Here is a 143,622-nt window from a genome sequence, read left to right on the forward strand (position 1 = left end):
CCCTCTCTCACTCACCTCCCCCTCGCACACTCACCTCCCCCTCGCACGCACACCTCCCCTCGCACGCACACCTCCCCCTCGCACTCACCTCCCCCTCGCACGCTCACCTCCCCCTCGCACGCTCACCTCCCCCTCGCACGCTCACCTCCCCCTCGCACGCTCACCTCCCCCTCGCACGCTCACCCCCCCTCGCACGCTCACCTCCACCTCGCACACTCACCTCCCCCTCGAACACTCACCTCTCACCTCCCCCTCGCACACTCACCTCCCCCTCACACACTCACCTCCCCCTCTCTCACTCACCTCCCCCTCGCACACTCACCTCCCCTTCGCACGCTCACTTCCCCCTCGCACGCTCACCTTCCCCTCGCACGCTCACCTTCCCCTCGCACGCTCACCTCCCCCTCGCACACTCACCTCCCCCTCTCTCACTCACCTCCCCTCGCACACTCACCTCCCCTTCGCACACTCACTTCCCCCTCGCACGCTCACTTCCCCCTCGCACGCTCACCTTCCCCTCGCACGCTCACCTCCCCCTCGCACACTCACCTCCCCCTCGCACACTCACCTCCCCCTCGCACACTCACCTCCCCCTCGCACACTCACCTCCCCTTCGCACGCTCACTTCCTCCTCGCACGCTCACCTTCCCCTCGCACGCTCACCTCCCCTCGCACGCTCACCTCCCCCTCGCACACTCACCTCCCCCTCGCACACTCACCCCCCGCACGCTCACCTCCCCCTCGCACGCTCACCTCCCCCTCGCACGCTCACCTCCCCTCTCTCACTCACCTCCCCCTCGCACACTCACCTCTCACCTCACCCTCGCACACTCACCTCCCCCTCGCACACTCACCTCCCCCTCTCTCACTCACCTCCCCCTCGCACACTCACCTCCCCCTCGCACACTCACCTCTCACCTCCCCCTCGCACACTCACCTCCCCCTCACACACTCACCTCCCCCTCACACACTCACCTCCCCCTCTCTCACTCACCTCCCTTTCGCACACTCACTTCCCCCTCGCACGCTCACCTCCCCCTCGCACACTCACCTCCCCTCGCACACTCACCTCCCCTCGCACACTCACCTCCCCTCGCACACTCACCTCCCCTCGCACACTCACCTCCCCCTCGCACACTCACCTCCCCCTCGCACACTCACCTCCCCCTCGCACACACACCTCCCCTCGCACACTCACCTCCCCCTCGCACTCACCTCCCCCTCGCACGCTCACCTCCCCCTCGCACGCTCACCTCCCCCTCGCACGCTCACCTCCCCCTCGCACATTCACCTCCCCCTCGCACACTCACCTCTCACCTCCCCCTCGCACACTCACCTCACCCCTCCCCCTCGCACACTCACCTCCCCCTCGCACACTCACCTCCCCCTCGCACACTCACCTTCCCCTCGCACGCTCACCTCCCCCTCGCACGCTCACCTCCCCCTCGCACGCTCACCTCCCCTTGCACGCTCACTTCCCCCTCGCACACTCACTTCCCCCTCGCAAACTCACCTCCCCCTCACACACTCACCTTCCCCCTCACACTCACCTTCCCCTCGCACACTCGCTTCCCCCTCGCACACTCATCTCCCCCTCTCACTCACCTTCCCCTCGCACGCTCACCTTCCCCTCGCACGCTCACCTTCCCGTCGCACGCTCACCTCCCCCTCGCACGCTCACCTCCCCTCGCACGCTCACCTCCCCCTCGCACGCTCACCTTCCCCTCTCACACTCACCTCCACCTCTCTCACTCACCTCCCCCTCGCACACTCACCTCCCCTTCGCACACTCACTTCCCCCTCGCACGCTCACCTCCCCCTCGCACACTCACCCCCCTCTCTCACTCACCTCCCCCTCGCACGCTCACCTTCCCCTCGCACGCTCACCTTCCCCTCGCACGCTCACCTCCCCCTTGCACGCTCACCTCCCCCTCTCTCACTCACCTCCCCCTCGCACACTCACCTCCCCTTCGCACACTCACCTCCCCCTCGCACGCTCACCTCCCCCTCGCACGCTCACCTCCCCCTCGCACACTCACCTCCCCCTCGCACACTCACCTCCCCCTCGCACACTCACCTCCCCCTCGCACACTCACCTTCCCCTCGCACGCTCACCTCCCCCTCGCATACTCCCCTCCCCTCGCACACTCACCTCCCCTCGCACGCTCACCTCCCCTCGCACGCTCACCTCCCCCTCGCACGCTCACCTCCCCCTCGCACGCTCACCTCCCCCTCGCACGCTCACCTCCCCCTCGCACACTCACCTCCCCCTCGCACACTCACCTTCCCCTCGCACGCTCACCTCCCCCTCGCACGCTCACCTCCCCTCTCTCACCTCCCCTCTCTCACTCACCTCCCCCTCGCACACTCACCTCTCACCTCCCCCTCGCACACTCACCTCCCCCTCGCACACTCACCTCCCCCTCGCACACTCACCTCCCCCTCGCACACTCACCTCTCACCTCCCCCTCGCACACTCACCTCCCCCTCACACACTCACCTCCCCCTCACACACTCACCTCCCCCTCTCTCACTCACCTCCCTTTCGCACACTCACTTCCCCCTCGCACGCTCACCTCCCCCTCGCACACTCACCTCCCCCTCGCACACTCACCTCCCCCTCGCACACTCACCTCCCCTCGCACACTCACCTCCCCCTCGCACACTCACCTCCCCCTCGCACACTCACCTCCCCCTCGCACACACACCTCCCCTCGCACACTCACCTCCCCCTCGCACTCACCTCCCCCTCGCACGCTCACCTCCCCCTCGCACGCTCACCTTCCCCTCGCACGCTCACCTCCCCTCGCACGCTCACCTCCCCCTCGCACACTCACCTCCCCCTCGCACACTCACCTCCCCCTCGCACACTCACCTCCCCCTCGCACGCTCACCTCCCCCTCTCTCGCTCACCTCCCCCTCGCACACTCACCTCCCCTCGCACACTCACCTCCCCCTCACACACTCACCTCCCCCTCGCACACTCACCTCCCCCTCTCTCACTCACCTCCCCCTCGCACACTCACCTCCCCCTCGCACACTCACCTCTCACCTCCCCCTCGCACACTCACCTCCCCCTCACACACTCACCTCCCCCTCTCTCACTCACCTCCTCTTCGCACACTCACTTCCCCCTCGCACGCTCACCTCCGCCTCGCACACTCACCTCCCCTCGCACACTCACCTCCCCTCGCACACTCACCTCCCCCTCGCACACTCACCTCCCCCTCGCACGCACACCTCCCCTTGCACTCACCTCCCCCTCGCACACTCACCTCCCCTCGCACGCTCACCTCCCCCTCGCACGCTCACCTCCCCCTCGCACGCTCACCTCCCCCTCGCACGCTCACCCCCCCTCGCACACTCACCTCCCCCTCGCACACTCACCTCCCCCTTGAACACTCACCTCTCACCTCCCCCTCGCACACTCACCCCCCCTCACACACTCACCTCCCCCTCTCTCACTCACCTCCCCCTCGCACACTCACCTCCCCTTCGCACACTCACTTCCCCCTCGCACGCTCACCTTCCCCTCGCACGCTCACCTTCCCCTCGCACGCTCACCTCCCCCTTGCACGCTCACCTCCCTTCGCACACTCACTTCCCCCTCGCACGCTCACCTTCCCCTCGCACGCTCACCTCCCCCTCGCACGCTCACCTCCCCCTCGCACACTCACCTCCCCCTTGCACACTCACCTCCCCTTCGCACACTCACTTCCCCCTCGCACGCTCACCTTCCCCTCGCACGCTCACCTCCCCCTCGCACACTCACCTCCGCTCGCACACTCACCTCCCACTCGCACACTCACCTTCCCCTCGCACGCTCACCTCCCCCTCGCACGCTCACCTCCCCCTCGCACGCTCACCTCCCCCTCGCACGCTCCCCTCCCCTCGCACGCTCCCCTCCCCTCGCACGCTCACCTCCCCCTCGCACGCTCACTTCCCCCTCGCACACTCACTTCCCCCTCGCAAACTCACCTCCCCCTCACACACTCACCTTCCCCCCTCACACTCACTTTCTCCCTCACACTCACCTTCCCCTCGCACACTCGCTTCCCCCTCGCACACTCACCTTCCCCTCGCACGCTCACCTCCCCCTCGCACGCTCACCTCCCCCTCGCACGCTCACCTTCCCCTCGCACGCTCACCTTCCCCTCTCACACTCACCTCCACCTCTCTCACTCACCTCCCCCTCGCACACTCCCCTCCCCTTCGCACACTCACTTCCCCCTCGCACGCTCACCTCCCCCTCGCACGCTCACCTCCCCCTCGCACACTCACCTCCCCCTCGCACACTCACCTCCCCTCGCACACTCACCTCCCCCTCGCACACTCACCTCCCCTTTGCACACTCACTTCCCCCTCGCACGCTCACCTTCCCCTCGCACGCTCACCTCCCCCTTGCACGCTCACCTCCCCCTCGCACGCTCACCTCCCCTCGCACACTCACCTTCCCCTCGCACACTCACCTTCCCCTCGCACGCTCCCCTCCCCTCGCACGCTCACCTCTCACCTCACCCTCGCACACTCACCTCCCCCTTGCACACTCACCTCCCCATCGCACACTCACCTCCCCCTCGCACACTCACCTCCCCCTCTCTCACTCACCTCCCCCTCGCACACTCACCTCCCCCTCGCACACTCACCTCTCACCTCCCCCTCGCACACTCACCTCCCCCTCGCACACTCACCTCCCCCTCACACACTCACCTCCCCCTCTCTCACTCACCTCCTCTTCGCACACTCACTTCCCCCTCGCACGCTCACCTCCCCCTCGCACACTCACCTCCCCTCGCACACTCACCTCCCCCTCGCACACTCACCTCCCCTCGCACGCACACCTCCCCTCGCACGCACACCTCCCCCTCGCACTCACCTCCCCCTTGCACGCTCACCTCCCCCTCGCACGCTCACCTCCCCCTCGCACGCTCACCTCCCCCTCGCACGCTCACCTCCCCCTCGCACGCTCACCTCCCCCTCGCACGCTCACCCCCCCTCGCACGCTCACCTCCACCTCGCACACTCACCTCCCCCTCGAACACTCACCTCTCACCTCCCCCTCGCACACTCACCTCCCCCTCACACACTCACCTCCCCCTCTCTCACTCACCTCCCCCTCGCACACTCACCTCCCCTTCGCACACTCACTTCCCCCTCGCACGCTCACCTTCCCCTCGCACGCTCACCTTCCCCTCGCACGCTCACCTCCCCCTCGCACACTCACCTCCCCCTCTCTCACTCACCTCCCCTCGCACACTCACCTCCCCTTCGCACACTCACTTCCCCCTCGCACGCTCACCTTCCCCTCGCACGCTCACCTCCCCCTCGCACACTCACCTCCCCCTCGCACGCTCACCTCCCCTCGCACACTCACCTCCCCCTCGCACACTCACCTCCCCTTCGCACACTCACTTCCTCCTCGCACGCTCACCTTCCCCTCGCACGCTCACCTCCCCTCGCACGCTCACCTCCCCCTCGCACACTCACCTCCCCCTCGCACACTCACCTTCCCCTCGCACGCTCACCCCCCGCACGCTCACCTCCCCCTCGCACGCTCACCTCCCCCTCGCACGCTCACCTCCCCTCTCTCACTCACCTCCCCCTCGCACACTCACCTCTCACCTCACCCTCGCGCACTCACCTCCCCCTCGCACACTCACCTCCCCCTCTCTCACTCACCTCCCCCTCGCACACTCACCTCCCCCTCGCACACTCACCTCTCACCTCCCCCTCGCACACTCACCTCCCCCTCACACACTCACCTCCCCCTCACACACTCACCTCCCCCTCTCTCACTCACCTCCCCCTCTCTCACTCACCTCCCTTTCGCACACTCACTTCCCCCTCGCACGCTCACCTCCCCCTCGCACACTCACCTCCCCCTCGCACACTCACCTCCCCTCGCACACTCACCTCCCCTCGCACACTCACCTCCCCCTTGCACACTCACCTCCCCTTCGCACACTCACTTCCCCCTCGCACGCTCACCTTCCCCTCGCACGCTCACCTCCCCCTCGCACACTCACCTCCGCTCGCACACTCACCTCCCACTCGCACACTCACCTTCCCCTCGCACGCTCACCTCCCCCTCGCACGCTCACCTCCCCCTCGCACGCTCACCTCCCCCTCGCACGCTCCCCTCCCCTCGCACGCTCCCCTCCCCTCGCACGCTCACCTCCCCCTCGCACGCTCACTTCCCCCTCGCACACTCACTTCCCCCTCGCAAACTCACCTCCCCCTCACACACTCACCTTCCCCCCTCACACTCACTTTCTCCCTCACACTCACCTTCCCCTCGCACACTCGCTTCCCCCTCGCACACTCACCTTCCCCTCGCACGCTCACCTCCCCCTCGCACGCTCACCTCCCCCTCGCACGCTCACCTTCCCCTCGCACGCTCACCTTCCCCTCTCACACTCACCTCCACCTCTCTCACTCACCTCCCCCTCGCACACTCCCCTCCCCTTCGCACACTCACTTCCCCCTCGCACGCTCACCTCCCCCTCGCACGCTCACCTCCCCCTCGCACACTCACCTCCCCCTCGCACACTCACCTCCCCTCGCACACTCACCTCCCCCTCGCACACTCACCTCCCCTTTGCACACTCACTTCCCCCTCGCACGCTCACCTTCCCCTCGCACGCTCACCTCCCCCTTGCACGCTCACCTCCCCCTCGCACGCTCACCTCCCCTCGCACACTCACCTTCCCCTCGCACACTCACCTTCCCCTCGCACGCTCCCCTCCCCTCGCACGCTCACCTCTCACCTCACCCTCGCACACTCACCTCCCCCTTGCACACTCACCTCCCCATCGCACACTCACCTCCCCCTCGCACACTCACCTCCCCCTCTCTCACTCACCTCCCCCTCGCACACTCACCTCCCCCTCGCACACTCACCTCTCACCTCCCCCTCGCACACTCACCTCCCCCTCGCACACTCACCTCCCCCTCACACACTCACCTCCCCCTCTCTCACTCACCTCCTCTTCGCACACTCACTTCCCCCTCGCACGCTCACCTCCCCCTCGCACACTCACCTCCCCCTCGCACACTCACCTCCCCTCGCACGCACACCTCCCCTCGCACGCACACCTCCCCCTCGCACTCACCTCCCCCTTGCACGCTCACCTCCCCCTCGCACGCTCACCTCCCCCTCGCACGCTCACCTCCCCCTCGCACGCTCACCTCCCCCTCGCACGCTCACCTCCCCCTCGCACGCTCACCCCCCCTCGCACGCTCACCTCCACCTCGCACACTCACCTCCCCCTCGAACACTCACCTCTCACCTCCCCCTCGCACACTCACCTCCCCCTCACACACTCACCTCCCCCTCTCTCACTCACCTCCCCCTCGCACACTCACCTCCCCTTCGCACACTCACTTCCCCCTCGCACGCTCACCTTCCCCTCGCACGCTCACCTTCCCCTCGCACGCTCACCTCCCCCTCGCACGCTCACCTCCCCCTCTCTCACTCACCTCCCCTCGCACACTCACCTCCCCTTCGCACACTCACTTCCCCCTCGCACGCTCACCTTCCCCTCGCACGCTCACCTCCCCCTCGCACACTCACCTCCCCCTCGCACGCTCACCTCCCCTCGCACACTCACCTCCCCCTCGCACACTCACCTCCCCTTCGCACACTCACTTCCTCCTCGCACGCTCACCTTCCCCTCGCACGCTCACCTCCCCTCGCACGCTCACCTCCCCCTCGCACACTCACCTCCCCCTCGCACACTCACCTTCCCCTCGCACGCTCACCCCCCGCACGCTCACCTCCCCCTCGCACGCTCACCTCCCCCTCGCACGCTCACCTCCCCTCTCTCACTCACCTCCCCCTCGCACACTCACCTCTCACCTCACCCTCGCGCACTCACCTCCCCCTCGCACACTCACCTCCCCCTCTCTCACTCACCTCCCCCTCGCACACTCACCTCCCCCTCGCACACTCACCTCTCACCTCCCCCTCGCACACTCACCTCCCCCTCACACACTCACCTCCCCCTCACACACTCACCTCCCCCTCTCTCACTCACCTCCCCCTCTCTCACTCACCTCCCTTTCGCACACTCACTTCCCCCTCGCACGCTCACCTCCCCCTCGCACACTCACCTCCCCCTCGCACACTCACCTCCCCTCGCACACTCACCTCCCCTCGCACACTCACCTCCCCTCGCACACTCACCTCCCCCTCGCACACTCACCTCCCCCTCGCACACACACCTCCCCTCGCACACTCACCTCCCCCTCGCACTCACCTCCCCCTCGCACGCTCACCTCCCCCTCGCACGCTCACCTCCCCCTCGCACGCTCACCTCCCCTCGCACGCTCACCTCCCCCTCGCACATTCACCTCCCCCTCGCACACTCACCTCTCACCTCCCCCTCGCACACTCACCTCACCCCTCCCCCTCGCACACTCACCTCCCCCTCGCACACTCACCTCCCACTCGCACACTCACCTTCCCCTCGCACGCTCACCTCCCCCTCGCACGCTCACCTCCCCCTCGCACGCTCACCTCCCCTCGCACGCTCACTTCCCCCTCGCACACTCACTTCCCCCTCGCAAACTCACCTCCCCCTCACACACTCACCTTCCCCCTCACACTCACCTTCCCCTCGCACACTCGCTTCCCCCTCGCACACTCATCTCCCCCTCTCACTCACCTTCCCCTCGCACGCTCACCTTCCCCTCGCACGCTCACCTTCCCGTCGCACGCTCACCTCCCCCTCGCACGCTCACCTCCCCCTCGCACGCTCACCTCCCCCTCGCACGCTCACCTTCCCCTCTCACACTCACCTCCACCTCTCTCACTCACCTCCCCCTCGCACACTCACCTCCCCTTCGCACACTCACTTCCCCCTCGCACGCTCACCTCCCCCTCGCACACTCACCCCCCTCTCTCACTCACCTCCCCCTCGCACGCTCACCTTCCCCTCGCACGCTCACCTTCCCCTCGCACGCTCACCTCCCCCTCGCACGCTCACCTCCCCCTCTCTCACTCACCTCCCCCTCGCACACTCACCTCCCCTTCGCACACTCACCTTCCCCTCGCACGCTCACCTCCCCCTCGCACACTCACCTCCCCCTCGCACACTCACCTCCCCCTCGCACACTCACCTCCCCCTCGCACACTCACCTCCCCCTCGCACACTCACCTCCCACTCGCACACTCACCTTCCCCTCGCACGCTCACCTCCCCCTCGCATACTCACCTCCCCTCGCACACTCACCTCCCCTCGCACGCTCACCTCCCCTCGCACGCTCACCTCCCCCTCGCACGCTCACCTCCCCCTCGCACGCTCACCTCCCCCTCGCACACTCACCTCCCCCTCGCACACTCACCTTCCCCTCGCACGCTCACCTCCCCCTCGCACGCTCACCTCCCCTCTCTCACTCACCTCCCCCTCGCACACTCACCTCTCACCTCACCCTCGCACACTCACCTCCCCCTCGCACACTCACCTCCCCCTCGCACACTCACCTCCCCCTCTCTCACTCACCTCCCCCTCGCACACTCACCTCCCCCTCGCACACTCACCTCTCACCTCCCCCTCGCACACTCACCTCCCCCTCACACACTCACCTCCCCCTCTCTCACTCACCTCCCTTTCGCACACTCACTTCCCCCTCGCACGCTCACCTCCCCCTCGCACACTCACCTCCCCCTCGCACACTCACCTCCCCCTCGCACACTCACCTCCCCTCGCACACTCACCTCCCCTCGCACACTCACCTCCCCCTCGCACACTCACCTCCCCCTCGCACACTCACCTCCCCCTCGCACTCACCTCCCCCTCGCACGCTCACCTCCCCCTCGCACGCTCACCTCCCCCTCGCACGCTCACCTCCCCCTCGCACGCTCACCTCCCCCTTGCACATTCACCTCCCCCTCGCACACTCACCTCTCACCTCCCCCTCGCACACTCACCTCACCCCTCCCCCTCGCACACTCACCTCCCCCTCGCACACTCACCTCCCACTCGCACACTCACCTTCCCCTCGCACGCTCACCTCCCCCTCGCACGCTCACCTCCCCCTCGCACGCTCACCTCCCCTCGCACGCTCACTTCCCCCTCGCACACTCACTTCCCCCTCGCAAACTCACCTCCCCCTCACACACTCACCTTCCCCCTCACACTCACCTTCCCCTCGCACACTCGCTTCGCCCTCGCACACTCACCTCCCCCTCTCACTCACCTTCCCCTCGCACGCTCACCTTCCCCTCGCACGCTCACCTTCCCGTCGCACGCTCACCTCCCCCTCGCACGCTCACCTCCCCCTCTCTCACTCACCTCCCCCTCGCACACTCACCTCCCCCTCGCACACTCACCTCTCACCTCCCCCTCGCACACTCACCTCCCCCTCACACACTCACCTCCCCCTCACACACTCACCTCCCCCTCTCTCACTCACCTCCCTTTCGCACACTCACTTCCCCCTCGCACGCTCACCTCCCCCTCGCACACTCACCTCCCCCTCGCACACTCACCTCCCCCTCGCACACTCACCTCCCCTCGCACACTCACCTCCCCTCGCACACTCACCTCCCCCTCGCACACTCACCTCCCCCTCGCACACTCACCTCCCCCTCGCACTCACCTCCCCCTCGCACGCTCACCTCCCCCTCGCACGCTCACCTCCCCCTCGCACGCTCACCTCCCCCTTGCACATTCACCTCCCCCTCGCACACTCACCTCTCACCTCCCCCTCGCACACTCACCTCACCCCTCCCCCTCGCACACTCACCTCCCCCTCGCACACTCACCTCCCACTCGCACGCTCACCTTCCCCTCGCACGCTCACCTCCCCCTCGCACGCTCACCTCCCCCTCGCACGCTCACCTCCCCTCGCACGCTCACTTCCCCCTCGCACACTCACCTCCCCCTCGCACACTCACCTCCCCCTCACACACTCACCTTCCCCCTCACACTCACCTTCCCCTCGCACACTCGCTTCCCCCTCGCACACTCACCTCCCCCTCTCACTCAACTTCCCCTCGCACGCTCACCTTCCCCTCGCACGCTCACCTTCCCGTCGCACGCTCACCTCCCCCTCGCACGCTCACCTCCCCCTCGCACGCTCACCTCCCCCTCGCACGCTCACCTTCCCCTCACACTCACCTCCACCTCTCTCACTCACCTCCCCCTCGCACACTCACCTCCCCTTCGCACACTCACTTCCCCCTCGCACGCTCACCTCCCCCTCGCACACTCACCCCCCTCTCTCACTCACCTCCCCCTCGCACGCTCACCTTCCCCTCGCACGCTCACCTTCCCCTCGCACGCTCACCTCCCCCTCGCACGCTCACCTCCCCCTCTCACTCACCTACCCCTCGCACACTCACCTCCCCTTCGCACACTCACCTTCCCCTCGCACGCTCACCTCCCCCTCGCACGCTCACCTCCCCCTCGCACGCTCACCTCCCCCTCGCACACTCACCTCCCCCTTGCACACTCACCTTCCCCTCGCACGCTCACCTCCCCCTCGCACACTCACCTCCCCCTCGCACACTCACCTTCCCCTCGCACGCTCACCTCCCCCTCGCACGCTCACCTCCCCTCGCACGCTCACCTCCCCTCGCACGCTCACCTCCCCCTCGCACGCTCACTTCCCCCTCGCACACTCACTTCCCCCTCGCAAACTCACCTCCCCCTCACACACTCACCTTCCCCCCTCACACTCACTTTCCCCCCACACTCACTTTCCCCCTCACACTCAACTTCCCCTCGCACACTCGCTTCCCCCTCGCACACTCACCTTCCCCTCGCACGCTCACCTCACCCTCGCACGCTCACCTCCCCCTCGCACGCTCACCTTCCCCTCGCACGCTCACCTTCCCCTCTCACACTCACCTCCACCTCTCTCACTCACCTCACCCTCGCACACTCCCCTCCCCTTCGCACACTCACTTCCCCCTCGCACGCTCACCTCCCCCTCGCACGCTCACCTCCCCCTCGCACACTCACCTCCCCCTCGCACACTCACCTCCCCTCGCACACTCACCTCCCCCTCGCACACTCACCTTCCCCTCGCACACTCACCTTCCCCTCGCACGCTCCCCTCCCCTCGCACGCTCACCTCTCACCTCACCCTCGCACACTCACCTCCCCCTTGCACACTCACCTCCCCATCGCACACTCACCTCCCCCTCGCACACTCACCTCCCCCTCTCTCACTCACCTCCCCCTCGCACACTCACCTCCCCCTCGCACACTCACCTCTCACCTCCCCCTCGCACACTCACCTCCCCCTCGCACACTCACCTCCCCCTCGCACACTCACCTCCCCCTCACACACTCACCTCCCCCTCTCTCACTCACCTCCTCTTCGCACACTCACTTCCCCCTCGCACGCTCACCTCCCCCTCGCACACTCACCTCCCCTCGCACACTCACCTCCCCCTCGCACACTCACCTCCCCCTCGCACGCACACCTCCCCTCGCACGCACACCTCCCCTCGCACTCACCTCCCCCTCGCACTCACCTCCCCCTCGCACGCTCACCTCCCCTCGCACGCTCACCTCCCCCTCGCACGCTCACCTCCCCCTCGCACGCTCACCTCCCCCTCGCACGCTCACCTCCCCCTCGCACGCTCACCCCCCCTCGCACGCTCACCTCCCCCTCGAACACTCACCTCTCACCTCCCCCTCGCACACTCACCTCCCCCTCACACACTCACCTCCCCCTCTCTCACTCACCTCCCCCTCGCACACTCACCTCCCCTTCGCACACTCACTTCCCCCTCGCACGCTCACCTTCCCCTCGCACGCTCACCTTCCCCTCGCACGCTCACCTTCCCCTCGCACGCTCACCTCCCCCTCGCACGCTCACCTCCCCCTCTCTCACTCACCTCCCCTCACACACTCACCTCCCCTTCGCACGCTCACTTCCCCCTCGCACGCTCACCTTCCCCTCGCACGCTCACCTCCCCCTCGCACACTCACCTCCCCCTCGCACACTCACCTCCCCTCGCACACTCACCTCCCCCTCGCACACTCACCTCCCCTTCGCACACTCACTTCCTCCTTGCACGCTCACCTTCCCCTCGCACGCTCACCTCCCCTCGCACGCTCACCTCCCCCTCGCACACTCACCTCCCCCTCGCACACTCACCTTCCCCTCGCACGCTCACCCCCCGCACGCTCACCTCCCCCTCGCACGCTCACCTCCCCCTCGCACGCTCACCTCCCCTCTCTCACTCACCTCCCCCTCGCACACTCACCTCTCACCTCACCCTCGCACACTCACCTCCCCCTCGCACACTCACCTCCCCCTCTCTCTCTCACCTCCCCCTCGCACACTCACCTCCCCCTCGCACACTCACCTCTCACCTCCCCCTCGCACACTCACCTCCCCCTCACACACTCACCTCCCCCTCACACACTCACCTCCCCCTCTCTCACTCACCTCCCTTTCGCACACTCACTTCCCCCTCGCACGCTCACCTCCCCCTCGCACACTCACCTCCCCCTCGCACACTCACCTCCCCTCGCACACTCACCTCCCCTCGCACACTCACCTCCCCCTCGCACACTCACCTCCCCCTCGCACACTCACCTCCCCCTCGCACACACACCTCCCCTCGCACACTCACCTCCCCCTCGCACTCACCTCCCCCTCGCACGCTCACCTCCCCCTCGCACGCTCACCTCCCCCTCGCACGCTCACCTCCCCCTCGCACGCTCACCTCCCCCTTGCACATTCACCTCCCCCTCGCACACTCACCTCTCACCTCCCCCTCGCACACTCACCTCACCCCTCCCCCTCGCACACTCACCTTCCCCTCGCACACTCACCTCCCACTCGCACACTCACCTTCCCCTCGCACGCTCACCTCCCCCTCGCACGCTCACCTCCCCCTCGCACGCTCACCTCCCCTCGCACGCTCACTTCCCCCTCGCACACTCACTTCCCCCTCGCAAACTCACCTCCCCCTCACACACTCACCTTCCCCCTCACACTCACCTTCCCCTCGCACACTCGCTTCCCCCTCGCACACTCACCTCCCCCTCTCACTCACCTTCCCCTCGTACGCTCACCTTCCCCTCGCACGCTCACCTCCCCCTCGCACGCTCACCTCCCCCTCGCACGCTCACCTCCCCCTCGCACGCTCACCTTCCCCTCTCACACTCACCTCCACCTCTCTCACTCACCTCCCCCTCGCACACTCACCTCCCCTTCGCACACTCACTTCCCCCTCGCACGCTCACCTCCCCCTCGCACACTCACCCCCCTCTCTCACTCACCTCCCCCTCGCACACTCACCCCCCTCTCTCACTCACATCCCCCTCGCACGCTCACCTTCCCCTCGCACGCTCACCTTCCCCTCGCACGCTCACCTCACCCTCGCACACTCACCTCCCCCTCGCACACTCACCTCCCCCTCTCTCACTCACCTCCCCCTCGCACACTCACCTCCCCCTCGCACACTCACCTCTCACCTCCCCCTCGCACACTCACCTCCCCCTCACACACTCACCTCCCCCTCTCTCACTCACCTCCCCTTCGCACGCTCACTTCCCCCTCGCACGCTCACCTCCCCCTCGCACACTCCCCTCCCCTCGCACACTCACCTCCCCTCGCACACTCACCTCCCCCTCGCACACTCACCTCCCCCTCGCACACACACCTCCCCTCGCACACTCACCTCCCCCTCGCACTCACCTCCCCCTCGCACACTCACCTCCCCCTCGCACGCTCACCTCCCCCTCGCACGCTCACCTCCCCCTCGCACGCTCACCTCCCCCTTGCACATTCACCTCCCCCTCGCACACTCACCTCTCCCCTCCCCCTCGCACACTCACCTCTCACCTCCCCCTCGCACACTCACCTCACCCCTCCCCCTCGCACACTCACCTCCCCTCGCACACTCACCCCCCCTCGCACACTCACCTCCCCCTCGCACACTCACCTCCCCCTTGAACACTCACCTCTCATCTCCCCCTCGCACACTCACCCCCCCTCACACACTCACCTCCCCCTCTCTCACTCACCTCCCCCTCGCACACTCACCTCCCCTTCGCACGCTCACTTCCCCCTCGCACGCTCACCTTCCCCTCGCACGCTCACCTTCCCCTCGCACGCTCACCTCCCCCTCGCACGCTCACCTCCCTTCGCACTCTCACTTCCCCCTCGCACGCTCACCTTCCCCTCGCACGCTCACCTCCCCCTCGCACGCTCACCTCCCCCTCGCACACTCACCTCCCCCTTGCACACTCACCTCCCCTTCGCACACTCACTTCCCCCTCGCACGCTCACCTTCCCCTCGCACGCTCACCTCCCCCTCGCACACTCACCTCCCCCTCGCACACTCACCTTCCCCTCGCACGCTCACCTCCCCCTCGCACGCTCACCTCCCCCTCGCACGCTCACCTCCCCTCGCACGCTCACCTCCCCCTCGCACGCTCACTTCCCCCTCGCACACTCACTTCCCCCTCGCAAACTCACCTCCCCCTCACACACTCACCTTCCCCCCTCACACTCACTTTCCCCCTCACACTCACTTTCCCCCTCACACTCAACTTCCCCTCGCACACTCGCTTCCCCCTCGCACACTCACCTTCCCCTCGCACGCTCACCTCACCCTCGCACGCTCACCTCCCCCTCGCACGCTCACCTTCCCCTCGCACGCTCACCTTCCCCTCTCACACTCACCTCCACCTCTCTCACTCACCTCACCCTCGCACACTCCCCTCCCCTTCGCACACTCACTTCCCCCTCGCACGCTCACCTCCCCCTCGCACGCTCACCTCCCCCTCGCACACTCACCTCCCCCTCGCACACTCACCTCCCCTCGCACACTCACCTCCCCCTCGCACACTCACCTCCCCTTTGCACACTCACTTCCCCCTCGCACGCTCACCTTCCCCTCGCACGCTCACCTCCCCCTTGCACGCTCACCTCCCCCTCGCACGCTCACCTCCCCTCGCACACTCACCTTCCCCTCGCACACTCACCTTCCCCTCGCACGCTCCCCTCCCCTCGCACGCTCACCTCTCACCTCACCCTCGCACACTCACCTCCCCCTTGCACACTCACCTCCCCATCGCACACTCACCTCCCCCTCGCACACTCACCTCCCCCTCTCTCACTCACCTCCCCCTCGCACACTCACCTCCCCCTCGCACACTCACCTCTCACCTCCCCCTCGCACACTCACCTCCCCCTCGCACACTCACCTCCCCCTCGCACACTCACCTCCCCCTCACACACTCACCTCCCCCTCTCTCACTCACCTCCTCTTCGCACACTCACTTCCCCCTCGCACGCTCACCTCCCCCTCGCACACTCACCTCCCCTCGCACACTCACCTCCCCCTCGCACACTCACCTCCCCCTCGCACGCACACCTCCCCTCGCACGCACACCTCCCCCTCGCACTCACCTCCCCCTCGCACGCTCACCTCCCCTCGCACGCTCACCTCCCCCTCGCACGCTCACCTCCCCCTCGCACGCTCACCTCCCCCTCGCACGCTCACCCCCCCTCGCACGCTCACCTTCCCCTCGCACGCTCACCTCCCCCTCGCACACTCACCTCCCCCTCTCTCACTCACCTCCCCTCACACACTCACCTCCCCTTCGCACGCTCACTTCCCCCTCGCACGCTCACCTTCCCCTCGCACGCTCACCTCCCCCTCGCACACTCACCTCCCCCTCGCACACTCACCTCCCCTCGCACACTCACCTCCCCCTCGCACACTCACCTCCCCTTCGCACACTCACTTCCTCCTCGCACGCTCACCTTCCCCTCGCACGCTCACCTCCCCTCGCACGCTCACCTCCCCCTCGCACACTCACCTCCCCCTCGCACACTCACCTTCCCCTCGCACGCTCACCCCCCGCACGCTCACCTCCCCCTCGCACGCTCACCTCCCCCTCGCACGCTCACCTCCCCTCTCTCACTCACCTCCCCCTCGCACACTCACCTCACCCTCGCACACTCACCTCCCCCTCGCACACTCACCTCCCCCTCTCTCTCTCACCTCCCCCTCGCACACTCACCTCCCCCTCGCACACTCACCTCTCACCTCCCCCTCGCACACTCACCTCCCCCTCACACACTCACCTCCCCCTCACACACTCACCTCCCCCTCTCTCACTCACCTCCCTTTCGCACACTCACTTCCCCCTCGCACGCTCACCTCCCCCTCGCACACTCACCTCCCCCTCGCACACTCACCTCCCCTCGCACACTCACCTCCCCTCGCACACTCACCTCCCCCTCGCACACTCACCTCCCCCTCGCACTCACCTCCCCCTCGCACACACACCTCCCCTCGCACACTCACCTCCCCCTCGCACTCACCTCCCCCTCGCACGCTCACCTCCCCCTCGCACGCTCACCTCCCCCTCGCACGCTCACCTCCCCCTCGCACGCTCACCTCCCCCTTGCACATTCACCTCCCCCTCGCACACTCACCTCTCACCTCCCCCTCGCACACTCACCTCTCACCTCCCCCTCGCACACTCACCTCACCCCTCCCCCTCGCACACTCACCTCCCCCTCGCACACTCACCTCCCACTCGCACACTCACCTTCCCCTCGCACGCTCACCTCCCCCTCGCACGCTCACCTCCCCCTCGCACGCTCACCTCCCCTCGCACGCTCACTTCCCCCTCGCACACTCACTTCCCCCTCGCAAACTCACCTCCCCCTCACACACTCACCTTCCCCCTCACACTCACCTTCCCCTCGCACACTCGCTTCCCCCTCGCACACTCACCTCCCCCTCTCACTCACCTTCCCCTCGCACGCTCACCTTCCCCTCGCACGCTCACCTCCCCCTCGCACGCTCACCTCCCCCTCGCACGCTCACCTCCCCCTCGCACGCTCACCTTCCCCTCTCACACTCACCTCCACCTCTCTCACTCACCTCCCCCTCGCACACTCACCTCCCCTTCGCACACTCACTTCCCCCTCGCACGCTCACCTCCCCCTCGCACACTCACCCCCCTCTCTCACTCACCTCCCCCTCGCACACTCACCCCCCTCTCTCACTCACATCCCCCTCGCACGCTCACCTTCCCCTCGCACGCTCACCTTCCCCTCGCACGCTCACCTCCCCCTCGCACGCTCACCTCCCCCTCTCTCACTCACCTCCCCCTCGCACACTCACCTCCCCTTCGCACACTCACCTTCCCCTCGCACGCTCACCTCCCCCTCGCACACTCACATCCCCCTTGCACACTCACCTCCCCCTCGCACACTCACCTCCCCCTCGCACACTCACCTCCCACTCGCACACTCACCTCCCCCTCGCACACTCACCTCCCCTCGCACGCTCACCTCCCCTCGCACGCTCACCTCCCCCTCGCACGCTCACCTCCCCCTTGCACGCTCACCTCCCCCTCGCACGCTCACCTCCCCCTCGCACGCTCACCTCCCCTCGCACGCTCACCTCCCCCTCGCACACTCACCTCCCCCTCGCACACTCACCTCCCCCTCGCACGCTCACCTCCCCCTCGCACGCTCACCTCCCCCTCGCACACTCACCTCCCCCTCGCACACTCACCTCCCCCTCGCACACTCACCTCCCCCTCTCTCACTCACCTCCCCCTCGCACACTCACCTCCCCCTCGCACACTCACCTCTCACCTCCCCCTCGCACACTCACCTCCCCCTCACACACTCACCTCCCCCTCTCTCACTCACCTCCTCTTCGCACACTCACTTCCCCCTCGCACGCTCACCTCCGCCTCGCACACTCACCTCCCCTCGCACACTCACCTCCCCTCGCACACTCACCTCCCCCTCGCACACTCACCTCCCCCTCGCACGCACACCTCCCCTTGCACTCACCTCCCCCTCGCACACTCACCTCCCCTCGCACGCTCACCTCCCCCTCGCACGCTCACCTCCCCCTCGCACGCTCACCTCCCCCTTGCACATTCACCTCCCCTCGCACACTCACCTCTCCCCTCCCCCTCGCACACTCACCTCACCCCTCCCCTCGCACACTCACCTCACCCCTCCCCTCGCACACTCACCTCCCCCTCGCACACTCACCCCCCCCGCACACTCACCTCCCCCTCGCACACTCACCTCCCCCTCGAACACTCACCTCTCACCTCCCCCTCGCACACTCACCCCCCCTCACACACTCACCTCCCCCTCTCTCACTCACCTCCTCTTCGCACACTCACTTCCCCTCGCACGCTCACCTCCCCCTCGCACACTCACCTCCCCTCGCACACTCACCTCCCCCTCGCACACTCACCTCCCCTTCGCACACTCACTTCCTCCTCGCACGCTCCCCTCCCCTCGCACGCTCACCTCCCCCTCGCACGCTCACCTCCCCCTCGCACGCTCACCTCCCCCTCGCACGCTCACCTCCCCTCGCACGCTCACCTCCCCTCTCTCACTCACCTCACCCTCGCACACTCACCTCTCACCTCACCCTCGCACACTCACCTCCCCCTCGCACACTCACCTCCCCCTCGCACACTCACCTCCCCCTCGCACACTCACCTCTCACCTCCCCCTCGCACACTCACCTCCCCCTCGCACACTCACCTCCCCCTCACACACTCACCTCCCCCTCACACACTCACCTCCCCCTCTCTCACTCACCTCCCCTTCGCACACTCACTTCCCCCTCGCACGCTCACCTTCCCCTCGCACGCTCACCTTCCCCTCGCACGCTCACCTTCCCCTCGCACGCTCACCTCCCCCTCGCACGCTCACCTCCCCCTCTCTCACTCCCCTCCCCTCGCACACTCACCTCCCCTTCACACACTCACTTCCCCCTCGCACGCTCACCTTCCCCTCGCACGCTCACCTCCCCCTCGCACACTCACCTCCCCCTCGCACACTCACCTCCCCCTCGCACACTCACCTCCCCTTCGCACACTCACTTCCTCCTCGCACGCTCCCCTCCCCTCGCACGCTCACCTCCCCCTCGCACGCTCACCTCCCCCTCGCACGCTTACCTCCCCCTCGCACGCTCACCTCACCCTCGCACACTCACCTCTCACCTCACCCTCGCACACTCACCTCCCCCTCGCACACTCACCTCCCCCTCTCTCACTCACCTCCCCCTCGCACACTCACCTCACCCTCGCACACTCACCTCTCACCTCCCCCTCGCACACTCACCTCCCCCTCGCACACTCACCTCCCCCTCGCACACTCACCTCCCCCTCGCACACTCACCTCCCCCTCACACACTCACCTCCCCCTCTCTCACTCACCTCCCCTTCGCACACTCACTTCCCCCTCGCACACTCACCTCCCCCTCGCACACTCACCTCCCCTCGCACACTCACCTCCCCTCGCACACTCACCTCCCCCTCGCACACTCACCTCCCCCTCGCACACACACCTCCCCTCGCACACTCACCTCCCCCTCGCACTCACCTCCCCCTCGCACGCTCACCTCCCCCTTGCACATTCACCTCCCCCTCGCACACTCACCTCTCCCCTCCCCCTCGCACACTCACCTCTCACCTCCCCCTCGCGCACTCACCTCACCCCTCCCCCTCGCACACTCACCTCCCCTCGCACACTCACCCCCCCTCGCACACTCACCTCCCCCTCGCACACTCAACTCCCCCTCGAACACTCACCTCTCACCTCCCCCTCGCACACTCACCCCCACTCACACACTCACCTCCCCCTCTCTCACTCACCTCCCCCTCGCACACTCACCTCCCCTTCGCACACTCACTTCCCCCTCGCACGCTCACCTTCCCCTCGCACGCTCACCTTCCCCTCGCACGCTCACCTCCCCCTCGCACGCTCACCTCCCCCTCTCTCACTCACCTCCCCCTCGCACACTCACCTCCCCTTCGCACACTCACCTTCCCCTCGCACGCTCACCTCCCCCTCGCACACTCACCTCCCCCTCGCACACTCACCTCCCCCTCGCACGCTCACCTTCCCCTCGCACGCTCACCTTCCCCTTGCACGCTCACCTTCCCCTCTCACGCTCTCCTTCCCCTCTCACGCTCACCTTCCCGTCTCACGCTCACCTTCCCCTCTCACTCACCTCCCCCCTCATGTGCCCGCGTACTCCACTCTTTCTCCCGGTTCAGGCCGTCCTCCCCCTTTCCCAGAAGCCTGCAGGGTTTGTCCGCCGGTCCAGGGCGTCGAGGGCTGCCCGAGATGCCCCCACCACCTGGCGCCCTCTCTCTCGAGTTCTGTCCTGAGACCCCGTCGTGCCATCTCACCCCTGTCCGTGCTTTCCCTGAGGCCGACCTCTGCAGCGTGAGCCGGTCTTGTCCCGTTCCCCCTCCCACCCCCCCCCCGGGAGACCCCCGCGGATTCCAGTTTGGGATGCACTGAGCCCGTCTGTTTGGGTGGTGACCGTTCCGCTGTCTCTCTCCCTCCACAGTTTGACCCTGTCGCTTACCGGCTGGAACCCATGATTGTGCCGGACCTGGAATTGGAGCCGATGTTGATTCCTCATCACAAGGGCAGGAAGAGAATGCACCTGGGTAAGGGAGCGCCCGCCCTGCCTGTCCCACACTCTCGGTGTTTAAACCAGAGCGAGACCTGACCAGTCCGTGGTTTCCTATCCCTCCTCACCGTCGGGTTTGGCCTGTGTCCAGGGTTCGGATCGATCCAGGGAAAGTATCTCGTTACAAATGTACAATTGAAGGAGGCTGTTTGGCCGTCGTGACTTTGCCTGACCCGTGCAAAGCACCAGCCAAATACCATTGAAGGTTCCTCTCTGCCGGGGGGGGGCCCTGTGGCCATCTCGGCTCCGTGTTGTCTGAGCAAAGAGGAGGACGTGTCCGCGGGTCGTTGTGAATGACATCAATGGCCAGGAGCCCTGTTCTCAACCCATTCCATCGAGGCCCAACACTCGAGAGTGGGCAGTGCTGCGAAGGAATTAAATGCCCCTTTGACGAGAGAATGGGTGTCTGTCAAACCCTGAGCTGAAAAACCCGTTAGTTCGCGAAACACTGGATCGGAAATGCAGATTTATCCTTCGTCTCTGGAAACGAACACGAGTCGAGATCCCTTCCCCACTTACTTTCTTTCTTTCTATTCAAACAGAACTGAAGGACAGTCTGACGCGGATGGGTTCCGATTTAAAGAATGGTTTGTTCTGCTCCCTGAGGAATGCCTGGCAGTCGTTTACCCGGTCGCCCACGCCACAGCTACTGCCGGACCCGAGCGCCATGGGGCCCCAAGGCAGTGAGCCGTCGGTCAAGGACAAGCAAGGTGAGGCGGACCCCCTCTGCTCCTAACCCCCCCCCCGCCCCCAGCACCGCTGCACCCTCACTCACCCCCCCCAGCACCGCCACACCCTCACTCACCCCCCCCCCCACCGCACCCTCACTCACCCCCCCCCACCGCCGCACCCTCACTCACCCCCCCCCCACCGCCGCACCCTCACTCACCCCCCCCAGCACCGCTGCACCCTCACTCACCCCCCCCAGCGTCACCGCCCCTCACTCCCATCGCGTCCTGAACCCGCGGCTCCACGTTCAGGGTAACGGAATGTTCCGGCACAGCGGGGACTGACGTGCGAGGCGAGATTGAGTCGGTTAGGATTGTACGCGCTGGGGTTCAGAAGAATGAGGGGGGGGGCTGTCATAGAAACCTATAAAATTCTCACAGGACTGGACAGGGTAGATGCAGGAAGGATGTTCCCGATGGTGGGGGGGGGTCCAGAGACAGGGGTCACAGTCTGAGGAGACGGGGGAGACCATTTAGGACGGAGAGGGGGAGACATTTCTTCACCCAGAGAGTGGTGAGCCTGTGAAATTCACTCCCACAGGAAGCAGTTGAGGCCAAAACATTGCACGTGTTCCAGATACAGCACTTGGCATGAGGGGGATTAAAGGATATGGGGGAGGCGGGATTAGGCTGTTGATGATCAGCCACGATCACACTGAATGGCGGAGCAGGGCCCGAGGGCCCAAAAAGCCTCTTCCTCCTATTTTCGGTGTGGGAGAAGGATTAGAACTCCCCTCTCTTGTCTGGCGGTGTCTCTGCTCATTCTTTGCCAGCTCCTCGGGAGGGCCGGTGTGTGTGTGTGTTAATTGGGCTGGGTTGACGATACTGTGCAGCAGCAGTGTCGCAGCCCGGGGCCGTGTGTTGTTCCAGTACCCAAGGGAGTGCAGCCTGGTCAGTGGCGCCTGTTTGAGGGGCAGGGAGCTCTCACTGTATCCTGCTGCATGGGTTTGCTTTGGGAACACCACATGGCCAGGACTGGAACGGAGACAGTGTCGCTGTTCCCTGGACAATGCGATTCCCTGCTCCCCCACCCACCTGCCCTGGCACCGTCCCGTGGGCCTGACAGGCTCCAAGGATCGACAGCAAAGGACCGTGGATAAATGGCACCAGTGCCAGCTCTGGAGTGCTGCTTCTCTGACCCGGTACAGCTGGCACTGAGCTTGCCACCTCGTAGCCGACCTCCGCAAAGATTGCCTCTGTCCACTCCAGTAACATTTCTGAACTTCCCTGCTGTCCGAGCTCATCAGCTACGGGAGTCCTCACCCATTCCATTACTTCCCCCATCCACACATTCTGATTGATGTCCACCACGATCCCGGACACCCCCTGTGATCACTGAGTTACACTGGATCCCGGACACCCCCTGTGATCACTGAGCTACACTGGATCCCGGACACCCCCTGTGATCACTGAGTTACACTGGATTCCCCTCACCCCCTGTGATCACTGAGTTACACTGGATTCCCCTCACCCCCTGTGATCACTGAGCTACACTGGATCCCGGACACCCCCTGTGATCACTGAGCTACACTGGATCCCGGACACCCCCTGTGATCACTGACCTACACTGGATCCCAGACACCCCCTGTGATCACTGACCTACACTGGATCCCCGACACCCCCTGTGATCACTGAGCTACACTGGATCCCGGACACCCCCTGTGATCACTGACGTACACTGGATCCCCCTCACCCCCTGTGATCACTGACCTACACTGGATCCCGGACACCCCCTGTGATCACTGACCTACACTGGATCCCGGACACCCCCTGTGATCACTGACCTACACTGGATCCCGGACACCCCCTGTGATCACTGACCTACACTGGATCCCGGACACCCCCTGTGATCACTGACCTACACTGGATCCCGGACACCCCCTGTGATCACGGACCTACACTGGACCCCGGACACCCCCTATGCTCACTGACCTACACTGGATCCCGGTCACCCCCTGTGATCACGGACCTACACTGGATCCCGGACACCCCCTGTGATCACTGACCTACACTGGATCCCGGACACCCCCTGTGATCACTGAGCTACACTGGATCCCCCTCGCCCCCTGTGATCACTGAGCTACACTGGATCCCGGACACCCCTATGCTCACTGACCTACACTGGATCCTGGACACCCCCTGTGATCACGGACCTACACTGGATCCCGGACACCCCCTGTGATCACTGATCTACACTGGATCCCGGACACCCCCTGTGATCACTGGCCTACACTGGATCCCGGACACCCCCTGTGATCACTGAGCTACACTGGATCCCGGACAGCCCCTGTGATCACTGACCTACACTGGATCCCGGACACCCCCTGTGATCACGGACCTACACTGGATCCCGGACACCCCCTGTGATCACTGACCTACACTGGATCCCGGACACCCCCTGTGATCACTGAGCTACACTGGATCCCCCTCGCCCCCTGTGATCACTGACCTACACTGGATCCCGGACACCCCCTGTGCTCACTGACCTACACTGGATCCCGGACACCTCCTGTGATCACTGACCTACACTGGATCCCGGAGACCCCCTGTGATCATTGACCTACACTGGATCCTGGACACCCCCTGTGATCACGGACCTACACTGGATCCCGGACACCCCCTGTGATCACTGACCTACACTGGATTCCCCTCACCCCCTGCGATCACTGACCTACACTGGATCTCGGACACCCCCTGTGATCACTTAGCTACACTGGATCCCCCTTGCCCCCTGTGATCACTGACTTACACTGGATCCCGGACACCCCCTGTGATCACTGACCTACACTGGATCCCGGACACCCCCTGTGATCACGGACCTACACTGGACCCCGGACACCCCCTATGCTCACTGACCTACACTGGATCCCGGTCACCCCCTGTGATCACGGACCTACACTGGATCCCGGACACCCCCTGTGATCACTGACCTACACTGGATCCCGGACACCCCCTGTGATCACTGAGCTACACTGGATCCCCCTCGCCCCCTGTGATCACTGAGCTACACTGGATCCCGGACACCCCTATGCTCACTGACCTACACTGGATCCTGGACACCCCCTGTGATCACGGACCTACACTGGATCCCGGACACCCCCTGTGATCACTGATCTACACTGGATCCCGGACACCCCCTGTGATCACTGGCCTACACTGGATCCCGGACACCCCCTGTGATCACTGAGCTACACTGGATCCCGGACAGCCCCTGTGATCACTGACCTACACTGGATCCCGGACACCCCCTGTGATCACGGACCTACACTGGATCCCGGACACCCCCTGTGATCACTGACCTACACTGGATCCCGGACACCCCCTGTGATCACTGAGCTACACTGGATCCCCCTCGCCCCCTGTGATCACTGACCTACACTGGATCCCGGACACCCCCTATGCTCACGGACCTACACTGGATCCCGGACACCTCCTGTGATCACTGACCTACACTGGATCCCGGAGACCCCCTGTGATCATTGACCTACACTGGATCCTGGACACCCCCTGTGATCACGGACCTACACTGGATCCCGGACACCCCCTGTGATCACTGACCTACACTGGATCCCCCTCGCCCCCTGTGATCACTGAGCTACACTGGATCCCGGACACCCCCTGTGATCACTGACCTACACTGGATCCCGGACACCCCCTGTGATCACTGAGCTACACTGGATCCCCCTCGCCCCCTGTGATCACTGAGCTACACTGGATCCCGGACACCCCCTGTGATCACTGACCTACACTGGATCCCGGACACCCCCTGTGATCACTGAGCTACATTTGAATCCCCCACGCCCCCTGTGATCACTGAGCTACACTGGATCCCGGACACCCCCTGTGATCACTGAGCTACACTGGATTCCCCTCGCCCCCTGTGATCACTGAGCTACACTGGATCACCCTCGCCCCCTGTGATCACTGACGTACACTGGATCCCCCTCACCCCCTGTGATCACTGACCTACACTGGATCCCGGACACCCCCTTTGATCACTGACCTACACTGGATCCCGGACACCCCCTGTGATCACTGACCTACACTGGATCCCTGACACCCCCTGTGATCGCTGACCTACACTGGATCCCGGACACCCCCTGTGATCACTGGCCTACACTGGATCCCGCTCGCCCCCTGTGATCACTGGCCTACACTGGATCCCGCTCGCCCCCCCAGGATCACTGACCTCCACTGATTCCCGCTCGCCCCACCCCAGGATCACTGACCTTCACTGGATCCCGCTCGCCCCCCCCCCCAGGATCACTGACCTTCACTGGATCCCCCTCACCCCCTGTGATCACTGACCTACACTGGATCCCCCTCACCCCCTGTGAACACTGGCCTACACTGGATCCCCCTCGCCCCCCCCCAGGATCACTGACCTTCACTGATTCCCGCTCGCACCACCCCAGGATCACTGACCATCACTGGATCCCCCTCACCCACTGTGATAACTGACCTTCACTGGATCCCCCTCACCCCCTGTGGTCACTGAGCTACACTGGATCCTGCTCGCCCCCCCCAGGGTCACTGAGCTACACTGGATCCCGCTTGCCCCCCCCAGGATCACTGAGCTACACTGGATCCCGCTCACCCCCCCAGCATCACTGACCTTCACTTGATCCCCCTCACCCCGAGTGGTCACTGAGCTACACTGGATCCCGCTTGCCCCCCCCCCGGATCACTGACCTTCACTGGGTCCCGCTTGCCCCTCCACCCAGAGTCACTGAGCTACACTGGATCCTGCTCGTGCCCCCCCAGGATCACTGAGCTACACTGGATCCCGCTCGTGCCCCCCCCCAGGATCACTGACCTTCACTGGATCCCGGTCGCCCCCCCACGGGGTCACTGAGCTATACTGGATCCCGCTCGTGCCCCCCCCAGGATCACTGGCCTTCACTGGATCTCCCTCACCCCCAATGGTCACTGAGCTACACTGGATGCCGCTTACCCCCCCAGGATCACTGACCTTCACTGGATCCTGCTCGCCCCCTGTGATCACTGACCTACACTGGATCCCGCTTGCCCCCCAGGGTCACTGAGCTACACTGGATCCCGCTCGCCCCCCCCAAGATCACTGACCTACACTGGATCCCCCTCACCCCGTGATCACTGGCCTACACTGAATCCCGCTCGCCCCCCCCCCAGGATCACTGACCTTCACTGGATCCCCCTCACCCCCTGTGATCACTGGCCTACACTGGATCCCGCTCGCCCCCCAGGATCACTGACCTTCACTGATTCCCGCTCGCCCCCCCCCCAGGATCACTGGCCTTCACTGGATCCCCCTCACCCCCTGTGGTCACTGAGCTACACTGGATCCCGCTCGCCCCCTGTGGTCACTGAGCTACACTGGATCCCCCTCACCCCCTGTGGTCAGAGCTACACTGGATCCCGCTCGCCCCCCCCAGGATCACTGACCTTCACTGGCTGCTGGGCCAGGTTCTCCAATGACCATCCTTGTTCTCAAATCCCTCCATGGCCCTTGGGCCCTCCCCTCTGTGACCTCCTCCTGCCCCCACAACCCTCGGAGATAACTGAGCTCCTTCAATTGTGGCCGCTATGTTACTCATTCCCAATGATGATTGCTTCACCAATGCTGGCTGTTCCTTGAGAAGCCTCATTCCCAAGTCCCGGAACGTCATCCCACCACTTCCCCACCAGCCTGCCTCGTTATCCCCCCCTGGGGGGGGGGGGTTTGGTTTCATGCTTCGACTGTTGCTGGGGACTTGCACCGTGGGCTGTTTCGGGACATGAACGGCACTGTGTAAAGACGAGTTGATGTTTAACCCATTAGTTTTTCCTTGTAGCTGTTCTGGAGTCGGACAGTAGCTTCTCCCTGGTGGAGGAAGAGGAGGAAGAGGAAGAGATTAAGATTGGAAGGTTAAACGGTGGCCGTCGCATCGATTACGTGCTGCAGGAGAAGCCCATCGAGAGTTTCAACGAGTATCTCTTTGCCCTGCAGAGCCACCTCTGCTACTGGTAAGGGAGCAACGCGCTGGGAGGGGGCGGGGGCAAGAGTTGGGTCTGACGGTTAATTTGGTGGAGTTTGGAGACTGTGGCATTGGGTGACCCGGAGTCGCTATCAAAACGTGGAGCCAGGCGAGAGGTTTGGCAATCTCAGCCACCACGTCCCTGTGGGCAGTGTTAAAAGGTTGTCAGAGGGAGTGAGTGCAATGGAACATCATTGTGTTCAGGGAAATGTGTTCTTCCCTGAGAAACTGTCCCAAGACTTTCTCCTGGATTACGCTGTTCTGGTTGATAAAGTGGAGAGAAAATGCAAATGCAGCGGATGATATTTATATGGACTCACGTCCATGCTCCCATCCCCCCCACATGGGCTGTTATTGGTGCTGTAGCTACAGCTCTCTCAGACCCACGTTCTGTAGGAACCTCTCCTCTGGCTGCCTGCCCCCGTTAGCGTTTTTGACCCTCTCCCTCGATCAAGGTTTGTAATTTTTGTCACCTCCCCACCACCGTGGGCAGCACGGCAGCATTGTGGATAGCACAATTGCTTCACAGCTCCAAGGTCCCAGGTTCAATTCCGGCTTGGGGCACTATCTGTGCGGAGTCTGCACATCCTCCCCGTGTGTGCGTGGGTTTCCTCCGGGTGCTCCGGTTTCCTCCCACAGTCCAAAGATGTGCAGGTTAGGTGGATTGGCCATGATAAATTGCCCTTAGTGTTCAAAATTGCCCTTAATGTTCGGTGGGGTTACTGGGTTATGGGGATAGGGTGGGAGTGTGGACCTTGGGTAGGGTGCTCTTTCCAAGTGCCGGTGCAGACTCGATGGGCCGAATGGCCTCCTTCTGCACTATAAATTCTATGAAATGCTCACTGACCTGTTGCACGGCCGTCCAATTTGATCTGGTGTCAACTTCTGACAATTGCCTTGGGCTCCACATTTCTGCGTCGGAAGGTGCTGCGAGGTGCATGTTGTTGTCGACTTAAGCCGGGTTTCTGGCGACAAGTTTCTTTTTAAATGTATTTTATTACAAACATGCATCAAAACAGGTTACAACAAATAAACACCCCGTGAAACATGCTCCCCAACAATCAACTATACAGTGTACAAATTTTTCCCCTTTTTCACCCCCCCCCCCCGCCCGGTGACGAACAGCTCCTCAAACTCGGTCACAAACATCCCCTACCTTTCCTCAAACCCCCCCTTGCTGAGCCCCTTAACTCATACTTTACCTTCTCTAACCGCAGGAAGTCGTACAGGTCACCCGACCAGGCTGCTCCCCCTGGTGGCGATGCCGACCGCCACTCCGGCAAAATTCACCGCCGTGCAATCAGAGAGGCGAAGGCCACGACATCGGCCTTCCTCCTCTCCATGAGCTCCGGCTTCTCTGAAACCCCAAATATCATCACCAAAGGGTCCAGGTCCACTCCCTCCTCCACTATCCTGGCTAAGACCGCGAACACTCGCGGCCAGAATTTGTCCCAATTTTTCACAATCCCAAAACATGTGCGCGTGATTTGCTGGCCCCCGCCCACACCTCTCACACTCATCTGCTACCCCCTGAAAGAACCCACTCATTCTCGCCCGAGACATACGCACCCTGTGCACCACCTTAAACTGTATCAGGCTCATCCTTGCACAAGAGGAGGTCCCGTTTACCCTGCGCAGCGCCTCACTCCATACTCCCCAATTGATCTCCCCTCCCAACTCCGCTTCCCATTTCTCCTTGATCTTCACCACCCGCTCGCCTCCCTGCTCCCCCAGCCACTTATATATATCCCCAATTCTTCCCTCCCCCTCCACATCCGGAAGCAGCAGTCGCTCCAGCAGGGTGTATCCCGGCAATCTAGGGAGCCCCGTCCAGACCTTTTGTGCAAAGTCCCGAACCTGTAGATACCTGAACTCACTCCCCCTCGGAATCCCTCTACCCTCTCCCTTAGCTCCTCCAGACTGGCGAACCCTTCCTCCAAATACAAATCCCTCACCTTGACCAGCCCCACTTCCCTCCACCTCCTGTATACACTATCCATCTCCCCCCCGGCTCAAACCCATGATTCTCGCACAGCAGCGTCAGCACCGACAGCCCTTCCACCCTAAAATGCCTCCTCAGCTGATTCTCCTGGCGACAAGTTGACGCAGTGACGGCAGGACCAGGGAGTTGGCAGGTGGCCCCAGCGAGCCTCTGCTGCCGTGTTTGTTTTGCTCTGTCTCGCTCAACAATTAGACGCGCCTTCACTTTGACTTGTTGCCATTCCCTGCGAGCCGGAGTTAAACCTCTTGTCTGCTTTCTCTAGGGAATCGGAGGACACCGCACTGTTAATCCTGAAGGAAGTCTACCAGACACTGGGAGTCAGCCTCGAACAAACACACCACTGATGTGGACATTGAATCTGAGAACAAACGCACTAATACTGATGGGTCAAGGGAGGAGCTGGGATCGCCCCCCCCCCCCCCAATTCTTTTTCACATTGTCACTGGTTTGCGGAGCAGTTTTTCCTGTACACGGGTGCCTCATCGTCCCTCGTTGGGGAAGCACTGAAATGAGGTGGACTCGCTGTGCAGCAGAGAGTCGAGGTTGGTTTGACGTCCTCTGGAGGCTGGGCTTTCTTCCTGAGCAGCACGAGGCACCCCTGGGGCTGTGGGAGGTGGGACCAATCGTGGGCCTGACCTCCAGAGCGTTCACCTTCTGCGCAAACCGCTGGAAGGAATACATGAATGTTTCCCGACGTATCCACGAACAGATTGATCAATGGAGGCCTCTCGTGGGATTCGGTGAGGGGTGCAGCCTCCAGCAGCTGACAGTATGAATTGTCCGTGACAAAATTTGGATACAGTTCGGGAACTGTGGCTCCGATTGGACCAGCCTGCATGGACTTTATTAGGTTTTATTTTTCTCCACTTGCATTGAAATTGCACTCGCGACATGGGCGTGTTTGAACAGAAACGTTTCATATCTTTCTACTTGGTGAATCAGTCACCCCAGTTTACTACCCCGCCTCCCGCAATCTGACTAACGGGTAACGCTGCTGTCCACGTTGTTTCCTAATCTGGACGCTCTCATCCTCGCTTGCTCCAGACCCTGCACACTCAGTCTCTCTGAGCTGATTGTCAGTGAACTAAGTTGTACCAGCAATAAACACCAGACTGTTTCTCAAGCCGGTGGCTGTGTTGAAGTTTTAATGAGTGTCTTTTCTCAAAAACGGGGAGGTTGGCAGTTGTGAGCTTTGGACGTTTTGCAGGATGGTCTCCGGGATGTGAATGGACCCTTTCCCTGTGTGGGGAACATAAAGTTAGTTGCAGCGGCGTCGGGCACTGCGGCTGGAGCAGCTTTAGAAGCTTCACAGCGACAGGGACCAGGGTTCGATTCCGACCTCGGGCCACTGACTGTGTGGAGTCTGCACTGCTCCCCCTGACTGCGTGGGTTATGGGGATAGGTTGGAGGAGCAGACCAAGGTGGGTTGGGGGGGGGGCGGGGGGAGAGACGGTGCACTTGATGGGCCGAATGGCCCTTTCAGCACTCTACGAATCCTAATGTTCCACAGGTGGGGTGGATTTTAAAGACAAGGGGCGAAATTCTCCGGAAACAGCGCAATGACCGCCGGCTGGCGCCCAAAAGGGCGCAAATCAGTCGGGCATCGCGCCGCCCCAAAGGTGCGGAACGCTCCTTACAGGATACTGCGAGGCCTGGATAGAGTGGACGTGGAGAGGATGTTTCCACTTGTAGGAAAAACTAGAAGCAGAGGACACAATCTCAGACTAAAGGGACGATCCTTTAAAACAGAGATGGGGAGGAATTTCTTCAGCCAGAGGGGGGGGGAATCTGTGGAAGTCTTTGCCGCAGAAGGCAGTGGAGGCCAATTCACTGAGTGTCTTTAAGACAGAGATAGATGGGTTCTTGATTAATAAGGGGATCAGGGGTTATGGGGAGAAGTGATTGAATGGCGGAGCAGACGTGTTGGGCTGAGTGGCCTGATTCTGCTACTATATCACCCGATCTTATGGACAAAACTGTAGTGCAGAGCCTCTCGTGTGTGCCGACAGCCAGGGGGTGCTCACCCTGAGCAATTGTGGGTGCTCTTTCATAACTTTAATCCTTTGAATTGGTGCAGCGAAAACCCCCATCTCCAAAGAAGAGAAGGGATTGAAGAGGATAGTGGGGGCGGGGGGGGGGGGAAATGTTCTTGCTTGAGACTCGAGTTGACATCCCCAGTTTGCCTTCAGATTTCAGAACTCCCAATTCCACTTGGTAGAACGATAAAGAGATTGAGAGGCTGGGAGAAGGTGAAGGCTAAATGCTGGACCTCTCACATGGAGGTTGGAAGGGGTGTCTTTAAACATGAAACTGGAGCTCCGCGCTCGACCCTTGGAGTCTTGGTGTCAGTTCTGATCCTACCAGACCTTTGCAGTTGAAGAGAAAGTGTGTTGAGCTAGTGCGACCCAGGGTGATGTACTCGGCGGCGGCAGAAACTGGACAGTCAGGTGCCGTTTCCAAGAGGTTAAGGGGGGGAAGTGGGAGATTGAAGTCACAAAGAGTTGAGCAGCTCGGTGGCACAGTGGTTAACACTGCCGCCTCACGGTGCCGAGGACCCGGGTTCCATCCCGGCCCTGGGTTGCCATCCGTGTGGTGTTTGCACATTCTCCCCGTGACTGAGTGGGTCTCACCCCCACAACCCAAAGATATGCAGGGTAGGTGGATTGGCCACACTAAATTGCCCCTTAATTATAAAAATAAATTGGGTAGCTCTAATAATTAAGTAAATAAATTGCCCCTTTGGGGGGGGGAATTGGGTACTGTAAATATTTTTTTTAGTTGAGCAGCTGCAATGTGTTGTTGAGGGGGGGTGGGGGGCGAATGTGTTGTTGAGCGAGAACCAGCCCCCACACCTTCACCAGGTTTGATTGTTTGATCCTGCCCAGGAGGCTGCTGGTGTGTGTCGTGCTCAGCTCAAGGGGGAGTAGATGTCAAGTAAGAACTCGACAGGCTGCTATACAGGGCGCTCAGAGTGGCGAAGCAGTTGTGAGGTTGGTTTTGCAGAGTTTGGTCTTGCGAGAACCCGGTTCAAAGCTCTCTTGGGCAACTTGCTGAGTTTTAATTGGACCTGGGAGCTGACAGTGTCATTTGGATTACGGTAAAGGCAATGGAGAAATGAGGTGACGACAGTCAGCTTGGACGGGTTGTCCTTAGAGAATTGTTGGGGTGAGTGGTTTTTGGTGAGGTACAATATTTTGCAGCTCTTATGGGAATACTGATGAAGTAATGAAGGGAGCAGCGATACGGGAGCAGCGATACGCCAGCAGTTTGCAGCCACTAAGCAGCACGGAAATCAAACCCAAAGGGTCAGGATTGTGTGGAACGGATGTAAATGTTAAGTATCACCCAGTGAGGGTTGAAATAAGCAAGCTCCAGTGGCTTGGAGAGCAGGAGAGCTCTGCCAGTGTGTGTGAGAGAAGTGAGTTCAAATCCCAGGAAGGATTTTAGCCCGGGGTGCACTTGTGTTTTCATCGACAGTCCCGAAGGGGGCAGAGATGTTAAGTATAAGATCCAGACGTTGTGAAAGCATGGAAGGCAGAGTGGCTGAAAGGATGCCCACTCACCTTCCTGCGATAGGGGAGGTATGGAGGAGACAGGTTCAGGACTAGCTTAGGGTAGTTGGGTCAAGGGGGGTAGAGTTGAGCAGTGGACAGAGGGGTCAGAGGTGAAGGTGGTGTTTGGGGTAGAGTTGAGCAGTGGACAGAGGGGTCAGAGGTGAAGGTGGTGTTTGGGGTAGAGTTGAGCAGTGGACAGGGAGTCAGAGGTGAAGGTGGTGTTTGGGGTAGAGTTGAGCAGAGGAGGGAGGTGTGACAGGACCCTGCTCGTCTGGGAGAGTTGGAAGGAGCACGAAATGCAAGCTGAAGGGCAGGGTCCTAGAACCCAGAGAGGGGGGGTGGTTTTGGAGAGAGGAATGAGGATTGGACTGCAGAGGAGAGTTGAGCAGGCGTCAGAGGTGAGGGTGGTGTAGAGGTGTGACAGGACCCTGCCCGTCTGGGAGAGTGGCCCTTGGGGCAGATTCAGGGGTACTGTCCCACAGCAGCCTCCCCCCTTTTTCTCTTCCTATTTCTCCCCACCTCCAAAACCTGGGGGGAGCGACTCGTCGCGACTGCACTGAAAGCTTGGAGAATGCCATTCATGCATTATTACCATCTGCCCCTCTCTCTCCCTTCCCTCCCTCCCTTCCTTCCAACTCTCCCAGAGGCAGGGTCCTGTCACACCTCCCTCCTCCGACTCCTCCCTCAGCTCAACTCTCCTCTGCAGTCCGATCCTCATTCCTCTCTCCAAAACCACCCCCCCTCTCTGGGTTCTAGGACCCTGCCCTTTAGCTTGCATTTCGTGCTCCTTCCAACTCTCCCGGACGAGCAGGGTCCTGTCACACCTCCCTCCTCTGCTCAACTCTACCCCAAACACCACCTTCACCTCAACTCTACCCCAAACACCACCTTCACCTCTGACCCCTCTGTCCACTGCTCAACTCTACCCCAAACACCACCTTCACCTCTGACCCCTCTGTCCACTGCTCAACTCTACCCCAAACACCACCTTCACCTCTGACCCCTCTGTCCACTGCTCAACTCTACCCCCCCCTTGACCCAACTACCCTAAGCTAGTCCTGAACCTGTCTCCTCCATACCTCCCCTATCGCAGGAAGGTGAGTGGGCATCCTTTCAGCCACTCTACCTTCCATGCTTTCACAACGTCTGGATCTTATACTTAACATCTCTGCCCCCTTCGGGACTGTCGATGAAAACACAAGTGCACCCCGGGCTAAAATCCTTCCTGGGATTTGAACTCACTTCTCTCACACACACTGGCAGAGCTCTCCTGCTCTCCAAGCCACTGGAGCTTGCTTATTTCAACCCTCACTGGGTGATACTTAACATTTACATCCGTTCCACACAATCCTGACCCTTTGGGTTTGATTTCCGTGCTGCTTAGTGGCTGCAAACTGCTGGCGTATCGCTGCTCCCTTCATTACTTCATCAGTATTCCCATAAGAGCTGCAAATATTGTACCTCACCAAAAACCACTCACCCCAACAATTCTCTAAGGACAACCCGTCCAAGCTAACTGTCGTCACCTCATTTCTCCATTGCCTTTACCGTAATCCAAATGACACTGTCAGCTCCCAGGTCCAATTAAAACTCAGCAAGTTGCCCAAGAGAGCTTTGAACCGGGTTCTCGCAAGACGAAACTCTGCAAAACCAACCTCACAACTGCTTCGCCACTCTGAGCGCCCTGTATAGCAGCCTGTCGAGTTCTTACTTGACATCTACTCCCCCTTGAGCTGAGCACGACACACACCAGCAGCCTCCTGGGCAGGATCAAACAATCAAACCTGGTGAAGGTGTGGGGGCTGGTTCTCGCTCAACAACACACATTCTCCCCCCCCCACTCCCTCAACACACATTCTCCCCCCACCCCTCCACAACATATTCTCACCCCCCCCCTCCCTCAACACACATTCTCCCCCCCCCCCCCCCTCCACAACACATTCTCCCCCCCCCCCCACTCCACAACACACATATCCCCCTCCCTCACTCACCACGTCCCATTGCTTCAGAAAGCTCTCAATGTTAGAGGATTGGCAGAATAATTGTCCGCATCACCCTCCTGTTAGCTGGTCACCACTCACTGTTTGCTGCCGATACTAAAAGTGGTGAACTCCATCTCTCAAGTAGCAACAACGCTGGAAGACTAAACTTCCAACCTGCTCAGCACCTTGGTTTCCATCCCAGCAACAGCATTTGCCTTCCTCCTCAACATTGCCATGTCACACACCCCATCACGACATGGAACCAAACCTAGCTGCTACGTTTACATTTCCTCTCCTGGGTTTAACTATCCCTTCACCACACTTTAGTATTATTGGAAAATAAACGTTCTACTTCTGGTAGGAGGACGGTTTAGACTTCAATGAGGTTCAAGTTCTCTGCATTTGGGGGCGGAGAGGGGAAACGTGATCAGGATCAGCAGGGTTTGAGGCTGTTGAAGAACGAGGGGGGGGGATACAGGCGGTCTGAAGCAGTAACTGTCCCCAACACCCACCTCACTCAGCTGTGAAGATACAGAGTGCAGACTGGCGGAGGTGCCACGTGTGACCTGCTCTCAGACTGAAACAAGAGAGCAGGGTCCTGATCGCTCAGACACCCCGAAGAACAGGATCCCTGCTCATCATCGCCCGGCTGGTTGAGAGACCTGGCGCTGTGCACAGTGGTTGCCATGTGTCCTCCATCCCCGGAGTGAGGACTTCAGTGGGCGAGGTGAGTGCATTGCTCTGGGTCATACTCACTTTCGAACATTCACAGCCCCTGTGTGGCCAGCTGAGGAAAGAAGTGGGGGTGCCACACACTGACCGGATCACACCACCGCCAGCAAACCACGCGGAATGCAGATGAAGGGAGGGGGATGAAGTTACATCAATTTGCGACAATTCGATGCGCTGTGTACTTGATATTGTCAAACTTACGGGGTGGCGCAGTGGTTAGCACTCACGGCGCCGACCACCCGGGTTCAATCCTGATCCCTGTCCGTGTGGAGTTTGCACATTCTCCCCGTGTCTGCGTGGGTCTCGCCCCGACAACCCAAAGATGTGCAGGGTAGGTGGATTGGCCACGCTAAATTGCCCCTTAATTGGACAAAAAATGAATTGGGTACTCTAAATTTAGGGGAAAAACATTGTCATACACTCACAGGCACCTTCTCAGCTGTCAGACTGTTGGCAAGCCCCCCCCCAATTACAATCTTTCCAAACTGAGCTTGTGCACTGTCTTCCCCCCCCCCCCCCCCCGACTGAGCTTTCCTCAGGGCTGTGTCTGCTTTCCACTCCACTTGACGTGGGCAGATTTGCTGTTTTCCAATTATCCCGAGGGTTCACCCCCAACCCTGCAGATCACATCCCCCACTTCTCGCAGTGAAATGTCAACCTCACGGAAAAAGGAGAGACCCGCATTTACTGTGTGCCTGTTACGACCTCAGAATTCCCCCCCGACAGTGCAGTGGCAGAGAAAGCTGCCACAAACTGCAGCAACGTGAAGGTGCACAGAATTCAGTCAGGCCAAAACAGAAACTCCTGGAAACAAATACCCGCAGATACACACACACACACACATACAGTTAGCGTTCTGGGTTCCGCCCGACCCTGCTTGGCAATTGGAGACAGGTGGCAAGGGTGCTTCTTAATGCTGCTGAGAAAGGGGTGGGGGTGCAGGTCAAGAGAGCGGGAGAGATTAAATGGCAAAAGATGTTATTAATACCCAGAGGACAAGTAGACGATAGGACCACACCACCACCCTGCCCTCCTCAGAGGTGGCAATGAGATATTTTACAAGGGCACGATGGTGCCTTATACATGTGACAGCAGCACAGAGTGCGGCAGGCACACCCCTGCCCCCTGCGGTGCCAGACCCAAGTGTCTGAGGTGGAACATGAACCCGAGTGGGGACAACAAAATGGTCAGTGTCACATATTGCCACATCACTCCACCTGGAGAGCTGTGCCCAGACACAGACCCTGTTGGTGCTGAGGTACAGAGAGGCACCTGGATTGACCTGCGAGAGAGAGAGTGCGGCTGGCCAACCGGCCCTCTCGACAGTGCGCGGCGCAAGCGAAGGCTTCGTGGGAAAAACAGCAGAGAGCACCCCGACTGTCTTTGTTAAATATCGGTCTTTGTTTTATTTGAACACAAAGAGAATAGCTTCCATCAATCAGTACACAGGGTTGACGCGAGGTTACTTAATTCAGATATTGCAACGAGACACAGGGAATAAAACTTGTCGAGTTTCCCCCCCCCACCCCTGGATATTTACAGTACATTGGGTGAATCGAGAAACTCAGGAGAGACAATACTATGTTCCTGCAACCACCAATTTCTGGGGGAAATGCACATTCCGTAAAATGGTAAAGGAATCTCTGACCCTGGGTGTGTGTGTGAGGAAGATGAGAAGGCAGCAGCAAGTTTGGTGATCAGGAGGGTTGTTTGTATTTATATATTTCAGATACCTCCTGTGTGGAAGGTTGCTGCACCCGGGCCTGCGCAATCGCGGGTGGCACTGCCAACAAGGTGACTTTTCCTGCCAGGGGAAATCATTTCTCTTTGCCCACCACCTAACCGAAGGAGAGAAATGGGGCGGAGACTTTCACTCTGAGGTCCAACCAGCAGACAGCTCCGAGGTTGTGGCCATGCAGCGCGCCGAGCTCGAGACCGGGATAGTGCCACCAAATTGTGACGGTGGGGGGAATGTATCGACCGAGGCTGCGTCCTTGGAGCAGCCGCAGAGCAAGGTGTGGGCAGGCGTGCAGCCTGTCTACTACTGCGCCCCCAAGCCTGTTTCCAATCTGGAGCCTGGCGACACCAGCCTCTGTCTGGACAGACGACGGTGCATCGCATTTGCCCAGACCTGTTTCCCCCCCCCCCCCCCCCCCCCCACACACAGCCAGCCCAACTTGTCCCCTGGCGGTGAAGGTCAAGACAGTTTCTGCAGCAAACGGAATGCTAACAGCTCAAACACACACACATCTGGGAGGGCAAGAGATAGTTCATGGAAACACGTCAAATTCAGTTGAAAATACACCAGGCAGTAACTCTGGAACGACAGCACAAACAAGCGGATAGACCCGAGAACAAATCCAGGGGGGGTTTGGCTGTTCATTTCTGGTCCATATGGAATGATGATTGGAATAGTCGAGGGTCTGTCTGCCCCCAACAGCTCACGACAACGGGCATGTCCACAGCCCGCAAGCCAGTGACCACGCTACCCAGAACAGACACTACTCACAGGGCCAAGAGCCATTCTTCGAATAGAATTCACACCGAATGGAGAATTGGAACTGAACTTTGCAATGGTTTAAAAAAAAAAGATGTGCGAGGGTGAAGCAGTCCGATTTGGGTTAAAAACTCAATGCCGTCCTCCCCCCCCCTCCTGGGCCTGTGTGTCACTTTGATTCTCAGCCGTCCGTTCAAGCAACCGAGCAAACCAATCAGTAGTCCTTCCCTGTTCAAGGTGATCATCTTAAACGAAAAGAACAGGATTTTCTTTCTTCAAACTTGAGTATTCTGCCACCACAAGGGATAAGGGACGGAAACCTCACAGACAGAACCAGCTTTGCCCTTGTGCCTTTTGCCTGGTTTCCAGAACCGTTTGAAAAGGGAGAGAGGATTGTCAGCTCACCTTGTCCAGGCCAGGGTGGGTTCAATTGCCCCCTCGTCAGGAGCCACGTGTCGGAATGGGGCAAGGAGGCACAGCCCGGGATTCTGGGTGCATCAATGTCAGAGACACCGAACTGACCTGGGAGTGATGTAAATAAGATTCTGTTAAAGGAGCCAACTTTTAAGATGGTCGCGCCTCCCCTCCCCTCTTCCTAGCCCCGTCACAATAATTCCAGTGATCGCCAGCCATCACAGCCTGATTTACAACAAGGTGCTCGCGTCAAGGGGCCTGATCAACCCCTCGTTCTGCGGAATAAACCTCAGCCACTTGGGTCCTGGTGAAGCGGTCAGTTGTTCCCGCGCTGAAGTTCATTAATCCCGCAGGACAAGTGCTTCAGGGGTAATTATACTCAAACTGTCATGACCTCGGTCAAGGGAGGGGGCCATCTCAAAGTCGCAACTTCTTACAACCATGGTGAAATATTGCCTTCATACTATCTGTATTTTTATTTGCAAATTTTTAGATTCGAGCAAAAACGACAAAAAAAAAAATTGTTTAGAAATAGGTAAAATCAACTGCTTTAACTTTCATGAACCAATAAAATCTGAAATTCTCTGCTGCTTTGCTGGTCCATTTAATTCCCTTGCTTTGCACATGTTTTGGGTGAGTGTGCGTGTGTCTGAGAGTGTGTCAATGTGTGTGTGCGCGTGTCAGAGTAGGGTGTGTGCGTGCGTGTGGGTGCCTGCATGTGTGTGCCTGTGTGTATGCGTGTACGCGCGTGCCTCTGTGTGTGTATGTAAGAGACAATGGGGTGTGTGTGCATGTGAGAGGGTGGGTGTGTGCGCGCATGTATAAATGTCCACTCATTACAATGTTGAAGGTGGTCCCATTATAAATATGTGCATATAATGCCCAAAAAAAGGGAGGGGAAAGCAAGTGAACATGGTGAGAGGGAGGTTGCAGATCCTGGTGCAGGCTCTCTACACGTCCAGTTTGAAGCTGGGGTTCGACAGCTTCCGTTCCTGCGCCGGCGACAGTCTGGTCTTCAGGTAGGGTTTGTGGCAATCGGGGTCAGACAGACAGGGGTAGTGCTGTCGGTAACAGGTATACGCCACGGTCAGCCCAATCACAGAGCCAGCCAGCACATCTGCAGGGAATGGAAAGAAGAATATCACACTTTAGTCCAGGGCGGAACACCAGTTTCCTCGCGCACAGCAGTTGGGAAGCTGCTCGCTTGCATAGGTCCCCGAGTCAAGGTGAACATTCCAGTACCGGGGGTTCCCCCAGACTGTCTGCACACCCAGCTCCAGGTGCGTCAGCGTCCCCCCTACCCACCAACATGCTCATAATGCTGACAGCCTGTTTACCACGAGATCGGTGAGGACACAAATCCAATGTAAACAAGTCTTTTCCAGCAACATCTGTGCATATATCAGGAATGAGGACAAGGCGCGGTCACACATTCAGTCACCAGCTTCATTACCCCCACACATAACCCCTGGCCAAGCCATCCTCCCACGACTCCTTAACAATAACACCAGGAGGGACAGGGGAGGGGCTTTTGAGATGTGGTATGGGGAGGGTCGATGACGGGCCTGAGGGAGTGCGGGACGCGAGGGGGGTGCGGGACGCGAGGGGGGCGGGGGACGCGAGGGACGCGAGGGGGTGCGGGACAGGAGGGGCGCGAGGGGGGGGCGAGGGGGGCGAGGGACGCGAGCGGGTGTGGGACGCGAGCGGGTGTGGGACGCGAGGGGGGCGCGGGATACGAGGGGGGCGCGGGATACGAGGGGGGCGACGGTGCGGGACACGAGGGGGGCGCGGGATACGAGGGGGGCGCGGGATACGAGGGGGGCGCAGGATACGAGGGGGGCGACAGGGTGCGGGACGCGAGGGGGGCGCGGGATACGAGGGGGGCGCGGGATACGAGGGAGGCGCGGGACGCGAGGGACACGACAGGGTGCGGGACGCGAGGGGGGTGAGGGACGTGACAGGGTGCGGGACGCGAGGGACGTGACGGGGGTGCGGGACGCGAGGGACGTGACGGGGGGTGCGGGACGCGAGGGACGTGACGGGGGTGCGGGACGTGACGGGGGTGCGGGACGCGAGGGACGTGACGGGGGTGCGGGACGCGAGGGACGCGCGGGGCGCGAGGGACGCGCGGGGCGCGAGGGACGCGCGGGGCGCGAGGGACGCGCGGGGCGAGAGGGACGCGCGGGGCGAGAGGGACGCGCGGGGCGAGAGGGACGCGCGGGGCGAGAGGGACGCGCGGGGCGAGAGGGACGCGCGGGGCGAGAGGGACGCGCGGGGCGAGAGGGACGCGCGGGGCGAGAGGGACGCGCGGGGCGAGAGGGACGCGCGGGGCGAGAGGGACGCGCGGGGCGAGAGGGACGCGCGGGGCGAGAGGGACGCGCGGGGCGAGAGGGACGCGCGGGGCGAGAGGGACGCGCGGGGCGAGAGGGACGCGCGGGGCGAGAGGGACGCGCGGGGCGAGAGGGACGCGCGGGGCGAGAGGGACGCGCGGGGCGAGAGGGACGCGCGGGGCGAGAGGGACGCGCGGGGCGAGAGGGACGCGCGGGGCGAGAGGGACGCGCGGGGCGAGAGGGACGCGCGGGGCGAGAGGGACGCGCGGGGCGAGAGGGACGCGCGGGGCGAGAGGGACGCGCGGGGCGAGAGGGACGCGCGGGGCGAGAGGGACGCGCGGGGCGAGAGGGACGCGCGGGGCGAGAGGGACGCGCGGGGCGAGAGGGACGCGCGGGGCGAGAGGGACGCGCGGGGCGAGAGGGACGCGCGGGGCGAGAGGGACGCGCGGGGCGAGAGGGACGCGCGGGGCGAGAGGGACGCGCGGGGCGAGAGGGACGCGCGGGGCGAGAGGGACGCGCGGGGCGAGAGGGACGCGCGGGGCGAGAGGGACGCGCGGGGCGAGAGGGACGCGCGGGGCGAGAGGGACGCGCGGGGCGAGAGGGACGCGCGGGGCGAGAGGGACGCGCGGGGCGAGAGGGACGCGCGGGGCGAGAGGGACGCGCGGGGCGAGAGGGACGCGCGGGGCGAGAGGGACGCGCGGGGCGAGAGGGGGGTGCGGGGCGAGAGGGGGGTGCGGGGCGAGAGGGGGGTGCGGGGCGAGAGGGGGGGGGCGGGGCGAGAGGGGGGGGGCGGGGCGAGAGGGGGGGGGGCGGGGCGAGAGGGGGGCGCGGGGCGAGAGGGGGGCGCGGGGCGAGAGGGGGGCGCGGGGCGAGAGGGGGGCGCGGGGCGAGAGGGGGGCGCGGGGCGAGAGGGGGGCGCGGGGCGAGAGGGGGGCGCGGGGCGAGAGGGGGGCGCGGGGCGAGAGGGGGGCGCGGGGCGAGAGGGGGGCGCGGGACGCAAGGGGGGCGCGGGACGCGAGTTGGGCGCGGGACGCGAGGTGGGCGCGGGACGCGAGGGGGGTGCGGGACGCGAGGAGGGTGCAGGACGCGAGGGGGTGCGGGACGCGAGGGGGTGCGGGACGCGAGGGGGGCGCGGGACGCGGAGGGGGGCGCGGGACGCGAGGGGGTGCGGGACGCGAGGGGGTGCGGGACGCAAGCTGGAGCTGGCCCAGGAAGGGATTTGGTGGTGTGCCTCCTGACCACTCCACATGGAGTGCGAGAGGGTTGAATGCGCCGGTCAAGAGCGCACATCTGGGGATGTCTAAAGTGACGGCAGGACCTGAGGCTGGAGAGGGCCTCGGTTTGGACACCTCCCTGTGGAAATCACCAGTTTGTTCCGCAGTGCGCGGGGGGGGGGGGGGGGGGGTGCAGGGGTGCGCGGGGGGGGGGGGGGGGGGTGCAGGGGTGCGCGGGGGGGGGGGGGGGGGGGATTCCAGAGATGGCAGCTGGCGGTGATTGAGCGGTTTGAGGATCTGTTCATTGACGGCGGCTCCCCGAGCTTGGGGGAGTTGGAGGAGGGATTTGAGCTGCCCGTCGGGAATGGGTTCCGGTATTTGCAGGCGAGGGACTTTGTTCGGAGGCAGGTACCGTCCTTCCCTCACCTGCTGCCCCAGGGGCTATAGGACAGGATGGTATCTTGAACAGGGGAAGGGGAAGGGGGCGGAAATTTACAAGGAACTGATGTATTGGGAGGGAGCCCCGATAGGGGAGGTGAAGTGGGAGGGGAGTTGGAGGCTGGGCTGTGGGTGGAGGCCCTGAGGAGAGTGAATGCATCATTGTTGTGTGCCCGGCTTGGCCTTATCCAGCTTAAGGTGGTCCACAGGGTGCACATGACTGTGGCCAGGAGGAGCAGGGTTTTCGAAGGGGTGGGGGACAGGTGTGGGCGATGTACGGGGGGGACCCGTCAATCATGTCCACATGTTCTTGGCGTGTCCAAAGCTTGGAGGATTCTGGCAGGGGTCTGCCCACGTTATGTCCGGGGGGTCCTGAAGGTAAAGGTGGTTCCATGTCCAGAGGTGGCGACTTTTGGAGTGTCGGAAGACCTTGGAGGGGGCGGGAGAGGCCGATGTCCTGGCCTTTGCCTCCCTGGTAGCCCAGAGACGGATATTGTTGGAATGGAGGGACCCGGGGGCCCTGAAACCGGGGGAGTGGGTGAGTGACCAGATAGTTTCTCAGGTTAGAAAAACTAAAGTTCGCCTTGAGGGGGTCTGTGGAGGGGCTTGCCCGGAGGTGGCAGCCGTTTCTCGACTTCTTGGAGAAAAGTTACGATGTGAGCAGGAGAGCTGGGAAATGGGGGGAGCGGGTTGGTGGGCTGTTTGGTTGAGTTTGTTAAATGCAGCCCTGTTGTTTTAGTTTTGATTTGTGATTCTGTTTGTGAGAATATATAAGTGCCTCAATAAAATATTTTTCAAATGAAACAATAGCCCCTGGATGTAGCACCCATCATCGGGGTGGGTAATCTGAAAGGTTCTCCGACTATAAACAGATTGAAGTCTTGCTTTCTGTCATTTTGAATGGCAAGAGAGATGCTCGAAATCTGTTACTCAAATGAAATGAAATGAAATGAAAATCGCTTGTCACAAGTTGGCTTCAATGAAGTTACTGTGAAAAGCCCCTAGTCACCACATTCCGGCGCCTGTTCGGGGAGGCTGGTACGGGAATCGAACCGTGCTGCTGGCCTGCCTGGGTCTGCTTTCAAAGCCAGCTCTTTAGCCCTGTGCTAACTGGACCCACATAACCATCCCCCCCCCCCCCTCCCCCGCACTCAGCCCCCTCTCCGACACACACTCACACCCCCTCCCACACATATCCCACTCTCCCTCTCGCCCACATCGAGCGCTCCTCTTTCTCTCGCTCCGAGCACCTCTGTTCCATCACACCGCTGTCCACCCCCATCCAATTACAATCTGACTTCTGCAGAAGCCCATCTCGGATTGGACCAGAAGCTTGGCAGCATTTTTGCAAAATGTGAACCCAGTGGCCCCGGGGCCAGGTTCTGTTCCGGGATGGAAAATCTGAGGGCCATTGCCGAGAACGCCAGGCCCAATCAGCCTGCACTACCACTGTTAAACAGCACCACACACTGCACAGCAGCACGAGGAAAGTAAATGGTCAGCAAGTCACACAGGCACAATTAGGAATGGACCACTGACAGCTTGCTCAAAACGCGAGGGATTACGATGAGGGCGAGAGAAAGAGGTAGAGGGTTGAAGAGGGAGGGGGATGGGAACTCCTGACAATGAAGGAGCAGGCTGCTGAGGAACAGGGGTCCGATGGAAGTGGGAAATGCGGGAAAGGCCAGAATTGGAGGAAGGCAGAGATAGGCCGGATTGGAGGGGCCCCCGAGTGGGTTTCAGAGGGTCAATGGGAGCCAGCCGTGAGGAAATTCTACAAAAGAGCAGGTTGTGTGGGATTGGGGGGAGCCACACTTGGTGCGAGTTCGTACAACAGCAGCCGAGTGTCGCAGGAGCTGAAGCTGAGGCCAGAGGGGGACAAAAACCACGAGGCCGCTCCCAAGGTTAGAATCGGCCTATCGGATCTGCACTGGCCCTTGGAAAGAGCACCCCCTACTTAAACCTATGCGTCCTCCATATCCCTGTAACCCAGTATCCCCACTTCACCTTTTTGGACACAAAGGGCAATTTAGCACAGCCAATCCACCCAAGCTGCACATCTTTGGACTGTGGGAGAAAACCGGAGTACCCGGAGGAAACCCACGCAGACACAGGGAGGACGTGCAGACTCCGCACAGACAGTGACCGAGCCGGGTATCGATCCTGGGACGGAGGACATCACCTCCTGGAGACAGAGAGAAAGGAACAAAATGCAACTGGATTCCAATTCTCCCCCCGCTGCTCCAACTCTAATCGGGAGGACCAGATGGATCCCGGCATCAGTGGACATCAGAGTCGGGTCATTTGATATCGGATAGAAACAGTTCAACCCGAGGCGACGCACGCAAAGTGCCCGTAGCCCTCACCTTGCCAATGGTGCCGGTAGTCACAGGCCCGTGTCAGAGCAATGATGGCCGCCACGTAAAAGGGCATCAACATGGCGCACAGTCGCCATCCTTTCCCACGGCCCCTCGACGTGAAGCAGTGGAGCTTCCCTCCCAGGTAGAAGGCGGTGAAGCCAAGGCCGGTGAAGGCAACTGCGGGGGCAACCAGAGAACAAGTTTCAAAGACAATTCTGCCTCACACTCAGGCCCGCCGAACCTGGCAAGAAAGGGGAAGGGTTAACGTTGACAGGACAGGACACCCGCCCAGGTCAGGTCGACAGCAGGGGGCTTTTGGAAAAGAACGATGACAGCGGCGTTCCCTCGGACTCCTGTCCGGTTAACAACTACAAAAGATCGCACGTCAAGTTAACTTCTTTCATGTACAGTTTTGTGTTGCGTTGTTACTGGGCCCATCCTTACCAGGAGCAAGTTACAATTGGGAGCGTTTAAGACACAAAGCCGCCCCGCCAGCCCTGCATCGATGATGAGGAAGGAGTAAAACTGCTACATCGATCCGGTGACATTGATTGAGTGTCAGAGAGCATCACACAGAGGGAAACATAGCTGACTTCACACAGCAGAGGGCAGTAGAGCGGAGCTGCTGATTGACTGTTGCGGAGAAAATTTGCATCCGTGCATTGCGGTCACTGCTTCCAGAAAGTGTAGCTGAGCAAGACACCCTCGGTGTTCAAGTCAAGGTAAGCATCCAGCAGAGGGCAGTAGAGGGAACTGAACCTGGACAGGTGTTAGATTTGTAGGTGGGTGAGCACTTTGGTGATAGCGACCATAATTCGATTCCGTTTACTTTGGCGATGGAAAAGGATAAGTATATACCGCAGGGCAAGAGTTATAGCTGGGGGAAAGGCAATTATGATGCGATAAGGCAAGACTTAGGATGCATAGGATGGGAGGGAAACTGCAGGGGATGGGCACAATTGAAATGTGGAGCTGGTTCATGGAACAGCTACTGCGTGTCCTTGATAAGTATGTACCTGTCAGGCAGGGTGGCAGTGGTCTAACAAGGGAACCGTGGTTTACTAAAGTAGTTGAATCACTTGTTAAGAGGAAGAAGGAGGCTTATGTAAAGATGAGACGTGAAGGTTCAGTTAAGGTGCTTGAGATTTACAAGTTAGCTAGGAAGGACCTAAAGAGAGAGCTAAGAAGTGCCAGGAGGGGACATGAGAAGTCTTTGGCAGGTAGGATCAAGGATAACCCTAAAGCTTTCTATAGATATGTCAGGAATAAAAGAATGACTAAGGTAAGAGTGGGGCCAGTCAAGGACAGTAGTGGGAAGTTGTGCGTGGAGTCCGAGGAGATAGGAGAGGTGCTAAATGAATATTTTTCGTCAGTATTCATACAGGAAAAAGACAATGTTGTCGAGGAGAATACTGAGATATAGGCTACTAGACTAGAAGGGCTTGAAGTTCTTAAGGAGGAGGTGTTAGCAATTCTGGAAAGTGTGAAAATAGATAAGTCCCCTGGGCCGGATGGGATTTATCCTAGGATTCGATGGGAAGCTAGGGAGGAGATTTCAGAGCCTTTGGCTTTGATCTTTACGTCATCATTGTCTCCAGGAATAGTGCCAGAAGACTGGAGGATAGCAAATGTTGCCCCCTTGTTCATGAAGAGGAGTAGAGACAACCCAGGTAACTAAAGACCAGTGAGCCTTACTTCTGTTGTGGGCAAAATCTTGGAAAGGTTGATAAGGGATAGGATGTACAATCATCTGGAATGGAATAATTTGATTAGAGATAGTCAACACGGTTTTGTGAAGGGTAGGTCATGCCTCACAAACCTTATTGAGTTCTTTGAGAAGGTGACCAAACAGGTGGACGAGGGTAAAGCAGTTGATGTGGTGCATATGGATTTCAGTAAAGCGTTTGATAAGGTTCCCCACGGTAGGCTATTGCAGAAAATACAGAGGCATGGGATTCAGGGAGATTTAGCAGTTTGGATCAGAAATTGGCTAGCTGGAAGAAGACCAAGGGTGTTGGTTGATGGGAAATGTTCAGACTGGAGTCCAGTTACTAGTGGTGTACCACAAGGATCTGTTTTGGGCCACTGCTGTTTGTCATTTTTATAAATGACCTGGAGGAGGGCGTAGAAGGATGGGTGAGTAAATTTGCCGATGACACTAAAGTCAGTGGAGTTGAGGACAGTGCGGAAGGATGTAACACGTTACAGAGGGACATAGATAAGCTGCAGAGCTGGGCTGAGAGGTGGCAAATAGAGTTTAATGCAGAAAAATGTGAGGTAATTCGTTTTGGAAGGAATAACAGGAAGACAGAGTACTGGGCAAATGGTAAGATTCTTGGTAGTGTGGATGAGCAGAGAGATCTCGGTGTCCATGTACATAGATCCCTGAAAGTTGCCACCCAGGTTGAGAGGGTTGTTAAGAAGGCAAACGGTGTGTTAGCTTTTACTGGTAGAGGGATTGAGTTACGGAGCCATGAGGTCATGTTGCAGCTGTACAAAACTCTGGTGCGGCCGCATTTGGAGTATTGCGTGCAATTCTGGTCGCCGCATTATAGGAAGGATGTGGAAGCATTGGAAAGGGTGCAGAGGAGATTTACCAGAATGTTGCCTGGTATGGAGGGAAGATCTTATGAGGAAAGGCTGAGGGACCTGAGACTGTTTTCGTTAGAGAGAAGAAGGTTAAGAGGTAACTTAATTGAGGCATACAAGATGATCAGAGGATTGGATAGGGTGGACAGTGAGAGCCTTTTTCCTCGGATGGTGATGTCAAGCACGAGGGGACATAGCTTTAAATTGAGGGGAGATAGATACAAGACAGATGTCAGAGGTAGGTTCTTTACTCAGAGAGTAGTAAGGGTGTGGAATGCCCTGCCTGCAACAGTAGTGCACTCGCCAACATTAAGGGCATTTAAATGGTCATTGGATAAACATATGAACGATAAGAGAATAGTGTAGATGGGCTTTAGAGTGGATTCAAAGGTTGGCGCAACATCGAGGCCGATGGGCCTGTACTGCGCTGTAAAATTCTAGGGCGGGATTGGCTGCTGCGGGGAAAATTTGCATCTGTGCATTGCAGTCACTGCATCCAGAAAGTGTACCTGAGCAAGACACCGTAGGTGTTCAAGTCAGACTTCCGGGTGCGGCTATGCAGAGCTAGGTCGCATATTCGGTAGCTCCCGCTTGGAATGGACTTTTGGGCTCTTTTACAGGGCCCCCACAGCATTTGTTTGACATTTCCCGGTGTGGGAAGAAGACTGCAGCATTCCCCTGTCAGTGTCCCCCAGGAGTGTTGTGTCTTTTGGCTACCAGGCCCGGCAGAAACAGTAAATGATTTGGCTGCAACAGGATAAACTGGGCCTCTTCCAGCATGCAGGCAGGGGAAGGGCAAGCTTAAAGCTGCAAACTGACCTGAGGACCTTTATCAAAAGCGAATTCTAACAGCAGAGGGAACAACTGTGAAAAGATCTCACCAAGGCCACTAAAGAAGCGGGGACGAGGCTTCCGGTGGTGGCCATGGAGGAGTAGGTCACACATTCGGCAGCTCCCATCTGGAACGGACTCTTAGACCTTTTTCAGGAGTTTCCACAGACATTTTGGGGCAGATTGGTGAAGCTAACACTGCCAAAAGGATTTCCTCTCGAGACTTTTGGGCTCTTTTCAGGGCCCCCACGGGCACTTTTTCGACATTTCCCGGTGTGGGAAGGAGTTAATAATCGCTCCCCGTCAGTATATGGCTTTAACTAGGAGCGGGGTGACAAAAAAGGTGGTGGTGGACCAGAAGAAGGGAGGGAAGAAGGACAAAATGGCGGCGGGCGAAGACCAGGCAGCGTGGAGGCAGTAGGCGGAGGAGCAACAGGAGGGTATCCAGCGCTGCCTCAGAGAGATTAAAACGGACCTGCTAGAGCCGATGAAGGCTTCTATTGATAAGCTGCTGGAGACACAGACGGCCCAGGGGGTGGCGATCCGAGAGGCTCAACAAAAGATCTCTGACAATGAGGACGCGATCTTAGTCCTGGCGGTAAAGGTGGAGGCGCACGAGGCGCTCCACAAGAAATGGCAGGAGCGGTTCGAGGAGATGGAGAATCGGTCGAGGCAGAAGAATCTGCGGATTCTGGGCCTCCCAGAGGGGCTGGAGGGGCCGGATGTGGGGGCCTATGTGGTCACCATGTTAAACTCGCTGATGGGAGCGGGGTCCTTCCAGGGGCCCCTGGAGCTGGAAGGGGCCCATAGAGTGTTGGCGAGGAGGCCCAAGGCTAACGAGCCTCCGCGGGCGGTGCTGGTGCGGTTCCATCGGTTCGTCGATCAGGAGTGTGTGCTCAGGTGGGCCAAGAAGGAGAGGAGCAGCAGGTGGGAGAACGCGGAGGTTCGGATATATCCGGACTGGAGTGCGGAGGTGGCGAAGAGGAGGGCCGGGTACAATCGAGCAAAGGCGGTGCTGCACAGGAAGGGGGTGAAGTTTGGCATGTTGCAGCCGGCGCGACTGTGGGTTACCTACAAGGACCGGCACCATTATTTTGAGTCTCCGGAGGAGGCGTGGGCCTTTGTTCAGGCCGAGAAGCTGGACACAGACTGAGGGTCGGGATGGGCGATTGGGGACTGCGGTGGATATGTTATGCCTATTTTTGGTTCGGGGGGGGGGCCTTTGCATTGTTTTGGGTTTCTTTTTCTCTGTGTTTTTCTCTTTCGGGTTGGGGAGGGTGGATGGGGCGGGATGGGCACTGTTTTGGTTGGTGGTGGGGCCTGGTAGGCGGAGAGCGCGGGATTTTTTCCTGCGCCGAAGACTGGGGGGGGGGCGGGACCGGGGCGGGGAAGCGAGGATTGTTTCCCACGCTTAGAACGGAGGGGGAGAGCCTGTGAATGGGGAGCGGGAGAGGAGGGTGTGCCACACAATGGGAGGAGTCGAAGGGGAGGCGGGAGTGGCCGGGGTCAGCAGGAGTCAGCTGACTTGCGGAAGTGCAATGGGGGGAGTAAACCAGTGAGGATGGGTCCTAGCCGGGGGGGGGAATCGAATTGCTGCTGCTAAGATCAAGGAGCTGGAGCGAGTGGGGTGGATCGAGACGGGGGTATGCCGCTGTGGGGAACGGGCCGGGTGTGGGGTGCGGGCGCATGGCTGGCCGAGGAGGGGTCATGTCTAGTCGGCGGGGGAGGGGGGCGGGTAGCCCCCTGATCCGGCTGATAACCTGGAATGTAAGGGGACTGAATGGGCCGGTTAAGCGGGCTCGCGTGTTCGCGCACCTGAAGGGGCTGAAGGCGGATGTGGTCATGCTCCAGGAGACACACCTGAAGGTGGCAGACCAGGTAAGACTGAGGAAAGGGTGGGTAGGTCAGGTGTTTCACTCGGGGCTAGTTGCCAAAAATCGAGGGGTGGCGATCTTGGTGGGAAAGAAGGTGTCATTCGAGGCGTCGAGCATTGTGGCAGATAATGGCGGTAGGTACATAATGGTAAGTGGTAAGTTGCAGGGAGAGAGGGTGGTACTGGTCAATGTGTATGCTCCGAACTGGGACGAAGAGGGTTTTATGTTGGGTCGGATCCCAGACTTGGAAGTGGGGGGCCTGATAATGGGGGGAGACTTTAACACAGTGTTGGATCCTGCACTGGATCGCTCCAGGTCTAAGACGGGTAGAAGCCGGCGGCGGCTAGAGTGTTGAGGGTATTTATGGACCAAATGGGAGGGGTGGACCCTTGGAGATTTGCAAGGCCGGGGGCTAGGGAATTTTCATTCTTCTCACATGTCCATAAGGCTTATTCTCGAATCGACTTTTTCATTTTGAGTAGGGCGCTGATAGCGAGAGTAGAGGATACCGAGTATTCGGCAATAGCCATTTCGGACCACGCCCCGCATTGGGTGGACTTGGAGATGGGGGAGGAGAGGGACCAGCGCCCGCTGTGGCGCTTGGAGGTGGGGCTGTTGGCGGACGAGGAGGTGAGCGAGCGGGTCCGAGGAAGTATAGAGAGGTACTTGGAGACCAACAACAACGGGGAGGTCCGAGTGGGGATGGTGTGGGAGGCACTGAAGGCGGTGGTGAGGGGAGAGCTGATCTCCATCAGGGCCCACAAGGAGTGGAGGGAGCGGGGGGGAGAGGGAGAGGTTGGTGGGGGAGATGGTGAGGGTAGACAGGAGGTTGCGGAAGAACCTGAGGAAGGATTGTTGAGGATGAGGCGCAGCCTCCAGGCCGAATTCGACCTGGTGACCACCAGGAAGGCGGAGGTGCAGTGGCGGAAGGCCCAGGGGGCGGTCTACGAGTATGGGGAAAAGGCAAGCCAGATGCTGGCGCATCAGCTTCGGAAGCGGGACGCAGCTAGGGAGATCGGGGGAGTTAAGGACAGGGGAGGGAGCGTGGTGCAGAGTGGGGTTGGCATCAATGGGGTCTTCAGGGACTTCTACGAGGAATTGTACCGATCCGAGCCCCCACGGGAGGAGGGAGGGATGGGCCGTTTCCTGGACAAATTGAGGTTTCCAAAGGTGGAAGAGGGACTGGTGGCGGGACTGGGGGCCCCGATTGGGCTGGAGGAGCTGATCAAAGGGATAGGAAGCATGCAGGCGGGGAAGGCACCGGGGCCGGACGGTTTCCTGGTCGACTTCTATAAAAAATATATGGACCTGTTGGGCCCGCTGTTAGTTAGGACCTTCAATGAGGCAAGGGAGGGGGGGGCTTTACCCCCGACGATGTCCCGGGGACTGATCTCCTTGATCCTGAAGCGGGACAAGGATCCCCTGCAATGTGGGTCTTACAGACCGATTTCCTTGCTAAATGTAGATGCCAAGGTGCTGGTGAAGGTCTTAGCCACGAAGATTGAGGATTGTGTGCCGCAGATCATCCATGAAGACCAGACAGGGTTTGTGAAGGGGAGACAGTTGAACGCGAATGTGCGGAGGCTTTTGAACGTTACCATGATGCCGGCGAGGGAGGAGGAGGCGGAGATAGTGGTGGCGATGGACGCTGAGAAAGCCTTCGATAGGGTAGAGTGGGGGTACCTGTGGGAGGTGCTGAAGAGGGTCGGGTTTGGGGAGGGGTTTGTCAGGTGGGTTAGGCTGTTGTATGAGGTCCCAATGGCGAGTGTGGCCACAAACAGGAGGAGGTCCGAGTACTTTCGGTTGCACCGAGGGACGAGGCAGGGGTGTCCCCTGTCCCCCCTGCTCTTCGCACTGGCGATTGAACCCCTGGCTATGGCACTGAGAGAGTCGAGGAACTGGAGGGGGTTGGTGCGGGGTGGGGAGGAGCATAGGGTGTCGCTTTATGCGGACGACCTGCTGCTGTATGTGGCGGACCCGGTGGGAGGAATGCCAGAGGTAATGAGGATGCTTAGGGAATTCGGGGACTTTTCGGGGTACAAGCTCAATATGGGGAAGAGCGAGCTGTTTGTAGTTCAGCTAGGAGCTTACAGGCAAGGGCGTTTGCCAGACGGCAGGTGATGGAATTCCCACAGCTACTGCCACACACAGTACAGGACAGGGTGCTCTCGGGGGGAGTGGGGAAGACCTCGGAAACTTACCAGGTGATGCAGGAGGAGGAGGAGGCCTCGGTGGTGGAGTTGAAAGGTAAGTGGGACGAGGAGTTGGGAGAGGAGATCGAAGAGGGGACGTGGGCAGATGCCCTAGGGAGGGTGAACTCTTCCTCTTCATGCGCGAGGCTCAGCCTCATACAGTTTAAGGTGCTGCACAGGGCACACATGACCGGGACAAGGATGAGCAGGTTCTTTGGGGGTGAGGACAGGTGTGTTAGGTGCTCAGGGAGCCCAGCAAATCACACCCATATGTTCTGGGCATGCCCAGCGCTGGAGGAATTTTGGAAGGGCGTAGCGAGGACGGTGTCGAGGGTGGTAGGAACCAGGGTCAAGCCGGGCTGGGGGCTCGCAATATTTGGGGTGGCAGAGGAGCCGGGAGTGCAGGAGGCGAAAGAGGCCGGAATTCTGGCCTTTGCGTCCCTGGTCGCCCGGCGAAGGATTCTCCTTCAGTGGAAAGATGCGAGGCCCCCAAGCGTGGAATCCTGGATCAGCGATATAGCAGGGTTTATTACGTTGGAGAGGGTGAAATTCGCCTTGAGAGGGTCGGTACAAGGGTTCTTTAGGCAGTGGCAACCGTTCTTAGACTTCCTGGCAGAGCGATAGACATTGGTCAATGGCAGCAGCAGCTCGGGGGGGTTTACTTTATTTTTGTTTATGTTATTTACACTGGAAGGGTCTGAGGGGGTGTATACACCTGTTGTCTTAAGTCGGGGTGTTCATGTTAATTTATTATTTAGGTACGGGGGGGGGGGGGGGGGAGGGGTTTGGGGGGTTGCTTTTTTAAGATTGTGTTTTGTACTTAACCCTGTTGGGTTCTTTTTTCTTTCTCATTTTGTTATTGATATTTTATGAAAACATTTAATAAATAATTTTTTTTTAAAAAAAGGTGTTCAAGTCAAGGCAAGCGCATCCAGAGGATGGCAGTAGAGCGGAGCTGCTGATTGGCTGCTGCGGGGAAAATGTGCATCTGTGCATTGGGGTCACTGCATCCAGAAAGTGTACCTGAGCAAGACACCCAAGGTGTTCAAGTCAAGGCAAGCATCCAGCAGAGGGCAGTAGAGCGGAGCTGCTGATTGGCTTGCATCCGTGCATTGCGATCACTGCATCCAAAAGGTGGTTTGTGGAGCTGCTGTTGTCAAGCGACAGTTAAACCAGAAACACTTCTCCAGTATTTCCCTCCCTACCTCCTCCTCTAACCAAAAATAAAAGACAATCACTGTCAGGATCCCAGCCGAGTAAAGATCAAGAGGAGACTTGAGGGCAGGTAGAAGTAGTAAGAAGTTGAACCGTGAGGTCACAGCCTGCAGTTAAGTGATTGGCTGTGACTGGTAAGTAGTTTTTCTTTTCCTTGAGGTGTTATCGTGCAGGGCGCAGTGTTTGCTGAGTGAGTGCTTGCTGAGAAGGGAGTAAAAAATTTTTTTTTTTTTTAAACTTACTGTTGGGAGTGTAAAAATGGCAGGAGATCCCAGACCCGTGTTATGCTCCTCGTGCTCAATGTGGGAGTTCAGGGACTCGGCCGATGCCCCTGACTCCTTTATGTGCGGGAGGTGTGTCCAGCTGCAGCTCCTGTTAGACCGCATGACGGCTCTGGAGCTGCGGATGGACTCACTTTGGAGCATCCACGATGCTGAGGAGGTCGTGGATAGCACGTTCAGTGAGTTGGTCACACCGCAGATTAGGATTGGTGAGGGAGACAGGGAATGGGTGACCAAAAGGCAGAGAAAGAGCAGGAAGGCAGTGCAGGCCTGCGGTCATCTCCCTCCAAAACAGGTATACCGTTTTGGATACTCTTGGGGGAGATGACTCACCAGGGGAAGGCAGTAATAGCCAGGCTCATAGTGGCTGGATCTGCTGCAGAGAAGGGCGGGAAAAAGACTGGCAGGGCTATAGTCATAGGGGATTCAATCGTAAGGGGAGTAGACAGGCGTTTCTGTGGTCGAAAACGAGATTCCCGAATGGTATGTTGCCTCCCGGGTGCACGGGTCAGGGATGTCTCAGATCGGCTGCAGGACATACTGAAGGGGGAGGGTGAACAGCCAGTTGTCGTTGTGCATATAGGCACCAACGATATTGGTAAAAAACGGGATGAGGTCCTACAATCAGAATTTAGGTAGTTAGGAGATAAGTTAAAAGTAGGACCTCAAAGGTAGTAATCTCAGGATTGCTACCAGTGCCACGAGACAGTCAGAATAGAAATTCAAGAATAGTCAGAATGAATACATGGCTTGAGAGATGGTGCAGGAGGGAGGGGTTCAAATTTTTGGGACATTGGAACCGGTTCTGGGGGCAGTGGGACCATTACAAATCGGATGGCCTACACCTGGGCAGGACTGGAACCAATGTCCTAGGGGGTGATTTTGCTAACACTGTTGGGGAGGTTTTAAACTAATGTGGCAGGGGGATGGGAACCAGATTAGGAAGTTAGAGGCCAGTAAAGAGGCAGCAACTAAAGCTAGTAAGGTACTAGATAATAAACTCAATGTGACTAAGGGGAAGAGTAGACAGGGAAGAGAGATGAACGCAAAGGGACAGGTGGTCTGAGGTGCATTTGTTTCAATGCGAGAAGTGTAGCAGGTAAGGCAGATGAACTCAGGGCTTGGATTAGTACCTGGGAATATGATGTTATTGGTATTACTGAGACTTGGTTGAGGGAAAGGCAAGACTGGCAACTAAATATCCCAGGGTATAGATGCTTCAGGAGGGATAGAGAGGGAGGGAAAAGGGGTGGAGGAGTTGCATTACTGGTCAGAGATGATATCACAGCTGTGATTAAGGAGGGCACGATGGAGCATTCGAGCAGAGACAATATGGGTAGAGCTAAGAAATAGGAAGGGTGCAGTAACATTGTTGGGACTTTACTACAGCTCTCCCTAAAGCGAGCGTGAAGTAGAGGTACAAATATGTAGACAGATTATAGAAAAATGTAGGAGCAATAGGATAATCGTGATGGGAGATTTTAACTTACCCAACGTTGAATGGGGCTCATGTAGTGTTGGAGGCGTAGATGGAGCAGAATTTGTAAGGAGCATCCAGGAGAGTTTTTTAGCGCAGTATGTAAGTAGTCCAACTCGGGAAGGGGCCATACTGGACCTGGTATTAGGGAATGATCCCGGCCAGGTGGTTGAAGTTTCAGTCGGTGATTGCTTTGGGAATAGCGATCGCAATTCCGTGAGTTTTAGAATACTCATGGACAAAGACCAGAGTGGTCCTAAAGGAAGTGCTAAATTGGGGAAAGGCCAAGTTTAACAAAATTCGGCAGGAGCTCGGGAATGTGGATTGGGAGCAGCTGTTTAAAGGTAAATCTACATTTGAAATGTGGGAGTCTTTTAAGGAAAGGTTGATTAGAGTACAGGACAGACATTAGAGTACAGTACAGGGGCAGCACGGTAGCATTGTGGATAGCACAATTGCTTCACAGCTCCAGGGTCCCATGTTCGATTCCCGGCTTGGGTCACTGTCTGTGTGGAGTCTGCACGTCCTCCCCGTGTGTGCGTGGGTTTCCTCCGGGTGCTCCGGTTTCCTCCCACAGTCCAAAGATGTGCAGGTTAGGTGGATTGGCCATGTTAAATTGTCCTTAGTGTCTAAAATTGCCCTTAGTGTTGGGTGTGGTTACTGGGTTAAGGGGTTATGGGGATAGGGTGGAGGTGTGGCCTTCGGTAGGGTGATCTTTCCAAGAGCCGGTGCAGACTCGATGGGCCGAATGGCCTCCTTCTGCACTGTAAATTCTATGTCCCTGTGAAAATGAGGGATAGAAATGGCAAGATTAGGGAACCTGGATGACGGGTGGAATTGTGAGACTAGCTAAAATGAAAAAGGAAGCATACGATCTAGGCGACTCAAAACTGATGAAGCTTTGGAGGAATATCGGAAAAGTAGGACAAATCTCAAACGCACAATAAAGAGGGATAAAAGGGGTCATGAAATATCTTTGGCTAACAGGGTTAAGGAAAATCCCAAAGCCTTTTATTCGTACAGAAGGAGCAAGAGGGTAACTAGAGAAAGGATTGGCCCACTCAAAGACAAAAGAGGGAATTTATGCGTGGAGTCAGAGGAAATGGGTGAGATTCTTAATAAGTACTTTGCATCGGTATTCACCAAGGAGAGGGACATGGCGGATGTTGAGGCTAAGGATGGATGTTTAAATACTCTAGGTCAAGTCGGCATAAAAAAGGGGTAAGTTTTGGGTATTCTAAAAGGCATTAAGGTGGACAAGTCCCCAGGCCCGGATGGGATTTATCCCAGGTTACTGAGAGGAAGCGAGGGACAAAATAGCTGGGGCCTTAACAGATATCTTTGCAGCATCCTTGAGCACAGGTGAGGTCCCGGAGGACTGGAGAATTGCTAATGTTGTCCCTTTGTTTAAGAAGGGTAGCAGGGATAATCCAGGGAATTATAGACCTGTGAGCTTGACGTCAGTGGTAGGCAAACTGTTGGAGAAGATACTGAGGGGTAGGATCTATTCACATTTGGAAGAAAATAGACTTATCAGTGATAGGCAGCATGGTTTTGTGCAGGGAAGGTCATGTCTTACAAACCTAATAGAATTCTTTGCGGAAGTGACAAAGTTAATTGATGAGGGAAGGGCTGTAGATGTCATATCCATGGACTTCAGTAAGGCGTTTGATAAAGTTTTCCATGGCAGGTTGATGGAAAAAGTGAAGTTGTATGGGGTTCAGGGTGTACTAGCTAGATGGATAAAGAACTGGCTGGGCAACAGGAGACAGAGAGTAGTGGTGGAAGGGAGTGTCTCAAAATGGAGAAAGGTGACTAGTGGTGTTCCACAGGGATCCGTGCTCGGACCACTGTTGTTTGTGATATACATAAATGATCTGGACGAAGGTATAGATGTCTGATTAGCAAGTTTGCAGATGGTACTAAGATTGGTGGAGTTCCAGATAGCGAGGAGGACTGTCAGAGAATACAGCAAAATATATATAGATTGGAGAGTTGGGCAGAGAAATGGCAGATGGAGTTCAATCCAGGCAAATGCGAGGTGATGCATTTTGAAAGATCTAATTCAAGAGCGGACTGTACGGTCAATGGAAGAGTCCTGGGGAAAATTGATGTACAGAGAGATCTGGGAGCTCAGGTCCATTGTACCCTGAAGGTGGCAATGCAGGTTGATAGAGTGGTCAAGAAGGCATACAGCATGCTTGCCTTCATCGGACGGGGTATTGAGTACAAGAGTCGGCAGGTCATGTTCCAGTTGGACAGGACTTTGGTTAGGCCACATTTGGAATACTGCGTGCAGTTCTGGTCGCCACATTACCAGAAGGATGTGGATGCGGTGCAGAGGAGGTTCACCAGGATGTTGCCTGGTATGGAGGGTGCTAGCTATGAAGAAAGGTTGAGTAGATTAGGATTGTTTTCGTTGGAAAGACGGAGGTTGAGGGGGGACCTGATTGAAGTCTACAAAATTATGAGAGGTATGGACAGGGTGGATAGCAACAAGCTTTTTCCAAGAGTGGGGGTGTCAATTACAAGGGGTCACGATTTCAAGGTGAGAGGGGGAAAGTTTAAGGGAGATGTGCGTGGAAAGGTTTTTTTACAGAGGGTGGTGGGTGTCTGGAACGCTTTGCCAGCGGAGGTGGTAGAGGCGGGCACGATAGCATCATTCAAGATGCATCTAGACAGATATATGAACGGGCAGGGAACAGAGGGAAGTAGATCCTTGGAAAATAGGCGACAGGTTTCGATAAAGGATCAGGATCGGCGCAGGCTGGGAGGGCCGAAGGGCCTGTTCCTGTGCTGTAATTTTCTTTGTCCTTTGTACACCAACTGGAGCAATAAGTTCCTTTGCTGCTGGAATCTGCCAATGAGTTTAAGCTGGACAATTCAGGGCAGACTTGGCTATGTACTGACGCCACCTGCTGCGAACAGAGGAACTGCAGGCCACTGAGCCTTTCCAAGTCTGTTCCATTGAGATCCTGGCCAATGACTGACTGAACATCAAATTCCAAAGTTTCAGTACATGGAATCAGGCACCCACTACAGTCAGTATCTTAGAACACAGAGAAACTTGTTACGTAATATACATAATTACTCTTTGAACCAGCCGAGTTGGTGAAATAAACAATAGTCTTCTTTTAAATATGAACTAATTTAATGAGTAATATGAATAATATTCTGAGAGTCCTTTGTACTTCATAGAACATACAGTTCAGAAGGAGGCCATTCGGCCCATCTAGTCTGCACCGACCCACTTAAGCCCTCACTTCCACCCTATCCCCGTAACCCAATAACCCCTCCTCAACCTTTTGGACACTAAGGGCAATTTATCCTGGCCAATCCACCTAACCTGCACATCTTTGGACTGTGGGAGGAAACCGGAGCACCCGGAGGAAACCCACGCAGACCCGGGGAGAACGTGCAGACTCCGCACAGACAGTGACCCAGCGGGGGATCGAACCTGGGACCCTGGCGCTGTGAAGCCACAATGCTAGCCACTTGTGCTACCATGCTGCCCAAGGTAATACTCAACTAGTAAAAGAAATAAAATACAGTAAAGATAACTAACTAACTGTATAATGTAATAATGAAATAACTTATAACTTCTCTCTCTCTCTCTAGCTAATCTAGGTCTTGTCTGTTCACTCTCCTGAAGCACACTCTCTCAGAAAGAGCGGGAAAGTCTTTTTTATACCATCTGATTGTGAGACATCTAGTATTGAATTGACTGTACTACATTTACATACATTGATCATGTATATTGATATACAGAGATCACTACAAAACTCAGCAAGCTAATGTAGTTAAGAGACCAAGCAAGAGCGGAACATTGCGTCAAATCTTTCAAAGGGCCACTGAATGGTCCCTTCACCCAGAATGTTGACCTTGCACCTCGGGCTGATTAATGGCATTCGCACCACTCCCAAGTGCCAGGCAATGACCATCTCCAACAAGAGAGGATCTCACCATCTCCCCCTGACATTCAGTGGCATCACCATCGCTGAATCCCCCACAATCAACATCCTGGGAGTTATCATTGACCAAAAACTGAGTGGGACAAGCCGTGTGTGCCATCTACAAGATGCACGGCAGGAACTCACCAAGGCTCCGAAGACAGCACCTTCTAATGCCACGTCTGCCATCTAGAAAGACAAGAGGTGGCGCAGTGGTTAGCACTGCTGCCTTACGGCACTGAGAACCCGGGTTTGATCCCGGCCCCGGGTCACTGCCCGTGTGGAGTCTGCACATTCTCCCCGTGTCTGCGTGTGCCTCACCCCCACAACCCAAGGATATGCAGGGTCGGTGGATTGGCCACGCTAAATTACCTTAATTGGGAAAAAAAAAATTGGGTACTCTCAATTTATTTGTTTTTAAATACAAGGACAAGAGCAGCAGATACCTGGGAACCCCACCACCTGGAGGTTCCCCTCCAAGTCACTCCCCATCCCGACTTGGAAATATATCGGCCGTTCCTTCACTGTCGCTGGGGCAACATCCTGGAACTCCCTCCCTGACAGCACAGTGGGTGTACCTACACCACAGGGACTACAGCGGTTCAAGAAGGCAGCTCATCACCACCTTCTCAAGGGGCAACTAGGGATGGGCAATAAATGCTGGCCTAGCCAGCGACACACACATCCCGGAAATGAATTTTTAAAAATATTAATGCTGTGGCTGCAAGAGCAGGTCAGAGGCTGGGAATCCTGCAGTGAGTAACTCACCTCCTGACCCCCCAAAGCCTGTCCACCATCAACAAGGCACAAGTCAGGAGTGTGAGGGAATACTCTCCACTTGCCTGGATGAGCGCAGCTCCAACAACACTCAAGAAGCTCGACACCATCCAGGACAAAGCAGCCCCGCTTGATTGCTCCCCTTCCACAAACATTCACTCCCCCCCCCCCCCCCCCCCCCCCCACCGACGCACAACGGCAGCCGTGTGCACCATCTACAAGGTGCACTGCAGGAACTCACCAAGGCTCCAAATGCGATCACGGAGACTGACGCCAGCGACGCACACATTCCATGAAAGACCTGGGCGTTCCTGATCTGTCTACTGGGCAAAACGATGAAGGTATGGTGAACTTACATGAAGAATGGCCACTGGGGAAACTCTTCCTTCCCTCCAATATGATGCCAGGGTTTCCTGTGCACTGCATGTCCTCGGTCACCACTCCGTCCGGGAAGCAGCGGTAGAAATAGTCTGGCCGTGGCCTGTGAACAGGGAGGACCACACAACAGCTTAACCATTCCCACCGCAAAGTACACTGCCACATGGCTGCATTCCCCCACAAACACTGGGAGGCGGTGAGAGGCAGGCAATAAACGCAAGTCATCGACTCACGCTCCAAATCAGAAACTTTACCCAGAGAGCGGGTGCCTTGTGCAACTCGCTGTTGTCAATGGGTGACAGAGCTGAACAGCAAAGATGCATTCAGGGAGGAGGCAGATAATCCAGAGTGAGGAACACTGTCAGGGCGGGGAAAGGCCAACATGGACCATAAGACATGGGAGCAGAGGCTGGGACACGGACTTTGTTGAGAAGCTGTTCGCATCTATCCCAGACGAGGATTCACATCAGCTGATAATTGGGGGCGATTCTAATTGCATGTTGGACCCTCGGAGGGATAGGTCCAGCCCCAAGCTAATGGCCAGGTCGGCTAACTCCCGGATTGATTTTTTTTGTGGGGTAGTTGGTGCTGCTGGAGGGAGTCTGGGGGGGCAGAATATGCAGGGATACTGATTTCAGACCATGCACCACGTCATGTGGACATGAGGTTCGAATCGGTGCGGGCTCAGAGACCCGGCTGCAGGTTTAATTCACCACTCCTGGTGGCATTGGCAATAAGGAACTCTGTAGAGCTCAATCAGAACAGGGAGATTTCCTCCGCCACGTTCTGGGAGGTACCGAATGTGGTGGTCCGGGGGGGGGGGGGGGGGGGGGGGGGTCTTATAAGGCCCACAGGGACAATGTTGAGAGGGAGGAGAGGCAGAGGTTGGTGGATGTTATTGTAGAGGTGGATGGGGGTGGGTACTCGCTGGCCCCGACTAGGGAGCTGTTGGCTGAAAGGAAGGTGCAGGGGCAGTTTCACCGAATGACAATAGAGAAGTCATCTTCGATGCTCGAGAGAGGGTTCAGCATGAATATAGGGAGACGGAGTGAGGGAAGGGGCAGAGATTGGAGGCAGCATTGAGATTGGAGGAGATGACGGAGCGGGTGGGGTTGATGCAGTCGGGGGAGGCACAGGGGCCTGACGGCTTTCCAGTAGAATTGTACAAACCGTTTTTGCCAGAATTACCACTCCATCTCCTGGATGTGTGCAATGAGTCGTTGGCGGAGGGAGCTGTTGTCGAGCAACATCGGGAGGCTGTTGAATGTGGTACTGACCCCGTCACGGGGTAGGGTGCCGGGGGTCATCATATCACTGGATACGGAGAAGGCCGTTGAGCGGGTGGAATGGAGGTACCTGTTCGAGAAGCTGAGGTGGTTTAGGTTTGGACCAATATTATTATTATTCTGTTTGTTTCATGGGTGCGGTTGCTGTGTGCATCCCCCACGGTGAGAGCAAGGACAAACAAGATTGGGGTATTTTAGGTTGCATTGGAAAACAAGGCAGGGATGCTTGATGTCCCCGTTAGTGTTTGCGTTGGCTATTGAGCCCCTGGTGATGACATTGCGGGAGTCAAGAGAGTGAAGGGGCATTGTGAGGGGAGGGAGCACAGGGTGTCTCTGTATGCGCATGATTTATTGCTCTACATTTCTTTTTCTTAAATAAAGTTAGAGTACCCAATTCATTTTTTCCAATTAAGGGGCAATTTAGCGTGGCCAATCCACCTACCCTGCGCAACCTTCTGTGTTGTGGGGGTGAGGCACACGCAGACACGGGGAGAATGTGCAAACTCCACACGGGCAGTGACCCTGGGCCGGGATCGAACCTGGGACCTCGGCGCCGTGAGGCAGCAGAGCTAGTCACTGCGCCACCGTGATGCCCCTTTGCGATACGTTTCTAACCCGCTGGAGTGCATGGAGAAAACAATGGACCTACTGGGGAAGTTGGGCGCATTTGCTGGGTATAAACTGAACGTGGCAAAATGTGAGGTGTTTCCGGTGAATGCTGGGCCACAATGGAACCTGGCCAGTCAGGAAGAGGGAGGGTCAGAGGGGATTTGACGAGGTGGGACTTCCTGCCGCTGTCCCTGGCCGGGAAGGAGGGTACAGACCATGAAGCTGGACATTTTGCCGAGGTTTTAATTTGCTTTCCAGTCCCCTCCAACATTCCTTCCAAAGGTGTTTTTCCGGAGGATGGGCTGGGGGGTGGGGACTGTTTGGGGTAATTTAGGGGTGAGGAAGGGGAAGATTGACAAACTGTTTGAGAAGTGTTTATGTCTGGTGGCAGTTTGTGTACATTATCGATTGTGCTGGGAATAAAGTAGATATACGTTTAACCTCCAGCAAGCCAGCGCAGAGCCTTCCTTACCTTCCGATCACCAGTTTCAATGTGTTTGTAATCACTCCGTTCAAAACCAGGCCCAGCGACGCAGCTGCAAGTGGAAACACAACAACTACGTGAGCTTTCAAACCAGTAGAACAGAAAATCTGCTGAAGAGAATCACTGATCCGACACTGCCCGGAGTTGAGGGAGGCCGGTAGGGACGACGGACGTGCCATCCAAACAGGACAGCCACGCGGATGGGAACGGACTCATCCTGGCCAGGGGTGTTGCTCTCGGTAACAGTGACCATGGGAGTATCATCGATTGTTGTCAAAACGCCATCTGGTTCGCTAACGTCCTTTCGGGAAGGAAATCTGCCGTTCTTACCTGGTCTGACCCACAGCAATGTGGTTGTCTCTTCACCGGCCCTCTGTGAAATGGCCGAGCGGGGCACTCAGTTGTATAAAAACAACCAATCCAAGGTTTCCCCCCTTCCTGGCGTTAGTGTTGTAATCTATCTTGGACCCTGGATCAATCTCGATGAACTGAAACTCCACACAGTCAGTCGAGGCTGGAACTGAACCCAGATCCCTGGCGCTGTGAGGCAGCAGCGCCAACCACTGTGCCGCCCAACTGAACAGTTGCCGCTGGGGTCTGTTTCTCTCATCGTGACAGAATGTTGTCATTCCTTGCAGGCCGACCTCAGCAATCGGAATCGGCAGGAGGCGCAATCTCAGCAGAGTTTACACTTAAACCGGGGACACTGCCCAGTGAGAAATCGAGCTGGCTTCTTAACCCTTCGCCAGGCCAGGAGAGTGGAGCGGACAACAGTAGCTCAACTAGCTGCCCCATTTGAGCCGGGTGCTGTCCACACGACACGCTGGCGTCACTGGATCAACATCAGGAGCAGGATCAAGACTGACTCGCTGCTCCCCCTGCCCCCCCCCCCCGCAATCTCGAAGACCAAGCAGCACACTTGCTCATGTGCCTCAAAGCTGGCCAAATTCACGTCATCGAGGCCAACATTCCTGCGAAGCACTGAGGAAGGGCTGCACAGTCGGAGGTGCGGCCTTTCGCACGGGAATGTTAAACGCAAGCTCTCCACCCTCCCAGGTCCCATGGCACTAATTCCAACCGGAGCCAGGGAGGCTCCCCCCAGACGCCAATTGTTCACCTCTCTACCAGCGCCGCTGAAAGCGAAGCAACTATTGGTTGATTTATTGCCGGGATCTTGCTGTGCACACGGTGGCTGCGGTGATTGCCAACATTACAACAGTGAGAAGCGACCATTGCTGGGAAGCGCTTTGGCGCGTTCCGGGCACGTGAGCGGTTTTATTTTTTTGTCTGTCGATTTAAATCGGCAGAGTTGAAATTGGCGCCGCTCACCTAAACAACCTTCCTTCACATCGTCGTTTTCTGTGCGATTCAGCACCTTCATCAGAAGTATCACCATCAATGGCGTCAGGAAGGAAATGGCCTGTTGAAGGGAGAACGGTAAAGGTCATTCCCCAAATTAGAAAACGGGCAAGCTGGCTCTGCACCTTGTATCGAGGGAGACGCAACGAGAGAGGGGTTTTGATGATAAATAGCCCCCTTCCTCCGCCCACTCACTGCGCGCGAGAACTCTAGTCCGAGTGAAGCTCAATCTCACACAGTCCAGCATCAGCTGCACTGAGCCAGGCTGCCAGCTGGAGGGAGGCACCACATTCGGTTTCAGAGACATTGCGTCTGCCCGACCCAACTGCCTCGCTCTGTCCAGAAGGTGGCTTCTTTGACTGAACTGATCTTCCGAAAAGCAAGGACAACCCGTTTATTTTTTTAAAAACAAACATTTTTGAAGGCATTTATGGTTTTATAACAACAAAAGATACAAATACAAAGGGAAACATTATTCAGTGCGTAACCCCCCCCCAACCAACCATACCCCGCCAACTTGGCCTATACACGCACTCCCCCAAGTCCCTCCATCTCTTCTCGCTGTTCCCGTCTAAACAAAACTAAACTAACTCCCCCTACCCCCATTCCTGAACACCCCCCCCCCCTATTCGAACTGCTAACAGTTTTGTTTTCCCCGAAGAAGTCGATAAACGGCAGCACCGCCGAACGAACGCTGATCCTCTCGGGGCAAACTTAATTTTCTCAAGCATGAGAAACCCGGCCAAGTCACGGACCCACACCCCCGATTTCAGGGGTTCCGACTCCCTCCACGCCAATAAGATCCGTCTCCGGGCTACCAAGGAGGCAAAGGCCAAAACGTCAGCCTCTCTCGTCCCCTGGGCTCCCGACACTCCAAAAATCGCCACCTCTGGACGCGGTGCCACCTTCGTTTTTAGGACAACCCCTTTCTTTGTTAACTGGGTAACACAACACCGCTTTACTCAGCATGCCGAAGTGTTCACACTTACAAACATGTGCCAAGTCGGGACAGTATCCCTCTCGCTCCGAGGGTTCTTGTACAGCCACATCTCCTCTGGGTGAATAATTCGGTGGAACGGAGTTAATGTCTCAGTGATCCTGTACAATACAAGCAGCAGACAATTACAACGCATGTTCATTCAAGACTTCTTAACACCATTTTCATCCCTTACTCCATCAGGCAACCTGTTCTGAAGAACACTTGCATTGCAATCAACTTGGACGGAGAAGTTCATCAGATATATGAGCACAATTAGGCAATTCGGCCCATCGAGTCTGCTCCGTCATTCTATCATGACTGACATGTTCCTCATCTGTTACCTACAATGCTACAGGCCAGAGCTGGATTGTGAAATCAGTCAGAGCAACTCCTCCCTGGAACACATGACCTTGGGGCAGGAGTCGGCAATTTAGCCTCCCGAGCCGAACACCCTCAATGTGATCATGGCTGATCCCATCCTGGCCTCAACTCCACCGTCCTGCCTGTTCTCCATAACCCTTCAACCCATTACCCGTTAAAAATCTGTCTAACTCCTCCTTAAATTGACTCGCTCTCCCAGCATGCACCGCTCTCTGGGGTAGCGAATTCCACAGATTCACAACCCTTTGGGAGAAGTAGTTTCTCCTCCTCTCTGTTTCAAATCTGCTACCTCTTATCCTAAGATTATGACCTCTCGTTCTGGAATTCCCCACAAGAGGAAGCACCAGATCCTGTCTACTTTATCCATACCTTTTCGCATCTTGTGTACCTCAATTTGATCTCCCCTCATTCTTCTCAACTCCAGAGTCTCAGCCTAAACTGTTCAATCTCTCCTCTTACGACAAACCCTCATCTCTGGAATCAATCTAGTGAACCTCCTCTGAACTGCCTCCAATACAACTCCATCCCTCCTCAAATAAGGGGACAAAACTGTGCGCAGTACTCCCGGTGTAGTCTCACCAATGTCTTGTATCGTTGCAACAACACCTCCTTACCTTTATACTGTTATGGGCCAGGGTTTAGAGAACCCCAAAGTGCATCATGGAGGTCACCAGACCCACAACTTTTAATAGATTGTGGTACGGGGAGCACACGGCCCACTCTACAGGTGTGGGACAGCAGAAATGGAAAAGTATTTTTTAAAGCAAATCAATGTTTATTCCATGAACTCAAGTTAACCTTTTTAAAACATACAGTGAACATCTTAGCAATCATTAATTCAAATACAACCCCAAAGAATACAACACTAAGTAATCCTTGAGCTTTCCTTTTAACATCCATAAAACTTCAAACAAAACCTTTCACAGAAGCACCTCAGGTTTAACCTCACTACTGAGAACAGTTACCACATTGAAATCAGCAAATACACATTCATAAGCTTGCAGAGATTCTCACACATCCTGCTGTGATTGCAGCTTCTACAAAACTAAAATGAAACCAACCCCATCCTGCAGCAAAAAGACTAAAGCGAAAGTAAAAAGCTGACAGACAGCCCAGCTCCACCCACTCTCTGACATCACAGCAGTAATAAACACCCATTTCTTAAAGGTACTCTCACTACAGATATTTATATACACACCCATTTAGTTCTTAAAGGTACTCCCACAGGACAATACTCAATTCCTTTTGCTCGAAATGGCAACATTCCATTCTCTTTCTTTATTATCTGCTGTACCTGCATTGCTAGTTTTCTGTGACGCATGAACGAGGACCCCCAGATGCCTCTGTATCGGACCACCTTGAAGTCTCTCCCCGATTTTCCGACCAAAATGCCTGACCTCACACTTACCCACATTAAACTGCAGCTGTCACATTTTGGCCCACTCCTAATCTATCTATATCCGTTTGTACGGTTCTTAGTTCCTCATTGCAACTTACTGTCCCAATTATTTTTGTGTCATCTGCAAATGTATCCAGAGAACCTTCTGCTGGGGCCCAGACTGAACCCTGTGGCAACCCACTAGTTATATCTTGCCATCCAGAAAAAGACCCATTTATCCCGACTCTTTGTCTCCTAGCCGACAGCCAGTCTTCTATCCAAGCTAATAAATTACCCCTGATCCCATGTGATCTCACCTTGTGAATTAAACTTCAGTGGGCAATTTAAGGGTTAAAAGTCTGGGGTTAGAGTTTGGGGTACTTTGGACTACACCATGGGATGGGGCAGGGGTGCCACTCTCCCCGTTGCTTTTCGCCTTGCGATAGAACCATTGGCAATGGCGCAAAAGGTGTTGAGGGACTGGAGAAGGATTGATCAGGGGGCCGAGTGTAGGGTTTTGCTGTATGCAGATGTCTTGTTATAATATATTTCGTACCGATGGGCAGCATTAGCGGAATTATGGAGATTTGGGGGGAATTTGGCCAGTTTTCGGGATATAAATTGTGAGGTGTTGCTGATCAATGCCAGAGGGCAGGAAAGGAGATTAGGGGGGTTGCCGTTTCAGGTGGTGGGGACGAGTATCAGTTCTCTCGGTATCCAGGTGGCACGGAGCTGGACCCAGCTGCACAGGTTGAACTTGGCAGGGTTGGTGGAGGGGATAAAGGGGAATTTTAAGAGGTGGGAAGTTTGGCCGCTCTCGCTGGCTGGGTGGGTACAGACAGTGAAAATGACCGTGCTGCCCAGGCTTCTGTTAGTGTTTCAGAACCTCCCCATCTTTGTCCCAAAGTCTTTTCTTTCGAAAGGTCAATGGGCCGATCTCGGAGGAAGGCCCCACGATCGCGATGGTCCTTTCTGGTACGAGGTTTGAGGGGGGGGGGGGTTTACTGGCATTGCCGATCTTGATAAATCCTTATTGGGCGGCGAATATTGCGATGGTGAGGAAGTGAGCTGTGGAGGAGGGGTCGGTCTGGGGAAGGGTGGAGGCAGCATCGTATCGGGGCACGGTTTCTTAAAAATATATTTATTCTCCTCCTTTTTCACATTTTCATCCAGATTTGCACCCACCAACAAACAATCCGCGGTAACAAATACAATGTCAATCCCCTTGCCAACAATACAACAATAACAAATACAATGTCAATCCCCTGGCCAACAATACAACAATAACAAATACAATGTCAATCCCCTGGCCAACAATACAACAATAACAAATACAATGTCAATCCCCTGGCCAACAATACAACAATAACAAATACAATGTCAATCCCCTGGCCAACAATACAACAATAACAAATACAGTGTCAATCCCCTGGCCAACAATACAACAATAACAAATACAATGTCAATCCCCTGGCCAACAATACAACAATAACAAATACAGTGTCAATCCCCTGGCCAACAATACAACAATAACAAATACAATGTCAATCCCCTGGCCAACAATACAACAATAACAAATACAATGTCAATCCCCTGGCCAACAATACAACAATAACAAATACAATGTCAATCCCCTGGCCAACAATACAACAATAACAAATACAGTGTCAATCCCCTGGCCAACAATACAACAATAACAAATACAATGTCAATCCCCTGGCCAACAATACAACAATAACAAATACAATGTCAATCTCCTGGCCAACAATACAACAATAACAAATACAATGTCAATCCCCTGGCCAACAATACAACAATAACAAATACAATGTCAATCCCCTGGCCAACAATACAACAATAACAAATACAATGTCAATCCCCTGGCCAACAATACAACAATAACAAATACAGTGTCAATCCCCTGGCCAACAATACAACAATAACAAATACAATGTCAATCCCCTGGCCAACAATACAACAATAACAAATACAGTGTCAATCCCCTGGCCAACAATACAACAATAACAAATACAATGTCAATCCCCTGGCCAACAATACAACAATAACAAATACAATGTCAATCCCCTGGCCAACAATACAACAATAACAAATACAATGTCAATCCCCTGGCCAACAATACAACAATAACAAATACAATGTCAATCCCCTGGCCAACAATACAACAATAACAAATACAGTGTCAATCCCCTGGCCAACAACACAACAATAACAAATACAATGTCAATCCCGTGGCCAACAATACAACAATAACAAATACAATGTCAATCCCCTGGCCAACAACACAACAATAACAAATACAATGTCAATCCCCTGGCCAACAATACAACAATAACAAATACAATGTCAATCCCCTGGTCAACAATACAACAATAACAAATACAATGTCAATCCCCTGGCCAACAATACAACAATAACAAATACAGTGTCAATCCCCTGGCCAACAATACAACAGTAACAAATACAGTGTCAATCTCCTGGACAACAATACAACAATAACAAATACAATGTCAATCCCCTGGCCAACAATACAACAATAACAAATACAATGTCAATCCCCTGGCCAACAATACAACAATAACAAATACAATGTCAATCCCCTGTCCAACAATACAACAATAACAAATACAATGTCAATCCCCTGGCCAACAATACAATAATAACAAATACAATGTCAATCTCCTGGCCAATAATACAACAATAACAAATAGAATGTCAATCCCCTGTCCAACAATACAACAATAACAAATACAATGTCAATCCCCTGTCCAACAATACAACAATAACAAATACAATGTCAATCTCCTGGCCAACAATACAATAATAACAAATACAATGTCAATCCCCTGGCCAACAATACAACAATAACAAATACAATGTCAATCCCCTGGCCAACAATACAACAATAGCAAATACAATGTCAATCCCCTGGCCAATAATACAACAATAACAAATACAATGTCAACCCCCTGGCCAACAATACAACAATAACAAATACAATGCCAATCCCCTGGCCAACAATACAACAATAACAAATACAATGTCAATCCCCTGGCCAACAATACAACAATAACAAATACAGTGTCAACCCCCTGGCCAACAATACAACAATAACAAATACAATGTCAATCCCCTGGCCAACAATACAACAATAGCAAATACAATGTCAATCCCCTGGCCAATAATACAACAATAACAAATACAATGTCAACCCCCTGGCCAACAATACAACAATAACAAATACAATGTCAATCCCCTGGCCAATAATACAACAATAACAAATACAATGTCAACCCCCTGGCCAACAATACAACAATAACAAATACAATGCCAATCCCCTGGCCAACAATACAACAATAACAAATACAATGTCAATCCCCTGGCCAACAATACAACAATAACAAATACAGTGTCAACCCCCTGGCCAACAATACAACAATAACAAATACAATGTCAATCCCCTGGCCAACAATACAACAATAGCAAATACAATGTCAATCCCCTGGCCAATAATACAACAATAACAAATACAATGTCAACCCCCTGGCCAACAATACAACAATAACAAATACAATGTCAATCCCCTGGCCAATAATACAACAATAACAAATACAGTGTCAATCCCCTGGCCAACAATACAACAATACCCAATACAATGTCAACCCCCTGGCCAACAATACAACAATAACAAATACAATGTCAATCCCCTGGCCAACAATACAACAATAACAAATACAGTGTCAATCTCCTGGCCAATAATACAACAATAACAAATACAATGTCAATCTCCTGGCCAATAATACAACAATAACAAATACAAGGACAATCCCCTGGCCAACAATACAACAATAACAAATACAATGTCAATCCCCTGGCCAACAATACAATAACAAATACAGTGTCAATCCCCTGGCCAACAATACAACAATAACAAATACAATGTCAATCCCCTGGCCAACAATACAATAACAAATACAGTGTCAATCTCCTGGCCAATAATACAACAATAACAAATACAATGTCAATCCCCTGGCCAACAATACCACAATAACAAATACAGTGTCAATCTCCTGGCCAATAATACAACAATAACAAATAGAATGTCAATCCCCTGGCCAACAATACAACAATAACAAATACAATGTCAATCTCCTGGCCAATAATACAACAATAACAAATGCAATGTCAATCTCCTGGCCAACAATACAACAATAACAAATACAATGTCAATCCCCTGGCCAACAATACAACAATAACAAATACAATGTCAATCTCCTGGCCAATAATACAACAATAACAAATACAGTGTCAATCTCCTGGCCAATAATACAACAATAACAAATACAATGTCAATCCCCTGGCCAATAATACAACAATAACAAATACAAGGTCAATCCCCTGGCCAATAATACAACAATAACAAATACAAGGTCAATCCCCTGGCCAACAATACAATAACAAATACAATGTCAATCTCCTGGCCAATAATACAACAATAACAAATACAAGGTCAATCCCCTGGCCAACAATACAACAATAACAAATACAATGTCAATCCCCTGGCCAACAATACAATAACAAATACAGTGTCAATCCCCTGGCCAACAATACAACAATAACAAATACAATGTCAATCCCCTGGCCAACAATACAATAACAAATACAGTGTCAATCTCCTGGCCAATAATACAACAATAACAAATACAATGTCAATCCCCTGGCCAACAATACAATAACAAATACAATGTCAATCCCCTGGCCAACAATACAACAATAACAAATACAGTGTCAATCTCCTGGCCAACAATACAACAATAACAAATACAGTGTCAATCTCCTGGCCAATAATACAACAATAACAAATACAATGTCAATCCCCTGGCCAACAATACAACAATAACAAATACAATGTCAATCCCCTGGCCAACAATACAACAATAACAAATACAGTGTCAATCCCCTGGCCAATAATACAACAATAACAAATGCAATGTCAATCTCCTGGCCAACAATACAACAATAACAAATACAATGTCAATCTCCTGGCCAACAATACAACAATAACAAATACAGTGTCAATCCCCTGGCCAACAATACAACAATAACAAATACAATGTCAATCCCCTGGCCAACTATACAACAATAACAAATACAATGTCAATCCCCTGGCCAACAATACAACAATAACAAATACAGTGTCAATCCCCTGGCCAACAATACAACAATAACAAATACAATGTCAATCCCCTGGCCAACAATACAACAATAACAAATACAATGTCAATCCCCTGACCAACAATACAACAATAACAAATACAATGTCAATCCCCTGGCCAACAATACAACAATAACAAATACAGTGTCAATCCCCTGGCCAACAATACAACAATAACAAATACAGTGTCAATCCCCTGGCCAACAATACAACAATAACAAATACAATGTCAATCCCCTGGCCAACAATACAACAATAACAAATACAGTGTCAATCCCCTGGCCAACAATACAACAATAACAAATACAATGCAAATCCCCTGGCCAACAACACAACAATAACAAATACAGTGTCAATCCCCTGGCCAACAATACAACAATAACAAATACAATGCAAATCCCCTGGCCAACAATACAACAATAACAAATACAATGTCAATCCCCTGACCAACAATACAACAATAACAAATACAATGTCAATCCCCTGGCCAACAATACAACAATAACAAATACAGTGTCAATCCCCTGGCCAACAATACAACAATAACAAATACAGTGTCAATCCCCTGGCCAACAATACAACAATAACAAATACAATGTCAATCCCCTGGCCAACAATACAACAATAACAAATACAGTGTCAATCCCCTGGCCAACAATACAACAATAACAAATACAATGCCAATCCCCTGTCCAACAATACAACAATAACAAATGCAATGTCAATCTCCTGGCCAACAATACAACAATAACAAATACAATGTCAATCTCCTGGCCAACAATACAACAATAACAAATACAATGTCAATCTCCTGGCCAACAATACAACAATAACAAATACAATGTCAATCCCCTGGCCAACAATACAACAATAACAAATACAATGTCAATCTCCTGGCCAACAATACAACAATAACAAATACAATGTCAATCCCCTGGCCAACAATACAACAATAACAAATACAGTGTCAATCCCCTGGCCAACAATACAACAATAACAAATACAATGTCAATCCCCTGGCCAACAATACAACAATAACAAATACAATGTCAATCCCCTGGCCAACAATACAACAATAACCTGCCCAAGGGGAATGCCTTTAGGTACCTGCAGGTTTGGGATTTCCGGGATGAAGTCTGATCTGGTAGCCTTGTTTTATTTTATAGATCAGAAGTAAAGGCAGTTTTCTGTCCCAGGAGAATAGTTAAAAAAAGAGTGATAACATTTGAAAGCAGAGCAGTCTTGTCTGAAGATAAGCTGAAACAACCCAGTTTAAGCAGCTAAATTAAGACATAGAATTATAGAATCCCTGCAGTGCAGGAGGCCATTTGGCCCATCGAGTCTGCACCGAGCCTCTGAAAGAGCACCCTTACCTCGGTCCGTTACCTTGCACCATCTCCGTAACCCCTCCTAACCGGCATATCTTTGGGCAGTGGGAGGAAACTGGAGCACCTGGAGGAAACCCATACAGACACGGGGAGAAAGTGCAAACTCCAAAGACACTCCCTTAAGGTGGAATTTGAACGAGGGTACCTGGAGCTGTGAGGCAGGAGGGCGAACCACTGTGCCGCCCCATTCAGCCAGAGTCTGCAGGGGTTCTAACTGGGACCCAAATCTGTTCTGCAGAGCAAGTATTGCTCTGTGCCCTGCTAGATTGAGGGCTGTCTGTTTCTTTCCTTGTTGTTTAATGGGGAATTGAGTAACAGTGTTAAGGGATAATTGCAAGCTGTCCTTTTCAGGTGTGAAGTTAAAGAGTTTAGTATTGTATTTATAATAAAGTTTGGTTTTCAAAATACCAAACCCCTATTCCTTTGTGCAGTCACTCCTGGAGTGAATCATTCTTTCCTCTTTCAAATAAAGTAAAATAATGGGGTTTTGGACCTGTATCCTCACCACTGTTGGGGTCTGGTCTGTATAATTCCTTGTTTGGCTCGGGGTTATTGAACTTAAAAGACGGTGAGTGTGTGTGCAATGACTGCATTCTTCCAGGTTCTGAAATGTAACCGGGGTGACTGGAGATGGCTCTTGCAGTTGCAAAAATGTGTTTGGGTGTTGGAGCGATTACTCAGGATGGTTTGCAGAGGGAGGCTAAAGCAAAACATTTGGGTTTGGCGTTGAAGCTCCATTTAACCTTGACGAAAGGGGTGAGGACGGATTAATGTGGAGCAGAGACCGCCGTGTCGAACCCAGGCTGGTACTCCCCGCACAGCGCTGATGGAATGCTCCACCGCCGGACAAGCCCTCTCCCTGATCCAATGTTAAACGGGAGCCCCCATACACGTGGACGGAGGGGATTCCACAGCACTATTTGCTGTCCAGGCGAGCTCTTTCGAATGCAGTCTCTGCCCAGTATTTATCCCTCAGCCAACATCGCTGAAACAGACAGTCCAGACATTAGCGCTTTGCTGTCTGTGACGGCTTGCTGTTTGAAAATAAGTCACGACACGTCAAAGCTACTTTGGGACGTCCTGGGGCCACGCAAGGCCCTATTCAATTCCAGGACTTTCCCTGGTCCTGTGGCCACCGATGGGGTTCCAACCGCCCAAATTGAGTTCACGCAACCTCCTCGCAGCCACAGGACGTTCTGACACTTTAGTGAGCTGGCTTTCACATCCGCCTGCGCTCCAACCCGAACGTCCATCACCGTCAAAAACTCTCAGGCTGCAGCTGCTTCCTCGCTTCTTTGAACCACAGGTCGGCGGGGCACTGCTGCCTGACGGCGCCGAGGTCCCGGGTTTGATCCCGGCCCCGAGTCACTGTCCGTGTGGAGTTTGCACGTTCTCCCCGTGTTTGTGTGGGTTTCACCCCCACAACCCAAAGATGTGCAGAGTTTTTGACGGTGATGGAGGTTCGGGCTGGAGCGAGCGCAGGCGGAGTCGGAAAGCTGAAACACTTACAGGAATATGGCAAACAGGAGTAATCTCAGTGCCACTTCGCAGATGACATTGACGATGGCATTCCTCCGCATGGTGACCCGAGTTTGATTCCCTCTGACCTTTCAGTGCCAATCTGTTTGAAAAGACAAGGCCAGCGAGTTAGGACATCCTGATACACAAACAACCCACGGGTTGCCAATCATTGACAGTCAGGTGGGAGTGCACTTTCTGCATCAGCCAAGCCAGATTGGACAAGTGCAGGTTATTGATTTTAAATATTTTCATTCAGATTTTTCATTTGTAAAATGCAAAATAGTACAAAACAGAAGAACACGCCGGCACACATAAAAGCTCAAAAAACAGCCCAACCCTTCCACAACCTAACCCGTCACCCCTTCCCTCCTCCCCTCCCGCCGCAACAACTGAGGGTGACCAACCCCTGAAAGTAAACAATAAACGGCTGCCATCTTTGCTCGCCTGACGGTGTACTTGACTTTCTCGAGGTGTAGGAACTCTGTCAGATCTCCCAGCCACACTGGGGCACAGGGTGGGGAAGCAAAACTCCACCCCCCCCCCCACCCCCCGGGGAATCAGCGAGGCGAAGGCCAGGACATCGGCACCCCCCTCGCGCACATGGGTCCGCAACTCCGGCCAGGACATCAGCACCCCCCTCGCGCGCGCGTGCGGGTCCGCAGCTCCGGCCAGTCTGAGACACCCCAAATATGGGGGAGGGGAAAACCGGAATCTCCGGCCTCTCAGGGGAGCTTTCAAATGGGGAAGGCAGTGTGTCCCTCCGTCTTTATAAGATTCAGAGGAATCTCCTTTTAAATTCCAGGCAGTATGTGCGTGAAGTTGATGCACCAACCCGTCTCACGCAAGCGCCCGTGTGTAATCCACTAGACAGTTACATGGGCAGGGTGGGTATAGAGGGATATGGGCCCAATGCGGGCAGGTGGGACTAGCGTAGTGATAGAAACTGGGCAGCATGGACAAGCTGGGCCGAAGGGCCTGTTTCCACGCTGTAAACATCTATGACTTTAAGCTGCACCCCAACTGGGAGATATCATGAGGTTGGTATCGCTTAAGTTTGGTTGGAGCTTGTTCGCCCTTCTCCACCCTGCGATCGTCCATGTGCTGACAACCACGGGTCGAGAAGGCAAACAAGCTGCGACTCAAGCCAGGAGGAGGAGGAGTTGAGGACAAACACACAAAGCTCCCGTTTCAAAAAGGCCAAAACCACCTCCAACGAAAGCCAAATGATATGATACAGACCCTCAGGTCGGTTTAACACCCACAGGAACTCAGCTTCAGAAGGCCATTCGGCCCCTTCAGTTTGCTGATTTGTAACGCAGTTCCACCTGTCTGCTCTTGCGCCACTCCCCTCAACAGCCTTATCGAATAAGAATTTACTGATGGCAGAGTCTCGGAAGCCCCCCCAGCCTTTGGGAGGACAAAGCACTTTCCCCTCCAAATGGCATGGCCCGGCGTGTTCGGGTTATGCCCCCCCCCCCCCCCCCCCCCCACCCACCCACTGGAGATAGTTTCTGCTCTCTCCCCGAATCAATTCTTTGATCATTTTGAACAGTCCTCGCTGTGAAAACTGCTCAGTAGTTCTTTTAAACAGACTCACCAGCTGGAGTGCTGGAACCACAAAGGAAACCTTGCAGGGAAGTGATGGTTTCGGACAGCCCGTGGGCACACATGAATTCTACACCCCTTAATCTTTTATACTCAAGGCAAAGTCAAGCTCATCCGACCAAACCTAACAATTTAACCCTCTGTTCCCCGTGCGGTAGACTCTGGGGAACTGAAGCTTTCGCAGAGTGAAGGTGGATGGGGCCTGTGGTTATTACGGCACAGTGGTTAGCACTGCTGCCTCACAGTGCCAGAGACCCGGGTTCGATTCCGGCCTCGGGTGACTGTCTGTGCGGAGTCTGCACTTTCTCCCCGTGTCTGCGTGGGTTTCCTCCGGATGCTCCGGCTTCCTCCCACAATCTAAAGATGTGCAGGTTCGGTGCTTTGGCCGCACTAAATTTCCCCCTCGTGCCCCAAGGTTAGGTGGAGTTACGAGGATAGGGTGGGGGAGCGGGCCTCAGTGAGGCGCTTTTGCAGAGGGTGGGGGGGTGCAGACCCGATGGGCCAAAAGGCCTCCTTCTGCACTGGGGGGATTCCACTATCACGGCAGACATGTCAAACTAATTCCCCTTGTACACTTAATCACACGCGTGTCTGCAATTTTGATGGCAGTGGGTACTTTGGATCGCTCGCTGCCTAACGACACACCACAATCTGATCGGCAGTGAAAGGCCACACTGCTTCTTTAGTCCTCGCTGTCACACAGCGTTTGTACGTGCTCGTTCAATGCTTTCCCAACTCCCCGTTCTTCTGCCACAATTAAATATGTCAATTCCTTTTTGAAACTGTTTTGTTTCGCATAATTGCAAGGAATGTGGGCATCTCTGGGCTGGGCCAGCAGTTGCTGCCCATCCCTAATTGCCCTTAAACTGAGGTGTCCCTCGGTCATTTCAGAGGGTGCAGTTCCGAGTCAGCCACAAGTTGCTGTGGGTCTGGAGGCCAGCTTGGGTAAGGACGGCAGATTTCCTTCCCGAACCAGGTGGGCTTTTACAAGCAACCGATGACAGTTGTCGCGGTCACCACTGCTGAGACGAGCTTTATATTCCAGATTTTGTTTTAATTTATCAATTGATTTTGTTCGTCAACCGCATTCAAATTCCACCAGGTGGCACGGTGGGATTTTAACCCAAATTCGCCAGAGCGCGGGTCCCAACATGATACGCCAAGTGACATTTCCAGTGCTTCCCAGATGACAACAGCCCACTGACTGCCAATATTTCCCGTTGCCCCTCTGGCTCTTCTGCCAGTTTTCATCCAGCTGTCACCTCTGATGACTGACCCTCCCCGCAGCCCACGACAAACCCCACCAGCAGAAGGGCTGCACGGTTCACTCACTGGCTCCGGTGACAGAGGGAGTGTCAGATGGCACAGACACTGCCTCCTGCATGCCGCGAGCAACCAAAGTATCGCCAGGCGCTCTTCAGACACGCACGGAATCAACTGCGACCAAATCTACCGCTGATTCGCTGCATTTCCCTCTGGAACACACACCTGTGCAAAAGAATTTTGTTTCAAAGCGAGTAACAAAGAAAAACCAAAATAAATCGGAAAGGTGAGTTCAGAGTCAGGAAACGCTCGTGATGGCCGCTGGCAGTGGCTGGAGAGGACCATCAGGGAAGAAGTGGGAGGAGAGGCCATATCTGTTGGGAGCGAGGGGGTGACAAGCTGAGCCAGAGGGGAGAGTAGCAGGAGCCAGTGAAGATTTGGAAGAGAGAGAATTGGCTGAATTCGGATAATCAGTCACAAGGGCATAGACATAGACACAGACATAGAATTTACCGTGCAGAAGGAGGCCATTCGGCCCATTGAGTCTGCACCGGCTCTTAGAAAGAGCACCCCACCCAAGGTCAGCACCTCCACCCTATCCCCATAACCCAGTAACCCCACCCAACACTAAGGGCAATTTTGGACACTAAAGGCAATTTATCATGGCCAATCCACCTAACCTGCACATCTTTGGACTGTGGGAGGAAACCGGAGCACCCGGAGGAAACCCACGCAGACACGGGGAGGATGTGCAGACTCCGCACAGACAGGGACCCAAGTCGGAATTGAACCTGGGACCCTGGAGCTGTGAAGCAATTGTGCTATCCACAATGCTACCGCGCTGCCCTATAGAAGGAGGCCATTTGGTCCATTGAGTCAATACCAGCTCTCTGCGGACTACCTCCAGTCCCACGCCAAACCCCAACCCGAATTTCCTTTTGAAATCATTCATTGTGACACAGTGATTGGCACCACTGCCTCACAGCGCCAAAGACCCGGGTTCGATTCCCCACTGGGTCACTGCCTGTGCGGAGTCTGCAGGTTCTACCCGTGTCTGCGCGGGTTTCCTCCGGGGGCTCCGTTTTCCACCCACAGCCCAAAGACGTGCAGGTTGGGTGGATTGGCCATGGTCAATGTGCAGGGTGACAGGAATAGGGCAGGGTGCTCTTTCGGAGGGTCGGTGCAGACTCAATGGGCCGAAAGGCCTGTGCCTGCACTGCAGGGATTCAACCGATTCTATCGTCTCTGACTTGGCCAGCCGGAGGGGGGAAACACCCCGGCCTGCCCAGCCCCACCCACCCCTGGAAACCACTCTGCCCTCCCCTCTCTCCTCGGGCACCTTTCCTGGTGTGACGTGCGTGGGGCGGGGCGCGGCGGGAAGAGGGCCCGAATGGCCTCGTTGGCGGGATTCTCTGCGAGCACCGGGTTTGGGGGTGGGGGTCCGGAGAGCGAGAAGCTGCAATTGGATCCCAGTCCGGACAGCGGGAGAATGGGGAATTCGGCCCATTGAGCCCATGCTAGCCCCCCCCAGGTGTGGGCAGCATTGCAGAGGTGACAGGAGTGGTGGGGAGGGGGGTTTAGAGGAAGGGGGACGCTGGGGAGACAGTGCTGGGTTGATGATGGTTGTTGTTTGGGGGTGGGGGGGAGTATAGAAGGTGATCTCCCCCCGCCCGGGACTCCCGCTCCATCCCCCGTCAACCCGGGCCCCCGGCCGGCGGCGCCAACCCCCCCCATCCCTGCCGCCTGCACTCACCGGCTCGCTCCCCCGGCAACCGGCCCGCCTCCCCCCCCCTGCGCGACGTGGCAGCAAGAGCAGACCCGGCGCTCGGTCCTCCCGCCGCAGCGCCGCCCGCAGCCCGGGAGCGCCGCTGCAGCGCTCACCTCCAGCCAGCCAGGTCCTCCTTGCGCGTCCATGCACTGTCACCAGGCCACCCCGCTCACCATTCTGCCTCCTCCCCCCCCCAATGACTACAGCTACTGCTTACCCCCCCCCAAAAAAAAAACAAAACACTCTGGAATCCCCCCCCCATTTTCAAACACCGTTAAAAACCTAGCCCCTCTCATCTATCGATGGGCCGAGCGGTCTGCCCCCCCCCCCCACCACACATCACGCGGTTCGTTCCAATGTCGGATATTGTCTCGTCGAGACCTGGGCACATCATCCCAACATCGCGCGAGCTTTCATTCGGACACCACCTTCACTGTCAACCCCCCCCGCCCCCCCGCCAAGCCAGTAACCCCACCCAACACTAAGGGCAATTTTGGACACGAAGGGCAATTTATCATGGCCAATCCTCCTAACCTGCACATCTTTGGACTGTGGGAGGAAACCGGAGCACCCGGAGGAAACCCACGCACACACGGGGAGGATGTGCAGACTCCGCACAGACAGTGACCCAAGCCGGAATCGAACCTGGGACCCTGGAGCTGTGAAGCAATTGTGCTATCCACAATGCCACCGTGCTGCCCCATTTTGTATGATTCTCTCACAATGATAAAAGTGAACTGTTTCCCTGGGTGTCCACACAGGCTGAATGAGTGTGCCCAGTACTTTTTGGTGTTTTTTCAGATCTCTGGTATCCATACGGTATTTTAGTTACCTCCATTTGCGTTACCTCCTCGTCCTATTACTCAACCTCACCCTGCAGTCTCCATTTCCCAATCCACGCCCCTGATGCAACACATTGCTCTGTCACATTGCAGGCCAGGTCACCTACGGTGCTACCGAAAGGCAAAGTTCCCTCTTCCTGAACCACAGGTTCACTGGGCTGGGCTACATTCATGACCGCAGGAAGCTACAAACCAGTCTCCCATCCATTGACTGTATCGATAATTCCCGCTGCCTCAGAAAGGCAGCCAGCATAATTAAGGACCCCACTCACCCCGGACATACTCTCTTCCACCTCCTTCCGTCAGGAAAAAGATACCAAAGTTTGAGGTCACGTACCAACCGACTCAAGAACAGCTTCTTCCCTACTGCCATCAGACTTTTGAATGGACCGACCTCGTATTAAGTTGATCTTTTCTCTACACCTTGCTATAACTGTAACATTATATTCTGCAGTCTCTCCTTCCTTCCCTGTGTACGGTGTGCATTGTTTGTACAGCATGCAAGAAACAATACTTTTCACTGTATACTGATACATGTGACAATAATAAATCAAATCAAATTTTTAAAAAAGGTTCAGTGGGAGAGAGGAAATAATCTGCGAGTAAAATGCTGGAATTGTTTATTTGGATTTGTTCATTGTCACATGTACCGAGGTACAGTGAAAAGTATTTTTCTGCGAGCAGCTCAACAGATCATTAAGTACATGGGAAGAAAAGGGAAGAAAAGAAAATACATAATAGGGCAACACAACATATACAATGTAACTACATAAACACCGGCATCGGGTGGAGCAGACAGGGTGTAGTGTTAATGAGGTCAGTCCATAAGAGGGTCGTTTAGGAGTCTGGTAACAGCGGGGAAGAAGCTGTTTTTGAGTCTGTTCGTGCGTGTTCTCAGACTTCTGTATCTCCTGCCCGATGGAAGAAGTTAGAAGAGTGAGTAAGTGGGTGGGAGGGATCTTTGATTATGCTGCCCGTTTTCCCCAGGCAGCGGGAGGTGTAGATGGAGTCAATGGATGGGAGGCAGGTTTGTGATGGACTGGGCGGTGTTCACGACTCTCCGAAGTTTCTTGCGGTCCTGGGCCGCAAATGTCAGGAAAGGCTGGAAATAAGTTGGCCAATCCGTACTAAATACTCTGAACGGGTTTGGCTGGAGTTACCAAATGGCAATGGAGCAGCAATATAACGATTGTCCACATGCAGACAAAATGCACTTGCAGCCCATTGCAAAGGAGTTGTGTCATTTGCTGACCTCGCCCATTCTTTCCTCCTGTACATTTACTTTGCTGTGTGCACCAAGTTCAGCAGAAGGATGCTGTGGGTGGCTGTTAGAAAGCAGAGGAAGAGAAACCAGAATGGGGGGATTGCTCTCATGAAGAAAAGGCCAAGTTTCATAGGAACTAGGAGCAGGAGTGGGCCATCTGGCCCCTAGAGCCTGCTCCGCCATTCAATGAGATCACGGCTGATCTTTTTGTGGACTCAGCTCCATCTACCCGCCCGCTCACCGTAACCCTTGATTCCTTTACTGTTCAAAAATCTATCCACCTTTGCCTTAAAAACATTCAGCCAGGTAGCCTCAACTGCTGCACTGGGCAGGGAATTCCACAGACTCACAACCCTTTGGGTGAAGAAGTTTCTCCTCAACTCAGTCCCAAATCTGCTCCCTCTTATTTTGAGGCTACCTCATTCTGCTTTCACCCGCCAGTGGAAACAACCTCCCTGTTTCTATCCTATCTATTCACTTCATCATTTTATATGTTTCTATCAGATTCCCCCCCTTCATTCTCCTAAATTCCAATGAGCACAGTCCCAGTTTACTCAATCGCTCCTCAGAAGCCAATCCTCTCAACTCCGGAATCAACCGAGTGAATCTCCTCTGCATCCCCTCCAGTGCCAGTACCTCCTTTCTCAAGTAAGGAGACCAAAACTGTACACAGTACTCCAGGTGTGGCCTCACCAGCACCCTATACAGCTGCAACATAACGCCCCTGCTTTTCAACTCCATCCCTCCAGCAATGAAGGACAAAGTTCCGTTTGCCTTCTTCATCACCTGCTGCACCTGCAAACCAACTTTTTGCGATACATTCACAAGGACACCCAGGTCCCTCTGCGCAGCAGCATGCTGAAATTTTTTACCATTTAAGTAATAGTCCATTTTGCTGTTTATTCCTCCCAAAAGGGATGACCTCACATTTACCAACATTGAACTCCATCTGCCAGACCCTTGCCCACTCACTTAAACAATCTATAATTCCTTTGCAGGGTTAATTTGTTTAGCCTGTGCCATCCTGCTCGTCACAGAATACAGTAACATTGGAGTTGTTGACCCATCAACCTCCATCAGTTGGTCCCTCACAGACCAACGGGACAATGAAATCACAGAAACAAGGTGCTCTGATTCCAAAGGTTAGGTGGATTGGGTATGCTAAATTGGGTAGGGTTACAAGGATAGGATGGGGACTGGTCCTCGGTTAGGGATGCTCTTTCGGAGGATCAGTGCAGACACGATGGGCCGAATGGCCTCCTTCTGCACTGTCGGGATGCTATGATTTAATGTCCCAGCGTACGGCAGGTTTTGCCACTCACTCTGCATCTCTGCTGTTTCCCCTTGCTTGCCTTGGGTTTCCTGGCGTTGGTCTCCATTACTCCTCTGCACTCGCTGCTCCACACATTTTCTCTACTCCTCTCTTCACTGGCCAGGACCTAAACAGGTCTAACGCACAAATCAACTGTTGTTTGTCAATAGAGTAGCAATCCTCCCAACCTGCTCGTGGCTTCTGAGGAACTCCCTGAACACTGTTTTGGGGTTTTACGTCAACCTTTCTTGAATCTCAACCCTGAGATTATGTTTCTGATCGAGAGACAGAGAGAGAGAGAGAGAAAAATCAAAACTTCTGATCTTCCTTTCCGTTTTATAAAAATAATAATAATCTTTATTAGTGTCACAAGTAGGCTTACATTAACACTGCAATGAAGTTACTGTGAAAATCCCCGAGTCACCACACTCCGGCGCCTGTTCGGGTACACGGAGGGAGAATTCAGTATGTTTCATTCACCTAACAAGAACGTCTTTCGGGACTTGTGGGAGGAAACCGGAGCACCCGGAGGAAACCCACGCAGACACGGGGAGAAGGTGCAGACGCCGCACAGACAGCGACCCAAGCCGGGAATCGAACCCGGGTCCCTGGCACTGTGAGGCAACAGTGCTAACCACTGTGCTACCTTGCTGCACAGAGACATACAGTGGCAGACTTGGTGCCGTCTGTTTCCTTATTTGGGACGGCCTAGGTGCCTTGGACACCAACGGCCGTGGCCGGTCGGGAGCCGCCCCACCATCAAGGTGGCGGATCTTAATTGGACCTCATCGATCCGGGTGATGGAGCCCTGACCGATGGATTGGGTATTCACCTGGGACCGCCTGGGGCTCCCGGGGATAAAAGGCGCTGCGCAGCCCACCACTCGCTCTCTCGACTGCCACAACAACAGTGACCCTTCCCCGGCCAATAGGAGACCATCCACGCCATCGACGGAAGGGCCAGAGCCAAGGAGACAGGTGACCAGCAACAAACTTCCAACACTGCCGGGACTGCGGACTCAGATAAAGGCCATATCTGCCCGGCACTTGCCTGTGAACTGGAAGTTCAGTTGAGGTCCTTCTTGTGTGTATTAGCTGAGAGTTCAACTTGCCTGTGTGTGTGAGATTGATTAACATTAACGATTGTGTACTTGTGAAGAAAGGTATATTAGTGTCCAAACAACGTGTGGTCATTTGTCCATCGTATACGGGTTAAAGACACAGCACGCCGGGCAGCAAGCTCTCACTTTCCACCTCTTTGGTCTTGACTCTGAAGATTCAGAGTGAAATTCACACCTCGAGGGGTTGACCAGGAAGAGGTCAGCATTAGGAAATCGTTCAGCCACCTTACCTTACTTGGCACTGACTCAAAGGCGTGCGAAAGCGAGCCAATCCTCGCAAGAATTGAAGTGCTTATTGAAGATGACAGAGGGGGGAAATCCTGGAGGGGCAGAAAAGCTGACACTTGGGGTGACTTGGCTTTGATGTTTCCAAATGAAGGGAGCAAGAAACAAAGGGGGGGGTGGGGGGGGGAGAAAGCAAATGAGAATGGAGGAAATTCTCCAGCTCAGGCCCCTGCCCAGCCGGTGTGTCAGGCGCTGTCAGGTTGTTTCCCTACGATGTCACAGAGGCAGGACACCATGATGTCAGTCCCAGCCCGTGTGTCTATCACAATGACCAGGATCAGCAGGAAAGGGTTTGAGTCACCTGGCTCGCTCTCTCTCACACTTAGCTAGGGTCTCTGCCGCTCTCAGTGATCACAGAGTGAACAACTGATTGTTCCTTTCTGAGAACGGTGCATCTGGCACCCAGTGACACATCAGCAGTCACTTTACCTCCCCCCCCCCCCACACACACACACACACACACACACACACACACACCCCCCTCCCCACACGCAACCCCAACAGCCTGACAAGAGGGTGAAACATTCCACAAACCGCAGTCAACCTGCTCGTAGAATCCCCACCGTTCTGAAGGAGGCCATTCGGCCCATCGAGTCTACGCCGACCCTCCGAAAGAGCTCCCGACCTCGGACCAATCACCTGTCCTCGCCTCGTAACCCCTCATGCCCGGTTCCATTTCGTGACCCGAATGCTTAGGTCCAAAGCAAAGGTTTTCAGGAATAAGCAAACAGGGTTAAATTCGGCTGTGAGCTCAAGCTTTGAGCAAAACCAAATCCCTTTCAGCATCAGGGTTGAAGGCGTTGTGAAAGATGACAGCGGTATGGGCGTCATGGTGGCGCAGTGGTTAGCACTGCTGCCTCACGGCGCCGAGGACCCGGGTTCGATCCCGGCTCTGGGTCACTGTCCGTGTGGAGTTGGCACATTCTCCCCGTGTCTGCGTGGTCTCACCCCCACAACCCAAAGATACGCAGGTCGGTGGTCCTGGACGGAGGGTAGATTACAGAGTCACCCACATTGTGTGCAATGGCGGTGAACAGGGCAGATGGGATTTTCAGCCATGTCGCCAAAGGGATGAACAAAATTGACACACAGCAAAAGACCCAGTTGATCCATCAAGCTTTCCTCTCCGGGGCGCAAGCTTCCCTGAACTCGGGTGGGGGGGGGGGGGGGGGGGGGGGGGGGGGGGGGGCGGGGGGGACCCTCAGTTGAATATAAACCTCCCACCTGGGTGCAGGTCGAGCCGCTCGGGGAGTGGAGACCTATTGTGTATCGGATAAAGCTAGTTATTGTTTCCTCCCCGCGGTTCAAGCGAGCTACTTTGGCAGATTGTACAATGCCTTCAATGTGCAGAAGATCCCAAAGATGCTTCACAGGAGTGACAATATTGACACTGGACTGTGAGGTATGGAAGAATCTCAGATATATTGTATTATAAGCACTTGGTACAGTGAGGTTTAAACGCCTGGGTTAGCGTGTGCTTGACTGCTGCAGGAGTGTTTCCAAAAATGTTGAAAGTTAACAGTTACGGGTTATCGTGTGATTATTGATCAGCAATAATGGGGAATTAATTGTCAGCTATTTTCTGGTGTGATGTTTTTGTTTTATGAATTTTGAGTACCCAATTATTTTTTTTTTACAATTAAGGGCCAATTTTAGCGTGGCCAATCCACCTACCCTGCACATCTTTGGGTTGTGGGGGTGAAACCCACACAGACACGGGGAGAATGTGCAAACTCCGCACGGACAGTGACCCAAGGCCGGGATCGAACCCGGATCCTCGATGCTCTGAGGCAGCAGCGCTCACCACTGTGCCGCATTTGTGTGATGTTCGAGATCATTTAACACTGTGTTAGTAGGAAAGTTTGTTTAAATATACCATATCCGTTAGTGAAATCACTCCCTGACTGAGGAATGCCTTCTTCACAGTCTGACAAAACTAAAATAAAATATCGGAGTTTCGGTCCAGTATTCTCGACACTGCTGGGGCCTGGTCCAATAACAGAACCACATCGAGAGATGACCAAATGTTTGGAACGGCGGTAGGTTTCACGGAGCATCTTGCAGAAGGAGAGCTAGAGGTGTGTGTGTGTGTGTGTGTGTGGAGGGAGGGGGGGGGGGGGAGTGTGGATTTCAGGGCTCAGGGTCAAGGCTGTAGGCAGGGCAGGGGAACTAAAGTAAGAGGTGCCCAGGAGACCAAATCTGGAGCAGGCCAGAAGCCTTGGAGGCTCGTGGTGCAAGAGGGTCATGCAGAAACCAGGAAGAGTGAGGCCTCGGAGGGTTTGAACACAAAGAGGGCAGTGTTACAATTGATGGGATGCTGTGTCGCCGAGCACAGACGAGATGGGTGTACCTCCAGTCCAGGTAGGTTGGTCAATGGAAGGCTGGCCACGAGTGAATTGGAACAGTCACGCCGAGATGGAGACGATGACAGGGGTGTGGGTTTAGGTAGCAGCAACTGAGCTGAGACAGGTAACGTTACAGAGGATGCGGCAAACATGGGGCCATTCATTACTCATGTCAGCTGGTGGTCTTGGATTGAGAGAGGATGTCACGGCTCCTTGTCACTGCCGTAAGCATAACCTTGTTCGGAATCTGTTCTCTGTGGGAACAATGTGGTTCCTGTTTCCAGAGCCTTCAGCCTGTCACCATTTGTCAATTGGGTACATCGAGTCCCATCTCCCAAGGGCAGCACCAAGAGATAGTGAGGGGGAATGGACAGCACGGTTAAACAGGCCAGCTTCAGTAGCTGTCCTGTGAAGGACTCGCCTCCTTTCTGTCTGCGTCACAGTGTCCTGTGTCATCCGGCTTTCGACAGGGAACAGCTGTTCGGCTGAGGCGGCTGGTTGCAAAGGTGAGCTCCAGCAGTTCTATTCAGGATTATACAGACCCAAAAGATTTTTCAAAAGTGCAAAAGTGTCAGTCAGGGAAGAGAAATACTTGGGGCGGCACGGTGGAGCAGTGGGTTAGCACTGCTGCCTCACGGCGCCGAGGTCCCGGGTTCGATCCCAGCTCCGGGTCACTGTCCGTGTGGAGTTTGCACATTCTCCCCGTGTCTGCGTGGGTTTCGCCCCCACGACCCAAAGATGTGCCGGGTGGGTGGATTGGCCGCGCCAAATTGCCCCCGAATTGGTTAAGAAAAAAAGAATTGGGATACTCTAAATTTATTTTTTAAAAAGAAGAGGAATAGTTGACCGCTCAAACACTGGAAAATAAACAAATGCTTGTGCTTCTGTCTCAAGACACCTCCGATTGCTTTCTGAAGTGGAGCCGCTGCCGGAATGTCGGGAACACCGAGGGTAACTGGTGCACAGCAAGCTCCCACAACAGCAACGCGAGCATGACCAATTCTGTGTTCCGGCGATGCTGCTTGAGGGCTACATGGTGGGCAGAACACCAAGGAGAAATCCCCTGTCCCCTTTCAACTAACGCCATGGAATCTCTGGGCCCCCAACCGTGTTTACGATATTCTGTGTGTTAACAGCAAGACTTCATTCACTATCAGTAGCTACATACATATATAATAATAATCTTCATCCGTGTCACAAGTAGGCTTACATTAACACTGCAGTGAGGTGACTGTGAAAAGCCCCTAGTCGCCACTCTCCGGCGCCTGTTCGGGGACACAGAGGGAGAATTCAGAATGTCCAATTTACCTAACAGCCCGTCTTTCGGGATTTGTGGGAGGAAACCGGAGCAACCGGAGGAAACTCGGATCATGTGCCTTCTGACATTACTGTGGGGGCATTACTCTGCACACATTAACCCTGTATACACCAGACCCCTCCACCATCAACCTGGCGAGAAGATTCCGGTCACCACGGCGGCAGTTCCAAGACCCGTGTTGAAACTGAGCGGAATCTCAGGCCGCCAGCTTCCAGCCACGTGGTTGACCTCTTATTCCGAGAGCCCCCCTGTTGGCCTGAGCAGGGGTGTACACCGGCCAGTTACGCCCCAATTTTGAAAAGGTCAAATTCAGACTGGTCAAATCGCAAGCTGCATGGAAACACCAAGAGGGGCGAGTTAGTCTGGAGGGCAGCTACAGGAAACCTCAGCAACAACACATCTGTGACCTCTATCACACAGCGATTTGGGCTCAACTCCAAGAACGGCGAGGCGGTAAAAAATGCTTCTCGCGATGTCTCACACATTGACGTTGTAATAGCAGAGCGTTTATGTTGTACGTTTATCGTATTTTCAGACATTCCTTAGCAGCAGTCCAGAACAGGGGCACTTTAAGAGAACGCTTGCGTGGCGTCACCGCAGGCGAGGTCGTAGGCCGGTTGCGCGGGTGACTGGACAGTGCGATATCCCAGCCTTTATTCATCGCCCGAAAAAGCTCTTAGTTTCTGTTCAACCTTCACAGCCTCCTGAAGTCAATCCTGTCAACACGACAAGGTTGAGACAGACAGATCTTTAATCAGTGAGGGAAGCGAGGGTTACGGGAAGAAGGCGGGAAAGCAGCGCTGGGGATTATCACGTCAGATCGCCGTTACTTCATCGTATGGCGGAGCAGACTCGATGGGCCGAATGGACTGCTTCTGCGTCTTACGTTTTGATGGTAGAGGCACCCATTCTGTTGCAGTGGCTTTGGGACCCCCTGAGATTGTGAAAGGCTCACCCAGCATCTCTTGTACGGCTTCGAAGGTGAGGCTTGATTTCGATCCGGATTCTTGCATTGGAGCTCACTCCTTGTCCTACTTTAATGGGATTCTGCTGTTCATGATTTGTGAATGTGAATAAACTCTGCGCGATGTGCAACACTCCTCTGAGCTCCTCTTAAGGGTACATGGTTTCAAACGTCTTCGTCACGATGCGAATTATCACGGTGCCTTGCAAGCCCACGTCATTGAATTCTGCTGTGCATTTCACAGAATTCATCACAGAATTTACAGTGCAGAAGGAGGCCATTCGGCCCATCGAGTCTGCACCGGCTCTTGGAAAGAGCACCCTACCCAAGGTCAACACCTCCACCCTATCCCCATAACCCAGTAACCCCACCCAACACGAAGGGCAATTTTGGACACTTCGGGCAATTTATGGACACGAAGGGCAATTTCTCATGGCCAATCCACCTAACCTGCACATCTTTGGACTGTGGGAGGAAACCGGAGCACCCGGAGGAAACCCACGCACACACGGGGAGAACGTGCAGACTCCGCACAGACAGTGGCCCAAGCCGGAATTGAACCTGGGACCCTGGAGCTGTGAAGCAATTGTGCTATCCACAATGCTACCGTGCTGAAAAGGTGCACTTGACCCCTCCTCTCAGTTCACCCCATGCTAACCAATTTCTACTTGTGTTTGTTATCTTTCCCCCTTTACCCGTAACCAAAGTTGCCATCTCTTGTGTGATACCCCTATTTGAAGTCCATGCACACGGCATCCACCGCATTATCCTCTGCCCAGCATGTCAGACACCTCCTCAAATAATTTACAGGGAGTTGCTTCCGCAATCTCGGGATATCTCAACGTGCTTTAGGGTCAATGAAATGTACATGGAATGATCTGGGAATTAGTGTCAGCTACTTGTAACATTTTTTTTCTTTGTCTTTGCGATACACTCCCAGACAGCTGAACTAGCTGTCAAAGCTGTGTTCGCGGCGAAATTGGAAAGTCACGTATCCCAATGATTAACGGAAACTACATTGGAGTCGCAGTCTTTCAGTCCAGGTTCAGTCCAATTCTAAAGAAATGCCAGAGGCCGGAAACAGAATTTCAGGATTGCTCGGTGTTCTTGTCAATACGGATGCTGGTGATAATCACCAGGTGGAGGTGGTAAGCTTGGCAAGTTCGGAAACTCTTTAGGTTTAATTTCATCATGCTCTCTGGCAAAAAGGGCTTCGCAGTGTGGTCCCCTGGAAAACTTACACGTAAGACATTAGTTCCTGGCTGTTTACAGACATTTACAGACAATACAACACTGTAGAGCAGGGGCTGTGCCCCCTCAGTAGAAGGTGGTCGTGCTCGAGAGCTGCCAGCCATAATCCCAGCAGTGCCAGGACTGAGGAGCGGGCATGGCTGAGACTGCAGGTGGGCTCAGGAAAAATAAAAGATGGAGACCAGAGCCTTCTTTAGCGGGAGAGGAATCTGACAGGCAGGGGAGAGGTGGGGGGGGGGGGGGAGGGGGGCTGAGGCCCTGTGGTGAGAATGAGCGGTGGTGAGGGGGGTTTGGAGGCCGGGCGGGGTGAGACAAAGGAGGGTCACACTTTCTGGGGTCAGGGTGGGTTTCCCGCAATGGACATCCACCCCCCCCCCCCGCCGCCTCCTCCAGCCCCTGAATGCTGTGTGCCCCCCCCCCCCCTTCTTTCCTGCCTTTGCAAAAACATTTTTCAGAAACGGGCTGCTCCTCCTGACGTGAGGTTTTGGTGGACTGGTTTGGAGACGAGCTCGGTTGCCCCTGCCCGTGGCGGGCAGGCAGGCTGTCGGGTTCAGGGTCCGTCCACCCCGCCGTCTCATGTCGGCCGGGGCAGGGGTGGGAGGGAAGGTGGTGGGTTCGCTAACCCGTGGATTTTATGTGCCATTCGCCCCACCACGCCTTCCGTCCCCCCCAACCTGAAACACACCGGCGGGGGGGCGATAAAATCCAGTCAAACTCTGCTTCCCCCCCCCCTCGTTACAGATTCTGCCTGACCTGCGGAGAAGTTCCAGCGTTTTCAGTCTGCATTTCAGATTTTCACCATCCACAGCATTTTGCTGGACTCAGTCAGCAGGCTCCGCGGACAATGCTGGCCTGGAGGACCCTTCGCCAGCCAATTGAACAATTCGAATCCATTGATCAGTGCAGAAGGGGGCCATTCGGCCCGTCAGGTCTGTGCTGACCCTCCGAAAGAGCGCACTACCTTGGCCCACTCCCGTTGCCCTATCCCCCGTCACCCCACCTGACCTGCACACCTTGGGCACCAGGGGTTAATTTAGCGCGGCCAATCCACCTAACCCTGCACACCTTTGGACTGTGGGAGGAAACCGGAGGACACCCACGCGGACAGGGGGAGAACGTGATTGAAGAAGTTACATCTGACCGATGCCTCAAGGGTGATTTACGAAAGCCCAGGAACACGTTGCGACCGGGACAAAAACCAATGTTCCATCCTCGGCGACTCTCTCTGGCATTTATGACAGTGCCACACCATGTACTGGCACTGACGGTTTCACCGGGGCTGTGCGCTCTAATCTCTGGACTGGTGAACCCACGGCTCTCCGACTCAGAGACGGAGTGCTGACTGGTGGAATTGGAGACGGGAAGAATTCTGTTCCCTGGACTCTTGTCAGCAACCTCTGACGTAAAGATGGCGTTGACCTGGATACTGAGGCCTGATGGAGGCGCAAAGAATCCAAGGGTGTCACGCCTGACAACATTACTGCAGCTGAATCCTTGAGGTAAAATCCATCTGCGAAAATTCCTCCAATGTCCTCATGAAAATGCGTGGGTGAGGAGTTCACATGGATAAAATTAGTGCCGCTGCTACAATTTCAAAGACTTGTTTATTTGCTGGAGTTGTATCTTTTAAACGGTTGACGAAGAGCAGCATTTTGTTTGCGACCATTGGTCAGATAAGCCCCAAGTGACATTCAGGGATAAGAGATGCAGATATTTAACGTTGATGATTTCGCCAAGCCCGATTCTGACAGCACAGGGGGAGTAGGCGCCCGGTGCAAAGTTGCAACTGAAGAGCTACTTACCAAAAACTCAGGGACTCCACATCACTGCCGCCGCCCGAAAACATACTGAAACTATCCAATCCTCCAGCGATCGAGTGGAATAGGATGTTAGAAACTTGCAACCCCAAAGGAAGACGACTGCTACTTTGAAACCAAGGACGGCCAATCAATCTTGGAGATTGTATCGGTAAGTCTAGAGGGTGCCGTTGATGGCATTTATTTGGGGGTTTGAGGGGAATGCCTATAATGCTGACCTGTTACCATGGCTGGATTTCGCGGGGGGGGCCCTCGATGGAGAACTGTCATTGGGGGGAGGGGGGGGCATCATCGTTCTGAGACAGTCCATGCCTTGCCCCTGCCACATTGATAAAGGCACTCAGTGAATTGGCCTCCACAGCCTTCTGCGGCAAAGAGTTCCACAGATTCACCACCCTCTGGCTGAAGACATTCCTCCTCATCTCTGTTTTAAAGGATCGTCCCTTTAGTCCTACTTAAGCCCACACCTCCACCCTATCCCTGTAACCCCACCCAACCTTTTTTTTTGGACACCAAGGGCAATTTATCATGGCCAATCCACCTAACTTGCACATCTTTGGACTATGCGAGGGAACCGGAGGAGGAACCTCACGCACACATGGGGAGAACGTGCAGATTCCGCACAGACAGTAACCCAAGCCAGGCATTTAACCTGGGACTGTGGAGCTGTGAAGCAACTGTGCTAACCACGATGCTACCATGCTGCCCTAATTCCTCATACGACAAGCTCTTCATTCCAAGGATCATTCTTGTGAACCTGCTCTGGACCCTTTCCAAGACCAGCACATCCTTCCTTAGATACGGGGCCCAAAACTGCTCACAATACTCCAAATGGGGTCTGACCAGAGCCTTATCCAGCCTCAGAAGTACATCCCTGGTTTTGTATTCTAGCCCTCTCGACATGAATGGTAACATTGCATTTGCCTTCCGAACTGCCGACTGAACCTGCACGTTAACCTTAAGAGAATCGTGACCAAGGACTCCCAAGTCCCTTTGTGCTTCTGCTTTCCGAAGCATTTCCCCATTTAGAAAATAGTCTATGCCTCCATTCCTCCTTCCAAAGTGCATAACCTCACACCTTTCCACATTGTATTCCATCTGCCACTTCATTGCCCACTCTCCTCGCCTGTCCAAGTCCTTCTGCAGCTTCCTCCACATGACCTGTCCAGCTACAGATCTGTGTGCCATCTGCAAACTGAGCAACAATACCCTCAGTTCCTCCTTCCAGATCAGAAATGTACATTGTGAAGAACTGCGGTCCCAACACCGAGCCCTGAGGGACACCACTAGTCACCGGCTGCCGGCACTGATGAGGCTTTGAGTCAGCTGGGAGGGTCCCTGCTGCATTGGAGAAGATTTGGCGGGGGAGGAGGGAGCCGGGCAGCAGGATTCCCGGGCTCTGACCTGCTCTTGTACCCACAGATTCTGGTCAATGGTAATGCCCAGGATGTTACTCGTGGGGGATTCGGTGGTGGTCATGTCATTGAATGTCAAGGCGTGATACTCAGTTTGGCTTCTTTCCGTTTCTTTGTGCCACGTGTTTCTTTCCGAGATTTGGGGTTCCCAAAGTAGCAAACTTGTAATAAACCTTCTTTGGTCACCTTGAGGTTTCCAGGCTATTGTGTATTAATTGATGGGGTGTGGGAGACGTTGATTGGCTATTGTCCATCCCTAGTGGCCCTTCGGAAGGTGGTGGGTGAGCTGCCTTCTTGAACCGCTGCAGTCCGCGTGGCGTAGGGACACCCACACTGCTGTTAGGGAGGGAGTTCCAGAATGTTGCCCCAGCGCCAGTGAAGGACGACAGGGTGGCGTGTCACCTGGAGGGGAACCTCCAGACGGTGGGGTTCTCTTCACAGGAGCAGTGTCAAGCAACATTTGGAAGAGGGGCATTACTGCACCCACATTTAACTCCAGCCACACCTCAGTTGTACATCTCCAGCAGAGTTTTCTCCTGCCGACCTGGAAGTTTAGCCCTCACCTTTCTTGCATGACCCAATCCCTGGCATTTTCAGAATTGGGGACGAGTCTGAGGCACGCAACCCGTACGCAGTTGATTCCGAAGCAAGGGCTCAAAATTAACAGAATTTACATGAAAAAGTATTTTCATTGAGAAAAATGTTTCACACGACGCAACAAATACAATTGCAGACTCAGCCACACACCTACTGCAGCCCCCCCCCCCCCCAATACCAACAAAGAAAAACAACCGAGGCAAGACGGTGGCCGGCTCCTCGAAACAGGAAATGAGAGGCTGTCGTCTCGGGTAGAACCCTCATGCCGACCCCCCCATCGTATACTTGACCTTTTCCAAGTGAGGGCAAGGCACCAACGCACTCCCCAGAATGCCTGACATGGGGCTGAAGAAGGAGACCCCAAATCTCCCAGGTTTAGGGCAAGACGGGGACGTATGCGTGTGATTCGCAAGACCCCACTCGCACCAATCCTCTACCTCTGGAAACCCCCCACTGGTGGGCGCCCTGGTTAGGTGTGCCCGATGCACCGCCTTGAACTGTATCAAGCTGACCCCAGCAGGTGGAGTCAAAATAAATATCTTATCGGGCAATCTTATCTGAAGGCCAGTACTTTAGCTCACTGCATCCTGATTGATGAAGTCAAGGCTGTTGATGGACAGAAGAGGCACATCACCTTGTCAGACAGCTTCACATTTAGTTGTGTCAGATTGACACAGGGCGAGGAGCCAGGGCTGACCAAGCCAGGCTTCTGCAATGCCAGATCCCGGAAATGTTCGTTCCGGCCAGTTAGGTGTGTCACAGCCGTGCTCGGGCCCACTGCAAAGGAGTCAACGTGAACAAGTGCAAAGCTTGATGTGTGAAGGGAGCCAGTCGTTCAGACCTGCGCGGGGTTCAGCATAGCCACTGGCCACCCTGCTGCCCACAGAGTGAAATTCAAGGTCACCTTTTTGGTCCTCGGGGAGTTTCTCCCGGGTCCAGCCCACGCTCGGCCATGTCTTCAGCAGTGGGCAGCTGAACCCGCCGGCGAGGCTGGCTCCTCAGAGGTCGGGCCGCCATTTCGAAAGGGTGCCCTGATCTCTGAGTGAGCTTGGGGGTCCGCCACCCCCTCCCCCCCAAGTGGGTACACTCTGCTCTGGGGTCACTGAGGCCCCCATCTTTAGGGCCCTCACTTTCAGTTCCCCCCCCTTTCAGCCCCCCCCCCCTAACTCTCACATCTCTTTGTACCTTCCTTCACACCCTTCATAACCCCCTTTCATGGGCATCCCCCCCCCCCCTCCCGCCAGTCCGCATCCCCTTCCATTCCTTCATCTCAATTTCCCTCTCAGGCTTTAATGATACTAGTTTCAACTATTCCCTGAGGCGATGGGTTCCGTGTCCTTCCCACTCTCCGGGCACCTGCCAACAAAAATTGTGCAGCCACTGTTGTCAGGGAGGGAGCAAGGCACCCAATTTGGGCACGGTAAGATCTGAATCACAGCAATCGGGCAATTGGTTTTCGTTACCTTGGCTGACAGATCAATATTGACCAGAACCCCGGGAGTAACACCCCTGCTTTCTTCAGAGTAGCGCCGAGGGATCTTTTTCACCCAGCTGAGAGGTCTAACCTGGTTTCAGGTCTTGTCCGAAAGTCGTAGAAACTGTGTTGGGGTCATTTTGACGGGCAGGTTGGGGAAGTGTGAAAACACAGGCCAGTTCACCGCAGTGCAGGGTCGGCTCCACCATCCCCACGGCTGCAGGCCAGGGTTACCTTGCCGTGTCACTGGGGTCGGACTGGAAGTATGGTTTCTCCTGACTGCCACACACTCCCCTTCCCAAGCTGTGAAAGCTGATTCGTGCCTATCGTGGCGAAGATCAGACGAAGGCAGTTCAATGCCTCGGCCCAATTGGAGAATCTACATGAGGGGGCAAGCAGCTGAGAGTATTGAAGTGACAGATTCTGGCTCAACTGGCGAACGGCAAGACTTGTTCATGGGTTCACAGGCTACTTTTGTATTAACTGTGCAGCAGACAATGCTTTGATCAAGCATTCGGCCACTGAAATTGGGTAATTCTACCACCATTGTAGATCCTTTCTTTGGTGGAGTTCGTTGCATCCAAGATTCATTTCACAAATGACAAATAAGACCTTCACAGAACTACCAACATCCTGGGGGTTCCCATTGACCAGAAACTGAACTGGACCCAGCCACATGAATACTGTGGCTACAAGGGCAGGCCAGAGGCTGGGAGTCCTGCAGTGAATAACTCACCTCCTGACCCCCCCCAAAGCCTGTCCACCATCCACAAGGCACAAGTCAGGAGTGTGATGGAAAACTCTCCACTTGCCTGGGTGAGCGCAGCTCCAAGAAGCTCGACACCATCCAGGACAAAGCAGCCCCGCTTGATTGCTCCCCCTCCCACAAACATTCACTCCCTCCACCACCGCCGCACAGTGGCAGCCGTGTGTACCATCTGCAAGATGCACTAAAGAACTCATCAAGGCTCACAAGACAGCTCCTTCCAAACCTACGCCCACTACCACTATCTAGAAGGACAAGAGCAGCAGATATGTGGGACCCCCAACACCAGGAGCTGGTTGAGCACACTGGGCTAAATAGCTGGCTTTGAAAGCAGACCAAGGCAGGCCAGCAGCACGGTTCAATTCCCGTACCAGTCTCCCCGAACAGGTGCCGGAATGTGGCGACTAGGGGCTTTTCACAGTAACTTCATTTGAAGCCTGCTTGTGACAATAAGCGATTTTCATTTTCATTTCATTTCACCTCCACGTCACTCACCCCCCTGACTGGGAAATATATCGGCCGTTCCTTCACTGTCACTGGGGCAACATCCTGGAACTCCCTCCCTCACAGCACTGTGGGTGTACCTACACCTCGGGGGACAGCAGCGGGTTCAAGAAGGCAGCTCACCGCCACCTTCCCAATTCGGGATGGGCGATAGATCCTGGCCAACCAGCGATGCTCACATCACATGAAAGGGTAGAAAGAAAGGACAGAGCACTTTGAAGATATCAGCCCAGTAAAATGTAATGTTGGGAAAATCATTGCCCATGATACCTGCACTGGGGGGGGGCGGCGCTTTCGCAATACTCTAGGAGCACTCCGCGCCACGTATCGACGGCCTCAGCTACGCCCCTGACCGGCTGAGATCCCGACCTCGTCGGTCGCGTGTGGTCCCAGCCTGTCAGGAACACAGAACATCGAAAAATACAGCACAGAACAGGCCCTTCGGCCCACGATGTTGTGCCGAACCTTTGTCCTAGATTAATCATAGATTATCATTGAATTTACAGTGCAGAAGGAGGCCATTTGGCCCAGCGAGTCTGCACCAGCTCTTGGAAAGAGCACCCTACCCAAACTCAACACCTCCACCCAACACTAAGGGCAATTTTGGACACTAAGGGCAATTTATCATTGGCCAATTCACCTAACCTGCACATCTTTGGACTGTGGGAGGAAACCGGAGCACCCGGAGGAAACCCACGCAGACACAGGCCAATTCGGCGTGGCGGCTGCGGACTCGGTCCAGCTCCGCCACAGTTGGGGGAGGGCCGATCCGCGGACAATGGGGGGGGGGGGGCGACATTATTCGGGGCTGGGGGCACTGTAGGGGGTGCACGAGGTGGGCACTATTTCACAGGGCGGTTCCCCGAGCGGCCACAGACCCGGCAATCCTCCGGCATGCTCGCCCCCAGCAAAACGGGGAACCGGTGGCCGTTTTGTGCCATTTCTTCCTGCCGTACAATGCTGCCGTTCCCACGCCGGCGTGGAACCACAGCCCCAGAATCCAGCCGCTTGTCTCAGAATTGTGGACTGCTGCCGGGTTCCGCATTGATGAAGCTACGCGACTTAACATGTTGCCCTCGGAAGAGGACGACTGAGTGGCGCACTGCATTTGGATTGGGTTTGGTGTGCCAAGAATTGGGCCTCATGTGACTCGCAGGCAGAAAGCTGCGGAGAATCCCAGCCCCGGGTCACTGTCCGTGTGGAGTTTGCACATTCTCCCCGTGTCTGCGTGGGTTTCGCCCCCAGAACACAAAGATGTGCAGGGCAGGTGGATTGGCCGTGCTAAATTGCCCCTAAATTGGAGAACCACATGAATTGGGTACTCTAAATTTATTAAAAAAGGAAACCGGTGAAGATATTTGGGAGTAGCTGGTTCCACACGAGGCACCTTCTGGGTTTACCGTGATAACGTGTGCAAGAGGGAACTTCCCTCACACAGAACACAATAAACCAGGGTGTGAAATGTTTGCTGTGTAACAATCACCCGCTTTACCACTCGCTGCCAGAGGAGGACCAGCTGGATGTTTATTGCTCAACCTGCTTTAAAATGTGGCGGTGGACACATTAATGACCAGCTCTCAAACCTTACTGTAGCTTGAGAAATCACGCTCGTTAATTTCATGCAATACTGCTGGCAACTCAGCTTGGCTGTCGAGCATGTTCTTGACATTGTTCGGGTCACCACCCATAAATCTTGGCACCTGACGCAAGTGTGTCCTTTGCAGGGTGTTTAAAACCAGGCAACTGTCAGGGAACACAAGAGGATCCGAGTGAGAGAGTGATCAAGCTACAAGATGATACCAGCCACCTTCAAGCTCTGCGCTGCAATATCTTACCAGCATTTCCGAACTCTAACAGGTAATTATACCGGCTGAATTAAACAGTGATGAACTGTTAAAACTCTTCCTCTGCGCCCCGGTTCCCTGTCCGTGTGGAGTTTGCACATTCTCCCCGTGTCTGCGTGGGTCTCACCCCCACAACCCAAAAGGATGTGCAGGGTTAGGTGGATTGGCCATGCTAAATTGCCCCCGAATTGGGAAAAAAAGAAACTCTTCTGTTGACCAGCGTGGAGGCAAATGCAGATTGTTCATGAACTGGCTTTTGCGTTTCAAAGATCAAGGATCTCAAAAACGAAAGGGTTTTGACACCACGATAAGGGGCTGGCGATTTAAATTAAAAAAAAAAGAATATCCAATTATTATTTTGTTTCCAATTAAGGGGCAATTTAGCATTAACTGTTTTAATAAAAAGATATGGCCAATCCACCTACCCTGTACATCATTGTGTTGTGGGGGTGAGACCCACGCAGTCACGGGGAGAAATGAAATCACAAGTAGGCTTCAAATGAAGTTACTGTGAGAAGCCCATCGTCGCCACATTCCGGCGCCTGTTCGGGGCGGCTGGGACGGGAATTGAACCGTGCTGCTGGCCTGCCTGGGTCTGCTTTCAAAGCCAGCGATTTAGAATGTGCAAACTCCACATGGACAGTGACCCAGGGCCGGGATTCGAACCCGGGTCCTGAGTGCCCCAGTCCCAGTGCTAACCACTGCGCCCACATAGTGCACTGGCTGCTGCTTTTCATAATTAGAACTCAGAAGGTTTACATTAGCATCCTTGCATAAGCTATTGTTACTTTCCAATTAATTCGGGGATGGGGAGGTGGGGGTCCTCCCTCGGGTGCACACATTCGGACGGTTGGTGCAGGCCAGATGGGCTGAATGTCCTCCTTCTGCATTGTCGGGATTCGATAATGTGCGCAGTTCACCAATCCCATCCCCCTCTCATTATTTCAGAGTGGCCAGAGGAAGTCCCACCGGGTGACTGAGTTTCTTGGCCCGCTGTGTTTCTGGGAGTGAAGCCGCATCAGTTTGGAGAAGGAGATTGAGGTTGTCCCCGACTTTCCTGCAACTGTGCCCTCATGAGCGGTGACTGGGGATAGCATGGTGTTGGCACTTTCAGAGTGGCAGGATTTTTTGATGGAAGGTTCTGTGCTTAAAAACATGACCACCTTTCTTCTTTTGGTCTTCTTCAGGTTTGAGGCATTCGGCTGTGGTGGCCCTTGGGCACAAACTTAATCAGGTCAGACTTCAGCACCAAGCGCCCAGCTCCTGGGTGAACAAGGCCCGCCGGAGGAGCTCCTTGATCAGTGAGTACAGATGTTTGGAGCCCTCAGTTTTCACTCGTGTTTTAAAGTATTCGCCAAAGAAATCGCTAAACCTGTTGACAGACTGAAAAAAATAAACTTTGCAGAACGGACAAGTATTTCAATATGGACAAGTGTTGCATTTTATTAGAAACTATTGGGAGGCAATCTGCTCCTTAGGTGGTAAGGCGGATAGAGGATCAAAGGGATGTAGGGGAATCGATAAACAAAGTAAAAACGTCGATTCGGTTTGAAAAAAACCCAAAGATCTGGGCTGCACTTTTCAAAGAGACAGAATTGAAAAGCAGAGAAGTTCAGTTGAACTTGTTGGAATCTACACTTTGCAGCACTACAGTTCTCGTCTCCCATCTGAAAACAAAGCAGGGGCTTTTCACAGTAACTTCTTTGAAGCCTACTTGTGACAATAAGCGACTATTATTATTATTATTAAAGCAAGCAGAGGAACTGGAGAAGGTGTTAAGTCACACGGGATCAGGGGGAGCTGGCAAGTTGGATACAGAACTGGCTAGGCCATAGAAGGCAGAGGGTAGCAATGGAGGGATGCTTTTCTAATTGGAGGGCTGTGACCAGTGGTGTTCCACAGGGATCAGTGCTGGGACCTTTGCTCTTTGTAGTATATATAAATGATTTGGAGGAAAATGTAACTGGTCTGATTAGTAAGTTTGCAGACGACACAAAGGTTGGTGGAATTGCGGATAGCGATGAGGACTGTCTGAGGATACAGCAGGATTTAGATTGTCTGGAGACTTGGGCGGAGAGATGGCAGATGGAGTTTAATCCGGACAAATGTGAGGTAATGCATTTTGGAAGGTCTAATGCAGGTAGGGAATATACAGTGAATGGTAGAACCCTCAAGAGTATTGAAAGTCAAAGAGATCTAGGAGTACAGGTCCACAGGTCATTGAAAGGGGCAACACAGGTGGAGAAGGTAGTCAAGAAAGCATACGGCATGCTTGCCTTCATTGGCCGGGGCATTGAGTATAAGAATTGGCAAGTCATGTTGCAGCTGTATAGAACCTTAGTTAAGCCACACTTGGAGTATAGTGTTCAATTCTGGTCGCCACACTACCAGAAGGATGTGGAGGCTTTAGAGAGGGTGCAGAAGAGATTTACCAGAATGTTGCCTGGTATGGAGGGCATAAGCTATGAGGAGCGATTGAATAAACTCGGTTTGTTTTCACTGGAACGAAGGAGGTTGAGGGGCGACCTGATAGAGGTATACAAAATTATGAGGGGCATAGACAGAGTGGATAGTCAGAGGCTTTTCCCCAGGGTAGAGGGGTCAATTACTAGGGGGCATAGGTTTAAGGAGAGAGGGGCAAGGTTTAGAGTAGATGTACGAGGCAAGTTTTTTACGCAGAGGGTAGTGGGTACCTGGAACTCGCTACCGGAGGAGGTAGTGGAAGCAGGGACGATAGGGACATTTAAGGGGCATCTTGACAAATATATGAATAGGATGGGAATAGAAGGATACGGACCCAGGAAGTGTAGAAGATTGTAGTTTAGTCGGGCAGTATGGTCGGCACGGGCTTGGAGGGCCGAAGGGCCTGTTCCTGTGCTGTACATTTCTTTGTTCTTTGTTTGTTTGACTTAGGAAAGGCTGATACCAGACCTGAGAGGTGATATTGAACAGGGAAGATTGAACAAGCCATATAGGAGCAGAATTAGACCATTTGGCCCATCGAGTCTGCTCTGCCATTCGAGCTTGGCTGATATTTTCTCATCCCCATTCTCCTGCCTTCTCCCCATAACCCCTGATCCCCTTATTAATCAAGGAACGACCTATCTCTATCTGAAAGACACTCAGTGATTTGGCCTCTGCGGTAAAGAGTTCCACAGATTCACCGCCCTCTGGCTGAAGAAATTCCTTATCTCTGTTTTAAAGGATCGTCCCTTTAGTCTGAGATGGTGTCCTCTGCTTCTAGTTTTTCACACAAGTGGAAACATCCTCTCCATGTCCACTCTATCCAGGCCTCGCAGTAGCCTGTAAGTTTCAATCAGTTCCCCCCTCATCCTTCTAAACTCCAACGGGTACAGATCCAGAGTCCTCAACCGTTCCTCGTACGACAAGCCCTTCAACTCTGGGGATCATTCTTGTGAACCTCCTCTGGAATCCCCTCCCTCCCGGAGGCTGATTCCTCCAGCAAGGAGAGGACATGAAGGGTGATCTAAAAATTACTGAAGGGGAGGACGTTCCCACATGCAGCGGAGACCAAAATCACAGACCAGAACTGTAATGTGGTCATCAATAAATCTGATAAAGGATTTCGGAGAAACATTGAGTTTGCACCGAGGGCGGTGAGAATATGGATTGCACGAGGTGAATCGTGCAGGTGCATTTCAGGGGGAGACTGGATAAACACACGAGGGAGAAAGAAATAGAAGGTTGGGGTGATAAGAGTTTAATGAAGAGGAAGATGGCGCCTATGGTGCATCAACATTAGGTGTGGGCTGGACAGCCGGCTTCTATTCTATCCATTCCATGTAAATAATCAGGGTGGCCACATGATAATAACTGAGCCAAGGGGAGAGATTTCTGTTACCATCCACAATAAGAGTTTTCAAAAGACTATTGGATTCACACTCAAAAAGAAGAGGAATTGCCGATCAGTGCGAAAAGAGGGGGGGGGGGGGGGAGAGAGAGAGGAAGAGTGAGTTGAATCAGATGGATCTTGGAAAGGGCCAGCACCGGTGCAATTGACTAATGGTCTCCTCCCAGGCTGCAGGGTTTTCATGTCAAATTGCACTCCCGTCCCATTCATTCATCAATGAGGTTGAGCTCATTAGAGTCAGTTGGATTAGTGCCCTGAACACACAAAGAAAGAATTGCCAGTTTGGAAATCCTCAGAGCTGTGCTTCCTCAGAGCAAGTGGTAGGGGGACAAAAGATGTGGGAAAATCTCAATTGGTGGAATTGAGGGATTTGCTGCCTCAATAACACATCAGACATGAGGGCCCTGCACTGTTGTTGACCGTGGGGAGTGTCAGATGCTGGGGAATGGAGCACCAACTTATCAAACTGTTCTCTTTTTAACAAGGATTCTCAAAGTCCGTTTTGCATCATTTTATTTTGCTTTCTATCACTCCCCCTCCTCCCATTCCCAAACCAGGTTGTCGGCTTGAAGAGAAACCATACTCCGAGGCAGAAATGGCCTACGTTGAACAGGGTGAAGAAGCTCTTCATAAATCCATCTCCATCCTTCAAGATGCAAGTGGATGGAAGACCGAGATCGAGGCGGTAAGTACTGCTGTCAAGTTTCTATTCCGCCAGCACCTTGCCTCTCAGGAAGGAGTCGGCCAAAGCAAGAGGCAGAGATGTAGCTCAGTGAAATTAAAGTGCACAAAGTCACCACCCAAGACCCCAGGTTTGCAATGGAAAAAGTTGGGAAGGGTAATGTGACGTGATGCCAAAACAGTCGAGCTTCCAACGTCTGGGTTTGCAAAACTAAATTTAACTAGTTCGGTGAGCATAAGACATGGCATCGACCCGAATGAAAAGGATATCTTCACTCTATCGCACCCTGATTTGTGTCAGTCCTGTTTGAAAGTAGAATGTGATGCTGACGGGGTTCGATGGAGAGAGCTGGGAGGCCCACTTAAAGCATAACCCCCAGCACAGACCCAGCTCACTGGCCTTATTCCGTGCTGTAAATTTAACGTAATTCACTGGTCTTCAATATGTCCACATACTTCTCGGGCCTTGGTGAGGCTGCACCTGGAGTATTGTGGGCAGTTTTGGTGTCCTTACCTGAGGAAGGATGTTCTTGCTGTGGAGGGAGTGCAGCGAAGGTTTACCAGGCTGATTCCTGGGATGGCGGGACTGTCATACGAGGGGAGACTAAATCAGTTAGGATTATGTTCATTGGAGTTTAGAAGAGTGAGAGGGGATCTCATAGAAAGTTTCAAAATTCTAACAGGGCAGATTCAGAAAGAATGTTGCCGATGGTGGGGGAGTCCAGAACTAGGGGTCATAGTTTGAGGATAAGAGGTAAACCTTTTGGGACTGAGGTGAGGAGAGATTTCTTCACCCGGAGAGCGGTGAATCTGTGGAATTCACTTCCACAGAAAGTCGCTGAGGCCAAAGCGCTGTGTGGTTTCAAGCAGGAATTAGATACAGCTCTTGGGGTGAAAGGGATCCAGGGATATGAGGGGGGGGGGGGGGGGGGGGGGAGGCGGGATCAGGGTATTGAACTTGATGATCAGCCATGATCATAATGAATGGGGCAACAGGCCCGAAGGGCCGAATGGCCTCCTCCTGCTTCTATTTTCTATGTTAATGGTTGGGGGGGGGGGGGGGCTGGTCTTGTGGTTCAATGGACAGTGTCCCCACTTCCAAGTCAGAAGCTCCAGGTTAAAGTACGGTGGCGCAGTGGTTAGCACTGCTGCCTCACGGCGCTGAGGACTCGAGTCCGTGTGGAGTTTGCACATTCTCCCCGTGTCTGAGTGGGTCTCACCCCCACAACCCAAAGATGTGCAGGGGAGGTGGATTGGCCACGCTAAATTGCCCCTTATTTGGGGAAAAAGAAAATTGGGTACTCTAAATTAATTTTTTTTTTTTTAGTGCCACCCCAGCACGAGTTGGTTCATGAGGAGGTTCAAACAGGTTGATACTCAGCCTGCTGATACTTCTGACACTTGTCGACTATTCTCCCAGGGAAAGCCCCCCGATCTGGCCGATCACGTGGAAGGTGAAAGGCCTGAATGGGCCGGTCAAGAGGGCCAGTGCGTTTTCGCAGAGAGAGGGGCTAAAGGCCGACGTAGCCATGCAACAGGAAACGCACCTGAAGATCGCGGATCAAACCAGGCTGAGGAAGGGATGGGTGGGGCAGGTGTTCCACTCAGGGCTGGATGCGAAGAACGGTGGGGGGGGGGTCGCAATTTTGGTGAGCAAGCGGGTGGCATTTGAGGCGGCGGGTATTGTGGCGGATAAGGGGGGGTCGATATGTTATGGTGAGTGGCAAGTTGCAGGGGGCTCGGGTGGTGCCAGTGAATGTGTATGCTCCGAACTGGGACGATGCAGGGTTCATGAAGCGGATGCTGAGCTGGATTCCGGATCTGGAATCATGCAGTTTGGGAATGGGGGGGGGGACGACTTTAACACGGTCCTGGACCCGGCACTGGACCGGTCTAGGTCGAGATCGGGTAAGAGGCCGGCAGCGGCCAAGGTCCTGAGGGGGATTATGGACCAGATTGGGGGGGGGGGGGGGGGGGAGTGGATCCGTGGAGATTTGCCAGGCCAAGGGCGAAGGAGTTTTCCTTCTTCTCCCATGTGCACAGGGCTCACTCGCGGATTTATTTTTCGTAAGTAGGGCGCTAATCCCGAGAGTGGAGGGGGTGGAGTATTCGGCCATTGCGATTTCGGACCATGCCCCGCACTGGGTGGAGCTGGGGCTGGGGGAGGACAGAGGCCAACGCCCTCTGGAGAATGGATGTGGGACTACTGGCGGATGAGGAGGTCTGTGGGCGGGTTCGGAGGTGCATCCAAAGCTATGTGGAGACCAATGATAATGGGGAGGTTTCGGTGAGTGTGGTCTGGGAGGCGCTGAAGGCAGTGGTCAGGGAGGAGCTCATTTCAATCAGGGCTCACAGGGAGAAGGGGGGGAGGATGGAGAGGGAGAGACTGGTGGGGGAGATACTTAGGGTGGACAGGAGGTATGCGGAATCCCCCAAGGAGGGGTTGCTGAAGGAGAGCCGGAGCCTGCAGGCGGAGTTTGACTTGCTAACCACGGGGAAGGCTGAGGCCCAGTTGAGGAAGGTACAGGGAGCGGTGCATGAGTATGGGGAGGAGGCAAGTCGGATGCTGGTATATCAACTGCGGAAGATAGAGGCGGCCAGGGAGATTGGGGGAATTAGAGATGGGTGGGGGGGGGGGGACACGGTGCTGAGCTCGGCAAAGATTAACGAGGTCTTCAAGGACTTCTGTGGTAAATTGTACGAGTCAGAACCCCCGGTGGGGTTGGGATGAGGCAGTTCCTGGACCAACTGAGGTTTCCAAAGGTGAAGGAGGGGCGGGTAGAGGGATTGTGGCCCCGATTTGAGATGGAGGAACTGGTTAAGGGGTTAGGGGGTATGCAGGCGGGCAAGGCCCCAGGACCGGATGGGTATCCCATAGTTTTATAGGAAATTCTCAGAGCTGTTGGGCCCGCTGTTCTTGAGAACTTTTAATGAGGCTAAGGAAAAGTGAATCGTTCCCCCGACGATGTCGCAGGTTCTGATCTCGCTTATCCTCAAGCGGGATAAGGACCCGCTGCAATGCGGCTCCTCTGGGCCGATCTCGCTCCTGAATGTGGATGCCAAGCTGTTGGCCAAGATCTTGGCCACTAGGATTGAGGACTGTGTCCCGGGAGTGATTAATGAAGATCAGACGGGGTTTGTGAAGGGCAGGCAGTTGAATACGAATGTGCGGAGGCTCCTGAATGTGATCACGATACCCTCGGAGGGGGACACACACACGCAGAAGTGGTGGCAATGGACGCGGAGAAAGCCTTTGATCGGGTGCAGTGGGAGTACCTGTGGGAAGCGTGAGGCAGATTTGGGTTTGGAGAGAAATTTATAGAGTGGGTCAAATTGTTGTACCAGGTCCCGGTAGCGAGTGTGTCGACGAACCGGCTGCGGTCGGAGTACTTTAGATTATATCAAGGAACGAGGCAGGGGTGCCTCCTGTCCCCCCGCTGTTTGCCCTGGCGATCGAGCTGCTGGCCATGGCGTTGAGGGTCCAGAAGCTGGAGGGGGCTGGTTCGGGGGGGGGGGGGGGGGGGGGGGGGGGGGGAGCATCGTGTCTCACTGTATGCGGATGACTTGCTCCTGTACATTGGGGTTCCGGTGGAGGGGATGGGGGAGGTCATGCAGATTAGTGGAGACTTTTCGGGGTATAAGCTGAATGTTGGGAAAAGCGAGCTTTTTGTGATACATGCGAGGGGCGAGGAAGAGAGACTGGGAGAGCTCCCGCTCAAGATGGTGGAGAGGAGCTTTCACTACTTGGGCATCCAGGTGGCTAAGAGCTGGGGGTGTCTTGCACAAGCTCAATTTAGCGCGGCTGGTGGATCGGATGGAGGACTTTAGGAGGTGGGACATGTTGCCACTCTCCCTGGTGGGCAGGGTGCATTCCGTAAAGATGACGGTCCTCCCTAGGTTCTAGTTCGTCTTCCAGTGCCTGCCCATTCTCATCCCCAAGTCCTTTTTCAAGCGGGTACTGTGTGGGCAAACAAGATTATAGACTGATTAAGAGACTGTTCTTGGAGCGCAATGCAGCTATTATTGGGCAGCGAATGTATCTCTGATTGGGAAATGGGTAATGGAGTGAGAGGGGGCAGCATGGAAATGGTTGGAGGTGGCGCCTTGTAAAGATACTAGCTTGGGGGCACTGATAACGGTACCGTTGCCGCTCCCGCCGACGCGGTATACCACGAGCCCGGTGGTGGCGATGACACTGAGGATCTGGGGGCAGTGGAGACGGCTCAGGAGGGAGGTAGGGGCCTCAGTCTGGACACCGATACGGAAAAATCACAGGTTCGTTCCGGGTAGAATAGACGGGGGGTTCCTAAGCTGGCACAGGGCGGGTATCAAAAGGATGGGGGACTTGTTCATTGATGGGACTTTTGCCAGTCTGAGGGCGCTGGAGGAGAAATTTGGGTTGCCCCCAGGGAATATCTTTAGGTACATGCAGGTTCGGGCGTTCGTGAAAAAGCAGGTGGGGGAAATTCCATTGTTACCGGCCTGGAGGATACAGGACAGGGTATGTGGGCGTGTGGGTGGGGGACGGCAAAGTATCGGACAAATACCAGGAGCTGCAGGAGGCGGAGGAGGCCTCGGTGGAAGAGCTGAAGGGCAAGTGGGAGGAGCTGGGTGAGGGCCTGTGGGCTGACGCCCTAGGCAGGGTCAATTCCTCCTCATCCTGCGCCAGGCTGAGCCTGATTCAGTTTAAGGTGGTGCACCGGGCGCATATGACAGGGGCGAGAATGGGTAAGTTCTTTCGGGTGGAGGACAGGTGTGTGAGGCGCTCAGGGAGCCCAGCAAACCATGCCCATATGTCCTGGGCATGCCCGGCACTTACAGGATTTTGGAAAGGCTTCGCAAAGGCTATGTCCAAGGTCTTGGACACTCGGGTAAAACCAAGCTGGGGGATAGCGATATTTGGGATGTCAGACCCTCCGGGAGTGCAAGAGTTGAAAGAGGCCGGAGTTCTGGCCTTTGCCTCCTTGGTAGCCCGGAGAAGGCTCTTGTTAATGTGGAGGGACGCGAAGCCCCCCAGCGTGGAGGCTTGTGTCAGTGACATGGCGGGGTTCCTCAGGTTGGCGAGGATAAAGTTTGCCTTGCGAGGGTTGGTGCAGGGGTTCTCCGGGCGGTGGCAGCCGTTCCTTGACTTTCTCGCGGAGCGTTAGGTGGAGGTCAGCAGCAGCAAACCAAAGGGGGGTGGACTGACTTCATTTGTAAAGGGCAGATACCCCACCTTGTTTTGTTAGCTATGTTTTCTTTTTATTGGTTTTCTTTTTGTAGTGGCTTGTAAAAACTATTGAAAAACTTTGAATAAAAACAAATTTAAAAAAAAAAGTTTGGTGTTGGTTAAGGACAGGAGAGGGAACAAAGGCAGGCAATTAGAGTGGGAGGAGCAAACTATGACCTGATTGAATGGGGGAGCAGGCTCGAGGGGCTGAATGGCCCTTTCTTGTTTGTTAACTGAGCCAAGGGGTTAACATGGTGCAATTTTTGGCAGACCAATGGCGATAAGGTGGTCAGCAAGATGCTTCCCGATATTGGCAAAGTCTTCAAGCTCGAGGTCGTGATGGACAAGCCCTCAGATCTACTCTACAGCGAACTGTATGACAAAATCGAACAAATGGGAGAGTGGAACCCAAGCGTTAAAGAAGTGAAGGTAAGGGATGCCCCCACTTCAAAACCAGCCGAGAGACTAATAGACCCTCCCATGGCTCAATAGTCCAGGGGGACACAGTGAACCCCACAATCGCTTGCAAAGTGGCGGCGAGGTCCAACCCAGGGGCTCGGATCAATGGATGATCCGATTCAGGGCTTGAGCCTCCAGGCCGACACTCCGGTGCGGCGCTGAGGGAGTGCTGCCCTGACGGGAGCTGCCGTCTCTCAGAGGGGACGTTAAATTTGCCCGCTGGCCGGGGTGTAAAAGATTGTGTGGGCTCCACTGCGAAGAAAAATTCACGTTGTTAAACGCGAGTTCTCCCCCCCCCCCCCCCCCCTCAATCAACATTCGCAAAAAAAGCTTCCTTTTGTCATTATCGCATTGCCCTTTTGCGGGATCTTGCTGTGCAGGAATTGGCTGCTGCGTGTCCCAGATTACAACAGCGACTGCACTTCCATAGGTGCCCCAGCTGTGGCGAAGGGCTTTGAGGTGCCTGGTGGTTGTGAAATGCGTGATGTGTGTGTAAGTTATTTCTGATCATTTCAACTTGCATGAGTAAAGACCAAGTCACAAGCCCCCAGTGGAGATACAAGTGGACTTTATCTCCAGGTCATGGTTGGAGAAACTATGTACTATCCATGGGTTAAAATGGAGCACGGTTGAAATGGGGGGAACGGGAGGAACGCCTGCACAACAGGCACATTTTGGGGAGTGGAGTAAGCAGACTCAAGTCCGACAAGGAAAATTACCATCCTTCCCCTGTCTGACCACAAGAGTGGCAATGGTTCAAAAAGAAGGGCCAACCTTGCCAGCAATGAAGGCACGCAGAACTTCCTTTTTTTTTAAATGGCGTTGCCAGTTTTCATTTAATGTTTTGCCCTCTTGTTCCACCTTGCCCATCCAACAATAGGGCAATTTGTTGGTGGGACTAAGGTTTTGAAAACTTCCAACAAGTTGCTTATCCGAAGCAACTTCTGCAAACTTTGCTCTGTGGGCAGACGGTAACACAGTGGTTAGCACTGTTGCTTCACAGCGCCAGGGACCCGGGTTCGATTCCCGGCTTGGGTCACTGTCTGCGCAGAGTCTGCACGTTCTCCCCGTGTCTGCGTGGGTTTCCTCCGGGTGCTCCGGTTTCCCCCCACAAGTCCTGAAAGACGTGCTGTTAGGTGAATTGGACATTCTGAATTCTCCCTCTGTGTACCCGAACAGGCGACTAGGAGTGTGGCGACTAGGGGCTTTTCACAGTTACTTCATTCCAGTGTTATTGTAAGCCTACTGGTGACACTAATAAAGATTATTATTAATCAAAGAAAACCCGATTTTATTGTCTCTTCAAAGCGGATTGCTATAACTCTGGGGCCTGGGCTGCAAGTTCATGGAGTGAACTCTCCCGTAATCAGAAAACCTTCAGAAAGAAGAAAAGAGCGAGGTTAAGGAGAGATTTAACAAAGGTGTTCAGAATTCTCTTTGGCTTCCAGGGTGGTGGTCAGGACAGAGGGGAGGCACAGGCACCAAGGTCACAGATTGACATAATTTTGGCACAAGGGGGGAGCGAGGGAGGGGGGAGATGAGAATGCATTTAACATGTCGAGTTGTTGCGATGCGCCCCACAATGCTGCAATTGCCCGCCCCCGGGCTTTGAACCGGACTGGAACCCCAGCTTAATTCCACCCTCTCCCGCCCCTCCCTTATTGTTGACCCAAATGTTCAGATCCTGAGGAAGATCAACAACGAGACGATGATCACCCACGAGGTTTCTGCCGACACAGCGGGCAACATCGTCAGCCCCAGGGACTTTGTCAGCGTGCGCTGCTCCAGGAGGAGGGGCTCGACCTGCTTCCTCGCTGGGATGTCTACCCACTCCGACATGATGCCCAAGCAGAACGGTTTCATCAGGTAACACGCCGGCTGGCTGGCCCCAGGAGATGGGCAACAGGTCGTGGCTAAATTAAACAGACATGTAAAATTGTACATGCAGATAAATTACACATCTGGATATTGTCCTCTGCTTCTGGTTTCTGCTCCTTCCAGACTGGTCGCAGCTACCAGGTTAGTGCCTGGTTGCCTGTCCAGTTCGGCTCCCACTCCAACAATGTCTCCGCTTCAAAAAAATAATGTCGGTTTTCCAACCCCTCCTTGCATCGCCCCAGACCCACCTCATGTCTCTCGAATATTCCCCGGCCCAGCATCTCTGCACTCCTCCAAACACAGCTCCACAACATCCATCCCACCCGATTTCCATCTTCGACCCATTTGTTGGCTCTGCCTTCAGCTGCCTTAGACCCTGAGCACTGGAACCCTATCCCGACAGCTCTCCGCCTCTCCTCACTCCACTGGGGACACTGCTCAACGCCTCCCTCAACTTAGCATGTACAGCACAGTCAGGAGGCCCATCAGCCCATCGTGCCTGTGCCAGCCATCCAACGCCCGTCTCCTCTCACCCCATTTCCCAGTACTTGGCCCGTCTCCTTGTAGGCTATGGCGTTTCAAGATCTCGTCCAAATGTTTCTTCCAATGTTCTGAGGACTCCCACCTCTACCACCCTCTCGGGCAGCGAGTTCCAGATTCCCACCACCCTCTTGGTGAAAATGTTTTTCCTGAAATTGTTTCAATCTCCTGTCCCTTGCCTCGAGTCTATGCCCCCTGGTTGTTGGCCCTTCTACCAAGGGGAAAGGTTGCAGACTATCTACACCATATCTACCCGATGGATAAGTCATCTGCCTGAACATATTTTAATGTGGCTTTGAAAACGCTCCTGCCAACGTTGTGGCAGGTTTCACTCTGTTAAAGACGCTGTCACAAACCATCCCATCGGTCTTCGGGTAATTTAAATGGTGATCAGGGTTGGAAGCTCCGGACAAATCCCTGGCCTCAATCAGGCAACTGGGGACAGAGACATGCTGAGTGCGATCCATTCCCACATTCCCTTGCCGCGTGATCTGGTTTCCATCCAAGTCTGCGACTTTACAAGATGTACTGACCTACCTTGTTCGCCTTGCAGGGCTGAGAACGGGCCCACCTGCATCGTCCTTCGCCCCTCTGCCGATGACCCAAGCAAGACCAAGTTCACATGGCTCCTCAGCATCGATCTGAAGGTAAGCCGGCTGGAGATGGCAGCTTAACAGTTCCGGGGGGTCGACTGCAGTCCCCGCATGGAGAAACTTGGAGAGGTCAAAGAATTGAATAGTGGGTGCAAGCCAGAGATATATAGTCGGCCGATGGAAACAATACTATTTTCAGCAAGGCTGCATAATTAGTCAAGGTAGCCTGTTCTTAACCATAGATTTGAGCCAGGGAAGTGGGCTGAAAATTTTCGGAGATGGAAGGAGAAAGGAATCAGGACACTAAAAGATGTATTTCTTGGGGGTCATTTTGCGGGATTGAAGGAGCTGGGAACGAAGATGAATGCAGGTTCGAGACTTTGCCAGAAAGGAGATACAGAGCTTCCCAGTAGAGCCGGCTTTCACATTGCTGGAGAGGTGCAGACGACAGGGGGACTGCAGAAGAGGGTAGTTTACGGGGCTATTTAGGAGGAGGAGAAGGCGCCGTGAGAAGGGATCAAAGCAAAGTGGGAGGAAGAATTGGGAGGAGGTATGGAGGAGGGGTTCTGGTGTGAGGAGCTCCCGAGGTTGAACGCCTCCACCTCGTGTATGAGGTTGGGGCTGATACAGCTGAAGGTGGTGTACAGAGCGCACCTCACATGGGCGAGGATGAGCCGATTCTTTGAGGGGGTAGAAGATGTGTGTGAACGTAGCGGGGGGGCCCGCAAACCATGTTCATATGTTTTGGTCCTGTCCAAAGCTGGAGGATTACTGGAAGGAGGATTTTAGGGTAATCTCTAAAGTGGTGCACGTGAAACTGGACCCGGGCCCCCGGGAGGCCATATTCGGGGTGTCGGACCAGCCGGGGTTGGAAGCGGGAGCGGAGGCAGATGTTGTAGCCTTCGCCTCATTGATCGCCCGAAGGCGGATCCTGTTAGGGTGGAGATCAACCTCTCCACCCTGTGCCCTGGCGTGGCGGGGGGACCTGCTGGAATTCTTGATGCTTGAGAAGGTCAAATTTGAACTGAGGGGAAGGATGGGGGGATTCTACAATTCATGGACGTTATTCATTATGCACTTTCGAGAATTGGATCACATCGAACATTAGGCGGGTTGGGGGCTGGGAGGGTTGGGGGGAGGGGGGCTGTATGTGTTAATGGCGACTATGGGTGATCCCTAATTCCTTTTTGTCATTTGTTTATGTGAACATGCGGGCTAATGTTTGGGGTTTGGTGGGAGGATGGGATCGTTGTTATTGATATGGGGATTGACATATTTGTTACTGATTATTGTTTATTGTTGGGTGTAAATTTGGGAGAAAATGTGAAAACGGAGAATAAAAAATATTTTTTGAAAAGGTAGCCTGTTCTTGGACTATAGAATAGAATTCCCAGTGCAGGAGGCCATTCAGCCCATCGAGTCTGCACCGCCCCGCTGAGAGCCCCACCCTATCCCGGTAACCCAATAACCCCACCTAACCTTTTTGGACACTAAGGGCAATTTATCACGGCCAACCCACCTAACCTGCACATCTTTGGACTGTGGGAGGAAACCGGAGCACCCGGAGGGAACCCACGCAGACACGGGGAGAGCGTGCAAACTCCGCACAGTCACCCGAGGCCGGAATGGAATCCGGGTCCCCAGCACTTGTGAGGCAGCAGTGCTAAACACTGTGCCACCCCCTTTTCAACATTAAGCTAGTCATGAATAAAATGTCACCAGCCACATTTTACACGTGCTGCACTGCAAAAAGTCGCAAGCTTGCCACAGTCCTGCACTCTCTCCCCCCACACCCCTCGACACCACTGGGAGTCTCGAAATCTAGTCATTTCCTTCTGAAATATATTCAGTGACTTGACCTCCACGGCTCTCTGTGGTAGAGAATTCCACAGGATCACCACCCTCGGAGTGAAGTCGTCCCTCCTCATTCCGCTCCTGAATGGCCTATCCTGTATCCGGAAACAGAAATCTAGGAAAAGCAATAGTGTGCAAAAACCTGGCACCCTTTATTCCTGTCAGTTTGCAGAGGGGAACGCTTTCGCTGAGAGATATCTGATTGATTGAACCATGTACTCTTCCCCTGTCTCAGGGTTGGCTGCCCAAGTCTCTGATCGACCAGCTTCTTTCCCAAAGCCAAGCCAACTTTGCTCAACACCTGCGTCGTCACTTGGACTCCAACGCCGCTGCGCCCAGTTGCTGAACCGACCCACGCTGACCAGGGGAGGGGCAGCTCTGTTCAACATCCCCACTGCACCAGAGACATTTTAAAAACAAATCAAGGTATCACCCAGCCTCCAAAACAAAAACAAAAGCATCCCTCGTGACCGCTCCCCTTGATGGAGAGAAAGGAACTTTCGTCAGACATTTTAACCATTCAAGGGAACCAGCGTTTGATCCAAGGCAACATTCAGAATAATTGTGTGCATAGTTCTGTACTTAAGGGAAAGACTTTGGCGATAGTCAACATCACGGATATTTAACATTTAACAGACACCAACTTGCTGGGGAGTTTAATCCAGTTGGACACCTCATGCACACTGGCCAAAGACTTGCTGCACAATTGTCAAAACATTGTCAGAAAATTGATTCTGGTGGGATTGAAAACCACGATAAAAGGCGGAAGGGTCCACTTTTCACCCTGGGCCATCTCTTTGTGTAAGAATTGCCTCAAATCTAAATAACCGGAGGCCTCATCACTCTCATCAAGCAGGCGCAAGGCCCCTGATACAGATAGGTCATTGCGACAGAGAATCATAGAATTTACAGTGCAGTAGGAGGCCATTCAGCCCATCGAGTCTGCACCAGCTCTTGGAAAGAGCATCCTATTTAAGACCACCCTATTCCAGTAACCCCAGCTCACCTTTTTTGGACACCAAGGGCAATTTATCCCGGCCAATCCACCTAACCTGCACGTCTTTGGACTGTGGGAGGAAACCGGAGCACCCGGAGGCAACCCACGCACACACGGGGAGGATGTGCAGACTCCGCACAGACAGTGACCCAAGTCGGGACCGTGGAGCTGTGAAGCAACAGTGCTAACCACTGTGCTTTCCTGCTGCCCACATCAACCGCTGTCTGCGAGAACGCAAAGACAAACTGCTGAGCTTAGCGACTTGGGGTGGGGAGGGGGGGGGCGTTTCAAATTATTCTGCCGTTTCAATAACAAAGTGCTGTGAAAACTCAGCAGGTCTGGCAGCGTCTGTGGGGAGAGATGGTGTTCAGGTTTCCAGTCCTGTGTGACTCCTGGGAGCTCTGAAGAAGTCGCCTTGGGCTCGAAACGGGAACGCCGGTTCCCTTCCTCCACAGAACTTCTCCAGCGCCTGCTTTATATTTCATATCTTCAGCGTCCGCAGAATTTTGCTTTTGTTCCAGTGTTTCCTTTACCCTTGATCCCCCTGTGCCCAGATTTACCTGGACCCGTCGCCAGGTTCCAGGACAATGCAGGGCCCAGGAGGAGGAGGTCAAAGGTGCTGGCGGTTCGCAGGTGCTTCTCAAGCCCCTGCAGCTGGTCCAAAAACTCAAACCACGAGCTGGCTGTGAGACGGAGAGCGGGCGTCAGCTCCACTTGATCTTCCAGCTGCTTCCCGTTTCCATTGCTCCCTCCGTCCTCAATGCTCCGCCATGTCGCGGAGGCTACCCGGTCGGCACACACCACCTGCCTGTCACTTGGTTCGTCCCACCTCTGATAGCTTTCCTTTCGCTTCTTCAGAAGACCAGATGCCTACTATCACAGAGAGGAGGAGCAGAGCCCAGTCAAGGGAGTTGAGTCATTCGGCCCAACAGCTCGGTGCCTCCTCCCACATCGCACCCAATTGATAGTGGAAGGTCCATTCCAATCTGGTACAGTACGTGGGGTTTGAAGAATTACCAACAAATTACTTGCAGCTAAGAAACTGTTGGGCGACCTTGTCAGAGACGGTTCCTCTGACAGCAGTGTGGTGGTCAGCCAGGCTTTGCACTATTGTGTGTGTATATATTATATATATATTACAGATTCTGTATTTAAATGCACGTAATTATTCAACTATTTATTGATCTGATAAATGTTTAGTGAGGAGTACACTGCAAAGAAAGTGCACCTTCATTTGTATTTATTGCATATTTTAAATAAATTTCATGGAAATCCTTCTTGGAACAGCTGGTGACGATGTTTTATGGTTGGTACTCTAGCCTTCCCTCTCAGCCCCCGTCAATCCCCCGTTCTATTCAGTCGCTCAGGTTTGGGCCTCCTCCAAAGTTTGGTGTGCCCATGAGTCTGACCTCAGCCAAGCCGCTCTCTCGCTTTCAGCCAATATCCAGTTAGACTGACGGTTACTTTTCAAAGCTGTGTTTCGAAGCCTCCTTCTCCTCCGTCTGCGGAAGCACGTGCTCCCAATTGAAAATCAGGAGTTATTCCGGGATATTTGGTGGGGGTTTGCATCAAGCCCAACACTAATAGCGGTAATTTGCTCATTGGAAAATATGCAGGCACCCCATGTCCTCGGAGCAAGAGCACACTACAGGCTAAAAGTACTAGTCTGATTTACGTACATATAAAACACACAAATAGGAAGACACAATGCTACAATCCCCTCCATGGGTCCAAGCATCCTTGCTGGTCATACTCAAACACTACCAAACAGTTCCCCTGACCATTTGCACCATCTCCCTTCTCAACTCCAGTTGATTAATCCGTTCACCAAACTTTCACTTGCAAAACAAAATGAAAGAATGAGCTGGCAGAAAAAACGTGGAGAAGAGAATTTGGGCAACTAGGGAAAAGGAAGTGGGAGAAGGCTCGAGTGTTGACAGTCAACAAAGAAATGGTCGCCCCCCCCTCCAAAGGGCAAGAAAGAGATAAGGGCAGGGTTAGATTGTGTGTAAATGCACAGAGTACAGTGAACAAACCTGGGGAACTGGGAGCAGAAATTGCCCGAGGGGGATATGACAGAGTAGCAGACAGAAACATGACTGAAGTCAGAACAGGACTGGATACTTAACATCCCGGGCTATGAGGTTTTAAGTAGGAACAGGACAGGGAAAAAGAGAGATGTCGCTATCTTGGTCGGAGATCATGGAATTTACAGTGCAGAAGGAGGCCATTCGGCCCGAGTCTGCACCGCCCCTTACAAAGACCACCCTACGAAGCCCATGTACCTACCCTATCCCCGTAACCCAGTAACCCCCACTTAACATTTTTTGGGACACGAAGGGCAATTTAGCACGGCCAACCCCTAACCTGCCAATCTTTGGACTGTGGTAGGAAACCCACGTATCACAGCGCTTGAACGAGCTGCAGTTCCTGAATTAGAATCTATTTGGTTAGAGGTGAGAAACAGGAAGGGAGTGGTGAGCTTGTTTGGTATTTAATATAGACCTCCAAATAGTGGGGTGGAAGTAGCAGGGAGCATTTAAAAAAAAAATTGAAAAATTGAGTACCCAATTCTTTTTTCCCCCCCCAATTAAGGGGCAATTTAGCGTGGCCAATTCACCTACCCTGCACATCTTTTTTGGGTTGTGGGGGTGAGACCCACGCAGACACAGGGAGAATGTGCAAACTTCACACGGACAGTGACTCGGGGCCGGGATGGACCCTGGGTCCTGGGCGTCCTGAGGCAGCAGTAGGGTTGTGATAGTTGAGGATTTCAATTACCCCAAGGTCGACTGGGAGTGTGAGTTATGGAAGGGGAGAACTTCCTGGAACATACGTTTCCTGACCTGCCAGGGAGGAATCTGTACTGGATCTTGTCCCAGGAAATGAGGCAGGTCAGGTGGAGAGCATCACAGTGGGGTGTAGTTGGGAAATATCGATTACAATATAAGGTTCGCTGTGAAGTTGAGAAAGGATGGGCGGCAAGGTGGCGCAGTGGTTAGCTCTGCTGCCTCACGGCACCGAGGACCCGGGTTTGATCCCAGCCCCGGGTCCTCGTGTCCGTGTGGAGTTTGCACATTCTCCCCGTGTCTGCGTGGGTCTCACCCCCACAACCCAAAGATGTGCGGGTTAGGTGGATTGAACACGCTAAATTGCCCCTCAATTGGAAAAAAGATAATTGGGTAATCTAAATTTATTGAAAAAAGATTAATACGAAAATCGTCACGAAGCTGACTTGAAATGTCCAAATGAAATACAAACACCAGAGAGAAACAGGAGGTTGACCCTGAACAGACGGTGAAAGCAGTAACTTGATAATCTCATGTGGCGACTCTCAGATTGAAGGCACACAACTTTGATCACGGGTTTGAGAAACAAACATTTATTCCAGCTTTTATTACAGGGTAATGATATCAAAATACAAGACTTTGTTCCGCCTTCCCCATTTGGTCTTTGTCAGGCCGTGTTCCTATGATTGTGAAACCTCCCATCCCTGTGCAATCACCCAGTCACGCCCGCAGCCCGCGCAGCCCGCCACAACGTTCTTACAGCGCTGCGGAACCCCAATGTTGCGCGGCCTCTCGCAATCACTTCAGCCCGTCTGTTCCGATGCAGAATTGCGTGGAAGTTCGCGGTGCTCCCGGCGCCTCTTTCTCCAGCGGTCAAGGTAAGTGGTCGATGTTGGTTAGCGTCCCCGGAAGCAGTAGCCTCGGCCAGGTCTGCGAGTCAAGGCACACGAGAAGCAAGAGGCCCATTCAACACCGAGAGAACGCCAATGTCATTTATCTCGTGTTGAAGGGGATATATCATTCAACGAGGCAGCGATTACGTGTCACCAGGCAATTGAGACTGGGTTGCTGGTGGGTGGGTGAGGGGGGGTGCGCGCGATGAGCACGTGTACAAGATCTGAACTTGGCAATTGTGCACCGTATGACTGACATGTGCATGGAGATGGCTGGTAATAACATCAGGTTGGCTCACCTGACCACAGTCCATTGAGATTGTTCTGAAATGGCTGTACTGTGTGAGCCCCATCGCAGCAGTTTGTGGTTCAAGTATTAGTTCCATTCAGCTTGGCTGCCCACAGTTCCTCAGCAACTTCTCCAGCCCCCGGGTTTCTCTCAGTTGAGGGGAGCTTACGGCTCCCATGGTGGGCTGCGCCTGCCGTCCACCTCCCCTTCGGCGTGGTAAAGTACGTCTGCCAGTGTGTGCTCCACCACAGCATACCAGCCCATGTCACTTATCTGCACATGAAGCAAAGACAGACAGAAGGGTTAACGAACGCAAGTTCCTCAAGGTGCTCCTCAAACTCAGGGCGGCTACGCCTCTGGCTCCGTTTCGGGGAACTGACTTCGACGCTCCTGAAAAGGAGTTGGAAGTTGAAACATCGAACACGGAATATAACCGCGACTGTGCCAAAGGAGGCCATTTGGCCCACCGAGCCAGCACCGACCCTCCGAAAGAGCACCTCGTCGAGACTCATGCCCCGACCCTATCCCTGTAACTGGGTTACCACACCCAACCTTTGGATGCCAAGAGGCAATTTAGCGCGGCCAATCCACCTAACCTGCACACCTCTGGACTGTGGGAGAAAACCGGAGCACCCGGAGGAAACCCACGCACACACGGGGAGAACGTGCAAACTCCACACAGTCAGCCGAGGTCGGAATCGAACCCGGGTCCCTGGTGCAGTGAGGGAACCGTGCTAACCACTGTGCCGTTGTACAAGAGTGTACGGGGGACTCAGCTCAGTCTCTGAAAGGCAGCACACAGCTGAATGGCCCACCGTGACCCTGGTCAACAGGAGAAAATAGCTTGAATTTATACAGTGCCTTGCACCATCTCCGGGGTTCCCAAAGCACGACATAAACACATTACTTTTCAAGTGCATGTCACTGTTGCAACATGGCGGCCGATTTGCACAGCAGAAAGTTCCCCGGGGAGGGGGTGGGGTGAAACTATTGGCCAGGGCACTGGGAGAATTCCCCTGCCCTTCAAATCACAGGATCTTTCTAACGTCGAACCTGGGAGATGATGTTGGAGCATTGGGTTCGCCGTCAGCCAAAAACAATTTTAGAATTGAAGAAATAAAAACGACTGAGGCTGGAGATGCGAATCCCCCCCCCCCTCCAATCTGCTGCCTGTTCCAAGTTCAGCATTCTCGCAGAGAAGAGGCAGGCTCCGGCAGCTGAGCTGTGTGTGGCACCCCACCCCTCCCTTCCCCAATCCCAGCATTCGTCCCTCTTACTTGGAAAAACCCGGAGCGAGAGCAGCAGGTTGCGAGCGTGCGACAAAGCGCCCACTTGGATCACTTACTGGTTTGAACGGAAGGTCTTTTGGAGGATACTTGAAATTTGGCCCAAAGTTGATCGACACCTGCAGAGATCAGACCCCAAAAGTCAATGGTTTGCGTCACTTTGAGATGTTTCCCAGCGAACTGCCTGCTACACGTCACAGCGTTGAACTCAGCCCCTCGGTCCAACACAAGCATTCACTCCGAGGGGAGACCTAACCAAAACCTCCACCAAAATCTCCCTTTCCGACATCCAAATTGAACAAATGAATCCAAATTAAATTCTCTGGCCGTGAAACACAAACCGAACCCTGTGAGGCAGCAGTGCTAACGACTGCGCCGCTCCTCCAGCCTGTCCTGCCAACTCTGGAAAAATGTGTTGCTGGGCCCACCTGGAACAACAATTCTTTATTCTGGGTTTTTTTTTTTTTGCCCTTTCTTTCTCTATCTTTTATTGGATGAGTGAAATAGCAGACAACGCTGCGACCCCTTCTCTTGTGTTCGAGTATGCGGAAATAAACTAACCCTCTGAGTTTACCCAATCTTGAGTTTACTGCGCTGTTGTCAATAGAAATTGGGTCAAATGTGCGTCCCTTTGAAAAACAGGCCACCACTTATAAAGGCAGAAAAGTAAAATGAAAACACGTTTCATTTTCCACATGGGTGCTTCGAGTAGAAATGAAGGCTGTGTAAATTAATCCACCTCCTGTCCGTAACACTACAAATACAGAATGGGAGGAAGTTGCAATCGGAACAAGCTCATTAAGCTCCTCCAGATGTACTTACTGTGCAGTTCTTGTACAAAGAGATTGCAGGGTGGTACACACCAGCATACACATCTTCATAGGCAGTTCCCTCACTATCGCCATTCTTATAAAATATCATCTGGCCAAGAAAAGAAAAACATCTCAGTGATGTAGCCAGCCAGGGCGTCGGCTATTTCAAGACCAATCTGTAAGAACTGGACATAAGCAATGCGCTCACGCAATGATTCACTCTAGTCCCGATCTATTCTCCTTCAAAATAATGGGATCTCTTGCGTGGAAGAGGCAGTGCTGGAGAAGTCCTGCCCCATTGACAGGCCCTCTTGACAGTACAGTCCCACGCTGTGGTGCTTATACTTATTATACGCTCAAGTCTCGAGTGGGATTTGAACCTCCGAATTTCTGATCAGAAGTCCCGGCTTTCACTGGTGGGCCAGCCTGAAGCAAGTTGGGCTGAGGCATTACACCGAGCTCCAGCTACCATTGTGATGCATTCACCCATGTACTGGGTGTGGACAGGGTCACACCGAGTCTGCACCAGCCTCCTCGTCGCCACTCTGGCCCCCAGAGGACAGGTAGTCGGCAGGCACTGTGCAGTATCGCCCGGGGAACACAGCAGGGACTGCGTCCCAGCACTCGTCTGAAGGGTTTTGGATGAAATGGAACCGCGGGGCTGACGGCAGAGGCAGGCAGGCAATATGGGGCATCGCCTCACTGGGAATCCTACCTTGCTGCCTGTTGCTGGTTTGAGATTCTTCTCGGCCTTGTCCACAAAGTCTTTCTCCTCGAAGTACAAGTAACTCTTGAATTTGATCAGAGCCTGTCCCGGAGAGGAAACACGAACGTTAAGCGCACATCACACAAACGCAACCACTTTTCCCTCTTTCGGTAGTTTTCTCCCCCCCCCTCCCAGAGGCGTGCTGCAAGAATTTAAGAAGCTCTTCCCAACGGCTGGACAGTCAGAAGGTGACCACTCACACAGGTATCAACACTGTTCTGCGCTCCCTGTTCTGGAGGATTAAAGATGAGCATCCTGACCTGGTGGACATACTCCAGTGGTTGCACTGTACATTGGAGTGTACACCAGGAGACACGGCAGACAATTTACACACAGGACGTTCCCACAATCGGCAATGTGGTGGTGACCAGATCATCTGTCGGGTGAAGGATCGATATTGGGCCTGAAGGACACCCCCCCTCCCCCCAACCCACTCTCCTTCGAAATGGCACCGTGGCATCCTTTCCGCCCAAGATGGACCCTTGGTGCGGCCCCTCCCTCAGGATCGAATCCCCAAAGCTAGATCTGATGCTCAGGCTTCTGGAGTGGGGCTTGTGCCACGGCCTTCTGGCCCAGCTGCGTTATCGGTGAGCTGTAGCTGGTATCGACCCTCCCGACGGCACCATTAGACCCACCGGGAGGCAATTCGCTTGCTCGGCTTCCGGTGGGCACAATGGCCATGTGGGAGCAACAAGGAGCCGGAAGGGAGGAGACTCGGTGCAGGCAAAATAGGTCCGGGCGCAACCACGCTGGACGACACGCCTGACGGCGCGGTGGCCTCGTGTCCAGCTGAGGCTCAGAGGACCTCCCCCCGTGAGCTCCAATCCGTTCGATGTTGACAATCAAAGGGGGCCCTTTGAGTCCATTTTCTGGCTGTCCCACCGCAACGGAATCAAATAACGTCAAGAGTTAGATTACCCCAAAACGCGCCACTTTCATGGACACGTCAATGTTACCAGAGGTGTCTTCGTGAGGCTGACATTTTGATTCGTCTGCAAAAACCCACTGCGTTAATACCTTGTCTTTGTAGGTGTCTGGCAGGGCCCGGGCAGCCTCCGTGTCCTCAGGCAGGTACAGGTAAAAGCCCAGGATGTCCCCTTGGGCATAGCCTTTGGCAAAATGTTTGCCTATTGACTGGTGGAACTTGGTGCCCTTCTTGCTGCGCCACGAGTAACTGAACTTGTCGTAGCCCAGGGGGGCCTGGAGGTTGCCTGGAGGGAGCCAAGTTTGAAGAGGTTACCACCCGGATCTCTGCCCGCCAACCCCCTGGTATATTTTGCATTGTCATCGAGACCCAACATCACGCTTTCTGATCATTTCAAAAACTGCGCAACTCTCCTCCTTTCCCTCCTCCAGGCGGCCGGTTTTCAAACGCTAGAGCTTGGTGTTAACAAGACACTGCTATTTCATTTACCTCACTGCCTGTCATATAAGATCTTGAGTGACCCCCGCCCCACCCAGCCGCTCAGCTCTGACGGAGTCAAGGGGGAGGGGGAGTATGGCGTTGAGATGGACGATCAGCCACGACCATGTTGAGTGCTGGTGAAGGCTCGAAGGGCCGAATGGCCGCCTCCTGCCATTTTCTGTGGGTGTGTGTGACAGGACCGAGCTTCTGAATGAAGCATTCACTCCATCGTTTAGGAAGTGTACACTTTGGCGAGCCAAAATAATAAGCTGCAGTGTCCGTCGTAGATCAGCATCTTGTAACTTCAGTGAAAAAAAACATTCCTCATCCAAGTATAATTTAAATATTATTTGGTGAACTTTGAGGGACTTCAAAGGGACACAGTTTAGATTTCCAACTGCAGTTGACAGAGAGAACAGTGCACTCAGAGGCATGGCGGCACAGTGGTTAGCAGTGCTGGCCCACAAAAGGTCCAAAAAAGGTTGGGTGGGGTTACAGGGTTACGGGGATAGGGTGGAGGCATGGGCTTAAGTAGGGTGCTCTTTCCAAGGGCCGGGCCGAATGGCCTCCTTCTGCACTGTACGTTCCGTGAAATCAGACGGCCGATACCACTGTGTCAGCCAATGTATTGTTGGCTGGCGTCACTGACAGTACGTACAGCAAACAGAGTCTACTTAAACGGTCTCCACCACCGATATCAAACAGTGCACATGGTCGAAACGACAGCAAAGTCTCCCGACAACGGCAGGATTATTTCTCCAGTTAAATAGGAGGATAGTTGCATCATATAAATTAAAAATAAAGGTGTCTTCCATGCCGTAGAGCTGAATAACCCCGACAAACTTTTGCGGCCGTCGAATTGAGTGCTATTTCAGGCACTAAAGCGTTAACTACATATTTTTGTGCTTTGTTTGCGTCCGCAGTTGGTTGGCACCGGTCAATAAGTTCACGGCAGGACTCGTTTTCTCTCTTGCACAAACATATTAAATTGACGGAAAAGCAAAACCCAGCACCCTGCCCCACTCTCCATGCCCAGAGCATCATGCCTGGACTGTGTCTGCCACCCCCACCCTTTAAAAAACATAATGACGTGTCTCCATTGCTGCAAACTGGACCCTCACCTCAGCCCGTTTGTTCCAAGTGATGCCCTTCCAAAGGTCAAACCCAACCAGAGACCGGGCAGGCAATGTGAAGTCCCTTCCTCCAAACCCTGGTGTAAGCTCTGTGTCGTACTGTACCTAAAGGCTGCGACCAGCCCAGCCTCGCAGCCGTCTCCGCAGGCATTTCATCCACTGTGATCTCAAAGTACCAGCCTCCTTTCCGGATCCCGTGAGACGCTCGCACCATGGAGTAACCTTTCTCACCCGTCACCGTCAGCCGGTCGTCCGAGATCTTGAGCTGGGGGGCTGGAAAAGTCGCACAGCCGATGAACACCGGGTTTCACGGACATTTGTCAATGTTGAGGAGCTGCCTGGTCTTTTTTTTTTTTTTTAAAGTGCTCGGCAATGTGGCAAAATCACGTTCAATTACACGCTCGCGCAAGTCACAACGTTGACTGTCTACGACCGCGAGTATCTGGTTTCGCCAACACTGGAAACCACAGCTGGGTAACCATCTTAAAGGAACATTTCCCCATATGTACGCACCTCGATCATGCAGAGCCAGAAGAACCTTTTCATACAAGCAGGCCCGGTAGAGATCCCCAGGGATGGGTTTACCAGCCCAGCAGTCCAGCTCCAGTTTTTCTGGGTCCGGAGCATGGGGATCGGGTTCAGCCAGAATGTATCGATAACCGTCCTTGTTGAACGGGTGTTCCAAGGGATAGCCGTGTGGGGGCAAACGTTGAGCAGCGAATAACGGGTCACTGCAGGGGGGGGGGGAGAAACACAGATTTAGGCTTGCACAAAACCACATCATTTCCCCTTGGGATCTTGCTCAGCCACTCACTGGACACGACACAGCTGGCATCATCCTTGGGTTAAACCCTAATTTCTTCCGTCTCGTATTTGCCACCTCGTCCCTCAGGAAACAAGAGTCAGATTTACAGAGGACCACAACGCGGTAAGGCTGTGATGGAAACGTTCCACCGTTTTAACAACATCAGCTGCCAGTCACGAAAGGCTCTACCCAATCGGGTCACGTTGTTCCGGTGGCAACCTTCACACCCAACAGAGTCCATTTCTGCACTCCATTCCTTCCAAGAAACTGACACTGTAATCGCGTCCCTCGATCGCATGCCAACCCCTTCAATATTGGCCACACGGCACTCAACATGTGGCGGGGCCATCACGCTCCCCCACCATCCCCTCAAAGACACTTGTATCGATCTGACACCCTTCAGGATCCCAGGAGACCCCGCAGTGTTTGACAGCCTGTGAAGCATTTGTATTTACGTGCAGTCCATGTGGATATTCAACTGCGTTACCGTCGCTGAATTCCCCCCTCTGAAGGTCAGCATTGTGGCCTCACGGCGCCGAGGTCCCAGGTTCGATCCCGGCTCTGGGTCACTGTCAGTGTGGAGTTTGCACGTTCTCCCAGTGTTTGCGTGGGTTTCGCCCCCACAACACAAAGATGTGCAGGGTAGGTGGATTGGCCACGCTAAATTGCCCCTTAATTGGAAAAAATGAATTGGGTATTCTAGGGGCTGGTTTAGCACACTGGGCTAAATAGCTGGCTTTTAAAGCAGACCAAGGCAGGCCAGCAGCACGGTTCAATTCCCGTACCAGCCTCCCCGAACAGGTGCCGGAATGTGGCGACTAGGGGCTTTTCACAGTAACTTCATTGAAGCCTACTTGTGACAAGAAGCGATTTTCATTTCATTTCAAATTTATATTAAAAATAAAGAATTCCCCCCTCTGTCAACATCCTGGGAGTTATCACTGAGCAAAAACTAAACTGGGCCAGCCATGTAAATACTGTGGCTACAAGAGCAGATCAGAGGCTTGGAATCCTGCGGAGGATAACACCCTCCTCTCCCCTGTCACTCACCACTCCGACTTGAAAATATATCACTGTCACTGGGTCAAGATCCTGTCACTCCCTCCCTAACAGCACTGTGGGTGTACCTACACCGCATGGACTGCAGCGGTTCAAGAAGACCACCACCTTCTCAATTAGGGATGGGCGGGGAATGTTGACCTGGCCAGCGACACTCACGAATTAATAAATAATAAGTCACAGGAAAGTCGGACTGAGGGCGTGGTTTGAGTTCAACTGCTCATTAACACCCACAGCAAAGCCCAGCATTAATAACTGAGCCCTCCGGGAACGAGGGAGAAACCGATGTTCCGGTGTACAGGTTGCACTTTGGAATTCACAGGAACCTCGCTCACGAAAACCACACTGTCCTGTCCAACACTGAACCAAGCTGGGCACAGGAGCAGAGCAGGATACAAGCCCACAATCCAATGCACGCGAGTACCCTCTGGTGTTTGACTGCTGCATCGTTCTGTTCCCCCCCCCCCCCCCCCCCCCCCCCCCCCCCCCCCCCCCCCCCCCAGTAATTCCCAAAAAGCCTTACCTTCGGGTTCTCTTGGCAGTCCCGCCTGAAGTGCCATCCTGTTTCCGTTTCGCTCCTCTTCCTTTCCCGCTCCCTCCGACATTGCCACCTTGGGAAAGAAAAGGCTGAAGATTGTGATCCGGGACGCAACTGCCTGCTCCTGAACACGCAGAGCGGAGTGGCTGCTTTGCGGGGGGGAGGGGGGGGGGCACAGAAGGGGATTGGGGGAGGGGGGGCAACAAGGACTCAGTACAGGACAAAGAAAAGGAAGCATTTCTGACGACGTCAACACCAGTCTGAGCACAGCGATGCTGGATAACGCAGTGCTTCCCTTCAAGGCTGCTACTGCCAGAATCCCACACAGAATAAGTGAATACAATTTGATGCTTGCTCAAAGAGCATTCCCGTCAGTACCATGTGTTTTCAACAATGAAAATCAAAAAGTGTCTGTGGATGTCAAATCAGGGAACTCGCAGGTTCCGTCTCCGATGAGACTTGACGTACAGGATTAATAACGTCTGTCAACATCAGGTCAGTTCCCCTGCGCCACTGGGTTCAATGCCGACAAATTCATTCTCTTCCCACTCAAAAAACATTCTCGTGCTTTCAATATAGTTTTATGCTCCCTGCTGGACTGTGCCGATTAACGTTTCCCATCCATTAGGTCGTGAGCAATGTTGAATCTTGCATCTTAAAATGGTTACTGGAACACTCAGTGAAAGGCTCAGATGGGACGAGCGTGCTGCTGACAGACAGGTTAATTCCACCGCTAACCATACTTCACCTCAACCATTTGTGCCAACGCCAAGACCTAGAAATTATAAACATGACTTGGGGTGTGAACCTCCTCCCCGATGGATTAACGCATTCACGAATCTCTTCCAAAGGAGAGGGGCGACAAAACCACTTCACCGTTGGTGGATTAACATTAAAAAGAATGCAGTCCCAGGGCCTGACCCGGCTCTGTATAACTCGGTTACACCAAGAGTGGAGTCAATCAAATAGCTTCTCTGTGGTGCTGTGTGCTTTGGAATTTCTGAGGGAGCCCGCTGGGGATCAGGGCTTGATGGAGCCCAAGTGATTTCTGTCCACTACATAATTATTACACTCGTCATTGCAACCATTTGGCTCTGTAGTCACAGGACCGCTGAGGCCTGACTTCAACTCGTGGAACTGGTTACCTCTCAGGACAGTCAAGGTCAGAGAAAGACACACACAGAAGGGTGGCTTGAAAATGAATTTTCAGATGACGCCCAAAACGTCAAGACCATATTGTCCATGTCCAAGTCCGATCCTCCGACGAGGCAAGTTAACACACAGGGATTGACAGCAAGATGAAGTTGCTGTCTCCTCAGCCAGCCATTCCCACTCTCTTCGAGTACCAGCAGTGGAGGCCCCCAGGCACGGGCAGCTTCACTATTCATTTGGCAGGGGCTGTTTAGCACAGGGCTAAATCGCTGGCTTTGAAAGCAGACCAAGGCAGGCCAGCAGCACGGTTCAATTCCCGTAACAGCCTCCCCGAACAGGTGACTAGGGGCTTTTCACAGTCACCTTCATTTGAAGCCTACTTGTGACAATGAGCGATTTTCATCGCATTTCATTTCACTCATGTGTGCTAAATTCTGGCAGTAACTGTGCACGAAGCAGGTCAGGGTGCAATGGTTTACCCGAGACTGGGAATCCTTGAACATCCAGTTCTGTTCGGCGTCGCCACTGCTGGCAATTCGAAGAGTTTCTGCGGCTTTTGTCGAGGGGAAGGGCAAACGCGCAGCAGGCTGCACAGAAAACAGAAGCTTTGAGGGCCGGGAAAGCGAATGCGGAACACCCACTACACTGGCAGCACCTCAACGTTCCTCAATCACTCACTTCGCGCAGTCACGCTCCATCGCGTACAATCATTTTTAAACCTGTCGACATCTGTTCAATGTGTCCATCCGCAACGCTGACATCTCTCTGAACAAGCATCAAGAGATACAAAGCAGAGAACCAGAGCAGGAGGCTAAATTTATCCAGCATCCTTACTGTCGGAAAACGTTATTGGGAACTTCACAAGAGAGGCATTCAGCTACAAAGAAATAAAGGGACGTTGAGCCAAAGATGAGGACACTGTGCGGGATGATTAAACTGCGTTGGATCAATGGACTTTACACATGGTCTTCAGGGAGGAGAGGGACATGGCGAAGTGGAATGCAGGGAAGCAATTCCAGACCTCTGCGATCCGGATGATGCAGCCTCCCAGAGTAGACTCGCAAGAAGCCAGAGACAAGGGGAGGGGCTGTAGGGCAGCACAGTGGTTAGCACAGTTGCTTCACAGCTCCAGAGTCTCAGGTTTAATTCCCGGCTGGGTCACTGTCTGTGCGGAGTCTGCACGTCCTCCCCGTGTCTGCGTGGGTTTCCTCCGGGTGCTCCGGTTTCCTCCCACAGTCCAAAGATGTGCAGGTTAGGTGGATTGGCCATGATCAATTTCCCTGAGGTTAGGTGGGGTTGCTGGGTTACGGGGCTAGGGTGGAGGTGTGAGCTTAAGTGGGGTGTTCTTTCTAAGAGCCGGTGCAGAATCGATGGGCCGAATGGCCTCCTTCTGCATCGTAAATTCTATGATTCTATGACAGGAGAAGATTAGCGAAAAGGAAGAGGCACTAACGGGATTTAAACACGCGGATGAGAATTTTGAACTTGGTGTTGAGGGGACACGGAATGAATTCAGGCCCGCAAAGACAACGGTGATGGATGAATGGCACTTTGTAAGGGAGACGGTACAAGCAGCAGCTTGTTTGGGCGCTCTGAAGGCAAGAGCGGGTGGAGGAGTGCGCGGAAGTTATTGCAGTAACAGGGTTTAGAGCCGATGGCAGTTGATGGAACGGATGAGCTGAATCGGGGCAGAGGTGAGCAGACCTTTTCATGGATTTGGGGATGACAATCCACTCAGGGCGGAACTGATTTCCAATTGAGACAACCACCAGTGAGGAAGATGGAGTCAAAGTCACAGGAATGGACTGGAGACAAAGATGATGGCTTTTGATTTCAGCAACGTGTTTAAAAAAATTTTTTTTTTTTAATATAAGAGTACCCAATTATTTTTTATTTCAATTAAGGGGCAATTTAGCCCCTCCTAAATGTAGCCAATCCACCTAACCTGCACATCTTTGGGCTGTGGGACGAGACCCACACAGACACGGGGAGAATGTGCAAACTCCACAAGGACAGTGATCCCGGGGTCAGGATCGAACCCGGGTCCTCAGTGCCGCAGTCCCAGTGCTAACCACTGCGCCACATGTTTAACTGAAGGATACTGCGGCTCAACCAAAACTAGATGTCAGACAAGCGATTCAACAACACGAGTAGCCCTGACCTTCCCACGGCTACAGATGATATTGCCAAGGGAGCAGGATATGGATGAAGAGGAAAAGGAGCTAAGAACAGATCCCTGTGAGGGTATTAGAGGCAACAGTGCAGAAACCATTCAGGTTGACACACCATACAACAGTCAGGCTAGCGTTGGGACAGTCTGGCTGAATTGGACAAGAGTGGAGACGCTTTGACAGTCATCCAGATTCGAAACAATAGCTTCCTTCTCTCTACACAGACGCTGTCACATCTGCTGCGATTGTCCAGTATTTATTTGTTTCATCTTTATTATTATCTTTATTTGTGTCACAAGTAGGCTTACATTAACACCGCAATGAAGTTACTGTGGAAATCCCCTAGTCGCCACAGTCCGGCGCCTGTTCGGGTACACAGAGGGAGAATTCAGAATGTCCAATTCACCTAACAGCACGTCTTTCGGGACTTGTGAGAGGAAACCGGAGCGTCCGGAGGAAACCCACGCAGTCACGGGGAGAACGTGCAGACTCCGCACAGACAGTGACCCAAGCCGTGAATCGAACCTGGGATGCTGGAGCTGTGAAGCAACAGTGCTAACCACGGTGCTCCTGTGCCACCCAGCATTTCAGCATCCGCAGTAATTTGCTTTTGTTTGAGTGTGGAGAGGTTTTGGAGAAAAATGGTGTTGGCCAACTGTATAAAAAGCTGGGCAGCATGGCGGCACAGTGATTAGCACTGCTGCCTCACGGCGCCGAGGACCCGGGTTCAATCCCGGCTCTGGGTCACTGTCCGTGTGGAGTTTGCACATTCTCCCCGTGTCTGCCTGAGTCTCAGCCCCACAGCCCAAAGATGTGCAGGGTAGGTGGATTGGCCACACTAAATTGGGAAAAATGAATTGGGTCCTCTAAATTTGAAAGAAAAAGCTGAGATGGTCGCGGAGAGAACACCATTTTGTTACTTTGGCTCGGGTAGTTTCAGTGGCAAAGGTGGAAACGAGGTGGAGAGATTCAAACAGGAAGTTGCAGAATACGAGGGGTGAGTTTGAAAAGGCAAGTGTGGAATGGTAGTCTTAAAGGACAGGCAGGTTGAGGGAGTTTTCTTCGAGAGGCGGTCACGACTGGCTTCGAAAGGGAGTGGGGCAGGGCCTGAAGAGAAGAAACCATTCGCAAATCAGCTGAGATGGGCCCCAGGGGAGGGGGGTGTTGGACTCTCTCCAGTTCAGTGGGTTCAGGGAACAGGACAACGTGCTGAGACAGAAGGTGAGGGGGAGATTGCAGAGAAGCAAGACACAAGCATGGCCTTTGGGAAGAGGATTGTTGGAACAGGGATTCGGGAGGGAGAATTCTGCTGAGGCTGAAGGCTAAACCAGGTGAGTTTTGGAAGTTCATTTCAAGAAAATAAGCAGGGGTGATGCTGACAGCCTCTGGCCTGTTGTTCGAGATGACTTGGGAGAAAGTATCACCCACGAGAGATGCAGCGATATACAATCCACTTCAAGACGTACACAGTTCAAGGATAAAACTCCAAACACAAATATCGACATCACAGAATGCAATCTTTACTCCGAGTACCTCTTCACCACTTGCCACTACCATATGCAAGAAGCGCATTGGGAATAAGGGATGTTTGAAGAGCCACTTCAAAAAAAAAAAAAAAACAGCCTGAAAACATTCAGGCCAGTCTTCACAAGACCCATAATGGGGAGCTCGCAGACTGGGGGTTAAATTCCTCACCATGGGGGGCGTTATTCCAGTGCTGGCTTCCTCAGACAGATAGACACCTGCAGCTATACTCAAACACTGCACAATCAGACTGAGAATGAATTGTTGCTTCAATTGAATAGTTTTATTCACACTAAATCCAGCTCACTTGGCTGATTTAGCCATAAATAATTGACTGCTTCGAAAACACCGTTTCAGGTGTTCTGTGCTGCATTGGAAATATATTTACAATCCAGCTTCTCCACTCTTGAGAGGAGTATCCATTTATTACCCAGCAGTTACGCACCTCCCTCCTTGATAAATGCAGACAGGCTCCGAGACAGCCAGGGAGGCGTCTGAACTTCACACCAGCTTTCACATGGATTTCACTACATCATCGCTCTTTGTATGAAGCACAATTGTACACGTGTCGATGCAGAAGACAGAAGAAATATTCCACACAGGGGAGGTTGACAGAAACATGCTTGTGTCTTCACCCAGAGAGCGTCTTACATGGACACATACTGTACATATTACCCTGTGCAGCAACAACATATGAAGGACATGACAATAGACGCACTAAATTGGACCTCCGCCTGTGCAAGATCGGCCCCAAATTGACGAAGGGAGGGTGCTTTCAAAAACGCCGAGCAAGTTACAAAAAGGTTCCGCCGGTTTGCGGTAAACCCGGAAGGTTAGGTGTGGATCAAATCGAAACAAGTGTGGCGTGGGTCTGATACAGGGCTCCCTCACGCGCAATCGACTATCTCCACCCACCAGCTTCCAACCCAAAGCATCAGGAGCTCGAGATGGTGGACCAGGCCGTCTCAGCTTACAAGTCGTCTCAGACCAGGCGTAATCGCCAACTTAGCTCCGTCTCCGCAGCAGAAAACCTTGAGTTCGGCGTGAGACCGGCCAGACTGTCTCCGTCCAACCTCAGCCACTTTGGCAAGTGCCCGAGGGCAGGATGAATACCTGAGGCGTGATGCTACACAGCCCCCCCCCACCCTCTCCCCCCCCACCCCCACCCCATCCCCCAGGCAGTTCCAGTGGACATTGTTAACTCACCTTGAATGGAGTCACGGGCCCGACCCCCAGTCCCGTCACTGCATGCCGCACCACTGTGACGCCCTGCAAACAGAAAGGGTGAAGCCACGGTTCTCACTTGTGAGCCTGTTGTGTTCAGTTACCAGCAGCAGCAGCAGCAGCAGCAGCACCCAGCCAGTGCCCAACAATACCCAGGGACTAGCCGGCTTCACATGGGACTGCTTCCCTCGCACACGAGACCGGCGTTTCAACACGGGCTCCACGTAGGGGGATAGCAAGAGCTCCACCAAAGGGTCACAACGGTGGTGGGGGAGGGCTTTAAATATTGAGCTGGGGGGGGGGGGTCAGGGACGATAACCTTGCTGCGGACGAGATGCGCCCCCGCTTTCTGAAGGGCGTTGATGCCCCAGTGGCGGTGGTCACACTGCCCCCCTTCGCGCCCAGGCCAACCTGGGGGGGGAGGGAACGTTTTGCAGCTCCATATCCCACTTAACCACTCAATGGACAGAGGAGAAAGAAGCAACTGTTTCCGGGGAAGGGACGGGGCAGAAATAATAATTAAAGGGGCACTCAACTGCGAGGTGGTGGGGAGGGGGATGTTGCACACAGAAGTGGACAGATGAAATTCCAATGCATTTAAAGGTGGCACATGCGCCAGAATTGGGTCCAGTTCGTGTTAACTCACCTGCGCCAGGCTGCACACTGAAGCTGTCCTGTGACCAACATCACAGACAATCCAACCTCCCCTCCCCGTGACAACAACTGGGTGCAACTGGTATTTTTAATAGCTCTCGAGGCGGCGGCTTTCAGAAGGCTCACGACCTGAAGCTCAAGACAGGAGAGGCAAGAACACCACCGACACCCACTCCAAAAAAAAAACCTGGATCGTCTGATTTGAACTGGGCAGTCCTCCCAGGCTTCGCTGCAACGCCAGGCTTGACCACGGCCTTCAGGTCCGATTTTAAATCTTTCTGGCCACAGACCACCGCCCCAATTCAAGCAGCTGAAAGGGGTTGGTTTCACATATCAGGTGCCAGCACTTCATGCAGCTTTTAACGGTCGGCTCGTGCCTGTTCTTGCCTTGATGCAAATCCGAAACAAGCATTTTTTCCCCCCCCCTCCCCTGCACATTTTGCCCAGTTCAGATCAGAGGAAATAAATCAGCGAAGGTATTTTGGGGGAAAACAGAAATACACTGCAAATCGCTAAACATCAAGCGTTTTAAAGCCAGGTACAAATACTTAAGTTTCAGCACTTCTCATGACACAAACTTTCACCTGCAACTGAAGATCCACCTGGAAGAGAGGTCAAAGCATGCATTTGTATAGCCTGTGGACAATGAACTCTCATGCATTAGCTCCTTTTGATAACGAAGCTCAATTTTTCACATTTATAATCGTTCCACAAGCAGAATGTGACAGTGCCGGAACTGCCGAGAGCCCCCACGAAAACTCCCACCGCGGCCCCCCCCCCACCTCTTTTAATCACTCGACTGCTCCATCAACGGCCAAGGCTGGTTGCATTGTAACATCTACAGGCCAGAAGAGACGCAAAGATATCTCCATTTCAGCAAGAAATACAACAGTAGCAAAATTCTCAAAACTATTCTTTCACTTCAGTGTCGACCCAAAGCACTTCAAAGACTCGCTGCCACCCGGAAACTGGACCTTTAGAAGTGGCCGGTGTAACCCTGACGGGGAGTCTTGAAAGCTACAGGTAACTTTGGACCGAAACTCTGCAGCAGCCGGGGTTGTCGTTGTACCCTGACATCCAGGACAATCCGAGACATGGAATGGGCTTCGGTCCTTTCCCCATTTCATCCTCAGTGCGCTATGTTTTCTTGGAAACAGCAACCAGGGAGTAACCTATTCTCACAGGAGGAGCGAGGCACAGTGGGAAAGTGGTGCCCCCCAAGTTTCCATGTATTAAGACTGAACTGGAGGGTGGGGAACCTGTGCTATTGCCCTGGAACGAAAGGCAAGGCAGCGGGCTGGCTGGAACTCACCCTGGAGTGAGAGTCAAGTGTGCACTTCCAAAAAAAAGTCTTCTTTGGAACAAAAAAAACCACCAGGAAAACCACCTGATCGTACAGCGAGTGAATTAGCGAGGAACCTGGCAGACTACGCACACTGGCTGGCTTCTCTGGCGCACAGAGGTACTGCTCCGACCAACATTCACCTCGCAGGTTGCCCTGGATCCCTGACATTGCACATCTCGGAGGGAATGACCGTTCCAGGAGCTCCACCTTCTCAGAGGGCCTGAACACTCCAACAGTGACAATCGCGTCCAATCCTGCCAGATTGAGGGCGTTTTTACTCCATAAATAGACAAAACTTCATTCGGGCGTTAAGTGCACTTACCACGCGCTATCAATACCTTTTTGAAAGTGGGCTTTTTTTTTTTTTAAAAAACTTTTATGTGAGCTTCTCCCAAAGTCCCATCAGGTGAACAGATTCCTTGCAGGTATCGGACAAGCACTCACAGCTAGTTGGGAGATTCAATAATCAGAACAGCAAACCTTCCCAATATATAGGGGTCCATCCAATTGGTGGCTTCTGTCAATGGGTTCGAAAATAATAAGTCTAAAAAAATGGCTTGCCCTTCAAATGAGCAGCCAGAAGATGGCTGTCAAATACTGCACTGCCTGCTTAAGCACTGCCTGCTTAACTGTATTTTATTAACATATGTGTTTTTAAAACAGTTACGCGTATTAATTGAGAGTTTAGTTGAAGATTGGTCACAGTCTAACAAGCATAACAAAGCTGAAAGATACATTGACGCCAATGATTCACTGGAAACTCAAATCGAGACCAGCTCGGAGCTGAAGTCATCAACGTACCATTGAGGTTGCTACCCGGGGTCAAGGAGCCACCTTGCTTCTGGGTGTCGTATGCCGGTCCAATGTTAGACAGATCCTGCGAGAGAGAGTTTCAAACAGCAAGCCAGTTTCAGTCCAGCAGCACACATCGCTTCAACAGTTAACAGTGTCCGACTGTGCTGCCATAAACACCACGGGAAGGGCTGAACGTCCTTCTTTAGAATTGTAACATTCGACAGCAGACCTCACAGCTCTCTGCTAAACGCTTTCCAAGCAGGTCAAGATTTCACATGACTTACGTTAAAGCCCAAGACAAAAGGTCATGGCGAATTCAGAGTTGTATAGTGTTTTAAAAAAAAATTTTGGTACCCAATTCATTAAATAAATTTAGTGTACCCAATTAAATTTCTCCAATTAAGGGGCAATTTAGTGTGGCCAATCCACCTACCCTGCACATCTTTGTGTTGTGGGGGGTGAAACTCACGCAGACACGGGGAGAATGTGCAAACTCCACACGGACAGTGACCCGGGGCCGGGATCGAACCTGGGACCTCGGCGGCGTGAGGCAGCAGTGCTAACCACTGCGCCACCATGCTGCCTGCCTTCCTGTCTTTGCCACCAAAACGGATAACCTCACACCATGCTGCCCTAAAGTGTTGAAACGGAGCGTCGCCCATCAGAACACAAAGAGGGGAATTTTAAAATTGAGGTATTGGTGAACTGTGCCACAAATATCTGGTTTCATGGGTTTATATTAATACTTCAGAGGGAACTTTTCGTTTTGAGGTGTTACATGGAAGGTGAATGGAAAAGTCTGTAATGACCCAAAACTAAATCCAACTCAAACAAGTCTGTTTACAGTCGAGGTAATGTTTTAAAAATAAATTTAGAGTACCCAATTTGTTTTTTCCAATTAAGGGGCAATTTAGCGTGGCCAATCCACCTACCCTGCACATCTTTGTGTTGTGGGGGTGAGACCCACGCAGATATGGCGAGAATGTGCAAACTCCACACAGACAGTGACCCAGGGCCAGGATTCGAACCCGGGTCCTCAGCGCCGCAGTCCCGGTGCTAACCACTGCACCACGTCCCAGTGTTGAGGTCACTTATCTTTATTTAATACAGTCAGATTAACATGGGGAGAGCAGTAAAACACCCAGAAAACGGGAGACAGGGTAAATGAATCTCGATCTACTGGGCGGCTCAACTAATCCCCAGGGGTGACGCAGGGTGGAGCCTGGGTTGTCATTCTGGCAAGTCGTCTGTGGGGTGTTTGTAGAAGGTCTTGGGGGAGCGAGCGCACGAGGAGGGGTGGGATGCTAGTGCGCAAGGTGGGAGAGAGGGGAGGGGGGGGGGGGGAAAGAGAGAGGGGAGGGGGGTTAGAGAGGGGAGGGGGGAGAGAATGTACAGAGAGCTGTTAGTATTTCTGAGGTGGAGGCACCACGCTCGAGTGTAGTGAGAGCCTACATTTGTGTTGGAGGGTCCGATGCGGAGGTGCTGAATGAATAGGGTGGTTTTGCTGCTAAACTTGTGGGGGACCCTAAGGAAGCTTACACTTTGGAAGATAAGGATATTGTTAAACTAGAAAGAGTGAAGAGATTTACGAGGATGCTGCCAAGACTTGATGGTCTGAATTATAAGGAGAGGCTGGATAGGCTGGGACTTTTTTCCCTGCAGCGTAGGAGGCTTAGGGGTGATCTTATAGAGGTCTATAAAATAATGAGGAGCATCGATAAGGTAGATAGTCAACATCTTTTCCCAAAGGTAGCAGAGTCTAGAACTAGAAGGCATAGGTTTAAGGTGAGAGGGGAGAGATACAAAAGAGAGCAGATGGGAAAGCATGGGCGGTGAGCATCTGGAACGAGCTGCCCACAGGCAGTGGTAGAGGCGGGTACAATTTTGTCCTTTAAAAAGCAGTTACATGGGCAGGGTGGGTATAGAGGGATATGGGCCCAATGCGGGCAAGTGGGACTAGCTCAGTGATAGAATCTGGGCGGCATGGTCAAGCTGGGCCGAAGGGCCTGTTTCCATGCTGCTAACATCTATGACTCTAAGATAGCAGAAACAGAGAATTCCTCAGAGCTGTGACACTATGGTTTGGGCCAAGGAAAGTGGATAACCTTCAAGAAGCCAAAAAGCGAGGGCAACACAGTGGCGCAGTGGTTAGCCCTGCTGCCTCACGGCACCGAGGTCCCAGGTTCGATCCCGGCTCTGGGTCACTGTCCGTGTGGAGTTTGCACATTCTCCCCGTGTCTGCGTGGGTTTCGCCCCCACAACCCAAAGATGTGCAGGGTAGGTGTTTTACTGCTCTCCCCATGTTGGCCACACTAAATTGCCCCTTAATTGGAAAAAATGAACTGGGTACTCTAAATTTATATTAAAAAAAGAAGCCAAGAAGCCAAAGAATTGCTCCCGGGGAGCAGGGAGGGCGATAAGGAACAAGTGGGGGATCATTTGAAAGTTTCAATCGAACGCATGCGCGACTATTGTCCCGTCTGCTGTCCGGTCGAAAGTGTAAGAGGAGCGATCATCTTACGACAAGGCGGGTCTTCACTTTGTTGCCATAAAAGTGAAATGCTGGGGATGGGAAATAAAAACAGAAAACGCTGGAAAATCTGGGCCGCTCTGGCAGCACCTGCGGCGAGAGTAACACGGTTAGCCCAAGTCTGCCTGACCGAGTGATCTTCAGAGCTCCTTCTCCTGCTGCAGGACCTGCTGAATTTTACCAGCGCTTTCCATGCTTCACCTGCTTCCTGTGCAGCAAAACCCAGGTGTTTTAAACACTGGAATATTGCAGCCTTGTTCTTTCAGTGAATAACGGCGATTTTAGATTTCTCTATTAATGGTAATTGACTCTTCAGGGATCGTAGTCACTGCGAGCTGGTGGGCCAGTGGGGGAATGGGTACGTGTTTGTACATGGCCAGAATAGTGTTGGACGATGTTCTTTTGATGGGAGTGTGGAAGCTGGGAGGCTGGCTCGGAGAACACTAATAATAATAATCTTTAGTGTCACAAGTAGGCTGACATTAACACTGCAATGACGTTACTGTGAAAAGCCCCTAGTCGCCACATTCTGGCACCTGTTCAGGTACACAGAGGGAGAATTCAGAATGTCCAATTCACCTAACAGCACGTCTTTCGGGACTTGTGGGAGGAAACCGGAGCGCCCGGAGGAAACCCACGCAGACACGGGGAGAACGTGCAGACTCCGCACAGACAGTGACCCAAGCCGGGAATCGAACCCGGGACCCTGGCGCTTTGAAGCAACAGTGCTAACCACTGTGCTACCGCGCCGCCCATCAAGACTGGAGGTAAACAAGCACAGTGGTGAGGGTATTCCAGCAGCGAATAAGCTGAGGCAGAGCAGGGTTGGGCAACATTGCAGAGACAGTCTCAGAGAGGGTACAGAGAGTCGGAAACCCGTTTCCTGGTCAATTCGGACAGTCAGGTAGCGAAATGGTCCGAGTCAGCCTGTGAACAGGGACCGGGGAGGGGGTTAGGATTGGTCAAGAGGGAGTGAAGTCCAAATGCACAAGGAATGCTCCGTCAGGCAACTGCTCGCAGACAAAATATTTCCGGGGCGTGGTTAGCACTACTGCCTCACGGCGCTGAGGACCCGGGTTCAAAGACAACTCCGGGTCACTGTCCGTGTGGAGTTTGCACATTCTCCCAGTGTCTGCGAGGGTCTCACCCCCACAACCCAAAGATGTGCAGGGTCGGCGGATTGGCCACGATAAATTGCCTCTTCTTTGGAAAAAAAAGAATTGGGTACTCTAAATTTCTTTTAAAAAGAGGTACATTCCCACAATTACTGCTGCATTGCCCTCTTGGTCCATCCACCATTCTTTATCATAGAATTTACAGTGCAGAAGGAGGCCATTCGGCCAATCGAGTCTGTACCGGCCCTTGGAAAGAGCACCCTACCCAAGCCCACACCTCCACCCTATCCCCATAACCCCACCTCACCTCTTTGGACATTAAGGGCAATTTATCGTGGCCAATCCACCTAACCTGCACATCTTTCGGGACTTGTGGGAGGAAACCGGAGCACCCGGAGGAAACCCACGCAGACACGGGGAGAACGTGCAGACTCCGCACAGACAGTGACCCAAGCCGGGAATCGAACCCGGGACCTTGGAGATGCGAAGCAACAGTGCTAAGCCACTACGCTACCGTGCTGCCCTCCAATAACCTTTATGTTTAATCTTCCAATATTTTGTGACATAGAAAAGGATCAACTTCATTGTTCCAGCAGCTCACCCACATTCAGGTGTCCCTCTGTCACCTAGACTTCGGAACTGCACTAGTTTGAAACTGCAGGGGCACGAAAATATTCTCCCTTTAGCTCGTTGGTGCCCCTCTGCAAATACCTGGTGGACAATGGAAGGGACTGTTCTTGCAGCACAGATCTCTGAGCTGAAGGATACAACAACATAGGAGATACTTATCTATCAATCAAGTAAAAAAATCCACAAAGCACCTGTTGAAGGCAAAATGTGAAACCTTTAAGAGTTTGAATATTAATAGTCTGTTCAGTTCTTTTAAAAAAAACTTTTGCTGATGTTTCAATCGTTTAATGCTGCAGGTTGTGACAAACTTGAGAGCCAATTAAAACCTCTAGCCTGCTGCCCGCTATGGTGCCCAACACTGAACGGTACCTCTGTATCACACAGTATACCAGACACAGGAGTCCGAGAAGAACATGCACCCCTCGGAACTCCACCGCCGTTCAATAGGATCATCGCCCAACTTCTGCATTAATTCCACCTTCCCATCCCATTGCCGCATCCCTCAACGCGCCGCAAAGCACCAAAACTCGACCGACGCCCAGCGTGTGAGCACCCACAGACCTCTGTGGCAGAGAATTCCAAACATGCCCAACTCGGGAGTGAAGAAACCCCTCCCTCATCTCAGTGCGACATGGCCAAACCCTGATCCCGAAACATCATTCCGAATCCCTTCCCAGCTCGTGCAAGCGGGAGTATTCACCCTGTCGCTCAGGAATTTCAGACGTTTCAATCGGATCGGCTCTCCAGAACGGTACAGGCCCCATTCTAATCAATCTCTCCCCGCAGGATCGCCACTTTTTTCCTCAAAACAGTCGTGAGCGTTTGACGGCTTTCCTGACCTGGAGCAGGGAGCTTACCTGGTCCAGCAGCCCAAACTTGGGGTACTCTTCCTGTGGGTCCTTGCTGCCAGGGTCTGGGTTCTCCTTCACCAGGAACACATCGCGCTCTTTGGTCTGAAATTTCAGGCACACCCAAAGTTGGTTACGGGTTCCACAGTTAATAATAATCTTTATCAGGCTTTCAGTAACACTGAAACCAAGTTACTCATCCCCAATGTAAAAGAAAAACCGAGGGGTGAGCAATGAAAACAAAAGCGGTTTGTACCTGGGCACAGCACCTGCCTTCAGACATGCCCACGGTTGCTGAGATTCACTGGTTGCTCAGTGTGGTACATCGCCCCAGATGGCAAGAGCTCGGGCGATGACAAAGCGCAGTCTTTGAAGGCTGCGCCAATCATTGCCACGGGTTTCAATGGTTGGCACGAGAGAGAGAGAGAAGGGAATCTCCATTGAGATGCATGTTGTGCACCCTTCACCCCAACATTGGCAGCTGCGTTTTCAACATATCTGCAAATTTCCCCAACAGATCTCTCCTCCCTGCGGACGTTCCTGAACAAGCTTCTGGTCACCCCCCCCGCCCCTGCGTCTCCTCCTTTGATTCAGTGTCATTTTTTTTTCTTTCTCTTGCCCGATTCTGCTGCAGCAGAGTTCCTTGCAGAGTTTCGCTGCCTGAAACCAGTTGGGTGGTTTCACACGATTGCTTCTGTGGAACCTGCAGAAATGTAGATTTCTGACTAACGTGAACCAAGGCATGATGGGATACTTGGCCATAATTACCGTGTACTTAAAGTACCGCTGAGAGGGCAAGAATAGGTCGGAGGGTCCCCTTTCCTGCGTTTTGTCGTGTCACTTCCTTATCAAGATCCATCCGTTTCCTCAGTCACACACCCATAGGCAAGTACTGCTACATTGCCGATACAGCTCGAGTGCATCCTGGCAGTGTAAGGAGACCCGATTTGAAGTTAAATAAGATCTTTTAGGATTTTAAGCCGAGTAAGGTTTTTTTTAGGCGCCAAGATTCAAAGTCATGTGTGACTTGTTTACTCCGGTGTATAAATCTTCCAGGATGACTGTTGTACTTTGGATTCTCGTCCTAACCCTTGCTTGGGTGCGGTTTCTCCTTGCTGCAAGTAAAATAAATTCACGGTTGATGGTAACCTGTATTTTGTTGCCTGCATCTTTCGACAAACCCCGGGTTGGTTCTATGGGTGGAAAGGGCCACGATGCAGACGTGACGGAGGCCTCTAATTGTGTGTATACGTTGCGCATCCTTTTCGCCTCATCACTTATGAAGGATATAAATGCGTCAGTGATTCAGGTGAGGTTCACTCGACTGATACGCGACGTGGGTGGTTTCCTTTAGGAACGGGTGGACCTTCCGGGAAGGCATCCATTGGGAGTTTAGAAGAACGAGAGGTGATTTGATTGAAATGCAGAACCCTGAGGCAACTTGACACAGCGGATGTCGAAAGGACGTCATCCCTGGTGGGGGAGACTCGAACTGAGGGGGACACAGTTTAAAAATAAAGGGTCTCCCAGTTAAAGATGGGAGATTTTTTTTCTGAGTGTTCAGAGTCGATGGAATCCCCTCCTCCAGGTGGAGGCAGCGGCACGCAATCATTTTAAAGGCAGAGGGGATCAAGGGTTTCAATCCGTGGGGGGGGGGGCAGGAATGTGGCGTTGAGGCCTCAATCAGATCAGTCGTCACTTTGTCATGTGCGGGTACCTTTAAGAAATGTGTGTTTATCAAATAGCTGTAGTGATGTCGGAGAGTGGGTGGAGCTGGGCTGTCTGTCTTTCACTTTTGTTTTTGAACATCAATCTGAGGATTTCAAAGTGATAACTGCTCTCAGGAGTGAATTTAAACCTGATCTGTGTTAAAAGGGTCTTTTGTCTTATGGATGTTGTAGGGAAAGATTACGGGTCACTTATAGAGTACTGAATTCTTTGGGGGGTGGGAAACACTGGTCTTCTCCAAGCTGCTCTCCACCAGTCTCATTGCGCCACTGGCAGGAAGCAGCATTTTCATGCCGGAACTCCAGGAGGCTGGCAGCACTGCTGAGGCGGGTGCAGAGGGTCACACAAAGCTCGTTTCCACACAAGTTCAATCCTCTCGTCAAGCCAGTCAGAAGAGCTGGACCCT

General features: G+C 54.3%; 4 protein-coding genes across 11 annotated transcripts in view; 2 read left to right on the top strand and 2 right to left on the bottom strand.

Moving 5' to 3' along the window:
- Nucleotides 1-31,309, top strand: part of LOC140396836 (triacylglycerol hydrolase DDHD2-like) — a 37,881-nt gene extending 6,572 nt beyond the window's left edge. Inside the window, exons 3-6 of the mRNA XM_072485593.1 lie at nt 21,335-21,437; nt 22,003-22,170; nt 28,002-28,173; nt 30,449-31,309. Coding sequence (XP_072341694.1) covers nt 21,335-21,437; nt 22,003-22,170; nt 28,002-28,173; nt 30,449-30,530 — 525 coding nt within the window. The 3' untranslated portion in view covers nt 30,531-31,309. The remainder of the gene's footprint in view (nt 1-21,334; nt 21,438-22,002; nt 22,171-28,001; nt 28,174-30,448) is intronic.
- An 8,513-nt stretch (nt 31,310-39,822) lies between these two features.
- LOC140396838 (phospholipid phosphatase 4-like) lies at nt 39,823-93,047 on the bottom strand. Of its 6 annotated transcripts, XM_072485601.1 has the most exons (11): nt 80,511-80,544; nt 78,827-78,982; nt 75,878-75,989; nt 74,088-74,167; nt 65,999-66,107; nt 64,980-65,070; nt 63,639-63,702; nt 61,250-61,374; nt 60,264-60,305; nt 45,714-45,884; nt 39,823-40,482 (listed from the first exon to the last, which is right to left on the bottom strand). In XM_072485601.1, exons 5-11 carry the CDS (start codon nt 66,056-66,058, stop codon nt 40,316-40,318), a joined length of 720 nt encoding a protein of 239 aa, XP_072341702.1. In that variant the 5' UTR covers nt 66,059-66,107; nt 74,088-74,167; nt 75,878-75,989; nt 78,827-78,982; nt 80,511-80,544; the 3' UTR covers nt 39,823-40,315. The 6 variants fall into 6 exon arrangements, with proteins under 6 accessions (XP_072341702.1, XP_072341696.1, XP_072341700.1 ...); XM_072485595.1 differs by lacking the exon at nt 74,088-74,167 and having other exon boundaries at nt 80,511-80,542; XM_072485599.1 differs by lacking the exons at nt 74,088-74,167; nt 78,827-78,982; nt 80,511-80,544 and adding an exon at nt 93,029-93,047.
- A 77-nt stretch (nt 93,048-93,124) lies between these two features.
- On the top strand, nt 93,125-117,009 carry star (steroidogenic acute regulatory protein). The gene is made up of 8 exons (XM_072485594.1): nt 93,125-93,194; nt 99,524-99,656; nt 100,831-100,944; nt 104,072-104,199; nt 109,675-109,833; nt 111,545-111,729; nt 112,835-112,928; nt 114,964-117,009. The coding sequence occupies exons 2-8, from the start codon at nt 99,593-99,595 to the stop codon at nt 115,072-115,074; spliced, it is 855 nt and encodes a 284-aa protein (XP_072341695.1). The 5' UTR covers nt 93,125-93,194; nt 99,524-99,592; the 3' UTR covers nt 115,075-117,009.
- Nucleotides 117,010-119,091: 2,082 nt separating this feature from the next.
- The window catches only part of ash2l (ash2 like, histone lysine methyltransferase complex subunit), a 26,059-nt gene continuing 1,528 nt past the window's right edge, over nt 119,092-143,622 (bottom strand). The window contains exons 3-14 of one of the 3 annotated variants that reach the window (XM_072485602.1): nt 141,498-141,593; nt 136,372-136,447; nt 134,810-134,827; nt 133,554-133,616; nt 127,486-127,573; nt 125,612-125,829; nt 125,204-125,371; nt 123,578-123,771; nt 122,510-122,602; nt 121,805-121,903; nt 121,042-121,101; nt 119,092-119,969 (exon numbers count right to left, since the gene is read on the bottom strand). In XM_072485602.1, the coding sequence (XP_072341703.1) occupies nt 119,862-119,969; nt 121,042-121,101; nt 121,805-121,903; nt 122,510-122,602; nt 123,578-123,771; nt 125,204-125,371; nt 125,612-125,829; nt 127,486-127,573; nt 133,554-133,616; nt 134,810-134,827; nt 136,372-136,447; nt 141,498-141,593 (1,281 nt within the window). In that variant the 3' untranslated portion in view covers nt 119,092-119,861. The remainder of the gene's footprint in view (nt 119,970-121,041; nt 121,102-121,804; nt 121,904-122,509; nt 122,603-123,577; nt 123,772-125,203; nt 125,372-125,611; nt 125,830-127,485; nt 127,574-133,553; nt 133,617-134,809; nt 134,828-136,371; nt 136,448-141,497; nt 141,594-143,622) is intronic. The other 2 variants (XM_072485603.1, XM_072485604.1) reach the window with 2 other exon arrangements.

This window comes from Scyliorhinus torazame, chromosome 20 (assembly GCF_047496885.1).
Source record: "Scyliorhinus torazame isolate Kashiwa2021f chromosome 20, sScyTor2.1, whole genome shotgun sequence".
Lineage (NCBI taxonomy): Eukaryota > Metazoa > Chordata > Chondrichthyes > Carcharhiniformes > Scyliorhinidae > Scyliorhinus > Scyliorhinus torazame.

What these genes read in the sequence shown, in the direction of transcription:
- LOC140396838 (XM_072485599.1), bottom strand. Translation starts at nt 75,948, where the DNA reads ATGCGGAGGAATGCCATCGTCAATGTCATCTGCGAAGTGGCACTGAGA. An exon ending in GTGCTGTCTTCGGAGCCTTG is followed by an intron (nt 45,885 to 60,263) that starts GTGAGTTCCTGC and finishes TTGCCCCCGCAG; the next exon opens with TTGCCTTCACCGGCCTTGGC. An exon ending in CTACCGGCACCATTGGCAAG is followed by an intron (nt 40,483 to 45,713) that starts GTGAGGGCTACG and finishes CATTCCCTGCAG; the next exon opens with ATGTGCTGGCTGGCTCTGTG.
- star (XM_072485594.1), top strand. Translation starts at nt 99,593, where the DNA reads ATGATACCAGCCACCTTCAAGCTCTGCGCTGCAATATCTTACCAGCAT. An exon ending in GGAAGACCGAGATCGAGGCG is followed by an intron (nt 104,200 to 109,674) that starts GTAAGTACTGCT and finishes AATTTTTGGCAG; the next exon opens with ACCAATGGCGATAAGGTGGT. An exon ending in AAGCAGAACGGTTTCATCAG is followed by an intron (nt 111,730 to 112,834) that starts GTAACACGCCGG and finishes TTCGCCTTGCAG; the next exon opens with GGCTGAGAACGGGCCCACCT.